This window comes from Capricornis sumatraensis, chromosome 14 (assembly GCF_032405125.1).
Source record: "Capricornis sumatraensis isolate serow.1 chromosome 14, serow.2, whole genome shotgun sequence".
NCBI classification, from domain to species: Eukaryota; Metazoa; Chordata; class Mammalia; order Artiodactyla; family Bovidae; genus Capricornis; species Capricornis sumatraensis.
In genome coordinates, this window is record NC_091082.1 from 42,583,529 (window position 1) to 42,727,707 (window position 144,179).

The 144,179-nt window shown below is 39.2% G+C and overlaps 3 protein-coding genes and 1 non-coding gene across 6 annotated transcripts; 3 read left to right on the top strand and 1 right to left on the bottom strand.

The window, feature by feature from the left end:
• Positions 1-7,729: 7,729 nt before the first annotated feature.
• Positions 7,730-13,563, top strand: OPN3 (opsin 3). Its single transcript, XM_068985729.1, is given in 2 exon segments — positions 7,730-8,118; positions 13,248-13,563. Coding segments are annotated over 2 exon segments (705 nt in total).
• Positions 13,564-14,200: 637 nt separating this feature from the next.
• On the bottom strand, positions 14,201-80,972 carry KMO (kynurenine 3-monooxygenase). 3 transcript variants are annotated; one of them, XM_068985921.1, is made up of 15 exons: positions 80,845-80,972; positions 55,116-55,185; positions 54,492-54,589; positions 53,209-53,298; positions 47,436-47,484; positions 43,495-43,582; positions 41,744-41,909; positions 40,586-40,657; positions 38,840-38,961; positions 36,737-36,884; positions 30,975-31,032; positions 19,971-20,053; positions 18,690-18,791; positions 18,542-18,601; positions 14,201-16,570 (listed from the first exon to the last, which is right to left on the bottom strand). In XM_068985921.1, the coding sequence occupies exons 1-15, from the start codon at positions 80,896-80,898 to the stop codon at positions 16,415-16,417; spliced, it is 1,416 nt and encodes a 471-aa protein (XP_068842022.1). In that variant the 5' UTR covers positions 80,899-80,972; the 3' UTR covers positions 14,201-16,414. The 3 variants fall into 3 exon arrangements, with proteins under 3 accessions (XP_068842022.1, XP_068842023.1, XP_068842024.1); XM_068985922.1 differs by lacking the exon at positions 18,690-18,791; XM_068985923.1 differs by lacking the exon at positions 55,116-55,185 and having other exon boundaries at positions 80,845-80,940.
• On the top strand, positions 48,282-48,353 carry TRNAC-GCA (transfer RNA cysteine (anticodon GCA)). Its single transcript has one exon. It is a non-coding gene; the product is annotated as a tRNA-Cys (tRNA).
• Positions 80,973-96,783: 15,811 nt separating the features above from the next.
• Positions 96,784-121,422, top strand: FH (fumarate hydratase). The gene is made up of 10 exons (XM_068986076.1): positions 96,784-96,922; positions 103,279-103,413; positions 106,565-106,675; positions 108,367-108,543; positions 110,672-110,854; positions 113,775-113,940; positions 115,469-115,672; positions 116,436-116,563; positions 118,452-118,605; positions 121,092-121,422. Exons 1-10 carry the CDS (start codon positions 96,791-96,793, stop codon positions 121,232-121,234), a joined length of 1,533 nt encoding a protein of 510 aa, XP_068842177.1. The 5' UTR covers positions 96,784-96,790; the 3' UTR covers positions 121,235-121,422.
• Positions 121,423-144,179: the final 22,757 nt, after the last annotated feature.

Below are 144,179 nucleotides of genomic sequence, written 5' to 3' on the forward strand. Positions count from 1 at the left end.
ATTACTCAGCTCTTTAAACGTGGCAAAAAAATTTAAATATATATCTTTTAAAATATGGGAGTATATATAGTTTTTCAAAATTCTATTAGGAAAAATACTAGAAAAAAATTGAAGATCCCTACTGTAGACCACAGACAGCCATAAAAGACATGGTCAGACTTGTGCCAGCCTGGTAATGACTATCATTTCTACCTCTCCACGTATCTGGGGTCTAAGAGGGTCTTAAAAGAACTCAAAGAGGATCGCTTTACCTTCATAGAAGTTCTCCTTTCAGTCAGAAATGCACACCCTGATACCTTGTTAACACTGAGCTCATCTTTTAAGATCCAGCTTATCTTTCATTGCTTCATGAAGCCATTGGGATTTAATTTTTCTGGTTCCCGATCCAATTCCAATGTTCACTCAGTCGTGTCCAACTCTTTGCGACCCCATGGACTTTAGCCTACAAGGCTCCTCTATCCGTGGAATTTTCTAAGCATGAGTACTGGACTGGGTTGCCATTTCCTTCTCCAGGGGATCTTCCCGAGCCAGGGATCGAACCCAGATTGCCCACATTGCAGGCAGACACTTTACTGTCTTGGCCACCAGGGAAGCCCACTGGTTTATTGTTGCACAGTAAACTTATGATTACATATCATCTTACATTGCCCACCTTACACTTATGAGTTGGTCTTGGCTTTATAAGAGTATTGTAATCTCCTTGAGGGACCACGTGTCTCTGGTTTCTCCTACAAGACGTACTCAGCAGACTGTTGTTGTTCAGTTGCTAAGTCATTTCTGACTCGTTGTGACCCCATTGACTGTAGCCCACCAGGCTCCTCTGTCCCTGAGATTTCCCAGGCAAGAATACTGGAGTGGTTTGCCGGCTCCTTCTCCAGGGGATCTTCCCCACCCAGGGATTAAACTGCATCTCCTGCATTGGCCTGGGGATTCTTTACCACTGAGCCCACTCAGCAGACTAACAGGCACTTAATCTGTACGTGATCAATTCACATCTTTACAGGGTAAGCAGGGTCATCACACTTCCCGTATGGATGTTGTGGGGTAATAGAAGTTGCCCCACAGTACAATAGGTTGTGTAACAACAAAATCACGAGTTTTGAAGTCAGCCAGTCCAGTCCTGAGTTGTCAAAACTATCTTCACCATCTCTTACCCATTTTGAGCCACAGACTGTTTTTCTCAACAACAACAACAAAAAAGGGTAGGGGACATCTTCCATAGAATGATTGCCTTGGGGCTTGTTTCATAATAGATGCCCAGTTTGCAATAGTCACCTTCCCCTTTCCTGTCCATAGTCAAAGGAAATAGGGGTTTAGGCTTAACATCAGTTAAGTTTTAATACAGTCCATGCATTTTCATCCTCCCAGGATGTGTTCTGGGAATCAACTAGAGTTGATTCAACAAGCAATTAGGACTCAGGATTGAAATCCATTAGTAAATAAAGTATTAAGGTGGGGGAAAGGCTGATATATGTATTTTGAAAGAAAGGGATGTAGTTTAGTTCTGTGTAAATGAGCCAGACTGAAAGACTAAATCTGTGTGACTAGGCCTGCTGCTTATATACACCAGTTCTATTGGGAGGACCTAAGCAATGTAAGGTTTGCTGTCTCTAGATCTCTACTAACTAGTCATGGAACAGAATAATAGTAATTTAATTCAGGACGCAAAGCCCAGTGCGCTTTCTAAGACACAGGTACAGTCAAATTTTATTATATAAAGTTTATGTAATATTTAAAAAATCTTGGGACTTCCCTTGTGGATGCAGGGGATGTAGGCTCGATCCCTGGTTGGGGAATTGGGATTCCCACATGCTGTGGGGCAACTAAACCTGTGCACTCTGGAGCCTGAACGTCTCACCTAGAAAGAAGCCTGGCACTGCAAGGACGAGCCCTCTGGCTGCAACTATGACCCAGTGCAGACAAATAATACATAAAGAAAAAATTTTTCATCGACCGAAATAATAAGAAGGGAAAATGTAAATTCCTGCATTCTGACATCACAAAGCTGGACTCCCTGTTTCAGTCTGAGCACAACGAGGCTTTCAGTGACACCTTGTGCGCCTTTCCCTATATGACTTCTCTCATCTCACCTCACCTTATCCTCTGTCTCTGAGTTATCTCGTCTTTTCATAGCGCTTCACTAGTTTACCTGTTTTACTTTCTGGGTTGTTTTTATCTCTTCTCTTTTACCCTCCAGACTGTGATGAGTTCCACAAAATGCTTGCTTCACTCACCACTTTATGCTGAGTTTCTAGCACAATGATTGACACGTGTACTTAAGGAATAAAGGAGTGAATATATGAAAGTTAAAATTATACTAATTTATTGTTTTAACCATAAGAGCACATTTATTGGTCTGTAAAGTGCACTGAGATTTGTTAACCTACAACATAATTATTTGCACTAAACTTCTTTGCCAGTAAAGGATTAAATCATGCTGAAATTGAAGGTCAAGCTATGCTTTAACATCAAGTATTAATACATAATTAAACGCCGTTATACTTAATAAGAAAGTTTGTAAATTAAATAAAAACAACAGTATTTTATTAGAGTCAATTTATTGTGTCACTATTTTTAGATTTTCTTCTATGAATATACTCAGTTAAAGAAGATAATATCAGTCTTTCAGAAATAAATGTAAAAGGTGAAAATAGATGACTAGCTCTGAAGATAGCATATCTAATTGGACGTTATTTGGCCTCCAGAATTTCCTATTATATTTAAATTTAAATCCATCCTTTACTATTATTATCACTATTTTCTGAATTATTTCCTTCTACCATATTCCAAAACTTGATCTTTCAGTTACTTATGTATTTACTAAATACTCACTCATTTATTCAGTGAGCGTTTATTGACTAGCACAGTTATCAGACCCTGGGAGTTATACTGTCCTTGCAACAAAATATTTATCATGGTATAACCTAGTCTCCACGCTCCTACCGGCTATCATGACACCAGTTTTATTTTCATTCCCCATCAGAATCACTTTTCCTAGAACCACTCTTTTTTTTTTTTTTTTTTTTTTGACTTTAAATGATTTAAAGCACTTAATTTTTTTTAAGATTATTTATTTTTGGCTGTGCTGGGTCTTCATTACTGCATGGCACTTCTCTAGTTGGGGCAAGTGGGGGCTACTTTCTAGCTGCCATGAACAGGCTTCTTATTGTGATGGCTTCTCTGTTGCAGAGCCCTGGCTTTAGAGTGCTTGGGCTTCAGTAGTTGTCTCCTGTGCTCTAGAGCACGGATTCAATAATTGTGGTGCATGGGCTTAGTTGTTTTTCAGCATATGGGATCATCACAGATCAGAGATCGAACCTGTGTCTCCTTCATTGGCAGGCGGATTCTTTACCACTGAGTCCCCAGGGAAACCCTCCTAGAACCACTCTTGATCCATTCATTCAACAACCGTTTATGCTGCTGTGTCCTAGGGATCTCACAATTTAATTTTCTCCCTCATACTGAAAGGGTTAGCAGTCAGGTAGGAAGGTCCCCAAGTGGCAGGAGGAAACAAATGACAAGCCAAGCAGCTGACTACCCTACTCCACCTCACCCCACCCCACTCCATTCCTTTAGCCACAGGAGGCTCCTTTTGATCCAATGTTGTTGTGCTAAGATGATAATCTCCTTAAAGTAACTTTTTTCCCAAACCTTGAGCTGCTCACTTCAGTTCAGTTCAGTTCAATTGCTCAGTTGTATCTGACTCTTTGTGACCACATGAATCACAGCACGCCGGGCCTCCCTGTCCATCACCAACTCCCGGAGTTTACCCAAATTCATGTGCATCGCGTCGGTGATGCCATCCAGCCATCTCATCCTCTGTCGTCCCCTTCTCCTCCTGCCCCCAATCCCTCCCAGCATCAGGGTCTTTTCCAATGAGTCAACTCTTCGCATGAGGTGGCCAAAGTATTGGAGTTTCAGCCTCAGCACCAGTCCTTCCAATGATCACCCAGGACTGGTCTCCTTTAGGATGGACTGGTTGGATCTCCTTGCAAGGGACTCTCAAGAGTCTTCTCCAACACCACAGTTCAAAAGCATCAACTCTTCAGCTCTCAGCTTTCTTCACAGACCAACATGACTACTGGAAAAACCATAGCCTTGACCAGACGGAGCTTTGTGGGCAAAGTAATATCTCTGCTTTTTAATGTGCTCTCTAGGTTGGTCATAATTTTCCTTCCAAGGAGGAAGCGTCTTTTAATTTTATGGCTGCAATCACCATCTGCAGTGATTTTGGAGCCCCAAAAATAAAGTCTGACACTGTTTCCACTGTTTCCCCATCTATTTCCCATGAAGTGATGGGACAGGATGCTATGATCTTAGTTTTCTGAATGTTGAGCTTTAAGCCAACTTTTTCACTCTCTACTTTCACTTTCATCAAGAAGCTTTTTAGCTCCTCTTCACTTCCTTCCATAAGGGTGGTGTCATCTGCATATCTGAGGTTATTGATATTTCTCCCGGTGATCTTGATTCCAGCTTGTGCTTCTTCCAGCCCAGCATTTCTCATAATGTACTCTGCATATAAGTTAAATAAGCACAGTGACAATATACAGCCTTGATGTACTCCTTTTCTATTTGGAACTAGTCTGTTGTTCCATGTCCAGCTCTAACTGTTGCTTCCTGACCTGCATACAGGTTTCTCAGGAGGCAGGTCAGGTGGTCTGGTATTCCCATCTCTTTCAGAATTTTCCACAGTTTATTGTGATCCACACAGTCAAAGGCTTTGGCATAGTCAATAATGCAGAAATAGATGTTTTTCTGGAACTCTCTTGCTTTTTCCATGATCCAGCGGATGTTGGCGATTTGATCTCTGGTTCCTCTGCCTTTTCTAAAACCAGCTTGAACACCTGGAAGTTCACGGTTCACGTACTGCTGAGGCCTGGCTTGGAGAATTTTGAGCATTACTTTACTAGCATGTGAGACGAGTGCAATGGTGCGGTAGTTTGAGCATTCTTTGGCATTGCCTTTCTTTGGGATTGGAATGAAAACTGACCTTTTGCAGTCCTGTGGCCACTGCCGAGTTTTCCAAATGTGCTGGCATATTGAGTACAGCACTTTCACAGCATCATTTTTGAGGTTTTGAAACAGCTCAACTGGAATTCCATCACCTCCACTAGCTTTGTTCATAGTTATGCTTTGTAAGGCCCACTTGACTTCACATTCCAGTATGCCTGGCTCCATTATGATTATCTTGGTCGTGAAGATCTTTTTTGTACAACTCTTCTGTGTATTCTTGCCACCTCTTCTTAATATCTTCTGCTTCTGTTAGGTCCATAACGTTCCTGTCCTTTATTGAGTCCATCTTTGCATGAAATGTTCCCTTGGTATCTCTAATTTTCTTGAAGAGATCTCTAGTCTTTCCCATTCTGTTGTTTTCCTCTATTTCTTTGCATTGATTGCTGAGGAAGGCTTTCTTATCTCTCCTTGCTATTCTTTGGAACTCTGCATTCAAATGGGAATATCTTTCCTTTTCTCTTTGCCTTTCGCTTCTCTTCTTTTCACAGCTATTTGTAAGGCCTCCTCAGACAGTCATTTTGCTTTTTTTGCATTTCTTTTCCATGGGAATGGTCTTGATCCCTGTCTCCTCTACAATGTCACAAACCTCCGGTAATTGCCAAAAAAATACATTTCACTCAAGAAAATGTTTTTCTTAAACTATGTTAATGAAACTATGTATCTTGCTTGGAGATCTGTTTTCCTTCAAGGCATGACAATTGTTTTATGGATACAATATATCTTGCCCAGAGACAACTCTTCCCCAGTCATTGCCCCTTGTGCAGATATGTATGTTGGGGGAGAGAAACCCAGGCGCAACTCTCTCAGCCTTGAGGTGTTTCTTTTATCTGTGATCAACAGCTTGCTTAAGTATAAGATGCCTTGCTAAAAACTGGCAAGGGAGTGTCTTTTCTCTCCCCTTCTGATGTCTATGTCAGAAGCTTTTTTTCTCTTTTATACTTTAATAAAACTTTGCTACATAAAATCTCCATGTAACCAAGCTTCCTATCTGGCTCCAGATGGAAGTCCTCTTCTCTGGAGGCCAAGAATCCCAGTGTCATCCACGGGTCATAGCGGCAACGTCTCACTATCTACCATACATTTTGTAGTAGATTTTTGTCTTCATTAACCACTCTCTTTACTCATCAGGCAGGTCAGAAACCTCCAAGTAATTCTGACTCCACTCTCCTCTCTCTTCACATTCAAGAAGGTGGAGGATTCTGATGATATTAATTGCTAAATGTCTCTGGGATACAGACTTCACTGTTCATGCCTATAAAAATATCCTAATTCAGGCTCCATCATATCTTGCCTGGACTATTGCGAAAACCTGCTAGATGGTTTCCATTCATTGAACTGTGTTTCTGATTCTACACAGCTGCTTCAATGACTGTTTTTTTTCAGAGGAAAAAGACAGAGGAAGAAAAGGAGAACCTAACTATTGTCACTTCTATGCTTAAAAGGCATGACGATGTAATGGATTTATAATTTACTATTTTAAGCAGGAAAAGGTCAAAAAGGGAAAAAAAAAAAAAAAGGAACAAACAACCAAATGAAAACTTCAGCAAGAAATTAACAGCCTTTCTTAGTAAGACCCTATCTGCTCCTTGTGAGGTTATCTTTCTTTTCTAGTTATTCTCTGAGCCCCAGTATCTTGGAATCCTCTCCTCATTGTTAGACCATTTTCTGTCGTTTATTGCCTCCATGTTCCAGGACATAATTCTTCATTCTTCCTGGAATGCACTTCTCTTGCCTTATTCACAAGTGCCTTTTTCTGTGATTCCTACAGTATATTGTATCAAAATTGTAACCTTTACTTTCTGTATGGTTTTTACAACTGCTTAACTCATCTGCCTCCCCTCTAAAATTCTAGATTTCTGAGTTTCCATCATCGTTGAGTTGCCAGTGTTGGCCCAGTGCCCAGCACACAGTAGGTACTCAAAAGGATCTTAATGCATGAATAAATCACTCTCTCAGGAGGTGAAGAGAAATAAAAGAATAATATTGTTAAAGCCTAATTGTTGCAAAATAGAGGCATAGATGAAGACACAGTCTCGCAGACTTCCATCCCTTGTCAGAAGTCATGCACGTGAAAGCTCATAGGCTGTCAGTGCTAGTAGGTAGGTTGACACAGCTCCTGCACAATTTTACCATCACTTTGGGCAGTTCACACCTGTGGAACCTACTTTGACATCATATCTGTAGTTGAGTCAGACAGTTGAGAGAAGTCAAAACCAAGAGATGACTGTTTCAGTGACTCTTCCTGAACCACTCCAGAGTTTCTCTTTGGAGTTTTTCTCTTTCAGAAAATTTAACACAACAGCTGCACCATTAGGCCAGAGCTGATTTTAGAGCTTTTATTTTTGTCCTGCTGTAATTCACATGGGCTTCCCTGGCAGCTCAGCGGTAAAGAATCTGCCTACCAATGCAGGAGACTCGAGTTCAATCCCTGGGATGGGATGTCTATCCTGGAGAAGGAAATGGCAACCCACTCCAGTAGTCTTGCCTGGGAAGTCCCATAGACAGAGGAGGCTGTTGGGCTACAGTTCATAGGGTTTCAAAAGAGTCAGATATGACTTGGTGACCAAAGAATGCATGCCATTTTCCACTCCACGCTTTCTGAGTAAATGTGTCTCCAGTTGAATTTCCTGAGGACTGTGAGGCATAATTTCTCTTAGGATATTTTGGGTTTTGGAGCACTTTGTTGGTTCCCGATGCTCAGTCAGGTACTGCGGTGATGAATGTATCGCTCCTGGTCAGTCCTCCCCCACTCCCCTGCACCCCACCATGCCCTGCTATGCTGTCCCACCTTCTCTCTTGCAGGGGTTGTTTCCATCATCACCCTAACCAGGTGGCATATGAGTGTTATATTTGCATGATCCATGCCAGAGTGATCAATTTTCCCCAGGCCTGGAGGACCATTCCTTGCATCTGACTGTCCTCAATAGTGCGGTCAGGAGCATCTCTCCTGGGCTGGAACAACCACATCCTGGACATGCATGGACCAGGCTGCATTGGGGACTGGCCATCCAAGGACACCCGCCACTCCTCCTTTGTGTTTGTTTCTTGGCGCCTGAGGGTGTCATTGCTCACTGTTACGGCCATATTCTGTTTTCCATTCAAAATGTGAGCCGAAGACTATGAACACCCCTCCCTCAAACTGTCGTCAGTAGAAATTTTCCTCAGAAGAGAACCTCTCTTCCCCCACAGCTGGTGCGGCTCTCGGGGACTTCCTGTTTGATAAATTTTGCACAATGAGTTACTGTCTTAAAAAAAATCAGTGAGGAATTTACTCTCTCTACGTCACTCTCTAAACCAGAAAAAAGGAAGGAAAAGTGTTCTGGATGGGCAAAATCAACAACCCCCAAAACCTTACATTCTCAAGCATTCTGAGAGTTGAAAAACTCTCATAAAGGGAATTTCGCACTTCCCATAAGTTTATTCACCGAATCTAAACCAGAAAAAGGGAGGAAAAGTGTTCTGGATGGGCACAATCAACAACCCCCAAAACCCTACCTTCTCAAGCATTCTGAGAGTTGAAAAACTCTCATAAAAGGGATTTCGCACTTCCCATAAGTTTATTCACCGAATCTGCACTAGAGAATGTTACAGATATTTTGCCTGGAAATCACTTTTTGAGTCATAAAAGACAAGAACTGACAATGGCAGTTTCTTGTTAAGTGCTAACAAGAAGGAAGTCTAAAGTAACAGACCAGGGCCTCCTTCATATTCCAGTTTCTAACTTCAGTCATGTATGTTTTCCTTACTCATTGCCTTTTCCTACTCTTTTCTCTTCTCTCATCAAAATTCTCTAGTCTCTCGCTCAATCTGCCAAACCCCTCTAGCTTTCACCTCTTTAAAATCACTAGTCACTTATATTATTTTAAATCATGACCCATTATTCTCAACTTTCATGTTCCAACATTTTTCATGCACATTCATTCTGAAAACAAAATCAAATCCCTTGTTCAATCCAACTATGTGTTTTCTCCATGACTGTAGTCAATAAGATAAGCTGGAGAAAAACCACATTGGATTCCCAGCATCTGTACTCAGTGAGCAGTGAGACTTTCTGTTACTGTCTAGTAATCTTTGGATCTCTGGATGATCCAGTCTGTGTGTTTTGTGTGTGTGTGTGTGTGTGTGTGTGTGTGTGTGTGTATGTTAAGTCACTTCAGTGGTGTCTAACTCTTGGTGACCCCATGAACTGTAGCCCCCCTGGCTCTTCTGTCTGAGGGATTTCCCAGGCAAGAATACTGGAGTGGATTGCCATACCCTCCTCCAGGAGATCTTCCTGACCCAGGGATTGAACCCAAACCTCTATGTCTCCTGCCTTAGCTGGCAAATTCTTTACCACTAGCACAACCTGGAAAGCCCAATCTACTCTCTACTTAGTTGCTATTGCTATCACAAATCATCATTTCTCAACTTACTCTCTTGTCCTACTATGCCCCACCTCATTTTTATGAAACAATCATGCTTCTTATTTGTTGGGCAAAATAAAGTAATTATCAAGAAATTCCTCAACTCCTTGACTCCATGTTCAAACTCATTCTTAGACCTCACTCTTTAGTTGCAAGGTAATGGGAGAGATCTCTCAGGACCAATCTGATTCTATATTCTTGTTTCTTCCCCACCCCCATTCTCTGCCTCAGGGACCTCTCTCAAGTAATAATTTTCTCTTTTACTTAGATCCTCAATTTCTCCCTTACTATGGGCTCAGTATCTTTAGCATGGTGGTGGTGGTTTAGTCACTAAGTTGTGTCTGACTCTTGTGACCCCATGCCAGGCTCCTCTGTCCATGGGATTCTCCAGGCAAGAATACTGGAGTGGGTTGCCATTTCCTTCTCCAAACTCTAGCATATAAGCGTGCAAATTTAATTCAAAATATATTCTCAACTCCCTCTAGCTTATCACTTTATTTTTCTCCTCATCACTGTTAACTAAAAGAATATTGATGCCACATCATCACTCGATAAGCATTTATTTGACCAATATTTATCAAACATCTAAAATGTACCAATTGCTTGCTGTTATGGGCTGAATATTTGTGCCCCTCATGTATTCAATGTGATGGTGTAGGAGATGGGGCCTTTGGTAGGTAAATAGGGACATACGAGAATGGGGTCATGAGGGTGGGGTCCTCGTGATGGTTCAGTGCCCTTATAAGAAGACAAAGAGAAACCACTCTCATTCTCTCTCTCAACTGACAGGAGAATATAGAGAGAATGTGCTATCTACAAGCCAAAAAAAGAGGCCTCAGAATGAAAATCTTACTGGCAACTTGATCTTAGACTTCCCAGTCTCCAAGTCTGTGAGAAATGAGTTTCTATTGTTTAAGCCACTCAGTAGTAATGTGTTATGGAAGCCCAAGCAAAGACAATTACTAATCACTGAGGATACATAGTGAATGAGGTTGAACCACAGCCTCAGGAAGTCTGCCATTTAGTAAATTCACATATTTTTTCCTCAACCCATTGCCAATTGGCGATTCCTTCTTCTACCACACTCTCACAGAAACAGCACTCATTAAGGTCATTGATGGTCTCCCACATGTTAGAGCCAGTGGACAATTTTCAGGTTTTTTTTTCCTGGCATCTGTGGCATTGAGACTTGTGACATTGTTGACAACTCCCACTTAATTGTGAGTTTCTGCTCTCGGTGTTTCTAGGACGCCTTTCTATGTTGTTTTTGTTACTGACTCTCTGGCCCCATCTTCTTGTCTCATTCAAGGGCTTCTTTTCCTTGAGCCTCTTTATTCTTGCTTTCTTTTAAATCCATTCACTTTATACTGCTACCAGATTAATTGTTCTCAAGTGCAAATTTTCTTGTATCACTACCCAGAATAAGTCCTTTAAGGGTTCCATTGCCTTCACAATTAAAAATAAGGCCCCTGAGCTGACTCTCAGGCCCTGCATAGCCGTCTCATTTTTCACACACCAGTCTCATCCAGTCTCATTTTTTCCACACACCGTCCCTTTAGCCACCTCAGGCTCCAGGCAACTGTAGTATTTCTTGTCCCCAGAAATTGACATGTTATTTTACTTCTTTGTCTTAGCCCATTTCCTTTCCTTGGAACATTTTGTCTATCCTGCTTTTCTAAACTCCTCCTCACCTCAGAAGGCCTGAGATCAGGATCTACTTGCTATTACCTACCTCTGAATTGGTTCTCTCTTGTATATTCCCATAGCCCTCACCAGTCACCTCCCTCGTGGCATGTATCCCCTTTGGCAGCAGCATATTTATGTACTTGTCACCCTCGCCGAATAGTGAACTTCTCAAGAGAGACTCAGTCTTATTTCATTTCTACATACGTGCAATAGGGACAAGCAACTATTTTTGGAAAGAGTTACAGAGGGCATAGGAAGAAGTGGTGAAAGTACAAAGAGGTATGACTGGGCCTCTGCTGCCATATCAGTAAACAAGCGTTAGGGGAAACACACACTGAAAGTGCCCACTTTGACCAAGCACCAAAGTAATCATTTCCATGAGTTATTTTATGACAGGAGGTCCTAATAAGGAACATGGAACTAACAAGCCACTACCAACTGGAAGAATTTGGGAAAGGTCAAAAGGAGATGCCACGTGTCCTACCACCTTCCAGAATCCTCCTCACTGAAATGCATCTTGGCTGAGCAGTATGTGCACCCCTACGAATGACCCCGTGTCAGAGTGATTAGCCAGAGTCCACCCGGAAACTAATCCTGTCGCCGAAACTGCAAGGCATGTGACAGAGCAGTTCTCCTGGGTTCTTTTACCTTGCTGCTCTCTGCCTGGGCTTCCCTTCCCAATAAGATCTCTTGCTTTGTCAGCCCATGTCTCTGTGGACAATTCATTTCTGAATGTTAAACAAGAGCCCACTCTCAGGCCCTGGAAGGGGTCCCCCTTCCTGAAACACAAGGATGTCAGAGTCACCAGCAACTGCAGCCACCACACATTTATAATACTAATAGGAGGAACTTCTGTTACTGAGTCCAAGATTGTTCCGCAAGCCACATGACATGTAAATAAATTGGGAGACAAGGTTTTGGGATGAGGAATTAATGACTTTATTTTTAAAGCCAGGAGTCCCAGAAGATGGCATACTAATGTCCTAGAGAACCATCTTGCTGGGGTCGGGATGGTAGCTTCTTTTATAGAACAAAGAGTGGGGAGATGAGGAGGTAAAGTAAAAAGGGCATATGTGTGTGTGTGTGTGTGTGTGTTTGTGTGAAGTTGCTTCAGTCGTGTGTTCAATTCTTTGCAATGCTATGGACTCTAGACCACCAGGCTCCTCGGTCCCTGGAATTCTCCAAACAAGAATAACTGGAGTGTGTTGCCATCCCTCCTCCAAGGGATCTTCCCAGCCCAGGGATTGAAACCATGTCTCTTATGTCTCCTGCATTGGCAGGCGAGTTCTTTACCACTAGTACCACCTGGGAAGCCCCAAAAGGCCATAAGTTGCAAATATTTCCTGGTTTTAGCCAGACCCTTGGATGGGATGTGTAGGATATTTCCACTGACTATAATAACAATTCTAAGACCTACCAATAGAGGCTTGCGCTTGTTAGGTACAATTTTATTAAAATCAGAATTTAATACATCAGAAAACATTTTATGTTTAGTAATGATAACAAATACAAAGTTAATAATTTATTTACAATTCTTACTGCACTCTGCAGATTACATCCATTATCTTTGCAAAACTCCATGAAATAGATACTAATATTATTTTATTTATGGATTTATGAGCTAGGTTCAAAGGAGTTAAAATTTACTTGCTTCAGGACTCTTTGGTGCCTGGATTTGAACCTGGTTTGCTGTTGTATATTTTTACCAACTGATATGTAATCTTGATACAAGGAAAAAAACTCTTAACCTAATTAAAGGGACATTAGTAAGTACATCAAGCTGAAACTCTGCTAGGAAGGGCCTTGTCTGTCTCTGCTTCCCACAATATCCCCAGATTGTAGCATGAGTTGCCTCACCTCATAAGGGCTTATTGAATATTTGTGAAATGAATTAACATTCAAAATGCCTTAAAGAAACACATCTAGCTGCCTTCATGGAAGGTTCATGCAATTTGAATCTATGAATATTATACGGCATTGAAAGAGACATGTAGTAAAGTTAATAAGAATTATAATAAATAAAAGACATTAAATTCCAGGGTTAATTAAGTAGACTGAGCATTACCACCTAACTCCACATCAGCTAATAAGTAAAAAATAACAACCCAAATTAAATTAATCCAATTTTCCTAAATGTCAATCCAGAGTAAGGGCCAAACTTTTACTTAATATTCAACTTTATTTCCTCCCTGCCCAGTTTTAAAGAGCCCTCTTGCAGCTCTTATGTTTCTAACTGATGAGATGCCAGACACCGGCTTAAGACCTATCTGCAGTTGGGAGAGAAATGCATTTAAGATCCATCGTGATGTTACAGAAAGACAGAGACAAGCCAAACAAAAAAGTGACTTTTAACTCTTCTTCCATCATTTTTATCATCACTAATGATGAATCATTATCAGTGGGTGACAGTGACAGAACCAATGGGTCAAAGTTTGATGTAATCCAAGTTCATCCTTTATAGGATTGAATAACAATAATGAAAGATGGGACTAAAATCAGATGCTACTTAGACTATCACTAAAAGGACCATTTTGAAATTCCCCATTCTATGTAATATTAACAGAACTTTTGTGATTCATAAGGAAATATGAATTGCTCTTGGACTCTTTGACCTCAGGGAGTAATTGAGCAAGACAGATTCTTTTAATTCAGTGGTTGCTTTATACAATGGAAAATCACTTGTGGCACAAAGTGTGTATCAGGCACCATCAACTTCTAACATGTCAGAAATTTTCACTTTAATGCATATTTTTCAATGACTGAATTTTCCAAAGGACATAATGTATTTCTCAAAAAAAAAAAAAAAGAAAGAAAGAAAGAAAGAAAGAAATCCTTGGCAGTTAAAATGACTTTGTTTCATACACATGTGTGAAATTGCTAGAAAATCTCGGATTTTCTGTAGTGTTGGGTCCTATTTAGTGTCATGTCAAATGTTTGCTCAATCAAATTTATCAAAGAGGCAATTCTAGGATGAAAAAGAAAATAAATTCCTTAATTTTATGTGAAACCAAAGACTGTTGCTCTATGTGTAAGTGTTGCTGAGCAACTTCTAGAAGATACCATTGCAAAGCAACACACAAGGGTTTCGCTGGTGGCTCAAATGGTTTAAAGAAACACACACACACACAAATGATGAATTTCAAGGTGATCAAGATTTATAGGTAATCATACATTAGCAGTGGATGTACATGGTAAAGCTGGTGTTGATGGAAGATAGATGTCTCCATCTATTTCATTTCAAACATGAACATAGTAGGATTAGCCTCTCCTCCTAGTGATTTCTCATAATTTTCCAAGAATTCTAGATTTAGAGAAAAGGTTCCAGCAGAAACCAAACAAAGCTACATTTGAAGAAGAATGAAGTAACTGTAGGGCTGTATTCATGTAGTGTGTTATTTAATCTTCATTGCTTTTCAATAAATCCACTGCATAAAGAGTGGTCAGAGCTACTGAAGAGGCCATTTTTTCATAGTCATTATTTAGACTAAACATGGATTGTGAGGACTCAAGGATTTCTTTGACAATGTAGGAAAGTAAGTGAATCATTTCATTTCCTAATTTTTATTTCTTACATGACTATTCTAGTGGTGTTGCATCTTCATAATTAATCACACCTGAAAGAAAGTGAAGTCGTTCAGTCATGCCTGACTCTGCTACCCCATGGATAGTAGCCTGCACCAAGCTCCTCCGTCCGTGGAATTTTCAAGGCAAGAGTACTGGAGTGGGTTGCCATTTCCTTCTCCAGGGAATTGTCCCAACCCAGGGATCGAACCCAGGTCTCTCACGTTGTAGACAGACGCTTTACCGTCTGAGCCACCACTTGAAAGACTGCTAAATGATCCAGTTGGCCTACTGAAGAAGGAAGAACCAAAAAAAGAATTCACTAAATGAACTTTCTTGCTTTGTTTTTGAAGAAACAGATTTATTTTTTGTTTTCTCTGAATTGTTCTTTATTCTTGTATTTCTAAATCATATTTAAGTTAATACTCTAAGTTATAACCAACCTAAGATCATGTATAACAACAAAAACAAATTCCAACTGTCAGTGCAAATGAGAATGTCTATATAATTTAGAAAAGACAAAAGTTCTCCACATAAAAATTTAAGTTGTCTAATTGCATACATTTCTTTAAAATTGAGTAATTTTAGGAGGAAGAAAAAAAAGCTTTTCCAGGCCTTGTTTTAACTGTCAATGATTCTGAAACTTTAGTATTTCTGTGAAAATTACTGACATTCTCAAAAGAAATGTAAAATTTCATGATTTGGAAGAATAATGATTTCCTGTAAGATAATTAATGCATTTAACAAAGTATATCCAATGATTTAGAAATAATACAGAGGCCCAGAGATGTTAAAAACATGTCCAATGTCACACATTTAGTTTCTATTGAATCTTGGACCAGAGGTTTGCTTTTCTGATTCACAATCTAGTGTTCTAATTGAACTTTTAAACATCAAGTTTATCCCTGGTTTTGCAGTATATAGTTTAAGAATGTTATTAAGTTACTTCTGAAATGGAATAAACATGGCTTCATCTTTCTATGAAACTGTTTCCGCCTTTATGTATATAGATATTTAATTTATAAGACTCTTCCTATCCTTTACTTAGTATGGCTTTAATAGCCTTAAATATGGTTAAAATAGTATGTTTTATATTATGACTTTTACCACAAAATTTTTTTAATTAAAAAATAAATTTTAAAAATCCTCAGAAGGTAATACTGGCATTTGAAGACTGGGAAATAAAACTGATTCATTTTAAACTCTTGAGAAAGCCCCCTTTGTTTATTTATACTTCTAGTTTTAGCAAGAAAATCTGAGCCCTGTGTTTGAGTAAGTTTCATCCAAGTGATGAAAAGTACAATTACTACTAATCCATTAGGCAAATTGTGACTTTTAGTCCCAAGTGTTAAGGCAATCCTATCATGATTTCTATTAAGTCCTTTAAAGAAAAGTATGATCGTGACTTCTTGAGGTCTCTAGGGCCTTACTTTTTGAGAAGTGAAAGAGACCTTAGTCATCGTGCTTTTATATTTAGAATGATCTGACCTAACAATAGTGCTGTGGGAAAACTGCATTTTACAACTGAAAGTGATGGGTTATTTTTTCAATAATTACAATAAACTTGCAGAGAAATTCTACATTGAATTTGATTATAAGCTGATAAATATCTTCCATTAGTGAATTAAATGATAATGGAAACATGATTTTGTTCCTGTTTTGGTTACAGAGAAATCAAATATTTGCTACTTCAGGATCTTTTTATCACTTGCTAATGACATAGGGAATTTGTTCTAGTGACTCCAAGGAATTTACAGGGAAACATGTCCTGTATTCTGGAAGTAAGTGACCCACTCTGATGGTCTTCTCAAGTAGTCCAGGGGTCTCGGTGATTTGTAGCGCATAAGTAGGTAAGTACCACTGACAGCTATCAGTGTTCCAAAGAGAAAAAGTCCTCTATTTATCACCTGTAAAAAGAGTAAGAACTTTCCTTTTATTTGTTCAAGAGGTTAAAATCTTGAAAATAGACTTCATTCTTAAACAGCATTGTTTCCTTTCCTATTTGTTCTTCAATGTGAAACAGATTTCATTGCATGACCACTAGGTGAAGTCCTGCAATGGCTGGTAATTTGAAGCTTCCTACCTTCCTCTCTTTCTCCTCTCTCTCCCCAGAAATTCCCGATTCCACATGTTCTGTATAAAGAATTCTTAGCATTCAGTCTTTGTCCAGCCACAAAGAAATCCACAATTGAAAAAAAAAAAAAAAGAACTTTGAACTCTGTCTTGGAAGAAGCCACAAGTGATTCAGTCACTGTTCAGACCCTGCACGAAGTGTCCCTAAGAAGAGTGATGGGTCCAATGAACCTCTGTGACTTGGAAGATGCACATTCAAAGACTTAGACACCTTCACCGTCTACAGTCTATCAACCATACAAGCCGAGGAGTCCAGCCTGGGTTGTGTGCATTCCCGTATCATCCTGGCCTCTAACATTACACCAATGGTCCTACATTTAACTGCTTATTGCTATCTCTTTCCCTTTGGACTTTTAGCTTTTTGAGGGCAGGGACCTTATTTTATTCATCTATGTATGAATAAATCTCGATTCATTCCAATCTAGTCTCTATAAGCAAAGTAATCTTTCTAAAATCCACACCTGAGAATGCAAGTCTCCTTTGTCTTCCGATTTTCCTTAAAATAATATTCATGATGTTTCGAGTCCTACTTGCTATTCCAGCTCCTTCTCCTGTCATTCTCACACATATGAGCTTCTTCCAGCTCCACCGAATATTTGCCACTCTGAATGTCTGAGAGGTTTTCTCAACCTCCACCCTCCTTCCCCAAGTCTACGACCATTCCCCTCCAGGGCAGTGCCTCTCCACTGCAAGTGGCCATTTCCTGTACTAGTCTCTGGCTATACAATGGGTAAGGGCTGCCTCATGTTCATCACCATGCCTAGCTCAGTGTCTGCGTACTAAATAGAACTATTTATTTAGTGAATGAAGTTGTAATATTTCCACAGTGGAAGATCAGGAATCTGAATCTCCATATATGGCATCTGTGAGTGGACTGCCCAAAATTAATGAGGATTAGATTGTGTTTTATAAGTGATTTGACTTTGTCCAATTTTTTATGTTAAAATCATAGGAATCTCAGCATTGGAGGGAATCTCATTGCATTCCCATCTTAAGTCATTGTCAATCACTACAATACTTAGATGTTTTTCTCAAAGAACAAATATAATTTTGTATTACCTGTTTTGTTTTTTTCAGAAATAGAATCATTTGTACTTGTTGTTCAGTTGCTAAGTTGTGCCTGACTCTTTGCAACCCCATGGACTGCAGCACGCCAGGCTTCCCTGTCCTTCACTATCTCCAAGAGTTTGCTCAAACTGAAGTCCATTGAGTCAGTGATGCCATCCAACCTTCTCACCCTCTGTCACCCTCTTCTCCTCCTACCCTCAATCTTTTCCAGCACCAGGGTCTTTCCTAATGAGTCAGCTTTTCACATCAGGTGGCCAAAGTATTGGAGCTTCAGCTTCAGCAAAAGGCCTTCCAAAGAATATTCAAACCAGTCAATCCTAAAGGATTTTGCCCAATTTTATAAATTAAACCCATAGGAGTATTGCATGAAGAAAGTCAACTGCTAAATAAAAGTAAAAGGTCATGCTGCTAAAATAAAATAAAAAGTTTAGAAATATCAACATCAGTTTCTTTTTGGAATTTCTTCTCTTCAAGAATTGCCTCTTAAGAGGCAATGGGAGTTGCCTCTTCTTCGTAATTTTGTTCATTAGGCATTCTGTCACCTGTGTAGCCAGGACATTTTTTATTGGAAGGCAAATACTTGGTGTCTGTTTCATCATTTCCATATTTGTCTGAGGTAAACATAACACTGTAAACTTCAACATATCAAATTACAAGTAAGTGTAACTTGTTCCCACCTTTTTCTGCCAGTACCAGTGCTGCACTGCTTCATGGTATCTTATTCTGGAAAAGGTGACCTGTAAAAGTTTAAAAAGTATTCTTCAGTATTCTATAATGACTAAACAGAAGATTAAAATGAGGAAAAGTCTTAAATCCAGACCTTACCATGGTATAAAGAGGAATAAAGGTAGATGGCATAATAGCATGAAGAAGTCTTTCTATGTTCTTTTGGAAGATGAACCACCCTGAGTTGACATGTGCTCGCATCTGTAATAATGTAAGGAGTCTCAAAGCATATCTTTTCAAATGTACATTTAATTGTTTACTACAACTTATTATCACTCTTCATTCCCATTCACCACAAAGGAAGACTCAAAGTAGTCAAATAAATTCTTGCTTCCTATCCATTTCAGTCATTTTCTTTTCAGCCAGTGTCACAGGACAGTAACTTGAAAAGGTACAGCAATTATGCAAAACCTGTTAGAACTCTATTTTGCTCGCGGGTCAATTCTATTTCAGCAAGTGTTTGCATGAATCTGTGAGTTGTCTGTGAGCCCAAGATTTGATTACTTTCTGTTATTTTCTGATCAGTTTGCAACATTATTTTGGCAAGAAGAGATCTGTTTAAAGCTATGCCTCTAGGTTTAGTTCATATTCAAGATAAATCTTATGTTATAATTGTCTTGTTTTAAAGACAAGACAAGATATCTCAATGAGAATTCCAGAAGCTTACAGAAGCTTACCTTCACCACATATGAAAAATTCTGCTTAAGTTGAAGTCTACTTTATTTATTTCTGTCTTCAGGAGATAGAAAATAGCTACACTCTTTCTAAAAATTTATCTTGTAAATTTCTTCATTTGATTGAAAAACTATAACCATAATCATTTACTGTGAGTTTTCATGTGACTGGCTCAAAATGGAATTGTGGTTTTCTTCTGAGTATTAATCTATTGACTGTGAATTTCTTTGGTGTTACATATTTCTTTCAGTACAAAAAACCCCAAAGATTATTTAATGCTACTGTAAGTTCACAGCTTATAATGTTAAGAATGGAAAGGTTATTCAATGTCTCTTAAATTTTCCAAATATATTAACTCATATCAAAAATATTTTTTAATTAAAACAGTGTATTACTAACTCTACTAAATGTCTAAGGCTTGAGCTTATGAATGATAAGATACTGAAACCAGACACTTTTTCATTTTTGTTACCTTCTAAATGTCCCTGAAATACAGATGAAGATGGTGTGTGGGTTCATTATCACTGTCTCTGCCTTCATATCTCAACCATGTAAAAAGGAATGCTCTGTGTGTGTGTGTTTTCTTTTTGTACCTGTTCTTACACAGCATGCATGAGATGGGGCTGGAACAAAGAAAAATTAAAGAATGTTTATTAGAATATCAGTGCATGATCTTATTGAAAAGAACAAAACCTTCTCACTTACCTCTATGTAATTGTACATGGATAGGTCTGAAATTGCATGGTCATCTGGAACTCTAAATCTTGAGAATTCTGGAAGACACATACCTAGAATCCAAGTTAAATAAGATATCTTTCACAAAACTGTCTGTTAAAAAAATGGGCTGAACTCTATACAGTTCAAATTAAATGGTGTATTCTCTACCAGTGTTCTCTCTAACCTTATAAAGCTATGGACAACAAAGCTGTATGACCAACAATCTATGAATACTGAGCAATAACACATGGACATTTCCCATCACCTATAGTTTAATAAAATTATGATAAAGACTATGAAATATACTAGATTAGTAAATCATTATTTTTTACTTCACAAATGGAAAGCAGTACATATAAATGACTTTAAAGTGATTCCAAATCCTTAGATGTTGCTACTCTCTGTTTTGTTCTTCCTTGCTACCCTATGTAAATTTGTTTCATTTGAACCTAAGTCACCTGGCTTCCTTGGTGGCTCAGATGGTAAAGCGTCTGCCTGCAGTGTGGGAGACTGGGGTTCGATTCTTGGGTCGGGAAGATCCCCTGGAGAAGGAAATGGCAATCCACTCCAGCACTCTTGCCTGGAAAATCCCATGGACGGAGGAGCCTGATAGGCTACAGTCCATGGGATCGCAAAGATTTGGACACAACTGAGCGACTTCACTCCACTTCACTTCACCTGTTTCTGTAGTATAGTGGTTATCACATTCGTCTCACATGTGAAATGTCCCTGATTCTATACCACGCAGAAGCGGTCTTCTCTTTGGGCTTCCCTGGTGGCTCAGACAGTAAAGAGTCTGCCTGCAGTGTAGGAGACCTGGGATTGATCCCTGAGTCGGGAAGGTCCCCTGGAGAAGGGAATGGCTATCTGCTTCAGTATTCTTACCTGGGAAATCCCATGGACAGAGGAGCCTGGAGGGCTACAGTTATGGGGTCACAAAAAGTCAGACATGACTGAGCAACTAACACTCACCTCAGCTCACCCTGTTAGCTTAAACATCAGCTCCTCCATTATTCTCTTATCTCTCAGAGGAAGGCCCCATGTTTTACTCATGTTTGAAAACTTAAACTGGTATATGGTAAATACTGAATAAATATTTCATAAAGTAATGATTGATATAACTTCACAGGGCCAAACAACTCCCATTTTTGGGAAGCCATTTCTAAAGTCTGAGAGTGCACATGAGTACAAGTCCCAGCTTCATCACTTTCTAGCTACTTGGCGTTACTTAAGCTTAAATTTCCTACGTTGTAAACTCTAAGCTTAAATTTCCTCAGCTGTAAACCAGGCACAAGAATAGTACCTATGCCCCTTGTTTTTCATGAGATAATACATTAAAAAAACATTGCAAGATCCCCAACACATATTACATGTTCAGTGATGTTAGTTATTATTGTGATAATTAGTTTTATCTATGTCTTATAACTAAAACCAATATTGACAGTATGTTCTGCTATATAAGCTCTCAATCTATCTCCACCATTGTCATCACATGCTAACCAATCACACAAGGGCTAAGAAGCGAGGAAACAAAATACCTCTGGATCCTGAGCATCTCAGATAACTGGGAAAGAAAGTAAGAAATCCAGAAGAAATTTACCTAGAATCCATAATCTTCTCAGATTCAGACACCATAGTGTCCACTGACACCCTATGACACTTAAAATTTTTTTTACTCTGAGCTTACTTTATTCCAGCCTTTTTTTAAAACTTTTTTTTTTCCCTTGAGGGAGAATATCTCAGAAGGTGCAATGGTAAAGAATCCACCTGCCAATGCTGGAGACCCTTGAGATTGGGGTTCAATCCCTGGGTTGCGAAGAGCCCGGGAGTAGGAAGTGGTGACCAACTTTGAAAGTCCATGGAGCCTGGCAGGCTACAGTCCTTGGGGTTGCAAAAGAGTTGAACACCACTGAGCCCACACAAACAGTCACAGTCACATTACATGAGTTACAGGGGTATAACAGTGATTCACAATTTTTAAAGGTTATACTCCATTTATAGTTATCATAAAATATTGGTTATATTCCCTGTGTTGTACAGTATATCCTTATAGCTTATTTATTTTATACCTCATAGTTTGCCCCTCACCTTACCCTTTTACCCACTAGTAACCACTAGCTTGTATCTGTGAATCAGGCTTTAAAAAAAAAATGCTTTACACAAGTCATTTGATTTAACCCTCACAGCTTTCTGAAGTTGGTATTATCCCCACTTTATTGATGGAAAAAAAAAATGAGACTTTAAAAAAATAAAGTGACTTGTTCAAGGTCAGAGGGCTAATAAGTTGGCAAGTCAAGACTGGAATCTGGAGAAAACAGAAGGCAGAGGAGTAGGTGGACATGGAGTACAACTCTCTCCACAGACACATCAGGAATGCACCTTCAGACACAGAAGTGCATGCAGAACACTAGCTGAGTGTGTACAGGAGTACCTGACCAGAGGGAAAGAATATATAGAATCACGCAAGACTTGGTAGGATGAAGGAACTAGGGGAAAAAACAGGAGTGTTAGAAGGACTGGACCTGCCCTCAGTGGGTGGGGGCACTGAAGCAGGGGTCTGATCCCCACATCGGGCAATTGTCTGAGTCAAAGGAGAAACATTTTAGGCTGAGAGTGAAACAGCTGATCTGTGGCAGCCTAAATGGACTGAGAATCAGACAGTCCTTGTTGCAGCCGTACATACCTCAGAGAGGGACACAGGTCTCCTGGAAGGCGCAGTGGCTGGGAGCTGAAGTTTAGGGATTGTGGAGCAATCCCAGGGTGAGGGCTGCTGTTGACTGTGGAAAGACAGATCAAGGGGATATGAGGGAAGAGACTGGTGGGAAATGCCTGTGGAGGAAAGCCAGGCAGCCATGGAAGAAAGGCAATACTGCTGAGTCACACGTAGGGTGTGGAGCCATCACCATAGCCTCTCTCTCTCCACACACCAGCATCAGCAGCTGAACAATAGAGAGGCTGGCTCATCAAGCACCTGACACAATTAACTACAGAGCAGGACCCCATCCAAGGTGCTCCTTCAAGTGACTGATGTGCCGCTGATCTACAGAGTAGGATCCCAGCCACGGGGGCCCCTCTATGTTCCTGAGGCATGGAACAACAGAGAAGGACCCCAGGCAAGGGAGCCCTCTAAGTACAGAGAAAGACTGGCCAAAGAGGCCTACTGATCGTCAGCTACTAGAGGCTCGAAACAAGACTGTTAGGGCCATGACTCCTATGGTGGAGGAAGTCCATGTTCCCGCACACTTGGTGCTGCCAGGGTCCCCACAAGCCAAGCAGCTGCACCACCTTCACAGTCAACTCTCACTGGGGCAGAGCTGCCACAGGCAAAAAAGTCTTAAGTCTATGGGCACAGGGTTGCTTCGGTTGTGTCTGAGTCTTTGTGAGCCTGTAGACTGTGGCCTGCTGGGCTTCTCTGTCAGGGAGCAGGGTTCTTCAGGCAATATTGGAGCATATTGGCCAATACTGGTTGCCATACCCTTCTAGAGCACTATATTTCTTGCTGTCCTAGCTGCCAACTCCCCTGAGTACCTGGTGCTGCCAGAACCCCTGCAACCCAAGCAGCTGCACCACCTCCACTCCTGGCCCTCACAGGGGCAAAACCAAGTCCTCCAGGGCAGACTCATGAGCAAACCCCAGTGGATGACCCACATGCAGAGGTGGAAATAAAACCACAATTAAAACCCAGGGGCAAGGTGGCTAAGGAAGAAGACCCAAAACCTTCCCACCAGCTGTACAAGTTGCAGATTAAATCCACACAATCCACTAGACAGAATCTGTGTCTACGGAATATACAAAAGATCATTGAGAGTACCCACAAAAGAAAATGCACTAGTTCTGATAGCTGTGGACATTGGAGGCAAGAACACATAGGAGCAGGACCAGATTAGAATCTGAGCTGCCCCCACAGCAGGTCCAGAGATGAGCACAGTGTTGGAGGACATCCTAGGCAGGTGAGGTGCACTGTGACTCCCATTGAGGGAAAGGACTCTGACAGCAGTAACTCAAGAAAAACATTTATTATTCTTATGTTTTGACTTGTTGTGTAAATTCTTTTGGATCTTTTTTCTTTGTTTTTCCTCCACCACCACCGCCCCCCACCTTTCTGTTGTAGTTGTAAATTTAATTGGCACTGTGAAATCTAATTAAGCTTTTGAGATTTTTTTTCTTTTTCTATGTCACATTTTTTATTGTTGTTATAAACCTCTGCCTCTACACTGGGCTTTTGCAGTTCTTTGGAGTTTCCCCCCACCCCCACTTTTTTTCTTCTTTTCTCTTCTTTTCAATTTTAATTTTTTAAACCTATTATTATTATTATTTTCTATATTTATTCCTTTCTTTGCTTTTCCTACTATTCTTTTCTCCTTGCAGTTAATCTTGAAAGTATATAAATCTTCTTCATATACCTCTATTTAACTTTGCATATCTATTTTTTCTTTCTTTTCTTTCTTTCCTTTTCTCTCAACATATTTGTTAGTTTTATTTTTATTGCTTTATTCCCCAATTGGCACCTTGCCTTAGTTTTGTTTTCCAGTTTGTGCTTTAGTTAGTTTTGTTCTCATAGATAATAATTTTTTATTTCCTTTGTTCACAGGGTCAGTCTACTCTATTTTTGTTGGACTGATTTGACTTTGCTTATGGGTATATATGTATATGTGTATATTCTATTATTTTAATTATTACTTGCCTGATTTTGTAACTGCCATTTGTCTGAGGTTCATCTATGGTTTCTCGTTTTCAGATATTTGCTTTAATCTCACTTAATGCCATAACAAACCACTTATGGAAACTTTATTCCTGACCAGAGATCAAGCGTTGAGCCTTTGGAGTGGGAGCACTGACTACAAGACCCTAGACTACCAGAGAACTAACCATAGGAAGTACCAAATAGTGAGAACTCACACAAAGGAAACCACTTGAATACACTACCCAGCATCACCCAACCACTAGGGAGCACCCTGTGCAGGATGCCTCATCTAAACAGCAAACAAAACAAAAGTACACACCCAATTATCAGCAGACAGGATTGACAGGATTACCACCTCTCAGCCTTGCCCATCAGAGGAAAAACAAACAAACAAGAAAAACTCAGCACAAATGTCACCCTATACAAAGCTTACACAAACTACTGGACCAACATTAGGAGGGCAGAAACCAAAAGGAAGAAAGAATTAAACCTTGAAACCTGGGAAAAGGAGACCTCAAACACAATACAATAATGAAAAGGCGGAGAAATACTATACAAATGAAGGAACAAACTAGAAACACAGAAGTCCAAATAAATGAAGAGGAAATAGGCAAACTATCTGGGAAAGAATTCAGAACAATGATAGTAAAGATGATCAAAAACCTTGAAAACAAAATGGAGAAAATGCAAGAATCAATTAACAAAGACCTAGAAGAATTAAAGAATAAACATACAGAGACAAGCAACACAATTACATAAATTAAAAATACTCTAGAAGGAATCAATAGCAGATTATCTGAAGCAGAAGAATGAATCAATGAATTAGAAGATAAAATGGTGGAAATAACTTCTGAAGAGAAGAATAAAGTAAAAAGAATGAAAAGAACTGAGGATAGTCTCAGAGACCTCTGGGACAATATCAAATGCACCAACATTTGAATTATAGAGGGCCCAGAAGAAGAAGAGGAAAAGAAAGAGTATGAGAAAATTTTTTTAAGAGATTATAGTTGAAAATTTCCCCAACATGGCAAGGGAAATAGTCAATCAAGTCCAAGAGGCACAAAGAGTCCCATATAAATAAACCTGAGGAGAAACACCCCAGACACATACTAACCAAACTAACAAGACTAAACACAAAGAAAGTATATTAAAAGCAACATAGGAGAAGCAACAAGTAACGAACAAGGGACACCCCATACACTTAACAGCTGATCTTTCAGCAGAAACTCTGCAGGCCAGAAGGGAATGGCAGAATATATTTAAGTATTGAAAGGGAAAAATCTACAACCAAGATTACGGTACCCAGCAAGGATCTTATTCAGAATTGATGGAGAAATAAAAAGGTTTTCAGACAAGCAAAAGTTGAGAGAATTCAGTACCACCAAACCAGATTTACAACAATATTAAAGGGACTTATATAGTCAAGAAATACAAGAGAATAAAAAAGATCTACAAAATAAACCCAAAACAATTAAGAAAATGGCAATGGGAACATATATATCAATAATTACTTTAAATGTAAATGGAGTAAATGCTTCAACCAAAAGACACAGATTGGCTGAATGGATACAAAAACAAGACCCATATATATGCTGTCTACAAGAAACTCACTTCAGACCTAAAAACATATAGACTGAAAGTGAAAGGATGGGAAATTATATTCCATACAAAAGGGAAGCAAAAGAAACCTGTAGTAGCAGTCCTCATATCAGACAAAATAGACCTTAAAATAAGGAAGATTACAAGAGATAAGGAAGGACACTACATAACGATCAGGGGATCAATCCAAGAGAAAAATGTAATGATTGTAAATATCTATGCACACAACATAGGAGCACCTCAATACATAAGACAAACACTAATAGACATAAAAGGAGAAAATGATAGTAACACAATACTAGCAGGAGACTTTAACACCCCCTCACACCAATGGACAAACCAAAAAAACAGAAAATTTTTAAGGAAACACAAGTTTTAAATGATACATTAGATGAGATATATTTCATTGATATCTTTAGGACTTTCCATCCAAATGCAGAAGGCTAGAGCAGCAGCAGCAGCATACCTTCTTCTTAAGTGCACATGGAACATTCTCCAGGATAGACCACATCTTGGGTCATAAGTCAAACCTCAGTAAATCTAAGAAAATTGAAGTTATATCAAGCATCTTCTCTGAATAGAATGCTATGAGACAAGATATCAATTACAAGAAAAAAAATTGTAAGAAACACAAACACATAGAGATTAAACAACATGTTTCTAAATAACCAATAGGTTACTGAAGAAATCAAAAGGGAAATAAAAAAATTTCTAGAAACAAACGACAATGAAAACATGACAACTCAAAACCTATGGGAAGCAGCAAAAGCAGTTCTAAGAGAGAAGTTTATAGCAATACAATACTACCACAAGAAAGAAGAAAAACATTGAGTAGACAACCTAACTTTACACCTAGAACAACTGGAAAAAGAAGAATTAAGCCCCCAAATTAGTAGAAGAAATCATAAAGATCCAAGCAGAAATAAATGAAAAAGAAATGAAAGAAACAACAGTAAAAATTAATAAAACTGAAAGCTGGTTCTTTGAGAAGATAAACAAAATTGACAAACCTTTAGCCAGACTCATCAAGAAAAAAAAGAGAAAAGAATCATATCAACAAAATTGGAAATGAAAAAGGAGAGGTTACGACAGACAAAGCAGAAATACAAAGGATTTTTAAGAGATTATAGTTGGAAATTTCCCCAACATGGCAAAAGAAATAGTCAATCAAGTCCAAGAGGCACAAAGAGTCCCATACAGGATAAACCTGAGGAGAAACACCCCAGACACATAATAATCAAGCTAGCAAGACTAAACACAAAGAAAGTATATTAAAGCAAAAACAGATACAAATAGATACAAAAATCCTCAACAAAATTTTAGCAAACAGAATTTAGCAACCTCAGAAAGCTCATACACCATGATCAAGTTGGGTTTATTCTAGGGATGCAAGGATTCTTCAATATATGAAAATCAATCAATGTGGTACATCATGTTAACAAATTGAAAGATAAAAACTATATGATAATCTCAACAGATGCAGAAAAAAGACTTTGACAAAATTCAGCACCCATTTCTGATTAAAACTCCTCAAAAAAATGGGCAGAGAAGGAATCTACCTCAACACAGTAAAGGCCATATATATCAATCTACAGCAAAAATTATTCTCAATGGTGAAAAACTGAAAGCATTCCCCCTAAGATCAGGAACAAGACAAGGGTGTTCACTTTCACTGCTATTATTCAACATAGTTCTGGAAGTCCTAGCTACAGCCATCAGAGAAGAAAAACAAATAAAAAGAATTCAGATTGGAAAAGAAGAATTAAAGTTCTCACTGTTTGCAGATGACATGATGCTGTACATAGAAAACCCTAAAGATAGTATCAGAAAATTACTAGAGCTAATCAGTGAATTTAGCAAAGTTGCAGGATACAAAATCAATACGCAGAAATCATTTGAATTTCTGTATACTAACAACAAAAAATCAGAAAGAGAAATTAAGGAATCAACCCCATTCACCACTGCAACTTAAATAATTAAATATCTAGGAATAAACATACCTAAAGAGACAAAAGAACTGTACACAGAAAATTATAAGACACTAATGAAAGAAATCAAAGACAAAATAAACAGATGGACAGATATTCTGTGTTCCTTGGTAGGAAGAATCAATATTGTAAAAATGACTGTATTACCAAATGCAATCTACATGTTCAATGTGATCCCTATGAAATACCAAAGGCATTTTTCACAGAACTAGAACAAAAAATTTCACAATTCATATGGAAACACAAAAGACCCCAAGTAGTCAAAGCAATCTTGAGAAAGAAGAATGGACCTGGGAATCAACCTTCCTGACTTCAGATTATATTGCAAAGATACCATCATCAAAACAGTATGGTATTGGCACAAAAACAGAAATATAGACCAATGGAATAAGATAGAAAGGCAAGAAATAAACCCATGCACATATGGGTACCTCATTTTTGACAAAGGAGGCAAGAATATACAATGGGACAAAGACAGCCTCTTCAATAAACAGTTCAGGGAAAACTGGACAGCTACATGTGAAAGAATGAAATTAGGAAACTTCTTAATACCAAACACAAAGGTAAACTCAAAATGGATTAAAAACCTAAATGTAAGAACAGAAACTATAAAACTCTTTGTGGAAAACATAGGCAGAACACTTGATGACATAAATCAAAGCAAGATCTTCTATGACTCACTTCCTACAGTAACAGAAATAAAAACAAAAGTATACAAGTGGGTTCTGATTAAACTTAAAAGCTTTTGCACAGCAAAGGAAACTACAAGCAAGGTGAAAAGACAGTCCTCAGAGTGGGAGAAAATAATAAACAGCAAATTAAACAACTGACAAAGGATTAATTCCCAAAATATACAAGCAGCTCATACAACTCAATGCCAGAAAAACAAACAAACCCAATCAAAAAGTGGGAGAAAGACCTAAACAGACATTTTTCCAAAGAAGACATCTAGATGGCTAACAAACACATGAAAAGATGCTCAACATCGCTTACTATTAGAGAAATGCAAATCAAAACTATAATGAGATATCACCTCACTCCAGTCAGAATGGCCATCATCAAAAAGTCTACAAACAATAAATGCTGGAGAGGGTGTGGAGAAAAGGGAATGTTTTTGCACTGTTGGTAGGAATGTAAATTGATACAGCCACTATGGAAGACAGTATGGAGATTCCTTAAAAAACTAGGATAAAACCACCATATGATCCAGCAATCCCAGTCCTAGGCATATATCCTGAGGAAACCAAAATTGGAAAAGACACATGTGTCCCACTGTTCATTATAGCACTATTTACAATAGCCAGAACATGGAAGCAACCTAGATGTCCATCGACAGATGAATGGATTAAGAAGTTGTTGTACATATACACAATGGAATATTACTCAACCATAAAAGGAACACATTTGAGTCAGTTCTGATGAGGTGGATGAACGTGGAACCTATTATACAGAGTGAAGTGAGTCAGAAATAGAAATATATATCATATTCTAACATATATACAGAATCTAGAAAAATGGTACTGAAGAATTTATTAACAGGACAGCAGTGGAGAAACAGACATAGAGAATAGACTTATGGACATGGGGAGAGGGGAGGAGAGGGTGAGATGTATGCAGAGTAACATTTGGAAACTTACACTACCATATGTAAAATAGATAGCCAATGGGAATTTGCTGTATGGCTCAGGAAACTCAAACAGGGGCTCTGTATCAATCTAGAGGAGTGGGATCGGGTGGGAGATGGGAGGGAGGTTCAAAAGGGAGGGGATATATGTATACCTATGGCTGATTCACATTGAGGTTTGACAGAAAACAACAGATTTCTGTAAAGCAATGATCCTTTAATAAAAAAAGAAATTGAAAAAGGCTGGAATCTGGGTGTAGATTCAAAACTGGTTCTTTAAGTAGTCCCTTATCTGCCACAGGTTTAATTTCAGAGGTGACCTTTGAGAGCATGTGGAGCCGAGAAGCAGTTTAAATTATCCAGTTCTATTGTTTTCAATTTCTTTTACAGATGAAAATTATGTACATTTAATTATTTTGAGTTATATATAAAAATTTAAAACTTCAATACTTGTAAAATTATTTGTGGAATTCATTTTAATCAAAATGTAAATGGAAGTATTATATGCAAACTATGACAAAGCAAAAAACAAGAAAATGCTGGAGCTTCCAAAGGTGTTCTGAGGGCAAGCTGTAGGGAATATAGGCATGGGTGTTAACTAGACTGAGAGGGAGATAAAGGGGTATGTGTGCATGCTAAGTAGTTTCAGTTATCTCTAACCTCATAGACTATAGCCTCACCAGGCTCCTCTGTCCATGGAGTTCTCCAGGCAAGAATACTGGAGTGGGTAGCCATTCCCTTCTCCAGGATCTTCCTGACCCAGGGATCAAACCAGGGCCTCCTGCATTGCAGGTGGATTTTTTGCCATCCAAGCCATCAGGGAAGCCCAGAAAGGAGTATATCTTCACCAAACTTTGGTACTCAGAACTTTTTTTCTTGGTATAGACCTCCATGTAAAAACTTAAAAGAAACTGTCTTTTCCTTTCTGGGTGTTTCTTGTCTGCAATGAGCAACAACAGTGGCATAGAGTGTTAAAAGAAAAAATTATAATTCTGATTAGGAAATCTAATTCAGGATTTGAACGCTTCCAGGATCAGAAACAGGTGTACAATTAATCAGCAAGACTAATCCATGTCCCACTGAGAAATTTTACTTACTAAAGTCATTATTGAATTTATCCATTAATTCATCAAATACCAAGCAGTCTTCAAAGCCCTAAAACAAGAAAAAATGGGAAAAAATGAACTGGAAATAATAAATACTTCATTTAGCAATTTTGAATAGACTTTTCATTGGAGGTATAATTCACAGGATATTTGTACCCTAAACTAGTATGTAACAGCTGAATAGTCACACGTGGTATTAAATTCTGATTAAAAATGCCATTAACAGCATGTTTGATGGTTTTGTCTTTGCCCAGTTTATTCATTTACATATATATCAGTTCAATTCAATTCAGTTCATTTTAGTCTCTCAGTCGTGTCCGACTCTTTGTGACCCCATGGACTGCAGCATGCCAGGCCTCCTTGTCCATCACCAACACTCAGAGTTTACTCAAACTCACATCCATTGACCCGATGCCATCCAGCCAACTCATCCTCTGTCGTTCCCTTCTCCTTCTCCTTCTGCCTTCAATCTTTCTCAGCATCAGGATCTTTTCCAATGAGTCAGTTCTTCACATCAGGTGGCCAAAGTATTGGAGTTTCAGCTTCAGCATCAGTCCTTCCAATGATTATTCAGGACTGATTTCCTTTAGGATGGACTGGTTGGATCTCCTTGCTGTCCAAGGGACTCTCAAGAGTCTTCTCCAACACAGCAGTTCAAAAGCATCAATTCTTTGGTGCTCAGCTTTCTTTATAGTCCTACTCTCACATCCATACATGACTACTGGAAAAACCATAGATTTGACTAGACAGACCTTTGTTGGTAAAGTAATGTCTGTTTTTTAAAAAGCTGTCTAGGTTGGTCATAGCTTTTCTTCCAAGAAGCAAGTGTCTTTTAAAATCATGGCTGCAGTCACTATCTGCAGTGATTTTGGAGTCCCACTATTTCCCCATCTATTTCCTATGAAGTGATGGGACTGGATGCCATGATCTTAGTTTTCTGAATGTTGAGTTTTAAGCCAACTTTTTCACTCTCCTCTTTCACTTTCATCAAGAGGCTCTTAACTTCTTCGCTTTCTGCCGTAAGTGTGGTGTCATCTGCATATATGAGGTTATTGATATTTCTCCCGGCAATCTTGATTCCAGCTTGTGCTTCATTCAGTCCAGCATTTCTCATGATGTACTCTGCATATAAGTTAAATAAGCACGATGACAATATACAGCCTTGATGTACTCCTTTCCAGATTTGGAAACATGTTGTTCCATGTCCAGTTCTAACTCTTGCTTCTTGACCTGCATACTGATTTCTCAAGAGGCAGGTCAGGTGGTCTGGTATTCCCATCTCTTTCAGAATTTTCCACAGTTTATTGTGATCCACACAGTCAAAGGCTTTGGCATAGTCGATAAAGCAGAAATAGATGTTTTTCTGGAACTCTCTTGCTTTTTCCATGATCCAGCGGATGTTGGCAATTTGATCTCTGGTTTCTCTGCCTTTTCTAAATCCAGCTGGAAATTCATGTTTCACGTACGGTTGAAGCCTGGCTTGGAGGATTTTGAGCATTACTTTGCTAGCATGTGAGATGAATCCAAGTGTGTGGTAGTATATGCAGATATAGATATAAATTTAGAATATCAAAATTTTAGATTAAGTTGTAATTTTGACAATTCTGTTGCCTCTTAAAGATGCAAAAATAATTATATTGTTCTACCATGAGCATTAGAATAATATTTAAACTATTTAGGGATTTAAGATTCACATTTAGAGCAATTTAATGACAGTATAGAACTCTCATATGAATTCATTTCCCATAAGTCAAAATTAAAGCAAATTTCTAATCAACAAATCCACAAAATTAGTAAGGTACTCTGCTAAGTGCAGTAGGGAGAAGAAAATAGAAAGCTATGTTTCCTGTATTCTAGGAAATCAAACTATGGTTTTAAGATCATATATAAATATCTAAAGGTTAAGAAATAAAATATTTCTGTATCAATTACACATATCAATATTATACTAGAGGCAAATAAATTTATCAATTATATAGGCTGTTAATGCTATAGGAATATAGAGATAAGAGATATCATATAGTGATGAGACAATACTCTTAAATTCTTTAATTAATTCATTTATTCCTGGAGAATTCCTACGAGATAGGTCTTATTAAAATCTGAATTTTGAGGGGGGGAGGCTCAAGAAGAAAGGGATGTATATGTAAATATGGCTGATTTGTGTTGACCACCACAACATTGTACAGCAATTATTGCCCCCCCCAAAAAAGCTTGTTAAAAAAAAAACAAGAAATAATAAAGCAAAAAGTATTAAAAATAAAAATCTAAATTTTACAGATAAGGAGTAAAATTAGTTGCGTGAGAACATATTCTAATAAATCATGAAGCCAGGCTTTGAACAAAGGAGTTCTAATGCCAGAGTCCACACATGCATCCACTGCTAAAATTGATGTGTTTTTTAGTTTTAAAAAAAATTGGAGTATAGCTGACTTACAATATTTTACTTGTTTCAGATATACAACTTAGTGATTTCATATTTTTATAGATTATACTCCATACAAAGTTATAAAATATAGGCTATATACTGTGTACCGTGTATTACAGTTTGTACCTCATAATCCCCTTTTTCTTTCTTGCCTCTCCCCCTCCCCTTCTACCCACTGGTAACCACTAGTTTGTTTTCTGTATTTGTGAGTCTGTTTCTGTTTTGTTATATTCATTTACTTGCTTTATATTTTAGATTCCACATATAAATGAAAGCAAACAGAATTTGTCTTTCTTTGTCTGACTTATTTCACTAACCATAATACTATACAGGTTCATCCATGTTGCTGCAAATTGCAAAATTTCGTTCTTTCTTATGGTTGAATCATATATACATACCACTACTTTTTTATCCATTCATTTGTTGATGGACACTTGGGTTGTTTCCACATCTTGGCTACTGTAAACAATGGGGTGCATATATCTTTTTGAAGTAGCATTTTCATTTTCTTTGGATATATACCATGAGTGGAATTACTGGATCATGTGGTAGTTCAGGTTTTAATTTTTTGAGGAACCTCCATACGATTTGCCATAGTAGTTGCACTAATTTACATTCCCACAAACAGGGTACTAGAATTCTTGTTCTCTAGATCCTTGACACACATGTTTGTTGTTGTCTTCTTAATGATAGCCACTGTAGCAAATATGAGGTGATATCTCATGGTGGTTTTGATTTGCATTTCCCTAATGAACAGTGAATGGCAACCCACTCCAGTACTTTTACCTGGAAAATTCCATGGATGGAGGAGCCTGTAGGCTGCAGTCCATGGGATCGTGAAGAGTCGGACACGACTGGGCAACTTCACTTTCATTTTTAACTTTCATGCATTGGAGAAGGAAATGGCAACCCACTCCAGTGTCCTTGCCTGGAGAATCCCAGGGACGGGGGAGCCTGGTAGGTTGCCGTCTATGGGGTCGCACAGAGTCGGACACGACTGAAGGGACTTAGCAGCAGCAGCAGCAGCAGCAATGAACAGTGATATTGAACATTTTTTCATATGCCTGTTGGCTATCTGTATGTCGTCTCTGGAAAAATTCCTATTCAGTTCTTCTGCCCATTTTTGAGATCTGGTTGTTTGTTTCTTTGACATTGAGTTATATAAGTTTAATATATTTTTGGATATCAACCCCTTATCAGACATTACATTTGCAAAGACCAAATTATTCAAATGCAGCTAATTTTGTTCTTTTTGGATTTGATTAAGGTCTCCCATCCAGTAGGTTGCATTTTCCATTTGTTGATGGTTTCTACAATTTTGTTTAACTTTCTCTTGTTCAGTCATGTATCACTCTTTGTGACACCATGGACTGTAGCACACCAGGCTTCCCTGTCCTTCACTATCTCCCACAGTTTGCTCAGACTCATGTCCATTGAGTTGATGATGCCATCCACCCATCTCATCCTCTGTTGTCCCCTTCTTCTCCTGCCCTCAATCTGTCCCAGAATCAGAGTCTTTTCCAAAGAGTCAGTTCTTCACATCAGGTAGCCAAAGTATTGGAACTTCAACTTCATCATCAGTCCTTCCAATGAATATTCAGGGTTGATTTTCTTTAGAATTGACTGGTTGGATCTCCTTGATGTCCCAGGGACTCTCAAAAGAGTCTTATCCAGCTTTCACCATCTCTATGAAATTATGTGAAAGTTACCTATCCTGGTCTTGAAGGTATGTTCTGTGATGTCTTATTCAGTCTGCATGCACCTAGTGGCTTTGGTGGGAGAGCATATATGAAGTGAGCATGGGCCACACTTTCCCTTAGGGTGCGCTGGCAACCACCTCCTTGGTGAGAGACAGGACTGGTTTCAGAGGGACTAAAGCCAGATCCAGGTGCAGCCAGGACTTCTCCATGGGAGAAGGGAGGAAGGGAGGAAGAAAGCTCAGGGTCCTCCTACTCTGCTAACTTGATCCCACCTCCCGTTATGTTTTGTAAAACAAATATTTACCACTAATTAGATGAAAACATAATTGATTATACTCAACTCACAAGTTATTTGTTCTTGGAATACATTCTATAAACCAAAACAATATAAGACTATGGTTATAAAACTATAATGCTAAGTCTGCTAAGTAACTTCAGTCCTGTCCGACTCTGTGCGACCCCATAGACGGCAGCCCACCAGGCTCCCCCATCCCTGGGATTCTCCAGGCAAGAACACTGGAGTGGGTTGACATTTCCTTCTCCAATGCACGAAAGTGAAAAGTCAAAGTGAAGTCACTCAGTCGTGTCTGACACTCAGTGACCCCATGGACTGCAGCCTACCAGGCTTCTCCATCCATGGGATTTTCCAGGCAAGAGTACTAGAGTGGGGTGCCATTGCCTTCTCCGATAAAACTATAATATTAGTAAACAAACACAATGCACATAAAATAATTGTTTGTCTAGACAATTATTTTAGAATTCCTTAAATTAACATTCAATATTTGAACAGTATTCCTTTCCTGATATATTGTTCTAGCCAGAATGGTAAAATTTCCATAGAAGCAGTAGTGTTCAATGTCTACTCTGTTTTATCATTCTATTTAACTCTATTAATTGTGTTTTCCTTTCCTGTGGAATGAAAAAGCAGAGGGGGAAAGAAAAGATAATTGGGGATATTTTTCTTTCTTCTTTTCTAATTTTTGGTTGCACCCCATAGCTTGTGGGACCTTAGTTCTTGAACCAGGGGTCAAGCCCACCTCCCCTGCACTGGAAGGCAGAGTCTTAACCACTGGACCATCAGTGATGTCCCTGGGATATTTTTCTTTTTTGATACTAACATTATAATCTCAAGAAAAAATATACTTTAAAAATGAAGTGTTGGAGACTTCCCTGATGGTCCAGTGGCTAATATTCCATGCTCCCAACGTAGGGGGCTTGCATTCGATCCCTGGTCAGGGAACTAGATCTCACATGCCGTGACTAAGAATTTGCATTTCACAACTAAGACCTGGCACAGCCAAAGAAACATATACTTTTAAAAATTAAGCCTTGAATTTCTGACAGTCAAGTTCCTAAATTTCAAGTTATCAATACATTTTCTAACTGAACAGAAAACTATCTTATGCTTTATGCTTTTTTATACATTAAATGTCTGGATCAAGTAATCCAAGAATTGATTATACATAGAGATCAATCTAGTTAAATAGCTGGTGGGGTTGTTGAATTGATTATTTTCTCAGAGATTACGTAGGGATAGTTTTAACCTTTTCTTTTTTCTTTAAGCTTTTTTAGTTGAGATGGGCCCAGAAAAGTTTGAGGGACTTACCTACTGAAAAAGAACTTACCGCATTCATTCCTTGCCCGAAAAAGGGCACTATGGCATGGGCAGCATCTCCCATCAACAAGCAATGTGATTTAAAGTGAAAAGAAGAGCACTTAATGGATATCATAGACTGGGCAGGCAACAGAAAGAAATCTTGTACGAGGGCTTGCCTTCAGAAGAAAACAATCAAAATGTAAAAATGTTAAGCTGGGTATTAAATATTGCATAATTCTTTCAGATTTGCTGGCTTTGTCAACATAATATTTCATTGAAAAATATATGAGAATGCCAGGAAGAAAACAGGAGAGGGAGAGGTGAAGTTTCTCCTAGTTCCCAAATTCCATTGTTCTGATTGCATTCTTAATTTGAAACAATGTTAATCACATCCAAAAAGAACAAGAGTAGCTGAATTTGAATAATTTGAAATGTGCCTGTGTTATATGTCAGGAAAACTTTGTTATCTAGCACATAAATCACACAATGTTCAGCTATGTTGGTATGTTTCAGGTTTCCTTGGAAAAAATTGAGATGCAGTTGTGTATTTTACTAACACCCAACAAACCAAAATTAAGTTAAGTGAGTCCATGTGTATCTGGAAATGAACAACTGAACTCAAGCTAGTATTGCTCAAGCATCTACAGAGGTTTTGTGGGCGCTATAGGTGGAGAAGTACTATGTACATTTATCATGTGTACTCGCTCAGTCATGTCTGACTCTTCGTGACTCTATGGACTGTAGCCTGTCAGACTCTTCTGTCTGTGGAATTTTCCAGGCAAGAATACTGGAGCAGGTTGCCATTTTCTCCTCTAGGGGATCTTCCCGACCTGGTGACTGAACTCATGTTTCCGACATCTCCTGCACTGGTAAGTGGATTCTTTACCACTGAGCCATCTGGCAATCCTGTGTACATACACTAGATGATCTTACATCTAGTGAGAGAGGCAAGAAATAGCCACAGAACAAGTTCCAAAAGTATCTAAGGACTAAATTTTGGCATGCAGAGATTTCCCTTCAACGCCAGAGAAGGAGAAACCAACATAGCAATTGAATTGATATGCAGGAAAGGACGAGAACTGACAATTTTTAAAAAGATCTGCTATGACTTGGCAGTGGGCTATCCCTTTTACATAATTAACTCATTTAATTTTCAAAATTGCCCTAAAAGTAAGGCATCCTGATGTCTATTTCAGTGATGAAAAATCTGAGACCCAAGGAAGTCAGGGACAAGAGTAGTGTTAAAACCTTGCTCTTTCTGCAGCATTGTGCTGCCTTCATGATGATGTCACTGGAGGTGGAATGTGAGTTAGGTTCTAGGACAGAGGGACAGGGGAGAGAGGCACTGAGTGAGACCAAATGACAAGGTCCATGTGGTGGTGTTGAAATGGCCCAGAGGAGCTAAGACTCATAAACCAGACGGCTGGTACAATTAGCTACCAGTTTGGAAAAACTTTATACATGCCTGGCCCTGTGCTGAATGGTTTATAGGCATTATTCTCTTTACTCTGCACAACAACCCTTTGGGGCAGGCACAACTATCATCAGCATTTTACTGTGAAGGGTATGAGACATAGAAAAGCTTATATAGCTAGCAACTGGTGGACTTGAGGGTGTCATCATATAGATTTGTGTTCCCACCAGCAGGAGGAAGCACAGCCAAGCTCTGTGGCACACCGAGACCTATGGGGCCTGGGCACCTGCACAGGGAACATAAAAGGCCCAGGGACAATGGTGGCTTGTCTTTCCCAGAGAAACTGGCCCGGCCTGGGTTTTTTTCAGAATTCCTGTTTGCAGCACAAGATCCTCTTGGGCTTTTGCTGTAACCTAGGTTTCCCATCCAGGTCACTGCATGATCAGGAGATCCCCTGGAGGAGGGCATGGCAACTCACTCCAGTATTCTTGCCTGGAAAAACCCTGTGGACAGAGGAGCCTGGCAGGATACGGTCTATGGGGTCACAGAGTTGGACATGATGGAAGTGACTTAGCACACAGGCAGGTTTCCCGTCCAGGTCACTGCATTACAGGTCATTTTTAACAAAAGCTGAAATAAGGTGCATTAGCCTTTATCTGAATTTTGAATACCTCAAACAAGGGGGCAAAAGGCACAATTGGACATCTTGAAACTTACTTTCCAATTAGAGGGATGGAATCCGGAAAGTATTTCTGGAAGAAGTCCAGCACATCACGACTAGTTAGCAGTTTTTCAAACTCTTCAAAAGGCATGAACAAAGTACACGTGAAAGATTTGTTCTGTGGTGAGAAGAGGAATAGTGTGTGAGAGATTGGGGGTCAGGCAATGCTGGCCCTAAGACAGATCCCTCAATCTCTGAGTGCTTGCTGTGGCTCAGGGGGCTCTGGGAGGAGTGTCCAAGCAGACAGGAAAGGCACCCTCACTTTCTTCCCTCACCTCCCAGGAAAAGCTCAGTCAGGGGTCCCCAGGTACACCCCTGCTTCTTGGTTATTAGGAAACTTTCTATACTGTAAACTCCAGATATTTTCAGCAAGCAAACACTGCACTCCTTATACTATTAATAGGTGCGTTGGATTTGAATTCTCTTTTTTTCTTTACTGTTATTCCATTTAAGACACTATGACATTAGGGCCTTGGACCCCAGGATTCTTGACAAGAGAAAGAAAAAAAAAAGGTAAATAAAAGACCAACCAGAGAAATATAAATAGACATATGTGTCTATATTATATATAGAGATTGTTGTTGTTTAGTCACTAAGTCATGTCCAACTCTTTAGTGACCCCATGGACTATAGCCCACCAGGTTCCTCTGTCCATGAGATTTCCCAGGCAACAATACTGAAGAGGATTGCCATTTCCTTCCCCAGGGGATCTTCTGGACTCAGGGATTGAGTTCACGTCTCTTGCACTGCAGTTGGATTCTTCACCACTGAGCCACATGGGAATCTCCATCTAGAGATAATAATAACTATATATATATTCTGTTCAGTTCAGTTCAGTTCAGTCACTCAGTTCTGTCTGACTCTTTGCGACCCCATGAACTGCAGCACATCAGGCCTCCTTGTCCATCACAAACTCCTGGAGTCCAACCAAACCCATGTCCATTGAGTTGGTGATGCAATCCATCCATCTCATCCTCTGTCATCCCCTTTTCCTCCTGCCCTCAATCCTTCCTAGCATCAGGGTCTTTTCCAATGAGTCAGCTCTTCACATCAGGTGGCCAAAGTATTGGAGTTTCAGCTTCAACATCAGTCCTTCCAATGGACACCCAGGACTGATAGCAAAAATGTCTCTAAGGTCTAATGAAAGAACAGCCATGCTCCTTTTTGATAATGAATATTCAAATGTCCTACAGACCTTAAAGGATGAAAAATACTTCCTAATATATAACCTAAATATCTTTGGCTTTATTTGGGGGCAGTTTCTTCCTGCACTGTCTTGGGGAAGGTGGCAGTCAGGTACCACCACACACAAACCCCCATTAGTCATTTGTATATGTTAAATATCCTTTCCAAAGTAAATAATTATATTTCTTCAGGTTTTTCTTCAATATCCCCAAGTTTCAGATATAATCATTAAACAGACTAGACAATGATGAAGTTGACTACCTACATGTATATAGTATATAAAAGTAAGTAATGCCCTGTAGCTCAGTGGTTAAAGCGTCTGCCTGCAATGCGGGAGACCCGGGTTTGATCCCTGGGTTCGGAAGATCCCCTGGAGAAGGAAATGGCAACCCACTCCAGTATTCTTGCCTGGAGAATCCCATGGATGGAGGAGCCTGGTGGGCTACAGTCCATGGGGTCACAAAGAGTAGGACACAACTGAGTGACTTCACTTTCACTTTAATGAAAAACATTAATCATATAGGCAAAATGACAGTTAATAAAAAAATTTACACTACCGTGTTAGGAAGTGCAATCATCATAAAGGTATCTCGAGGCCAAATATGTAGATAATTAGGTTCCATGGCATACTGCAGGGGAAAAAAATATATATATATAATTAGTGTATTAATGCAGCTGATCTGCATTAACAAATGAGGCACACCGACTGTTAATGTTGTACTTGCACACACAGCAATTTAGATCACTGCCATGTCCCTCCAAACATAAAGTCTAAGCAAAGACAGTTTGCCTGCTGTGAAAAAATAGCTGTAAGATGAACTCCCACTTAATTCCCCAGGTGTTAGAAGTGTTAGTCATTCAGTCATGTCAGACTCTTTGCGACCTCATAGACTATAGCCCACCAGGATCCTCTGTCCATAGAATTGTCTTGGCAAGGATACTGGAGTGGGGTGTCATTTCCTCCTCGAGAGGATCTTCCCCACCCAGGGATCAAACCCGTATCTCCTGCATTGGCATATTCTTTACCTCTGAGTCACCTGGGAAGCCCACAAAAGTGGCATGTAATATTGCTATCCCAAACAGACTAGATGTTTGAATTTCAAATAGGATGGGTAAAATCAGTACCTTAAAATGTATATTTGCATGGAAATCAAGTATTTACAGCTGTGTACCTTTTATTACTTATAAGCCAAGATCCTCATTGCTTCTGTTGGTATTTTAATTTTCCTCAACATACGATACACACACTACATATTTGCCTCTGGCCACATATGGTTTAACATGGACTCCAGGAAATAAAAAACATGCAATGCAAGTCTCTCTGCAGCAACTCCCTTTTCACTTTATTTAATAACTTTTTAAATTTAATCATGAGTATAAGGACTCTGGACTGTCAGTACACAAAGTTGATTCCCAACCTGTTTTTTTTTTAATTTTTTCCCCAAGATATAATAGAAAAAAGTAGTTGTAATTCCTTTCCTTTCTTCCCTATTCAAGAAAACATATCAAAAGGTAAGGGAGTGAGTGATATTATTAAAAGGATACCTGTACATCCAATTTATTATGCGTTATTGAATACATAGTACTTTGGCAAACCTTAGAATGGATCAAGACATGCTGCTGAGAACAACTGCACTAGAATACACTTCTATACTAATATGGGGCAGGGGAGGGGGAGAGTTGTAGGAAGGAGGAAAGAAAGGGAAAGGACTTACATCCCCATTCTTAGGTGGAATACTCAGCTCCATGTACCCATGAGGAATGTATTGTTGACTGTAATCAAAGCGGGGTTTCTTCATGAGGTGAGTTCTAACAGTGGAAAAGGCTCCATCACATCCTACAATGAGGTCACAGGTGACATCTTTGGGAACTTTGTCCTGTCTGAAAAATAAAATAAACCATCAAAAGAAAAAAAGTCTAGTGGTGAAAATGATGAAGTACCTCTATTGGGTAGAAAAAGTAGTGACTTAATAGTGGAGCCACTGCTCACTTTTACATATCTGATTTAGAGCTTTGAGTCAATAGCTATAAAATGAAGATAACACTTGTCCCCAGTCATGGGTTTGCTATGAGAATGAGGGTAACACACAATCATACTGATTCCTAAAGACATGCTAAGCCACAGAAGCCTAAGAGCTGAGTTGCCTGCATGAAGGAAGAGAACCTTGAAAAGAAGGAAAAGTCTTTCAAATGGAGAAAGTATATGTACAACCACAGGGACGTGACCAAGGTCTTCTAGGAGCAGCATGTTTGTCTTAGAGGAGATCAGAAGAGGAGTTTAAGAAAAGAATACAACTGGAGAGGGAGGAGAAGAGAGTTTTGAATGTTAAGATGCAAGGTTCAAATACATTATTCTGGCAGCTGGGAGAAAACAATATATTTCCATTGGGCAGGTGGTGTATGAAGAGTAGTAATTTAAGACAACTTACTCAGGAGTAAGTTACATTGCAGCAGAGCCACAGCGCAGAAGGAAGAGGAAATGGAGACAAAGTGATCATAGTAGCCTACATGCGTGGGGGTGAGAGCCCAAAGGTTGTGGTGCTCAGGAAGAAGGTCGACATAGGCTCTGAGGCCGACAAGAAGTACGAGACACTGGGAAATGTTTTCAGGTCAAATGGGAGAAAATAAGGAAAGGGGTACATCAAAAATGATTTTAATTATTTGGTTAAAAGTACTAGGTAAGTCAGCTTCCCAGGTGACTCAGTGGTAAAGAATCTGCCTGCCAATGCAGGAGACACAGGTTTGATCCCTGGGTAGGGAAGAGCCCCTAGAGAAGGAAATGGCAGCCCACTCCAGTATTCTTGCCTAGAGAATCCCATGGATGGAGGAGCCTCTGGTCTGTGGTTCACAGGGTCACAAAGAGTTGAACATAACTGGGCCTCTAGACAGCAACACAACAAACTAGGAAAATTAGGAGTAGGACGAACAGATGTTCGAAATTTTAGATACATTTGAGATTATGGCAAGAAGTACTTGCGAAGGTGTTTAAAGGAAAATTAATATAAGATTGAAATAAGGGTTATTATTATTATTATTACAAATAGAAATGCGGATTTACAAGTAGTTATTGAACAAACTGTGAATCCAAGAAATTTCCCCCAAGTGGGATATGAGGCTTGGAACTTTAGAGGAAATGGACTCGGCCAAGGGGAGACAGACAAATATTATTCAGAAAGAGGAGAGGAGAAGCAGAGCAGTGCAGAGTTACCTGTTTCAAGTTAGGAGAGGGTTAGAAGCAGAGTATGGTTACCAGTCTAGAATACCGTTAAAAAGATGAGTGAGCAGGAGAATCAGGAAGAATACTGGTGCTAGTGATCAACATAAAATTACTTGATTGTAGAAACTACTTGAATTACCCTGTTAGTAATCATTTAACTCTTTCAAAACAGTCAAGAGCAAAGTTTACAGGCACAATTCTCCACTTCAACCCTTCACCTCTGAAGTCAAAGGGCTGACCGGTTCTTACCCAAGAACTGTGATTACTCCTTTCTCAGGATTACATTTCACCAGCTTGTGGCCAAAGTGCACTTTTGCATTGGAGTATTTCTCAACAGCTGAAGAAACAAAGAAAGAAAACTAATGGAAATGAAATTCCAATTCTCATTTCACTTAAATTGAATTCATTATTTTCTGAGAATGGTGTGATAGAGATACTTAACAATGTAAACACGAATTAGTTAAAATGTGATTTGGCAACTGTTGTGCAAATGTTCTAGGATAATCTGGTAGTAAAAGAGATAAATAAAAATCAACTGTCTCCATCTCAAAAAAAAAAATCTAACTATGTATATTCTTGCATCACTGTAATTGTTGGCACCCTAGGAAAGAAGCAATCATTACATATTTTAAAGCTGCCCCCAAATTAAGGCTTAATTTGTAATTGGAAATATTCAGTCAAATTTCTTTTTACATACTATGCCTGACTCTGTATCTCTTTTTAGCAAGTCCTCTAGACTTCTGAGTCAGTTTGTTATAAATATAGATCATTGATATATAAATACAGATCTTTTCGTAATCAAACACTGAAATAGTTAGGGGAAAGTGAATAAGAAGATTGGAAACTTCTTAATAAATAGAATCAAATTATTTTAGTGCTTTTTTGGCCTGCTAAAAATCTATAGTGAATTTCATTTTCTGAACTATTAATTATGTTCTTATCACTGTAGTAAAACATTATTTTTGTTCCTAGTTTTTTTCATGAGCAGGAGATCTATAATTAGGGGCTATTTATTGTTCTTAAAGCCACAAATCAGAATGTAGATGTTAGAGCTGCTGTAGACCTCAAGATAGTTTATTTCAAAACTCTTCATTTCATGAATGAAGTAACTGAGCTTCTGGAGGGAAAGTTAGATGACTAAGATCACACAAAGTAAAGGATTTAGGAAAAATAAGCCAGAAGTCTGACTTCCAATTCAATATCTCTATCTGTGCCCATCTCTCCTTTTCATCTCAGGTTTTGTATTTTTGTTGTTGTTGTTGTTGCCGTTGTTCTGCTTTGCTTGAGTTTGATTTGGGGTTTGCAGACTTTAAGATTCTTGAACACAGGATTGGAAGCTTCAGAATATTGAAATTGGAGATATGCCAAAGACTTATCTATGTTTAAGAAATCTTTTGACAAATAACTTGGAGAAATCAGCGTTTACTCGAACCACTATGGGTATCTTTGACAAATACAATATGTGTTTATGGAATCAACCTTTTTGTAAATTTTTTTTTTCAAATTAAATGTAGAGAAATGCAGCTCAAAGAATTTTCCATGGAACACTAGTCCTGTGATAACTGAAATAACTGTTCCGTGGTCATAGTCATTACAGAAATGCTCACACTCTGACCCTCTGACTGTGCTGTCTTGGTCCCCAGATACATGTGGCTCTTGAGTGCTTAAAATGCGGCTGTTCTGAATGGAGATGGGATGCAACCACTGGGTTTTGACAACTTAGTAAAAAAAAAAAAAGAATAAAATGTCTCATGAGTAGCATTCTTACATAGATTATACATTGAAATAATATTTTGGATACATTAGGTTAAATACACTATTAAAATTAAGTTCACTGATTTCTTTGTAGGTTTTTCTATTGTGATTAATGTAAGGTATTAAATTATGCATATGGCTGGCATTTGTGGTCACATCTTAGACAGCATTGCCCTGGAAAATCCACACTGCAGACTAGAATAAAGGCCCTGAAAGTACTGTAAGAAAAGACTTTTAATAGTTACTTATGTGTTTATCTGGCGGCACCGGGTCTTCAATGCAGCATGTGGGATCTCTTAGTTGTGGCAGGTGGGGTCTAGTTTCCTGACAAGGGATTTTACCTGGGCCTCCTGCATTGGGAGCACGGAATCTTAGCCACTGGGTCAAGGAAAGTCCTAGAACTTTTAAAACGAATTTGATGCAGGGTTTGCCTGTGTGTGTGTTAAGTCACTGCAGTTGTGTTCAACTTGTTGGGCCCCAAGGACTGTAGCCCACGAGGCTCCTCTGTCCATGGGATTCTCCAGGCAAGAATACTGTAGTGGGTTGCCATGCCCTCCTCCAGGGGATCCTCCCGACCCAAGGATTGAACCCACATTTCTTATGTCTCCTGCATTGACAGATGAGTTCTTTACCTCTAGGGCTGCCTGGAAAGTCCAATGCAGGTTTTAAGTTTATCAAATTTGCCTGACCACATATCCTTTCTATGTTTGTTTTACTTAACAGTTATTAACATCTCACAGGACAGTAAACCATGAAACAACCCTACATGAAAAGCTGATGCAGGAAAATGATTTAGTTACAGCACTTTCAGAGGAGAACTGTTCTATCAGAAGGAATGAGTATTTATTTATCTGTGGAATAGGTGGCTCACAATCTGATGCCATGTAAAGAAATAAGAGCTGTGTAAAAGAACTTTATATGCCAAACAGTTTAGAAGTCAAGAGGTTCAGCATTCTTTTTATTAACATATTTATGCCATTTATGAAATTGTATGCTGTGCAGTGTGTACCTAATGAAAAACAGGGGAGCATGCAAGATGGGTCTTCCCCATGTTTTACCTCCTTGTTATCAGTGTTTCATTTATATTACTGGAGGCAGTGACTGTAATAGTTAAAAGCATGGACTTTGGAATAGACAGACTCAAGTTCAATCCAGATTCTGCTACTTATTAACAGTGTAACCTGCTGCACTGTGGCCGTCTCTAAGCTTCCTTTATCATGTACAAAACTGAGGTAAACATAATTCTTACGTCACAGAGTTGTTTGGAGGCTTATACAAATTGATGCAATATAAAGCAGTTATTAACACAGTGCTTAACACATAAAAGATATTTTCTATTATTTTTAAAAGCTGTCTTGTAGTTTCTTTTCTTAAGATCAGCTTGAATATATAAAGCAACCTAGCCATGTATCTATTTATCCAAAAGTCAGCCTTACAAGTAAAGAAATGGAATTAAGATGAATACCAAACCCTATTTCTGAGCCCTCATGAATCAACTAGAGTGACCTCCTTCACTCCCCCTCCCAGTTCAGTTCAGTTCAGTTCAATTCAACAGATATGTTACAAACTCACCCTGGGTAGGGGATTGTGGAGAAACACAGATAAATAACTGGAACCTCTGGTCTCCAAAAGTCAGAGGTTGCTGGAATGCATTGAGAGGGATTGATTGATTTAAAAGATAGAACTACTAATGGCATGCTTTGCATGGAATGAATTTGTTTAGTACAAATGCTAAAGAAGAAAAAAATATGATCAAGGGTTACATGAAATGTGATTGGATTGATTATCCAGGATACAAATTTAATTTGCAGTCCAGGGGCTTTTCAATTAATGGACAGGTCTAGGTCTTTTTGGTTACACACATGAGAATCTTCAGGCTTATGCACACCTTCCTCTTTATCAGCTTCCTATACCCTGCATCTAACTTTGTCTCCTACAGGTATCTTGAATCTATACCTCCTCCCAACTGGAGGGCTCTAGCTTTAGTCCAGACTCTTGTTTTTGCACACAGCAATTTTCATAATACTTAAAAAAACTTCAGCCCTCTATCAGCCTTCACACTATTGCTTTTCATATTTCTGATTAAAAAAATACCTGCTTGTGTCTCTTTGAAAATTGTTATATATGTATATCTGTTTTTCCACTAGATTGTGAGTTCTTCACTGAGGCACTCATTCAACCCAGTGCCTAGAAGACAATAGGAATTCAATACATGCTGAACAAACAATTTTTATTTAGACCACTGATAAGATGAAAAAGAGATGCTGGAAGATGTACTGCCAGTATTTTTAAAGAAACACTTTGCATTGTACATAGTCTTGCTCTTAATAACTCCCAAGAAGGAATGGTAAACAAGTTTCAGTTAATCATATGACGAGATCAGACTCATGCGCTTTGCTGAAAATGAGGGCTGGTGAATAAAGCATTGGACTTACCCGTCAGGAGATCCTTGTTTAGATTTTCTCTGCTTATAGAAAGAATATACTGCAAGAAAAATATAGTAGATGCTATTTGTTTCTGGAGAATGGGCAAATATGCTTCTATGTTATTCACTTAGCAATAGAAAATACTAATTATTTATCAGAAGGTTGCAAGCTCAGCTTTACAACCATTTAACTAAGTAGCCTTTTTTTCTATAAACACTTTAATCAAATATATGCAATACAATGTTCAGGTTTAAACCTAGGCTTTTTCAAAGTTTGATACTATATAAAAACAAATCTTTTTTTGGTACCAAAAATATTATTTTCATTAAGATAGTTTTGTTTTAACTATCAAACATTAATCTCAAATATTCATCTTAGGTCTCCAAATCACGGTGTGTAAAAAAACTTCAGAAATGACAACATTCCTAGAATAAATGTACCATTTCCCAAAGAAACTACTTTGAAATTTTCATTTCAATTTGAAAGGCTGTGTGAGTGTGTGGTGTGGTTGTGGCAGGGTGAGGGTTTTTAGGAATAGGTAGATCCCATACATGGTACATGTACTGGCTGTTTCTGACTTCACAGCACCGATTGTTCCATGGGACCCAGTCAAACAGTGCATAGGACCTATGATACTTTTAGGGGTTCATGAAAATAATTTTAGTTTATTTCAAAATCATAAGAAAAAATAAATATAAGAATATGAATATATATTAATTCTTTAAAAGATAAGAATAAATCCAGTCTGGATTATATTAAAGCTTAATGTAATCTTTATATCAATGTGCTCATATAGTCAAATTTTTAATATTTATTGATTTGTAGGGTCCCACAAAGCAAAAGTGTCTATCCGTTTCCCTGGTGGCTCAGAGGTTAAAGCATCTGCTTGCAATGCAGGAGACCCAGGTTCAAACCCTGGGTTGGGAAGATCCCCTGGAGAAGGAAACAGCAACTCACTCCAGTATTCTTGCCTGGAAAATCCCATGGACAGAGAGACCTGGTAGGCTACGGTCCATAGGGTCGCAAAGAGTTGGACATGATTGAGTGACTTCACTTACTCTTACTCACTTAGGGCTCATGAAAGCCATAATGCAGTCATGCAATTCAGGAGAAGTCTATTGCTTTAAAAATTTAAAGCACATAAATTTCAAAATTATGAGACATTACAACATTTAACACAAATATGGTCTTTTATTCATCTCGATCCCATTCAAATATAGGCATATAAAATTAACAGCTAAATCTATACTTGGTATAAAAATAACTTGGTCATGCTAAAGAGGCAATAGTAGACTGAGGAGGAGCTTCCTGTGTCTTTGTCATAAATTAAAATTAACAGGAACTTCGTAATTCTCTGCCTTATGGTTCTGTTTTCCAGTCTTCTACATTATTAATGTTTGCATTTCAACAGAAACCACACTTGTTATACTTCTAAGTATACTAGGAAACATTCAAATTATGAAGTCTTATTAACAGAAGGAAAATATTCTTTCCTTGCCAGTTGATCCTTATCAGGCTTAGTTGAGATAAACTGGGGACTGATCATCAGGGAACCAACAGACATGTTGGTCCTGCAGAAGACCAGGGAGAGTCCTGGTCTAATCTCCTCCATATCTTTGGGCAGTTTCCTATTATAACCATAACTTAGAGTCACTGACATCAAGCTTCACTTCTCCAACACATATTTTAAAAGGCTTACCTTGTGAAGAATAAGTAAGAACAAGAACAAACAAATGAAGAGCTGTAAAGTGAGTCTTGTAACCGAAAAACCCACTAAGAAAACCTAAAGGGCATCGGACAATCTTTGGAGATTTGTAAGACAAAAGTTGCAGTGCTGACTTTTTCAAATATGCTAGGAAAAAGTGTTTACATTGTTGTCCTGATAGCCTTCAAATGAGAATGTTTTTTAGTAAGGGGGTGTCATTTCTTTATTTGGGGCACAGGAGTTTAAGAATCGCAATTGGGGGAACTCTGGCCTGCTCTGTATATTAGAGAATATTTTGATATTTGGCAATTGGGGAAGGAAATGAGAAGAATCTGCAAGACGGTCATAGCAAAGGAGAAAGGGCAGAAAAAATAACAGCTAGGGGAGGAAGGCTCAGAGAAAGGGGTATAGAAAAGATTTCAGAAGTCAAATCATATACAGTAGGAACTTATGAATCGTTTGCTATGCACTGCACAATGTGGGCCTTCCATGACCCTCCAGGTCTTAAGTATATTCATGTATGTTTTTTTCCTCAAATATAATTTACTTAGCCCTGTGCAAATTACCCTGAGCTTTATATACTGTAATGAGTCATGGATTATTTTTAGCTGTTTGCGCAGAGACCTGACCACAGCTGCTTATATAAACTACACTTTTTTTTTTTCCTGCTTAATAAAAAGTCTAGAGGTATCTCAGGGACATCCACAAATTCATCAGCGTCCTCCTCCTTTCTACTCCATCATCTTTGGCATGTAAGCTTCCTTCTGTAAAGTTCCTTCCTCATGGTCCAATATGGCTGCTTATGCCCTGGCAATCTTGTTTGTGTTCCAGGAGGAAGGCTATTAATATGTATTTTGCAAGTGGAAATGGGTAAAAATCTTGAGTTTCATGTATGGTCATCATGGTACATAACCAAAACTAGAGGAGAAGGAGTGGACACCAAGAGGCAGCAGAGGCCAATACGTACACTCCCTGGATACTGGAAGAAATCTTGGGGTGATGGGGATGACTTTACACTTCCACAGGTTATGGAACTGACCAATTCAAAGCAAATTCATACAGTTCTTAAAAGATAAGGAGGGCCCATTTTCAACTCTAGTATAAAAATAATGATGCAAACCTATAAATTTAGCATTAACTCAGTTCTTAAGAATTGAGGAATGGCAGGATTGATGTAGAAGGATCATTCCCTTCTTCTGTATTAAAGGCCTTGAAATGAGAACTTGCACCAACACTTTCACCTTCCTGGGGAGTCACTGGTGATGAAACTGTTTCTCCCTCACCCCTCTCTCATTCTCACTTGGCGAAGGTAAGGAAGTTAGTAGTTTTAGTCTCAGGTCCAAGTCACTCTTCTCATCCGCTTTCCCTGCTATTTTGAACCATATTTTCCCCCTGGATCTATTCATACTCTATTGGGCCAATCTCCAGGGAAGAGATGAATACAATGAAATGAATTTCCTCAGCACAATCCGTATTAATCCAAAAGAAAGGTGGAATGACTATTATGCCTATTATGGGAAGAATATCACTCTAATTTTAGAAAAAAGAAATAGTGTAACTAAGCAGCACTTCCAGCACTCCTGTGAGGGCTTCCTACACCACGCTCACTGGTTGCTGTCTGTAAGGAAACTTGTCCAGTTTCTCCCTTAATATTGACCTCCTGTAGTCATGCAGCCTGTTTCTTTATCTGTAAAGCAAGGTGGTTGGAGACCATGCATCTAAAGCTGCTGACCATTGTGAGATTCTGTTATCTGAAAGTGCATTTGCAAGCTATCTCATCCAATACACACCTGACACTTAAAAATTTATGTTTTTTAGAAATTTGGTCTCACCCAATTCTCCCCATAGGAAAACTGTCATTTGATTGGAATGATGCTATTTTGTTGCCAACTGAAGATTTAAACAACTATCTCTTTCAAGCCTTACTTTCGCTTCTCTGAAAGTGAAAGATTTCCTCCCTCTCTGAAAGTAAGAGCTGAGTGCTCCTACCATCCCTTGGCTGAGTTCTTTTCATAGTGAACATAGAGAACTTTCAAAGAACAGGTTGCAAGCTCTTCAGCAACTCACCCACAGGAAGACAATTATTGTTTATAGAAAAGGTACATTTAGTTAGTGTAGTCTGTTCTTGACTTGCATGTGTAAATCATGTCATGTCCAACTCTTTGAGACACCAATGACTGTAGCCCACCAGGCTCCTCTGCTCATGGAATTTTCTTGGCAAGAATACTGGAGTGGGTTGAGATGCCCTCCTCTAGGGGATCTTCCTTTCCCAAAGAAAGTGAAAGTGAAAGTGAAGTCGCTGAGTCGTGTCCGATTCTTTGCGACCCCATGGACTGTAGCCTATCAGGCTCTTCCATCCACGGGATTTTCCAGGCAAGAGTGCTGGAGTGGATTGCCATTTCCTTCTCCAGGGGATCTTCCCAACCCAGGAATCTAATCTGGGTTTCCCACATTGCAGGCAGACGCTTTACCGTCTGAGTCACCAGGGAAGCCCCTCCTAGAGAAAGGCAATGCCAAAGAATGCTCAAACTACCGCACAATTGCACTCATTTCACACGCTAGTAAAGTAATGCTCAAAATTCTCCAAGCCAGGCTTTAGCATTACGTGAACCGTGAACTTCCGGATTTTCAAGCTGGTTTTAGAAAAGACAGAGGAACCAGAGATCAAATTGCCAACATCTGCTGGATCATCGAAAAAGCAAGAGAGTTCCAGAAAAACATCTATTTCTGCTTTATTGACTATGCCAAAGCCTTTGACTGTGTGGAACATAATAAACTGTGGAAAATTCTGAAAGAGATGGGAATACCAGACCACCTGACCTGCCCCTTGAGAAACCGATATGCAGGTCAGGAAGCAACAGTTAGAACTGGGCATGGAACAACAGACTGGAAATAGGAAAAGGAGTATGTCAAGGCTGCTTATTTATAACTTATACACAGAGTACATCGTGAGAAACGCTGGGCTGGAAGAAGCAAAAGAATCAAGATTGCAGGGAGAAATATCAATAACCTGAGAAATGCAGATGACACCATTCTTATGGCAGAAAGCAAAGAGCTAAAGAGCCTCTTGAGGACGTGAAAGAGGAGAGTGGAAAAGTGTGCTTAAAGCTCAACATTCAGAAAACTAAGTTCATGGCACCCAGTCCCATTACTTCATGGCAAATAGATGGGGAAACAGTGGAAACAGTGGATGACTTTATTTTTCGGGGCTCCAAAATCACTGCAGATGGTGACTGCAGCCATGAAATTAAAAGATGCTTACTCCTTAGAAGGAAAGTTATGACCAACCTAGACAGCATATTCAAAAGCAGAGACATTACTTTGCCAACAAAGGTCCATCTAGTCAAGGCTATTGTTTTTCCTGTAGTCATGTATGGATGTGAGAGTTGGACTGTGAAGAAAGCTGAGTGCCAAAGAATTGATGCTTTTGAACTGTGGTGTTGGAGAAGACTCTTGAGAGTCCCTTGGACTGCAAGGAGATCCAACCAGTGCATTCTAAAAGAGATCAGTCCTGGGTGTTCTCGGGAAGGGCTGATGTTGAAGGTGAAACTCCAATACTTTGGCCACCTGATGCAAAGAGCTGACTTATTTGAAAAGACCCTGATGCTGGGAAGGATTGAGGGCAGGAGGAGAAGGGGACAACAGAGGATGAAATGTTTGGATGGTATCACTGACTCAATGGACATGAGTTTGGGTAAGCTCTGGGAGTTGGTGATGGATAGGGAGACCTGGAATGCTGCGGTACACTGGGTCACAGAGTCAGACATTACTGCTGAACTAAACTGAGGGGATCTTCCTGATTTAAGAATTGAACCTGCGTCCCCTGAGGCTCCTACATTGCAGGTGGATTCTTTACTGCTGAACCATGGGGGAAGTCCACTGAATGCTTATTAGGGACTGGGCCGTTTCTAAGCATCTCCTATGAATTAACTAGTATATATATTTGAATTCTAAGCAAGCAAACAATGTCAAAACAGGGCTAGAGAAGAAAGGCAGGGTCAGCAAGCAAGTAGCTGGTTCAAGATATTAGACTCAGCTATTAACATTTTACAAAAAAGTATCTCCAGGTAAACCTACCTGTGACTTTGTCCCATAGGGGATAGCAGACTTTTTTCCTGAAAGAGAATGTATCATTCTTGCTCTCATGGGGATACCATAGGCTACAACCTGAAATAAAATCAGAGATGTCTATTTCAATTTCCATAATGTGGCATCATGTCAATAAAATAGATATTGACTTTACAGTGTGATTATTCAAACATTTTCCAAAAATCAAAAAATAATGTAAAAGACCATGGGAACACAGTATGGTAGAAATTTAATAAAAACTATGCTCCTACAAATTTTAGTTTTTAGGGTTTTTTTAACTTTAGGTTTTAGATAGACTTTAAAGTTAATCTAGACCTAAGTCAAATATTACAAGTGAGGAAACGGTTCACTGTCAGAGATTAAGTTCTTTTTTATGATTACAAAAGAATAAAGCACGAGGAGTAAGTCACAGGATCCCTGAAATGCAGTGCAAAGTATTTTCCTACACATGCCTAAGAAAAATGTGGAAATGCAAATAGCACTTATGTGAACTTATCATTTCAAGGACACACTGTCACAAAAATACTGTCAATAAAAATATACTATTTCTCTTTACATTTCAAAGATACACAATAGTGAGAAATTTGACAATCTTGAGTCTATATGAGGAAAATCTGTAACAGGCCCACAGTCTTTATCCAAACACTGAAAGCTCATTGGTTTCAGAATTCAGAACTTTTCAAAGTTTAGATAGGTAATGTGTGCATATGTGGGTAGTTTATGACACATAGACTAGTCTAGGGCACCACCCCATAACACAATATTTCTTTAGTAAAACATTCACAGTAAATGAGATTTCTTTTAGAGGCTATAAAAAGTCTGCAACAGGTCAAGTTTGCTGCTGAATGGGTGATGGAAAAGCTTTCTAGTCCCAGAGTTTTTTGGAGTACAGAATTGTGATAAGAGATTATGGACCTAAGTAGTCAAAAGAATGGGTGTCGCCTGCCTCCTCTCACCCCAGAGGCCATCCCAGGTCAGACACAAATAAAAGGCAAAGATTAACCATCTTGTTGATGGCCCAGTGTCAGAAGTGATAATCAGGTTTCCACCTGATACAACTTCCACCTGCCCTACAATGTACTCTGCCCCCTCTGCAGTCATGTGCCTCAAGTGTGGGAATTTAGAAGTTTGAAAACCTTTGTAAAACAAATTCTCATGCAGCAATTTTTGTGGCATTGAGTGCTGCTTCGAACTAAGAGAAATCAAGACCATGCAATTGTTGAAAAACAACAGGTGTTATCTTCTGCAAGGAAAATGCATTCACAAGGTACCTGATCTTCCAGGCCAACGGCTTTCAAGGCTTGTCGTCCTCTATAAGAAAGGGCCAAATTAATGCTTCTTCCACGTGCAGATTTAGTCACTCGGATGTCTAAGACATTGGAAGTAGACCTCATGTTACACGCAATTCTTATATCCTAAGACAGGGTGAGCATATACACCTCAAAAATGGGTGCCATCTGGACCAAATTAAAAGACTTTGTTAACTCTTTTAAAGAAAACACAGATAGTAATGAATTTGAATTAAATTAAAATTAGATAGTTGAGGGTTTTAATGAAGTCTAACAGTTTACCTTGGGCTTCCCTGGTGGCTTAGAGGGTAAAGAGTCTGCCTGTAATGCAGAAGACCTGGGTTCGATCCCTGGGTCAGGAAGATCCCCTGGGAGAATGCAATGGCAACTCACTCCAGTACTCTTGCCTGGAAAATCCCATGGACAGAGGAGCCTGGTAGGCTATAGTCCATGGGGTCGCAAAGAGTCGGACACGACTGAGTGACTTCATTTTTTTCTTTCACTTTCAACAGTTTACCTTAAAAATTTTTTTTTCTTTTTAAAATCTAAAGGAGTAAGACGTCAAGGAATCAGAACCACATCTCACATTGTTCAGTATTGTCTCACCTTCTCTAGCTTCATATATATCAACTTGGAAATTCCTCTTGGCAAGGAAGCATGCATTTAATGATCCAACCTAGGAAATCAAAGCAATTTTTTTCATATTTTTATCTGATTTCACAAATATAGGGAATTTTTGCTGGCTAAGTGTTGAAGCTGAAACTCCAGTACTTTGGCCACCTGATGAGAAGAGCTGCCTCATTTGAAAAGACCCTGATGCTGGGAAAGATTGAAGGCAGGAGGAGAAGGGGATGACAGAGGATGAGATGGTTGGATGGCATCACTGACTCAATGGACATAAGTTTGGGTAAACTCCAGGAGTTGGTGATGGACAGGGAGGCCTGGTGTGCTGTGGTTCACGGGGTCGCAAAGAGTCAGACACGACTGAGAGACTGAACTGAACTGAAGTGCAACATCATGTGTGGCCATAGCCTTAGTCATCATATTGATTAACCCAGTCACTAGTGGAAAATGCCATTTGCAAGAATAATAGCATTAACTGAAGATTAAACTATATAGTTTTCAAGGAAGATTTAGGTTTTTTTTTCTTTTTTAACTTTCATATCATGAGATATAACTTTCATACAGAATGACCACAAACCATGAGTACGGTTTACAGAATAATTAGAAAAAAAAAAAAACCAAACACCCATTTACTGACTCTGATCAAAAAAAGTAGAACATTTCCAATCTCCTATAGCTCCCCCAGCTTCCCCATAATTACAATCCTCAAACTTTCTCCTAGAGGTAAATATTCTGACTTCTGTGATAACCAAACTTGGCTTCTTTATAGTTTTTCCACTTAGGTGTACATCCCTAGGCAACATAATTTAATTTACATGCTTTTGATACTTGTGTATTTTTTTGCATCTGCTTCTTTAACTCACTTGGAGAAGGAAATGGAAACCCACTCCAGTATTCTTGCCTAGAGAATCCTGTGGGCTGAGGAGCCTGGTGGGATGCTGTCTATGGGGTCGCACAGAATCGGACACAACTGAAGTGATTTAGCACCAACAGCAGCTTTAACTGACTAGTATGCTGGTGAGATCATCCGTATGATCCCACATAAACTCCAGGCCATCCTTTCATTACTGGTTGATTCTTTTTTTTTTTTTTTCCTGTTTGATTCTTCATTGTATGAAATCTCACAGACTACTGCAGATAGTGACCGCAGCCATTAAATTACAAGATGCTTGTTCCTTGGGAGAAAAGCTATGACCAACTAGACAGCAGAGACATTACTTTGCCAACAAAGGTCTGTTTAGTCAAAGCTATGGTTTTTCCAGTAGTCATGTATGGATGTGAGAGTTGGACCATAAAGAAAGCTGAGCACCAAAGAATTGATGCTTTTTAACTGTGGTGTTGGAGAAGACTCTTGAGAGTCCCTTGGACTGCAAGGAGATCCAACCAGTCCATCCTAAAGGAAATCAGTCCTGAATATTCATTGGAAGAACTGATGCTGAAGCTGAAACTCCAATACTTTGGCCACTTGATGCAAAGAACTGACTCATTGGGAAAGACCCTCATGCTGGGAAAAATTGAAGGCAGAAGAAGGGGACGACAGAGGATGAGATGGTTGGATGGCATCACCGACTTGATGGACATGAGTTTGAGCAAGCTCCAGAGTTGGTGATGGACAGGGAGGTCTGGAGTGCTACAGTCCATGGGATCAAGAAGAGTTGGACATGACTGAACTCAACTGAGCTGATTTAGCCATTTTACTGTTGAAGGACATTTGAGTTGTTTCTGGCCTGACAATATTATTTTTCCAGTTTTATTGAGATATAATTGATACATTGATTTTACAAGTTTAGAGATATACAGAATAAGGGCTTGATGTATGTGAATATTGTGAAAAGATGGCCTGAGAATATTAAGAAGCTGCAAAGAACATTTCCATACATGTATCCTGGTGCACGTGTGCATGATATTTCTTTAGCGTTTTATTCACAGAAGTGGAATCTCTGGTCAAAGGTTTATGTATCTTCACCTTTATTATGCCAAACTGTTTTCCAAAATTTTGTACTAATATGTTTTCCCACCAGCAGCCTCTGAGAGCTTATATTTGCCTGATGTTCAGGCTGGGTTTAGAAAAGGCAGAGGAACCATAGATCAAATTGCCAACATTCACTGGATCATAGAGAAAGCAAGGGAATTTCAGAAAAACATCTACCTCTGTTTCACTGGCTACACTAAAGCCTTTTGACTGTGTGGATAATAAAAAACTGTGGAAAAATCTTAAAGCAATGGAACTACCCTACCTATCTTACCTGTCTCCTGAGAAACCTGGATGAGGGTCAAGAAGCAACAGTTAGAATCCTGTATGGAACAACTAACTGACTGACTCAAGATTGAAAAAGGAGTATGGCAAGGCTATGTATTGTCACCCTGCTTATTTCACTTATATGCAGAGCACATCAAGCAAAATGCCAGGTTGGATGAGTTACAAGCTGGACTCAAGATTGCCAGGAGAAATATCAATAACATCAGATGTGCAAATGATACCACTCTAATGCCAGAAAGTAAAGAGGAACTAAAGAGCCTGGTGATGTGTGTGGATCATAATAAACTGTGGAAAATTCTGAAAGAGATGGGAATACCAGACCACCTGACCTGCCTCTTGAGAAATCTGTATGCAGGTGAGGAAGCAACAGTTAGAACTGGACATGGAACAACAGACTGGTTCCAAATAGGAAAAGGAGTATGTCAAGGCTGTATATTGTCACCCTGCTTATTTAACCTATATGCAGAGTACATCATGAGAAATGCTGGACTGGAAGAAACACAAGCTGGAATCAAGATTGCAGGGAGAAATATCAATAACCTCAGATATGCAGATGACACCACCCTTATGGCAGAAAGTGAAGAAGAACTAAAAAGCCTCTTGAGGAAAGTGAAAGTGGAGAGTGGAAAAGTTGGCTTAAAGTGCAACATTCAGAAAATGAAGATCATGGCATCCGGTCCCATCACTTCATGGGAAATAGATGGGGAAACAGTGGAAACAGTGGATGAATTTATTTTTGGGGGCTCCAGAATCACTGCAGATGGTGATTGCAGCCATGAAATTAAAAGATGTTTACTCCTTGGAAGAAAAGTTATGACCAACCTAGATAGCATATTCAAAAGCAGAGACATTACTTTGCCGACTAAGGTCCGTCTAGTCAAGGCTATGGTTTTTCCAGTGGTCATGTATGGATGTGAGAGTTGGACTGTGAAGAAAGCTGAGTGCCGAAGAATTGATGGTTTTGAATTGTGGTGTTGGAGAAGACTCTTGAGAGTCCCTTGGACTGCAAGGAGATCCAACCAGTCCATTCTGAAGGAGATCAACCCTGGGATTTCTTTGGAAGGAATGATGCTAAAGCTGAAACTCCAGTACTTTGGCCACCTCATGCCAAGAGTTGACTCATTGGAAAAGACTCTGATGCTGGGAGGGATTGGGGGCAGGAGGAGAAGGCGACGACAGAGGATGAGATGGCTGGGTGGCATCACTGACTCGATGGATGTGAGTCTGAGTGAACTCCGGGAGTTGGTGATGGACAGCGAGGCCTGCCGTACTGCGATTCATGGGGTTGCAAAGAGTTGGACATGAGTGAGCAACTGAACTGAACTGATAGCATCTTCAATGATGAGAATCTCTTTATTTTCGTGTAGTAACATTTATCAGAGAAGGCAATGACAATGCACTCCTGTACTCTTGCCTGGAAAATCCCATGGACAGAGGAGCCTGGTAGGCTACAGTCCATGGAGTCTCTAAGAGTCGGACACGACTGAGCAACTTCACTTTCACTTTTCACTTTCATCATTGGAGAAGGAAATGGCAACCCACTCCATTGTTCTTGTCTGGAGAATCCCAGGGATGGGGGAGCCTGGTGGGCTGTGGTCCATGGGGTCACACAGAGTCAGACACCACTGAAGTGACTTAGCAGCAGAAGCAGCAGCAGTAGCAGTAACATTTATCAATCTTTTATACTATTGCTAATGCATTTGGTATACTGCTTAAGAAAACTTTCCCTACTTTGAGATTATGAAGACTTTTTGTTTACTGTCTTCTTGGAGCTTTAGTGTGTTGCTCTCCTAAATAGCTTTATACAGATTGCAGTGATTTGTTTATCACTACTGAGCAACTTGAATTTGATAACATCATCTACATATAATTATCACAAATTTTCAGCAGCATTCAATACTGCTAACTAAACTTTCTTCTTGAAACACTAAACTTCCTTCATTTTCTTTTTTTTTATGCATCTCTAGCCATTTCCTCTTTTTGTCTTTCACCCATGCAAAGAAGGACGATCAAATGTTGGGGCTTCTATTTTTTTTTAGTTGGTGGAAAATTATTTTACAATTTTGTGTTGTTTTCTGCTGTACAACAACTCAAATCAGTCAAATATTATATATATATATATACATACACATATACATATATAAATATATGTATGTATGTGTGTATGTATATATATACCTTCCCTCCCCTCCCACCATCCCACCTCTCCATGTCATCACAAAGCACCAGGCTGGGCTTCCTGTGCAATTTAGCAATTCCCCATTACCTATTTTGTATATGATAGTGTTTATACGTCAATGCTATTTTCTCAACTCATCCCACACTCACCCTCCTCTGCTGTGTCCACGGGTCCATTCTCTGCTAGGTTCATCAGTACCATTTTTCTAGATTCCATATATATCTGTAAATATACAGTACTTGTTTTTCTCTTCCTGACGTTTCTCTCTGTATAAGAGACTCTAGTTTCATCCACCTCACTACAACTGACTCAAATTCATTTCTTTTTCTGGCTGAGTAATATTCCACTGTATATATGTACCACATCTGTCAATGGACATCTAGGTTGCTTCCATGTCCTAGCTATTGTAAATATTGCTGGATTGAACATTGGGGTACATATGTCTTTTAGAATTGTGGTTTTCTCAGGGTTTGTGCCCAACAGTGGCATTGCTAGGTCATATGGTAGATTTATTCCTAGTTTTTTAAGGAACCTGGATACTTTTTTCCATAATGGCTGTATCAGTTTTCATGTCCACCAAAGTGCTGGGATTTCTTAAGCATCCATCGTGGTCCATCTTCTATATCCATGGTGATGCAGAAACTTACATCTCCCACTCAGATCTCCTTTTTTGAGCTCATGCATATAGATGTTTAAGGGCTTCCCAGGTGGTTCATTGGTAAAGACTCTGCCTGCTAACAGGGAGATGTGGGTTCAGTCCTTGGGTCAGGAAGATCCCCTGGAGAAGGAGATGGCAAACCACTCCAGTATTCTTGTCTGGGAAATCCCATGGTCAGAGGAGCTTGGCAGGCTATAGTCCATGGAGTCACAAAGAGTCAGACACAACTTAGTGACTGAATACCAACACAACCACACATATTTAATTGATGTAGCTTAAAAAATGTCTCAAAACACCTCTGAATCAACAGATACAAATTGAAACTTATGATCCTTGCCCCAAATCATGTCAGTTCTCTTCACATGGAATGGATGGGATATCTCAGAGAATGGCATCTCATCCATCCTGTTGCTCAAGCTAGAAATCTAAGAGTCATCTGTGGCACTTCTTCATTCTCCACATCCAATCCATTCTAAGTTCTGCCAATTCTACCCTGTAATTTTTCTCCATCTATCCATCTCTTCTCATTTTCACCATTCTGCTGCTAGTTATCATAATCATTCTGCTTGATTAATGTCAAGTTTGTTTCTATTCTATTAACATTCATCTGACTTCTTGACCATTGATTCTCTACAAGCAGTCATTTAAAGACCATTTAATTCTCTACAAGCAGTGTAATGGTAAAATAGGCCATTTGAATGAACTCTTCTGATAAGAGAAAAAGAAAGCCCAGACAAGTGAACTTGGCATTTGGAGCCACACCTAGGGTTATCTACTGATTGCAGAGGAGGCAAAACATTTCAACAGAATTTTGGATAGACCCATGATGCTACAAGGACAAAATCTGGAGTTTAGGACACATACCCTGACATCACGCTCAGGAGGGTTTAATAAATGCCCAGGCTTTGGGTTAGGACTCTCAATAAGTATCTAAGAAATAGGGTCAACTGGAAATAAATCAATGATCAAAGGGACCAAAGTAGGTCTAAGAATCTTCTCTAGCACTGATTGGATTGTGTCCATCCAGGATTGCTGGTAACCACAAATATAATCCTCCCAGCAAATATGATATAATCCTCCCAGAGAAACATGACATCACTGTAGGTCAAAGATTTTCTCCATAATATTTTTAAATTATGGAGATCATATCACTTTCCCACCTCAGCTTTGCTAGCCTTCTTTCAGCTGCTTGTTCTCACCATGCTCTCCTTCACCAAAAGATTTCAGTGGTGAACCATCTTCTCCTCTTTTCTCTTTCTAGTAAATGCCTATTCATCCTCAAGTTTCCACTCAGCTTTACTTCCTTAAGAAAGCCTCCTTTAGCTGTTGTAATGATCTCAAACTCCCTACTTATGAGTTCTCATAGCACTACAGACTTCTCCTTTGAGAAGCATTAAGCGTTGAACTGTGGTTCCCCAAATTCATATCGGGCTTCCCTGGTGGCTCAGTGGTAAAGAACCTGCAATGCAGGAGACTGAGGAGATGTGAGTTCTATCCCTGGGTTGGGAAGATTCCCTAGGAGGAGGAATGGCAATCCACGCCAGTATTCTTGCCCTGGAAACCCCATGGACAGAGGAGCTTGGAGGGGAGGGCTACCATCCATAGCACTGCAAAGCATCAGATATGACTGAGCAACTGAGCGCAAGACTGAACATGAAATTCATATGCTGAAGCCCTAACCCCAGTACCTCAGAGATGACCTTTACAGAATTAATTAAGTTAAAATTAGGTCACTAAAGTACCCCTAAACCCAATATAATGGGCATATATATAAAAAAGGGGAAAACTGAGACACTCTCAGAGGGAAGATGATATAATGAGACGCAGGGAGAAGACAGCCATCTACAAGGCAAGGAGAAAGACCTGGACAGATCTTTCTCTCATAGCCCTGAGAAGGAGCCAACCCTTTTGACACCCTGATTCTAGACCTCTAGCTTCCAGAACTGTGAAATGATAAATATCTTTTGTTAAATCACCTGCTTGTGGTACCTGGTTATGGCAGCCCTAAGAAACTAATAGAAAGTGCTTATCACAACTGAAAGCTTACATCCTTAGGATATTCCTATAATCAATATCTATTTACCCCACTGAGCTGCAAACTGTTTTTGCTCATCTTTTTATCCCTGGCCAAAAGCATTGTGTTTGAAACATAATAAATACTGGATTGATATTTGTTGAATTTATAAATGAATTACATTTTTAAGTAAAATTTGTAACCAAATCAAGCCACCTATGTATATCTATGGAAAGGAAGAAAACCACTGGAATCAAGCAGAGTGGGATTCAGCCATGTGGTTGGAATAGAAAGCAAGGAGTTGAAGTACTAGTTGGATTGAAGGACAATAGCAATTAAGCTAGATGGGAAGGAAGGAAAACAGAAAAGGCTAATGAATGAGGGGGGTAGGAGGTCCCTGTGAAGAACAGATGTAGCAGAAGCAACTGAATGAGAGAGTTAGGAAGTCAGGAGGTTTTGAACAAAGAACCCTATATCCAATATTATTATTGTAGATGAGGCAGTTCTGTGGAATGACAGTGTCAAGGTCCAGGGTGTCATCATGGGACTTGGAGGCTGAAGTACAGTGGAGGTGGAAGGGGTTGAAACCAAGGAACTGAGAGGCTAGGGGATTGGCTAAGACAACAATGCAAACTTTGATAGTCACTCAAGGCAATGGCAGGGCTGGGATATAGAAAAAAGATTAGGTGTGAAGTCTTCAATATTGGGTGGAAATGGCCTAGAGGTTGATTGATGACAAAAGTGAGGAGACAGAGGTGATAAAAAAGTGCAGGTAGCCTCAAAGGATTTACAGATAAAAATGGAGACAGAAGCTGCAGGCTGGAAGTTGCAGTGTAGAGTAAGGATACCATGGCAACTTCCAATCATGAGATGCTTGTGCTGTGGGAGAGGGCTGTAAGACTGTTGCTGTCCTCAGGTTTAAGCTAAGGTCAGGAGTCTCAGGGGCAATGCAGTAAGTAAAGAGAAAACACTGGAAATTTTGCATACCAAAAAACAGATCCAGTGGACTCTGTGCAAGATTTTAGAAGGAACAATAGCCAAGAAGTCAGCAGGGAGACAGGATTCACAGTGCTGGATGCGGGTAAATACTAAACTAGAGAAGCTCTGAGATGTGAGGCTGGGGGGTTCACAGCAGCCCCCAGTGGATGTGGGAATAAGTAGAGGGCGCTGCACCTGGGCAGTGTGTAGGGGACCTATTAGTACAGTTGTGGAGTCACAAGAGCTTCCCAGGTGGTACAGTGGTAAAGAACCCACCCGCCAATGCAGGAGATGCAGGTTTAATCCCTGGGTTGGGACGATCCCCTGGAGTAGGAAATGGCAACCCACTCCAGTATTCTTGCCTGGGAAATCCCACGAACCAAGGAGCCTGGTGGATTACAGCCCATGGGGGTTACAAAAGAATTGGACACAACTTAGTGATTAAACAATAACAACAACATATCACTCTGGTAGGGGAGGTTGATAATGAGGCCAAAGGTATATGAGGTGGGGGATAGGAGGGAGGTCCAAGCAGTGGAGAGGGGGCACAGAATATGTGTATACATGTGGCTGATACACTTCATTGTACAGCAGAAACTAACACAACATTGTCAAGCAATTATATTCTAATAAAAAAATAATATCTAGTAAAGGCAATAGTAATAAGTTGTATCAAGGAAAGAAAAACTGTAAGCTAACAGTAAAGTTCATACAATAAAATAAATTTCTTCAAATGGCTAAATTGCTCTGTTGCATTAGAAAAAAAAAATAGAAGGGATTAAAAGCTAGATTGAGTAAGTCTCACTGAAGAAAAAAAAGGTTTGTGAATCTCCTCTTTCTTTCACAGTGTTATGATCACTGGAGAAGGGAATGGCAATCCACTCCAGTGTTCTTGCCTGGAGAATTCCATGGACAGAGAAGCCTGTCAGGCTACAGTCTGTGGGGTCGCAAAGAGTTGGACACAACTGCGCAACTAATACACGCACACACAGTCCATGATCATAACTGCTTTTATGCTTATGGAAAACAGGAGAGGAGAAGGATATTGATCAGGAGACCAAGAGGGTCAGGAAAGCTGGAATGAGGGTAGAGGAAGTAATTTAGAAATTAGTTTTTTCTTTTATTTCCTTATTTACTGGGGTATAGTTACTTCACAATGTTGTGTTAGTTTATGCTGCACAATGGAGTGGACCAGCCACATGTATACATATATCCCCTCCCTCTTAAACCTTCCTCCTAACCCACATCCCATCCACTAGGTCACCAGAGGGCACTGAGCTGAGCTCCCTGGGCTGTACGGCAGGTTCCCATTAGCTATCTCTTTAACACATGACAGTGTATATATGTCAGTCTCAATCTCCCTATTCATCCCATCCCCCACCCCGCTCCCTGTCTCCACACACCCATTCTCTATGTCTGCGTCTCTATTCCTGCCCTGTGAATAGGTTCATCTGTACCATTTTTATAGGTTCCACATACATGTGTTATTATACGATGTTTGTTTTTCTCTGCCTGACTTACTTCACTGTGTATGACAGGCTCTAGTTCCATCTACATCTCTGCAAATGGCCCAACTTCATTCCTTTTTATGGTTGAGTAATATTCTATTGTATATACTGGGAAAATAGTCCAGGGAGAAAGACAACAGGACACACAAACCACAATCTAAACAGCAGAAGATCAGTGAACTTAATATAGGGAAATGATATAACTGAGAAGGACCATATGGGGCCTTTCCGGGGAAGTCCATTCCCCCATAACTTCTGCTTTAGCTCCTCTCTGAAGTACCTAGATAACAGTACCTGATGCACATTTCCTGAGTCACTTTTTAACAGATGTGAAAACTCCACACCAAATGGAAGATGTTAGCTACTCGATGATTATGAGTACACAGCCCCAGACCTCCTTGAGCCTAAGGACTGAATGTTAACCCCTGCAACACCACCCTTTCCTTCACTATCAACCAATCAGAGAATTGTGCATGAGCTGATCATATACCCTGTGACCATCACCCACCCTCTCCACCTCACCTGGCCTTTTAAAATGCTTTGGTGAAACTCTTCAGGGAGTTCATGGTTTTTTGGACATGAGCCACCAGTCTCCTTGCATGGCCCTACAATAAACATTCCTCTGCTCTAAACTGACATTTTGGTTCGTTTAGCCTCACTGTATGTCAGGCACACCAACTTTCCTTTAGTGACAATAATAGAAAAGTAGAGAAACGGAGATTCAGATGCAAGAAGAACATTCATTTGTTTCCAGGGAATTCAACTTGAATTATGGAATAAATGAGTTATAACAAATGATGTACAAATATTAATAAGAGTCATTGATTGGGCTCAGAAAGGGCTCATTTCCAAGCCAATGACCTACTCCCATGGGTTTGTTATGTTACTTTTCTTTGACCAAAATTTGATTCCAGGATCTAGGGAGACAAAGCTGACTCAGGTGAAGATATGTTTCAAATTTTTCTAAAGTTGCTAAGTGTTGATCCCTACCTCGCCAACACTTCCTGTATGGTTGCCAATCAAGCCTGCATAAATAGTTCCTTATGAGCCAGAAGGAAAAGAAGGAATATCACATGATATGGAAATAATAGGATTAAGTATAATCTTGTTTCATGAAAATTTTAAGCGCTAGAGAGGGTGAGGGTTAGTAGGATCTCTTATGCATTGCTTGCAGTGATTTCAAGTTTGAGTTTTCACATCTCTGACAAATCAGCAATTCCTCTTCAAGGCATATACCCAAGAGAAATTCCCAGAGACATATGCCAGAATATCCAGAGCCACAGTTTTCATAACTGAAAATAAATAAAATTCTGGAAACAGTTTAAATAGCCATAACAGAGGTAAGGACAAATAAATTATGGTATGCTGCTGCTGCTAAATTGCTTCAGTTGTGTCCGATTCTGAAATTATGGTATAATTACATGATAAAATAGTATAATATGAATATATGAGTAACACTATGAGTAAAAAAAGTCCCAGATGACTTCAAACTGCCTGATACTCACATAATAAAGACAACTACAACTAAATCACATGTATGTGTATATACACAAGTTTTAGAAGTATATTTGTTATTTATGTGTGTGTGTGTATATATATATATATGACCAGCGTATATCATGTATACATCATAAAACTTTTACATATATTTATGTAAGCAAGAGAAGCAAGATTTAGAGCAATGTAATGGGTTTTTCCAGTGGTCATGTATGGATGTGAGAGTTGGACTGTGAAGAAAGCTGAGTGCCGAAGAATTGATGCTTTTGAACCGTGGTGTTGGAGAAGACTCTTGAGAGTCCCTTGGACTGCAAGGAGATCCAACCAGTCCATTCTGAAGGAGATCAGCCCTGGGATTTCTTTGGAAGGAATGATGGGAAAGCTGAAACTCCAGTACTTTGGCCACCTCATGCGAAGGGTTGACTCATTGGAAAAGACTCTGATGCTGGGAGGGATTGGGGGCAGAAGAAGGCGACGACCGAGGATGAGATGGCTGGATGGCATCACCGACTCAATGAACAGGAGTTTGGGTGAATTCTGGGAGTTGATGATGGACAGGGAGGCCTGGCGTCCTGCAATTCATGGGGTCGCAAAGAGTCGGACACGACTGAGTGACTGAACTGACTGAATGGGTGGAAGAGAAGCACAGAGGTTATTATAAGTCATTGCATGCTCAGTCACTTCAGTTATGTCTGACTCTTTGCAACCCTATGGACTGTAGCTCACCAGCCTCCTCTGTCAGTAGGACTCTCCAGGCAAGAATACTGGAGTGGGCTGCCATGGCTTCCTCCAGGGGATCTTCCCAACCCAGGGATCAAACCCTCATCTCCTTTGGCTTCTGCATTGGCAGGTGGGTCTTTACCACTAAGCCACCTGGGAAGCCCCGTTATAAGTCACTGTACTGTATCAGTTCCAGTTGAGTGGTGAGTTCAAACGTACTGCTGCTGTTTCTTATTATTAATAAGCACAAAAGAATAAACAACAATGCTTTCTCCAAGGCCAGTCATAATAAGATGTCCAATTCTGTATTACTAAGGTTTGAATCCATCCTAAAGGAGATCAATCTGGGTATTCATTGCAAGGACTGATGCTAAAGCTGAAACTCCGATACTTTGGCCACCTCACGCGAAGAGTAGGAAAAGACCCTGATGCTGGGAGGGATTGGGGGCAGGAGGAGAAGGGGACGACAGAGGATTAGATGGCTGGATGGCATCACTGACTCGATGGACGTGAGTCTGAGTGAACTCCAGGAGTTGGTGATGGACAGGGAGGCCTGGTGTGCCGCCATTCACGGGGTCACAAAGAGTCGGACACGACTGAGCAACTGAACTGAATTGAACTGAAGGTTTGAATAAAACTAAAAGGAAAAGTTATTTGTAGATATTATATAAATTCAGCTAGAAAGATTAGTAACATGGCTTATAAAGTACTTTTTACACTCACTCTAACTTTATTTCTCCTTCTCACTTCTATGTAAAATGCTCTTGATCAGGAATTGGACAGTAGCCCACCATGCTCCTCTGCCATGGGACTCTCCAGGCAAACATACTGGAGTGGGTTGCCATGACCTCCTCCAGGGGATCTTCCTGCCCCAGGGATTGAATCTGAGTCTCCTGTATTATGGGGAGATGCTTTACCATCTGAGCCACCAGGGACTCTTTAGTTGTTACACAGGCAAAAATGCTAGGAAGACTCAAAGATATAAATAGAAAGGAAAATATGTGTATATCATGCTAAACCCAAAACATACTATTGGGTAAGGCCCAGCTGCTTCCTGTGCATCAGTAAGGAGGGAGGCTGGTGAGAGGAGCGAAGAAACTATATGTGGTTAGACTCCTAGGAGCTATTAGCAGTTTTCATGCCAGTTCTTAGAGTAAAGCCTGAAAGTGAAAAGTCACTCAGTCTTGTGCAACTCTTTGCAATCCCATGGACTATACAGTCCATGGAATTTTCCAGGCCAGAATACTGGAGTGGGTAGCCTTTCCCTTCTCCAGGAGATCTTTCCAACACAAGGATCAAACCCAGATCTCCCTCATTTGCGCGGATTCTTTACCAGTTGAGCCACAAGGAGAGCCCAAGAATACTGGAGAGGGTAGTCTATCCTTTCTCCAGCAAATCTTCCCAATCCAGGAATCAAACCAGGGTCTCTTGCATTGCAGGCAGATTCTTTACCAACTGAGCTATGAGGGAAACCCAGACAGAGGTAAGCCTGGACATAGACTATTATGAAAAATCTCCATATTTGTTTTGCAGCATCAACAGTTCGCAGTAGTAAACAGTTTTGATTAAAAAAAAATAATGTGAAAAGTAAATGTTTTATTACAACTGGCTTAGCTTGTTTGTGCTTCAGCAGACTCTGAGGCGATTCCTTGGTTACGTAATCATGGATTTACCCAACTTACTGCTCTTCCATTTCTCCATTTTCTCTCTTCTAACTTCCTACTTTAAGGGTCATGTGCCTGGACCCCACTGTGGACCATTATAGTGATACCTAACTTACTAATTTAAAAGATAATTTGAAAATTTCTTTTATATAAATGTGGAGTTACGCTTCTCAGGCATTCAGCCAGTGTATATCATGTGAATATCATGCTGAGCATTAGGATCTACTACCTCTCCGCTGATTCCCATGTGACCTTGGCAGCAAGGATTGTTCAAGTATCCACTGATCATGAGAAAACTAAGTTTATTGGATTGGCCCAAAATTCATTCAGGTTTTCTATAACATCAGGAAAACCCAAACAAACTTTTGGGCCAATCCAATATAAATGCAGACCTTAATAGGAAGAGACATCATGATTTTTAAAATGTCATACTTTCTATGCCTTTTAATATAGTATGTTTGAAATTGATCTGATAATGTATTGTTAAACATCAGTCAACTAATTTTGACCTCATGGAGCATATAAAACTCTCCCTAGTCACATAGATTGCTTGTTTCTGAGTCTGTCACCAAACAAGCTTTAGCAAAGCCTATTAATAATCTCCTACTCATGGAACTGATGCCCCATCACTTCAGTCCTGTCCAACTCTTTGTGACCCCATGGACTGTAGCCTGCCAGGCTCCTCTGTCCATGGGTTTCTCCAGGCAAGAATACTGGAGTGGGTTGTCATTTCCTACTCCAACTCATGAAATTAATGTAATGTTAAACATGTGTCAACTATTTTTGACCTACTGAAGCACTTAAAACTTTCCCTAAGAGTCATAAAGATTGTTTGTTTCTGAGTCTATCACCAAACAGGCTTTAGTAAACCTGTTAATAACCTCCTACTCATGGAACTATAGCTTGGTCTTTGAAGAATTTGATCTTTGACCATAGCAATGTAACGAGAAGAACCAGATTGTTAATTGCACTTACTCTGAAATAAGCAAATAAGAATGTCTTCATACTTTGTAACTATTACATCTGCTAGAATTGAGAAAGTTAAAGTATTAGTCTTTCAGTCATGCCCGGCTCTTTGCAACTCATGGACAGTAGCCTACCAGGCTCCTCTGTTCACAGGACTCTCCAGGCAAGAATACTGGAGTGGGTTGCCATTCCCTTCTCCAGGGGATCTTCCCAGCCCAGGGATCAAACCTGGGTCTCCTGCACTACAGGCAGGTTCTTACCATTTGAGCCATCCGAGGGCTCTAGAATTGTGAATGTTGCGTCAAATGTTTTATTATTTAGATCTTACTCTGAACTCTCTTACCTGTATCATCTGTATTTGGTCTCTAAGGTCAAGCAACAGTCATGATTTTCCTTCCTTTGTTGATGATAAGATGAATGTCCCACACATTTTCAAGTTGGGGCTCTTAAGAAAGTTTGTTCGTGACTTTTTCTCTAGCCTAGATACTCCTCCAGAACACCATCTCTGACTACTGAACCTCTCTTCCTGGGTGTCTTCGTAGGAGGATTCCTAGGAATCTTCATTTCGGCATACCTCACATTCAACTTATTCCCCTCCTCAATCTTCAGACCCTTCTCCTCCTCTGCATTCGTTCTCTTAGTGAATGACGACTCTACCTGCTATTTCACCCAACCAGGGTAACTCAAAGAATAGTTAATGCCCTCTCTACCTACAAATATATATTTAACGAGGTAACAAGTCCTATTTATTGCACCTTTCAGATCTCTCTGAAAATAGATCTCCTTCCCATACCTTCTGCTGTTCATATATGGGGCTCCCCTTGCCTATCACCTGAACTACTAGAAGTTTTCTAGTAATTCTTCCTCCCCATCAGTTCAGTTCAGTTCTGTCACTCAGTCATGTCCGACTCTTTGCGACCCCATGAATCGCAGCACGCCAGGCCTCCCTGTCCATCAGCAACTCCCGGAGTTCACTCAGACTCACATCCATCGAGTCCGTGATGCCATCCAGCCATCTCATCCTCAGTCATCCCTTTCTCCTCCTGCCCCCAATCCCTCCCAGCATCAGAGTCTTTTCCAATGAGTCAACTCTTGGCATAAGGTGGCCAAAGTACTGGAGTTTCAGCTTTAGCATTATTCTTTCCAAAGAAATCCCAGGGCTGATCTCCTTCAGAATGGACTGGTTGGATCTCCTTGCAGTCCAAGGGACTCTCAAGAGTCTTCTCCAACACCACAGTTCAAAAGCATCAGTTCTTCAGCACTCAGCTTTCTTCACAGTCCAACTCTCACATCCATACATGACCACTGGAAAAACCATAGCCTTGACTAGACAGACCTTTACTAGCAAAGTAATGTCTCTGCTTTTCAATATGCTATCTAGGTTGGTCGTAACTTTTCTTCCAAGGACCTATTTAAGTCATATTTCCAGAAGAGCTGGCTATTGTCTAAAACAGAAATTGAATGATGCAGTTCCTTTCTTAAAATCCTTCATAGGCTCCTCATAAGTCTTTAAGAAAAAGTCCCAAGTTTTCAACATGGCATAAAAGATTCTTACATTTGATCCCAGCCTCTCAAGCTCATTTTTTTTTCTTATTCTCATGTACTATCTGTAAGAGGTAGACCAAAGTCACTGTATATTTCCCGAATATGCCTTGTACTTTTATACTTATGTGCATTTGAATCTAATGTTCCCTTTGCCTGTGCTGTTTTCTCCTCCTTAACCTTCATTCAAGAATCATATCCTCTGTACAATTTCTCTCAGTGTCTCTCCAACTCCAAAAGACGTGTTTTTTCTTCTTTAATTCCATGGATGTGTATATATGTTTTAATATCTTTCCTAATTAGCTGAATTATTTATTTACATTCCTGACTGACTTTCCCACTAAGCTGTGAATGCCCAGGGATTCATGATATGTGTATGGCTTATATTTTGTCCATCTTTCTATTTCCAGTACAGACCTGATACTTAGTAAAAGACTCAACAGTTTGTAATGAAAATTTAGAAAGTATTTGAAAGAAAATGTAATCTTCCACAACCTTACCACCAGGGAGAACCAGTATTAACATTGCCTATGTATATAAAGCAAATGATATTTCTTCTTAAAATGGTAGTAGGATATATATTTTATTATATAATTATCTTTTTAAAAGGAATAGTATACTGTGAATGTATTTCCAAGTCATAAGATATTTTAAATCATAATACTTATGAATTGCCTTAATTTTGTTGTATGCAATGCCCTTATATTTGTACATTGGAGTTACTTTAAATTTTTAGGGTTACAAACAATTGCATGGTACCCACTGAGTTCTTTGGGTAAAATCACAATAATGAAATGGTCCATCAAAGCACAGGTTTTAGTGACAGGGACCAAACTCCCAGAAACTTCTGAGATCCATACTCTCTTTCTGTCTGCCCCATTGGTTCTTGGGCCTTAGTATCAGGAGGAACGGAGGAACTTATATTGTTTAGTATCAGGAGGAATTTATATTGCTTAATTATAAACAGGTAATGAGAAAGGAGTAGAAGAGAGTCTGAGATAAGTTGAGGAGAGGGTTTTGATGGCTTGGAGTGTGGCAGGAGTTAGTTGTATCTTCTTTGGTTTTGCTTTTGGAATAACTGCAAATTACGTGGAAGAGGTTGAGAGTGAACGAGATTTTTAGAAGGTTTTGTTACAGGTTTTGTACATACTCCAGATCTGGTGTATTTGAGAGTCTATATTAGATTCTAATGCTTTTAACTCCCCTCAGATTAAAGGACAATCTTCCCTCTAAAGGCAAGGCATTGCTGAAGCTGACTTTCAGAGAGAGAGGGAGCACGTTGCTTTCTTCATTTCCTCCATATTTTTAAGACTATCAGCATATATTTTTTTCAAATTGTCTTCAAGAAAAAAGTACCAACTAAGATTATCATCACCAGTGGAGGAGTGTTTTTTTCTCTTTGAGTTGACAGATAGATGAATAGCTGAATGAAGAGATGTGTATGGACAGATGGACAAACAGAGTATTTTGGAACCAATAAAAAGGAACGTGAACGTGAACGTGAACGTAAAGTCGCTCAGTCGTGTCCGACTCTTTGCGACCCCATGGACTGTAGTCTACCGGGCTCCTCTGTCCATGGGATTTTCCAGGCAATAGTACTGGAGTGGATTGCCATTTCCTTCTCCAAGGAATCTTCCCAACCCAGGGATCGAACCCGAGTCTCCCACATCATTAACAGACACTTTACTGTCTGCCATCTCAGCCAAAAGGCCGAGAAGCAGAACACTTTCTTGGTAGGCAGTTAACAAAACTGATCTGTCTAAAGTTATTGATTTCATTTCAGATACTGTTCATTAGGCAGCAAATGAACTAAACTCTGAACAAGGACTTTTGTTTTATGTAGGTGAGAACAGGGTTTATGAGGTACTTTATCTAACAGTGTAGCAAAAAATACTCAAAATGTTAGTCAGAGATACGTGAGTGAGATAGCTGAAAGAAAACTTATTTGGTGAGAGGAATTGGAACATAAGCAAAACTACAAGAGAAATTGATGAAAGCTAGTAGAGTGAGATGAAAACTTGTCTCTTACTTATTGAGCAAATTCAAGATGACATCTGTGGTCACAAAGAAACTGACTTCACTTCTGTTTTTACAAGGTGCTAGAAATCAGGGCAGTAATACAGGTTTATCATACATAGGTTTTTGTGCCTGAGGAGTGGAAAACAAGAGTGAAGTGAATAGATATTTTAATATTAATGAAACAAAATAATAATAGTTATTAAGCTATTTGCATGGTTTGGCTCATCAATATTTGCATAAAGTAAAAAGTATACACTTGAACCAACTATTAGTTCAGTTCAGTTCAGTTCAGTTCATTTCAGTCGCTCAGTTGTGTCTGACTCTTTTCAACCCCACGGATTGCATCATGCCAGGCCTCCCTGTCCATCACCAACTCCCGGAGTTGACTCAAACTCATGTCCATTGAGTCGGTGATACCATCCAACCATCTCATCTCCAACCATCATCCCCTTCTCTGGCCTTCAATCTTTCTCAGCATCAACTATATAGAGAATTATCAGTTCAGTTCAGTTCAGTCGCTCATTAGTGTCCGACTCTTTGTGACCCCAGGAATCACAGCACGCCAGGCCTCCCTGTCCATCAGCAACTCCTGGAGTTCACTCAGACTCACGTCCATCGAGTCAGTGATGCTATCCAGCCATCTCATCCTCTGTCGTCCCTTTCTCCTCCTGCCCCCAATCCCTCCCAGCATCAGAGTCTTTTCCAATGAGTCAACTCTTCTCATCAGGTGGCCAAAGTATTGAGAGTTTCAGCCTCAGCATCAGCCCTTCCAATGAACACCCAGGACTGATCTCCTTTCGGATGGACTGGTTGGATCTTCTTGCAGTCCAAGGGACTTGCAAGAGTCTTCTCCAGCACCACAGTTCAAAAGCACCACAGTTCAAAACCAAAAATTATGAAACATTTGATGGTTTATACATGTCTAGAATATTTATTTTGGAGAAAGTGAAAAATCTAGGTGACATTTGATTTCTATGTTTATAAAGACTAGATTGAGAACAAAGCTAGTGACCTGTGAAGAAGGCAGTATGAAAAGGAAGCAGCAAAACTGTAGAGTTAAAAAACTTAGGGACCTAGACTTAGCCCATGATGAAGAATCCAAGACCTGGAGAGGGTAAGAGTTCCTGCACTTCCAGCAGATTGCAGCCTTTCCTGTGCATTCTCCTCACTGTCTTTTGCTGCTTCTATCCAACTGAACTGAGTGAAGAGTGAGCTGTGAGGTGGAAAGACCCTAGGGAGACAGGGCAGAAAACACTGTCTCGGGCCAATTTGACATAAGGTCCATTTTGAGCCTAAAAATTTGTGACAGAATTTAACATCTCTAGACGTGAGATATGGCAATGGCACCCCACTCCAGTACTCTTGCCTGGAAAGTCCCATGGATAGAGGAGCCTGGTAGGCTGCAGTCCATGGGGTCGCTAGGAGTCGGACATGACTGAGCGACTTCACGTTTACTTTTCACTTTCATGCACTGGAGAAGGAAATGGCAACCCACTCCAGTGTTCCTGCCTGGAGAATCCCAGGGACGGGGGAGCCTGGTGGGCTGCCGTCTCTGGGGTCGCACAGAGTCGGACACGACTGAAGCGACTTAGCAACAGCAGCAGCAGCAGCAGACGTGAGATATAACCTCTCATAGCATCACGGTCAAGCAGTTTCAAAGGAAGTTTCATCAGTTGTTGTTCAGTCCCTAAGTCATGTCCAACTCTTTTGCAACCCCATGGACTATAGCTCACCAGGCTCTTCTGTCCATGGAATTTTCCTAGCAAGAATACTGGAGTGAGTTGCCATTCCCTTCTCCGGGGGAATCTTCCCAACCAAGGGATTGAACCTGCATCTTCTGTGTTTCCTGCAGATTCTTTACCACTGAGCCACCTGGGAAGCCCCAATTTCACCAGTAGAGGCCACTAACAACTTGACTACTAGGGGACAGTGCCCCAATTAACAATAATAAGTCATGGAAAACATGTCTCCTTGACCTGATGTTTTGAACAACTTTACCCTCTAAATAAGCTCTTAATGAAGAATTTTGCTGGGTCAAACAAAGGGGAAAAGGAGTTGCTTGTCAGCTAGGGAGACAGAAGAAATGCTTCAATATTGCCCTAAAATACATCTTCAAAGTGTGTGCTAGAACAATGGACACACACTACAACAGCAGGCAACAACTAAGGCTGCTATTCTCAATAATCCTTACAGCTGAAACTCTAAATTTCAGCCAAAAAATGAGAGATCAGTAGCTGTAACTGTCACTGAAAACTCTGATCATTTCCATCATACTTGTAAACATTGAAAACAGTCACCTCAGCAGCAGCATTTCCAGATACCAAGAACCTGAACACCTACACATCTTCAGGACACATGTGCAATGGCCTTTCTTTTGACTTCTCTGTATTGTCATTTGGTGAAGAAAACAAGTCTCACTCTAACGTAAACTCATGTGGCAGTTTTTTACCCCTGGGTTGCCTTAGGTTAGAATTAGAAGACTGTAAAACTCCTTCCAAATGGCAACCCACTCCAGTATTTCTGCCTGGAGAATCTGAAGGATAGAGGAGCCTAGTGGGCTACATAGTCCTTGGGGTTGCAAAGAGTAAGACACAACTTAGTGACTAAACAACAACAACAAAACTCTTTTCGGCCTGAAAAGTAGAGATTGTTTTTTAAATCTTCTTCTTTTTTTAAATGTTAGTCCTTCAAAGTATTGCATTCATTATGACTCCATTCTGAAAAATAGTGTCTTTGTTTTACTTGCCCATAACATCTAAGAGCATGATCCTCCACTTTGTTCTGAAAGCAAACTCACGCACACAAGATATTTTAGTGTGTTTGACAGTACAAGACACTGGGATACCGTTATAAAAGAAAAGCGGGCAGGACCCAAAGATAAGAAAATATTTAGACTCGAAGTTACAGAAGCTTCTATGGGGAATAAACTATGCATATCTACAAATGTGGGTGGCTCAGTGGTAAAGAATCCACGTGCTGGTGTAGGAGATACAAGAGACACGGGTTTGATCCCAGGTTGGGAAGATCCCCTGTAGAAGAAAATGGCACCCCACTCCAGTATTCTTCCCTGGGAAATCCCATGGATGGAGGAGCCTGGCCGGCTGCAGTCCGCTGGGTCACAAAACAGTCAGACATGACTCAGCAAGTAAACAATTATCTCTTTACAATTATTATGTCTATAACTTTAACAGAATGCAGTCTGTGATAAAGGCAAGCACAGTCCTGTGTACATTCGCAGGAGATACACCCCCAGCTTCCGGGAGGTAATCCCTATTGCACGGGAAGGGATTGGGAGCAGTGTTTCACACAAGAAGGAAAATAACTAAGTGAGTATAGTGATTTTTGTAAATACTCAGATTAACATTCTTGCAAAACTGTTTTAATGTCTTTTCCCAGTCTTCAATAGATAAACTTTAACCAATTTATGATCATGGTTTACAATTTCTTTCACCTTTAGTTTCTCAAAGACTCCTTCATTGATCTATTGGTTACTATCTGACCTCTTTGACTTAACATATCTTCAAAGAACAGAAATCAATTGGTTAATCACAGAATCAGATGATCACTACATTAGAGCAAAGACAAATTCTTGAGTAATCTTTCACTAGGCAAGGTATCATTGGGGAAAAAAATCAGTTTGTTATATTATTTGGACTTCTGAGTAAAGGTTCTCGGCTCTTGCAGTTTTTCCCTTGGGGTCCAGAAAGAGCCTTTAGTGTATCAGCCTTTAATAATCAGAGATCCTATTCTAAAGGACTAGGATCAGTCCATGGGGAGGAAGATAAGGGGAAGGGTGAAACACACACACACACACACACACACACACACAAGAAAGTAGATGGGAAAGAAAATAATTTTGTCCTTTATGTATTGAATTTAACCTTCTTGAATCACTATGTAATCAGAATTCTTTTTTAATTTTTTAAATTTCCTCAATATTAAGTCTTTCATCCACTATGAAATTTCCTTTACCTTCATATCTTTAAGAAGAGTTTTTCATTCCTTTCATTAATTTATCTGTCAAATACTAAATAATGACATTAAGTAATATTAGGTGTGGTTCCAGCCACGAGAGGCTATATCCTTGTAGGAATAGATGCTTAATAAATAGCTTACCTACTTACCCCAAACAAATAAAGTATATGATTTCAGGTGCTGATAGGTAATATAAAAAACAAAAACATGGAAAGGATGAGGCCAGGCAGGTAGACAGACTCAGTTCCTGTAGGGCTTTTGGTAAGGAGTTTAGATTTTACTTTATTTGTAATGGAAGGTTTTAAGCAATGAATGGTAATTATCACACTAATGATTTGAAAGGTTGATTCTGGCTGCTGTGTGACTGCCTATGTATAAGAGTAGAAGCTGGGAGATCATTTAGGAGGAGGCTGCAGGAGTATGGATAAAGAATGATGCTGGCCCTAACTGATGGTAGCAATGACCAGAATTGAAATATATTTTCGTTATAGAGGCACCAAGGCTTATTGGTAAAACGAAAGAGGAACGGGGGTTTTCATAAAATGAAAAAAAAGAATCAGACATGATTCCTAAGTATGGACCTGAGCAATAAGGTGAAAAGAAGTCCTTTACAGAGGAATTTTAGTTGCTTTTTAAATATGTATATTAGTTCATGTCTTCCGTTTTCTATCACATGTATGTGTGCCCAGATAATGAAGTGGTTCAATGATGAAGAGTTCAAGTGTTATTCAGGGAGAAACCTGTGGATGATACTCACAATGACACTCACTTCCAAAATCATATCCAATCACATATTTGTTATCTCCCGTAGCTCAGTTGACAAAGAATCTGCCCGCAATACAGGAGACCCCGGTTTGATTCCTGGGTCAGGAAGATCTCCTGGAGAAGGAACAGGCTACCCACTCCAGTGTTCTTGGGCTTCTCTTACGGCTCAGCTGGTAAACAATCTGCCTGCAATGCAGGTAATCTGGTTTCAATCCCTGGATTGGGAAGATCTTCTGGAGAAGGGAAAGGCTACCCACTTCAGTATTCTGGCCTGGAGAATTCCATGGACTGTATAGTCCATGGGGTCACAAAGAGTTGGACATGACTGAGTGACTTTCACTGTCACTTGGATATCTAAGAGCCATTGTAAGAGATATCACTGCTGCCACCCTAATCCAAGCCTTGGACAAACACAACAGCCTCTTAACTGGTCTACCTGGTCTTAAAAATTTCCCAGTTCTTCTCTATATAACAGCCTAAGGAATCTTAAAATCACAGCTTGCTTTCATACTTAAAATCTTCCAACAGCTTTCCATTGCATCTAGGATAAAATCTGTCTGCCTTGCACTCTAAGATCCTAGGCTCTCTGGGTATATCATTCTCTGCAGCTTCAGTGGCTACTCCTTTCCAATCTCATTCTCTGTGCCTGTCTGTCTGCTCCAAGAAAAGTGCTCAGCTCTTTATCTCATTGTTTCTCTCCAGTCCTTCATCTACCCCAAAAGCTCTTTCTGTAGCCCTTCACATGATGGCTTCCTTCTCATTTTTCAGGTCATATGTCTCCTCAGAAAAGCTGTCCCTGACCACACTCTATAAATGGATACCTCAAGACCCTACAGCATTACCCTGCTTGAATTTTTTTGTAGTGCTTAGGCCTCACTGAACTTACTTTTCTTCTGCATTGTCTTTCTCCTCCCTGAATGCTCATCACTATATTTCTGGTACCTAAAACAATGTTGGCACATAGCTGGCACCCAGTAGGATTTGTTGATTCCATAAATTCACATTTTATGCAAAATTTTGATAGGAACGATTGGATTGAAGCCAGGTATAAAGTATGAAGAAATGAGGATGTGTGCCACATGCATCGGCCAACACAGCATGTGATAGTGAAGGAGGAATCAGAACAGGCCCTATCTTGAAAGCAGGACTCCATCTTGGGCTAGACTGTGGACTCTGAGCTATACGGCCAGTTTCCATGCCCAGTATCTATGGAAACGACAAACCAACTGGAAAACCAGGCACCAGGAAGGAGGAGCCCTGGGGCTCTTCCTTTGCTAAAAGAGTACCCTAATTATCTGTGTAACCAAATAGAATCATACATTCTGTTATACTTATTGAGGTATGACCACAGGCCTATTGATAATTGTCCACTGTTAACTACCTAGGCTTAAGGCAAATGAATCACAGGTTAACTTTGATTGTCAGGGAATATGGGGAGGTGAGTTTGTGCATGTAGGATATATAAGGTTTTCATAAAAACTGTTTGGGGGGTCCTTGGCTAAGAGAAGACTCTGCCTTGGGCCCGCTGGTGTAATAAACTGCACTTCACTATCTGCATTGTCCTTCTGAGTGAGTTTGTTTCCCAGAACATGTGGCTACAACAATAGTAAACCAGAAATGTTAGAACTGTCATCATACTTTAGGGAAAACACAAAAAGGAAGGCAACACCCAAGTCAGAATTAGCACAAACTGTATAACTCTATATGTGGTACAAAATGTACTCATTTACATACAACCTAGAACAGTGTCTGGGCACATTATTAGGCCCTCAGCAAATTTTCGCGGAGTAAATGAAATAAATAAATACCTATGATCTAAAAGTGTGCACATGATTAAACCAAAGGCAAAGCCAAAATGATTAAACTTTAACTAATGGGGATATTTTGATTCCAAAATAGCTGTTCTGCTAAGGGAGGGGAAAATACAGTTTCACTGAGGTAGCCCCACGTTAAGCAGAACTAGCTTTCCTATAATAACAGTGGAAGCAGAGAAGAGACACCCCTTCCCTCATCTTGCTAGATGTGGGACCATCTCAGCCCATTCATCTCACCTGCTCTGTGCCTCACTCCACCAACTTGGGACCAGCCAGATAAGATGACTGAATAAGTATTACTCCCACTTACTGAGATAACTAGTGAACATTCAATGTGATAATTCTGCCTTAACTTCATGTTTCTTGATACTTTTATTCTTACTAGACAGTATAAACTGTTATTAACCAAAGCAGGGCAAATGTTTTGATTAAAATAACTATTTACATTAATATTTGTTTTAAAACATAGTCTATTCAGGGATTAATCAAATTCAATTTGCTTTATTTTCTATTTTGAAAAATGCTATACAGAAAAAACAAGGGAAAACGGACACCTTTGTATTTAATGGAAATAAGATAGCTCTTTTAGGAAAGAGCAAACTAAACTAATACCACATTTTAAAAAGGTGAATTTAAATATCAGAAAAGTTTCAAAAGAAAGTGAACAATCCTTACAAGTGATTAATAATATTAAAATAAGTGAAATAGGTGAGGAAGATTAAAGGTATAATATCTTTATACAACAACAAAGGTGGTCAAAAAATACAAACTAACAGTTATAATATAAATAAGCACCACAGATGTAACATGTAATTAACGCCACTGTATGCTGCATATGGAAGTTGTTAAGAGAGTAAACCCTTAGAGTTCCCATTACAAAGAAAAAATATGTTTTCTTTTTCTGTTATTTTATATCTCTCTGAAATGAGAAATACTCACTAAACTTCTTGTGGGAATCATCTTATAATGTATGTAAGTGAAATCATTATGCTGTACATTTGAAACTTACAGAGTGCTCTATGTCAATAATACTGCGGTAAAACTGATAGAAAAAATATTAATAAAAGCAATTAATCTCTGATAAAAAAGCAAAAAAGAGTAATGATACTATAATACCACTACCAGGAATAATATATCCAAATAGATTCTTACCAAGCCACCACCAATGATAGCTATATTTTTCCTTTGAATATCAGAAGAATCCATCACTGCTGAAGTGTTTTTCACAGCTGTTACAGCTCTCGTCACAGAGAAAACTGACTCCTAGACACTGACTTCCCTTGTCTTTGCCTTAAGCCCCGCATTGGTGAGCCAGCAGCAGCATTTGAATAGGGCTGTTTTTCCTTGAACTTAGAACTTAGAAGGTAGCATTTAACCCATTATTTGCCTGAAGGACAGTCAGCTCAACTTTACTGGAAAGGGAATTTGTTGCAATAACTAAATTTTGAAAAATCCAGCCAAGTGAAGGCTGAACACTCTCCTATGTGTAAGACAGAATTTTTAAAGCACAAGTTTTGTGGCTTTTCTTCTTCCTTTTCTATACCATGTATTCTTAGTTTCATTTTCAACCATGACTAACCCATGAATGAAACTTCCCTGATCTGGTGTCCCAGAGCATCTTACACTTCTCTCAATAAGATGGCGTGGTTTTCCAATTGTTCTGTGGATTATTCTTGTTATTAAGACTGGTCAGGAATTTCACCTAAACAGTCCTTATGGATTGTCTTTAACAGACTATACCAGGGAAAACATTTTTCATACTCTGAATAGTCTCCTGAGCAAAATTTTGAATTATAAAACTGACAATACTTCCTTTTTTGTATCAAATGCTAGAAACGTTAGAATCTAATTTGTGCATTAATCCTAGGGGAAATGGATAATATTATGCTTTTTGTGAATTCATTCATAGCTTCATACTGTCTCTTCAATTCTTTGTCTTCTTTTGCTCCATTTTAAATGTATCTTTTAAATTTCTGTGCGTATTTTTGAATTGGAGCTTTTTTTATAAAACAGAACATGACAGGTAAAATAAACTAAGAATGTAAATGAAGATGCTTCTTCACTTCCTGGTGAGAGCAGGAAGACTTCAGACTGGTTTTCCTCTGATGAGGAACTAGAGTTCAACATCATTCGATAGTGACCTCTTGTGGATAAGTATAATCAGCATTGATGTTAGGAATTTTTTTCCTTTTTTTTTTTTTTTTTAGGAGTGTTTACTTATTTATTTAGAATAGTTAATGAGCTCCCCATGTGGCAGTGGTAAAGAATCCGCGTGCAATACAGGAGACATAGCAGACAGGGGTTTGATCCCTAGCTTGGGAAGATCCCCTAGAGTAGGAAATGGCAACCCGCTCCAGTATTCTTGCCTGGAAAATTCCATGAACAGAGGACCCAGGCAGGATACAGTCCATGGGGTTGCAAAGAGGGGCAGGATATAGTCCATGGGGTCGCAAAGAGTGAGACATGACTGAGTATACACGCACACACACAGAATAGCTGATACATTTACATAGTATGAAATACAAAAAGGTATACAATGAATAGTCATTTTTCTTCTAATCTTGTCCCTTGGCCACCTATTTCTCCTAAGATAACCACTGTTTTTTATTCCCTCTTTTATGAACCCCTCTCTCCTGCTTTCTCTCTCTGTCTCTCTCTCCCTCCCTCATACCTCCTTCCTTTTTTTTTTCATAAATAGTAGCCAATTTTATGCACTTTTCCACACTCCAGGTTTTCATTTACAACATAAACTCAAGAATTATTTAATGTCAGTATACAGAGAGCTGTTTCATTTGTTTTTTAACATTGTGGAGTATAACACCAAAAACTAAAGCACGTAAAACCCAAGTATACAGTCCAATAACTTATTGTAAAGCAAGTACTCATGTATTTACCACTCAGACTATGAAAAAAAAATTGCCAAGGCCCCAAAAGTCTACATGTGTCCATTGCCAAAAGTCTCTTCACAGAGGTAATCGCCATTCATACAAGCAACCTTATAATCCTTTAGTTTTGGACTTCTCTGGTGGTTCAGAGGTTAAGAATCTCCCTGCCATGCAGGGGACATGGGGTTCAGTCCCCAGTCGGGGAAGATTCCACATGCCTCAGGGCAACTAAGCCTTTGTACCACAACTACCGAGTCTACACTCAAGAGCCCACTAGCCATAACTACTGGGGCCACACAGTGAAACTGCTGAAGCCTGCATGTTCTAGGGCCTGTGTCTACAGCAGGAGAAGCCACCGCAATGAGAAGCATGTACACTGCAACTAGAGAGTAGCCCCTGCTCACTGCAGCTAGAGAAAAGTCCGTGCACAGCAACGAAGACTCAGTGCAGCCAAAAATAAATAAATAAGTAAACTTTAGTTTTGCCTCTTTGCTTCAAGTTTTACTGTAATGAATTTTTCTGTTTTTTTTCTTTGAAATTTGCTTCTTTTCCTCAGTATTTTATTAATCTCTATTATTCCATGGTGTACTAATTCCCTTGTTTTCATTTATCCATTCTACTGCTGATGAACATTTGGGTGTTACCAGTTTGTCAATACCGGGTGGCCAGAAAGCTTGTTAGGGCTTTTCCATAAGATGTTACAGAAAAACCCAAATGAACTTTATGGCCAATCCAATATTTAGAATAATGCTGCTATGATCAACCTTGGATATATTAGTACAATGTAGTACATATACAAATGAGCATGTATATTAGCACAGTGTGGTGCACATACATATGAGCATGCACATTAGTACATTGTAGTGCACATACTTATGAGCGTGTATATTAGTACAGTTTAGTGCACACACATATGAGCGTGTATATTAGTACAGTTTAGTGCACATACATATGAGCGTGTATATTAGTACAATGTAGTGCACACACATATGGGCGTGTATATTAGTATAGTGTAGTGCACATACATATGAGCATGGATATTAGTACAATTTAGTGCACATACATATGAGCGTGTATATTAGTACAATTTAGTGCACATACATGTGAGCATGTATATCAGTACAATGCAGCACACATACATATGAGCATGTATAGGAATTATATACTGGTTATGCTTATTTTTAACTTTCTGAAAGAAAGTTATGTTCCAAAGCTTTTTACTTTTACTTGACACAGTGTATAGAAATTTCTCTTCTGCTACATCCTCATCAACATGTATATTGTTGGTATCTCCAGCACTTGCTGGTGGATGTGTACTCTATCTCACTATCATTTTAATTTGCATTCTTTGATTATAAATAAAGGTGGGCACCTCGTTCACATTTGCTTTTCTTCCTCTGTATGCTGCTCAATTTTCATTTGGGTTGTCTTTTTTAACTGACATTGGATATGAGTTTTATTCTTTATGTATATTGAAAATAACTTCTTCCACTGTCTGGCTTGCCTTTTTGCTTTCTTAGTGATGTCTTTTGATGAAAAGATATTCTGAATTTTAGCATATCAAATGTACCAAACTTTTCCTTTATAGGTGTGTTTTGATAGTTATTTATTTGGGTTCAGGAACTCATGTTACTTAATTTAATTATGATTATTTTAAACTGAGTGCTCAAAGCTGTATTAAAAAAATCAAGGGAAATCAAGAAGGCAGAACAGAAGGATGTGGATCTTACCACCTCCCACAAAAGCATCAAAAATACATCTACATGTGGAACAATTCTCACAGAACACCTACTGAATGCTGGCAGAAGAGCTCATACAACCAAAGTTACAAGACAAGTTACAACGTAAGCAGGTAGGATGAAAGAAAAAAGCAAAGGATTTGTAGGGGACAGGGTCGCAAAGAGTCGGACATGACTGAGCAACTGAACTGAACTGAACTGAAGCATCCTAGAGCTGTGAAAAAGGAAAGTTTCCCTTACCCAGGAACACCTTTCAGAGCCTGAGATGACAGACAGGATAGATTGGGAGCTTCAGAGGCTCAGAGGAGAGTGTAGCAGCCAGATTGTCGGGGCAGAAAGGAGAAAGACAAGCACAGACAGTCCTGGTTACCTTCCTGTGCTCCCTAGTCCGAGGTACAAGTCTGCTGGTGTGGAGAAATCTGAGCTTCAGCAGACAGACCAGGGGAGAGGACTGGGGATGGCTCCATGGAAACAGCCTGAAGGGGCTGGAGTATGGTCCAAACAGCAGCCAAGGGTGTAGACAGGAGGAGCCCTGGTCCATTAGAGAAGCCCTATCATTAACATAAGCATAAAAGGAGGGACATGGCCCCACCATAACAGTCTCATTTTCAGCATGATCACTGCAGGCAAGGCTGCAGTGTGCAAGCAATGGTGGGTTGTGCACAAGCAGAGGCGGTGTGAAATCTGAACCTATGCCCAAGGGCTGCATAATTTAGGAAGAAGGGCTGAAATCTGAGCCATGGCCCAGAAGCTGTGATACAGATTTACACCATAAGTGGCCAGTTTGTGAGCTCAGGTCCTGATGAACTTCAGAGTGGGTTATTAGCACTCCCACATCTGGAGTGGGTCCCATGGTAGCAGCTGCAGTCTTTGTGGGTGGGCACATGCAGAGGCAGGGCTGGGACTGAAATGATTCCATAGTCCCCATAGCAGACGTAAATGTATGACTATAGTGGTCTCAACGCCTGACTACAGAGAATCTGTACTGATGAATCTGCACTGGCGACTTTGTGAGCACACTGCCTAAGGACACCCAGGCCAATCACCTGCATTTCCCTGGTAGAGATAGGTCTGAGGGCAATGTCAAAATCGAACCGTGTACTTTGTGAGCCCGCACAATGGGTGACAGATGACACCACAGTGTACACTTCATGGGGGACAGCTCCTGTGAAGGGATACCCTTCGACTGGAAGAGAAGGTCAGTTTCCCAGGACAATAGAAATAAAACACAAAAATAAAGGAAAGTGATCAAACCAAACGTTAGAGCTTTTGCACAGCAAAGGAAATGAAGCGATATGGAATGTGAGAAAGTATTTGCAAACAATGTGACCAACAAGGGCTTAATTTCCGAAACATTCAAACAGCTCATAATATGTTGGCCAAATAGTTGGCAAATACAAACTACTACATACAAAACAGATAAACAGTAAGGTCCTACTGTGGAGCACAGGGTGCTATCTGCAATATCCTATAAAAACCAGTAATGGAAAATAGTACCAAGAGTAATATACATATGTATAACTGAATCACTTCGCTATACACTAGAAGGAGATCACACCTGGGTGTTCACTGGAAGGACTGATGATGAAGCTGAAACTCCAATACTTTGGCCACCTGATATAGAGTTGACTTATTGGAAAAGACCCTAATGCTGGGAAGGATTGGGGGCAGGAGGAGAAGGGGAGGAGAGAGAATGAGATGGCTAGATGGCATCACTGACTCGATGGACATGGATTTGGGTAGACTCCGGAAGTTGGTGATGGACTGGAAGGCCTGGTATGCAGTGATTCATGAGGTCGCAAAGAATTGGACGCGACTGAGCAACTGAACTGAACAGAACTGAAGAAACTAACATTACATTGTAAATGATTATACTTCAAAAAGAAAAAGAAAAAAGACTGCAGTAGTCTGAAGCTTAAGCTAGCAGTACACTCACTTAGAGAGGATTTATTTTTGCCTCTGCCTTGTGCCTATAGGTGATTTCACACTCACTCGGTGTATAGAATTAGCAAGGTCTGTCTGTTTCTGAAATTGTTGTTCCGTTGGTGTCTGCATGTCCCATATGACACTAAACAAGTGATCTTTATCTTTTTGCTCTCTTTCAACCTCGGAATTGAATAACTTTTTTCCATAACATGTCATGTGCTTATTTTGAATGCTATTTATCTGAAAGACAAATCTTTTGGAAGTATTCATTGTCAGTTTAGTCACAGATAAAATAGCCTGAAATTTCCGTATAATTGTCTGCTTGATAACTGCAAACTTTTTCTCTTCTGCTCAAAAAGTACATCTGATAAGATATTATTACCCGAGTAACAGTCTGTCTGTTTCAATTATTTTTAAAAAATCTTAAAAAAAATTTCAAACCCTAACTCTATATATGACATTGTTGATCCACTTCACAAATGACCTAGTTAAAACAATGTATTAGTACATTAAGAGTGACTATGAGGATGCTGATAACTGTTATCTTAAGATGTTTCAAGAACATTAATGGAGTGGATCAAACTTACCATGTTTGAGCCAAAGAAACATACATCAAGCAAGTAGATTATGTAAGAGTTAATGATGAATCATGTGGTTCTATGCAGTCTACAACAACATGCTAGTGGACTGATAGGTGATGATCATCATCACTTTAATTACTTTACTGGCAAGACTCTGGTCTTATCTCAGTTCACTCTCAGTAGAATAGGTAAAACTATTTTGCACTATTGCCTCCCAGGAATTTCCCCAGTCCCCATATCAGGGAGAATCAGTATTACTGTTTCTCCAATTAGGTGACAATTTTCAAGACTCATTTGCCTTTCCTTTTCTTTTTTTGACAACACAAATCTAAATGAAATTTGAATTATAAAGTAGCTACATTTTGTAAGACCTGAATAATGTGGATTTGATGTTCTTTGGGTTGGAGGAGAATGAAAGAGAAAATTAACTTTTTGTATGAGGTTTGACAGGAGAAAACAGATCTGAGTAGATTAATAGAGTCAATAACTTTATAAATTGAAGGATAGCATGAGGTCCCTGGGCATCTGTGAGAGAAAGGGCACCAAAAGCTTGTAAAAAGTTTAACTATTACAAAGCTACAATTTTGGCCATGGCTACTTGTCTTTCTAGCCTTCCTAAAAATCTAGTAGAAAGAGTTGCTTCAGAGGGGCTTCAGCAAAGTTAAAGATGACAATATTCCTTTTCTCTGGAAGATTTTCTTAAGAAAAAAAGAAATTAATAAATTTGTTTTCCTCCTCCTCTGAGCCTGAAGAATGTGAGGCTGTGGGACAAGGAATTTATGGGGTAACTATTGTGTCAGGAGCAGCTGCATTTCACCCTCCTTGGGATTTGATTACTTGTTAATCCTTTAATCAGGTCCTTTTCCAACAGAATGACTCCAAGAGGGCCATACTTTACAGTATGTTTACTTTACAGGAGACACTGAATATTTCCATGTTTCTCTACATTTAAGTTTTTAAAAATCTGCATTATTGGGAGTAATAAAGTTTATAAAAATTAAAATTTAGTAGAGATTAATTAGTACAATATTCACTCTGTTGTTTTCATCATTGCTAAACCATTGACGTTGAAAGAATATGGTCTCACTTTGTTTGATGAACTCTGCTTGCTCAATAATTGTTTATTCATTTCACCAGGTCTTTGGCACTTGCAGCTCTATGTTTTCTTCTATCTTTGCAGGGCTGGCTCTGAGTGCTTAGGTCCAAAAAGAAAAAAGGTGTAGGGAACGAATGTGCTTAGTCACTACAGTCGTGTCTGACTCTTTGTGACCCAGCAGACGGTAGTTGCCAGGCTCCTCTCTCCATGGAATTCTTTAGGCAAGATTACTGGAGTGGATAGCCACTCCAGGGGATCTTCCTGACACAGGGATCAAACCCGTGTCTCCAGCATTGCAAGCAGATTCTTTACCACTGAGCCACTGGGGAAGCCCAGGGGATGAATAGAAACGAAAAAAAATATTAAAATAAATTAAGAATGGATCTAATACTCTATAATGTGCCATAAATTTAGGTGTGTGGTTAACTCAACCCTTTCTACTTGAGGTCACTAAAAAGATTTTTTTTTTTTAAACCAGGGAGAAAAAGGAAAGATCCTCTAAGACGGACTCTGAGTCACTTCTTCATCTTCCAGTGAAGTGCTAACAAAGAAGAGTAATGAAGGAATAACGATAGGGAGATTCAATATTGCAAGATCAAGAAAGAGATTTCCAAAGGGAAGGAGAGTCAATGGCATCAGTGCTACGGAAAATATAGGACATTGCCTACAGGATTTGTGTTGCAGCAAAAAAGAAATGAAGTTTCTCCTCTTCTGAGAACAAGTAAAGAGAACAGAGAACAGGAAAAATGAGCCTGAAAGAGTTGATCAATCTTAGTTTTTTAACTTACTAATCTGCAGTGTCACTAACTAGATTTTTCCTTCACAAAGTTAACCTATCAGTGCCCCCTCCCCCAACCAACCTCCTCCGCCACACTGTGTAAATTATATCCTGCACCTGGTGTTTATTCTCCCTGAACTCTCTTGCAGCAAAAAACCAACCAAACAAACAACAACAAAAAAACAACCCTTATAGCTGTTTGTATTTCAGAAAGAGGGGTACAGGTCAGTAACCCAGAGACAAACAAACACAGCTGACGCCAGCTGAGACTGTTTTGAAATAATGCAGGAAGAAGGATGCAAGACCTTCATTCAGTTCAGTTCAGTCGCTCAGTCGTGTCTGACTCTTTGTGACCCCATGAATCGCAGCACGCCAGGCCTCCCTGTCCATCACCAACTCCTGGAGTTTATCCAAACTCATGTCCATCGAGTCAGTGATGTCATCCAGCCATCTCATCCTCTGTCATCCCCTTCTCCTCCTCCCCCAATCTATCCCAGCATCAGGGTCTTTTCCAATGTCTTTGCTTTTCAATATGCTGTCTAGGTTGGTCATAACTTTTCTTCCAAGGAGTAAGCGTCTTTTAATTTCATGGCTGCAGTCACCACCTGCAGTGATTTTGGAGCCCCCCAAAATAAAGTCTGACACTGTTTCCACTGTTTCCCCACCTATTTCCCATGAAGTGATGGGACCAGATGCCATGATCTTCGTTTTCTGAATGTTGAGCTTTAAGCCAACTTTTTCACTCTCCTCTTTCACTTTCATCAAGAGGCTTTCTAGTTCCTCTTCACTTTTTGCCATAAGGGTTATGGTATCAAACCTCTTGGTAACACTGTTTATGTTATTTTGTTGCTTATGAACTTGATTGGTACATATTTAAAATTTGAAAATTTAAATGAGAGAGGATAATAGTTGAAATACCATCTAAACATTGAAACATTGTAGAAACCCACCACCACCAACTTTTTGTGTTTCAGTATCTTCTCCTTCCTTTAAATAGATGAGGATTTTTTTTAGAAGTTAGAAGGTCAGAATAAAAGATAGTGGAATGGTTTTAGAAAACAATGAACCATCCATCCCATATGTTTATGCTTTCCACCATACTAAACAAAAAGACAACACACCAAAGTTTAGTATGAGGATTCTACTGTTAGTGTTGTCATCCATTTGACAGAAAACTACAGAAATAAGCACTTAAAATTACTATCATTTCCTAGGAAATGCTAACATTTTAATGTACTTAATTTATACTTTGTAAAATAAAATAAATTACAAATAGTGGAGTGGCATTGTCTTCCACATCTCCCTAGAAACTATTCTTATTTTGATATAATACTCATCAGTGTATTTTTTTGGTTTCCATATTGGTATGTAAACAAAGTTTTTAAAAATTTATGGTTTTATACTTGAATATACCTGTTCTATACCTGAATTCTGTTTTTACTATCTAGCCATTATCTTTTTACTTGATAGTATTCCATGACTTATATTTAGCACATATTATCACATCTTCTTAATCTTTTTAACAGTATTTCATTGAATGAATATAAAGCTTTTTATGCAGTTTCTTAATGAACAGTAATTTTTTTGCTATTATATATATAATGCTTCAAAGATTTCTTTATAGGTTGTCTTTCTTCATTGGGTAACATCATTATTTCTGTTACTTGTTATTTAAAATTTTTTAAAATATTGATTTCTGTGACAGTTTTATATTAATTATTATTTGCCTGATATATGTTTCTCATTTTATTTTAGATAATTCTTTTTTATTTTGAGGATATTGTCTGTTTCCATGATACAGTTTGTCTTAATGTTAACTGACAGATGTTTTATAAATGAGCTGTTTTAATCCCTTTTTGCAATCACCTACTGATACATGTTATGATTTAGAAAATTTTCTACATGTTATAAGTTATAAATTCTTTTAACACTCAGAACAACCTTATGAGGTAGGTCCTATTATTATTCATACTTATAGAAAAGAAAATTGTTGCCTAAGATCATCCAACTAGCCCACAATCTTTATTATTTTGCAGACACATTGTGGGGTTTGTTTTTTGTATCATTATTAATATTTCTCAGGAAATGGAACATGGCACTGAAGAATGATTAAAAATAATTTTTAAAATGTGTATGGCAAAATTTATTTTCCAACAACAATATCTGCCATCCCATTTGCTTTTCTCAGTGTGACTTTTTCACAGGGGAGTCTAAATGGTATCTTCTCCTTTAATAGGCAGGCAGGTCTTATGACTTACTGATAGCCAATAGAATCTGAGAAAAGTGACTGCTCAAAGTAGGTCAGAAAAGGCTGTGCTACTTCCCTGTGATTCTCTTGCGACAACCGCTGCTGCTAAGTCGCTTCAATCATGTCCGACTCTGTGCGACCCCGTAGATGGCAAACCACCGGGTTCCCCCATCCCTGGGATTCTCCAGGCAAGAACACTGGAGTGGGTTGCCATTTCCTTCTCCAATGCAAGAAAGTGAAAAGTGAAAGTGAAGTCGCTCAGGTTCAGGTTCAGCTTCAGTCGCTCAGTCGTGTCCGACTCTTTGCGACCGCATGAATCGCAGCACGCCAGGCCTCCCTGTCCATCACCAACTCCTGGAGTTCACTCAGACTCAAGTCCATCGAGTCAGTGATGCCATCCAGCCATCTCATCTTCTGTCGTCCCCTTCTCCTCCTGCCCCCAATCCCTCCCAGCATCAGGGTCTTTTCCAATGAGTCAACTCTTCGCATGAGGTGGCCAAAGTACTGGAGTTTCAGCTTCAGCATCAGTTCTTCCAATGAACACCCAGGACTGATCTCCTTTAGAATGCACTGGTTGGATCTCCTTGCAGTCCAAGGGACTCTGAAGAGTCTTCTCCAACACCACAGTTCCAGAGCATCAATTCTTCGGCACTCAGCCTTCTTCACAGTCCAACTCTCACATCCATACATGATCACTGGAAAAACCATAGCCTTGACTAGATGGACCTTAGTCAGCAAAGTAATGTCTCTGCTTTTCAATATGCTATCTAGGTTGGTCATAACTTTTCTTCCAAGGAGTAAGCGTCTTTTAATTCCGTGGCTGCAGTCCTCATCTGCAGTGATTTTGGAGCCCCCCCAAAAATAAAGTCTGACACTGTTGCCACTGTTTCCCCATCTATTTCCCATGAAGTGATGGGGCCGGATGCCATGATCTTCGTTTTCTGAATGTTGAGCTTTAAGCCAACTTTTTCACTCTCCTCTTTCACTTTCATCAAGAGGCTTTTTAGTTCCTCTTCACTTTCTGCCATAAGGGTGGTATCATCTGCATATCTGAGGTTATTGATATTTCTCCCAGCAATCTTGATTCCAGCTTGTGTTTCTTCCAGTCCAGCGTTTCTCATGATGTACTCTGCATAGAAGTTAAATAAGCAGGGTGACAATATACAGCCTTGACATACTCCTTTTCCTATTTGCAACCAGTCTGTTCCATGTCCAGTTCTAACTGTTGCTTCCTGACCTGCATACAGATTTCTCAAGAGGCAGGTCAGGTGGTCTGGTATTCCCATCTCTCTCAGAATTTTCCACAGTTTATTGTGATCCACACAGTCAAAGGCTTTGGCATAGTCAATAAAGCAGAAATAGATGTTTTTCTGGAATTCTCTTGCTTTTTCCATGATCCAGAGGATGTTGGCAATTTGATCTCTGGTTCCTCTGCCTTTTCTAAAACCAGCTTGAACATCAGGAAGTTCACGGTTCACATAATGCTGAAGCCTCACTTGGAGAATTTTGAGCATTACTTTACTAGCATGTGAGATGAGTGCAATGGTGCAGTAGTTTGAGCGTTCTTTGGCATTGTCTTTCTTTGGGATTGGAATGAAAACTGACCTTTTCCATTCCTGTGGCCACTGTTAAGTTTTCCACATTTGCTGGCGTATTGAGTGCAGCACTTTCACAGCATCATCCTTCAGGATTTGAAATAGCTCAATAGGAATTCCATCACCTCCACTAGCTTTGTTCACAGTTATGCTTTCTAAGGCCCACTTGACTTCACATTCCAGGATATCTGGCTCTAGATAAGTGATCACACCATTGTGATTATCTGTGTCGTGAAGATCTTTTGTTACAGTTCTTCTGTGTATTCTTGCTATGTCTTAATATCTTCTGCTTCTGTTCAGTTCAGTTCAGTTCAATCGCTCAGTCGCGTCTGACTCTTTGCGACCCCATGAATTGCAGCACGGCAAGCCTCCCTGTCCATCGTAGGTCCACACAATTTCTGTCCTTTATCGAGCCCATCTTTGCATGAAATGTTCCCTTGGTATCTCTGATTTTCTTAAAGAGATCTCTAGTCTTTTCCATTCTGTTGTTTTCCTCTGTTTCTTTGCATCAATCACTGAAGAAGGCTTTCTTATCTCTTCTTGCTATTCTTTGGAACTCGGCATTCAGATGCTTATATCTTTCCTTTTCTCCTTTGCTTTTTGCTTCTCTTCTTTTCACAGCTATTTGTAAGGCCTCCCCAGACAGCCATTTTGCTTTTTTGCATTTCTTTTCCATGGGGATGGTCTTATTCCATGTCTCCCGTACAATGTCACGAACCTCATTCCATAGTTCATCAGGCACTCTATCTATCAGATCTAGGCCCTTAAATCTATTTCTCACTTCCAGTGTATAATCATAAAGGATTTGATTTAGGTAATCTAGCAGTTTTCCCTACTTTTTTAAATTTAAGTCTGAATTTGTCAATAGGGAGTTCATGATCTAAGCCACTGTCAGCTCCTGGTCTTGTTTTTGTTGACTGTATAGAGCTTCTCCATCTTTGGCTGCAAAGAATATAATCAATCTGATTTCGGTGTTGACCATCTGGTGATGTCCATGTGTAGAGTCTTCTCTTGTGTTGTGAATCTGCTCCATCATGTTCAACTCTTAGCGACCCCATGGACTGCAGCTTACCAGTCTCCTCCATCCATGGGATTTTCCAGGCAAGAGTACTGGAGTGGGGTGCCATTGCCTTCTCCGCTTGAGACAGCTACTGTGTGCTAAGTCATTCACCAGTAAAAAGTGTGACTGCCTTGAAACAGTTGTGCTATACAAGCAGGCATTCTAGTCAACAGCTTAGCAGAGCTCCCAGCTGACACTTACCATCAATTCTCACTCTCACTGTGAGTGAGCAGTCTTGGATATCCACCCCAGATGAACTCACATAACTAAAACTCTACCAAAGCAAACTTGGGTCTGCTTGCCTGTGCACAGTAAAGCCAACCTACTGACACTCTTCTTCCTACATTATCAGTTTTGTTACGGGGAAGAACTGACTTCATTTCAGATCTGTTACTTTTACAGATCTTTTACCTTGTTTCCCATTGCTTTTGATCTCTAAAAAGACACTCTTCATACCTAATGGATGGCCTTGGGGAACCCTGCTCCTCTGCCTGAATGTTTAACCAAAATGCCTTTGTTCAGGATCCTGTCCACCCATTGCTGTCTACAGGAAGGAAGAAATTAACTCATCTCCTCCCTGAGGCTTGCCATTCCAGGAAATATTTGTAAGATTAATGGCCTTTTATACTTTACCTCCTCACCTCACCTCCTTCCTCACCCCCATCTTTGATCTATAAAAGAACCTGGCATCCATACCCCAATAAGATGGTTATTTTGAGACATTAGTCTGCAATTTTCTTGGTCAGCTGGCTTTCTGAATAAAGTCCTATTTCTTGCCTGAACACTTGGTCTCTCAGATTTATTGGCCTGTAGTGTAGCGCAGAGGGGACTGGGATTTGGTAACAGTTTATTTCTCTTTCTTGAACTATTGCCGTAAACAAATACTGTGAATTTTCTGTATTATCTCCTATGTTTAAAAACAAAGCAAAATGAGAAAACTGCCTCAACTTTGCGTTCTGCTTCAACTACCTCTCCATTCCTAGGGCATATTTGCTCACCACCTTCATTCTTCACCTCTCATTTTCTCTTCAGTTTACTACAGTCTACCTTCAGTTCACATTACTCCACTGATACTGCTCTTGTTAGGTTCACCAATGATCACCAAGTTATAAATATTGCCAAGATCCTGACTCCTTGTCCATTGATGCTGAATAGAAATAAGCAGACAGAGTTTGAAAGAAACAGAAAGTGTGGCTTTATTCCTTTTGCCAGGTAAGAGGGAGAACACAGGAGACTAACAGCACAAGAACTCTGCCCCACTCACCTAGAGGGATTAAAAGAGGTTATATAGACTGGGACTCATTGTCTGGGGTATAAAAATGATAAGCCTCAAACTAATGAAGGTCGTATATGCAGAGCGCATCATGAGAAATGCTGGGCTGGAAGAAGCACAAGCTGGAATCAAGATTGGCAGGAGAAGTATCAATAACCTCAGATATGCAGATTACACCACCCTTATGGCAGAAAGTGAAGAGGAACTAAAAAGCCTCTTGATGAAAGTGAAAGAGGAGAGTGAAAAAGTTGGCTTAAAGTTCAATATTCAGAAAACTAAGATCATGACATCTGGTCTCATCACTTCATGGGAAATTGATGGGGAAACAGGGAAACAGTGTCAAACTTTATTTTGGGGGCTCCAAAATCACTGCAGATGGTGATTGCAGCCATGAAATTAAGATGCTTACTCCTTGGAAGAAAAGTTATGACCAACCTAGATAGCATATTGAAAAGCAGAGACATTACTTTGCTGACTAAGGTCCGCAATCCTATGGTTTTTCCAGTGGTCATGTATGAATGTGAGAGTCGGACTGTGAAGAAAGCTGAGTGCCAAAGAATTGATGCTTTTGAACTGTGGTGTTGGAGTTGGAGAAGACTCTTGAGAGTCCCTTGGAGTGCAAGGAGATCCAACCAGCCCATTCTAAAGGGGATCAGTCCTGGGTGTTCACTGGAAGGACTGATGCTGAAGCTGAAACTCCAGTACTTTGGCCACTTCATGCGACGAGTTGACTCATTGGAAAAGACCCTGATGTTGGGAGGGATTGAGGGCAGGAGGAGAAGGGGATGACAGAGGATGAGATGGCTGGATGGCATCACCAACTCGATGGACATGAGTTTGGGTAAACTCCAGGAGTTGGTGATGGACAGGGAGGCCTGGCGTGCTGCGATTCATGGGGTCGCAAAGAGCTGGACACGACTGAGTGACTGAACTGAACTGAACTGAACTCTAGAAAGCTTGGCTTTGCAGGTCCTGAACCTTTGACTCCTGGACATCATCCAAGGGTTCTTTTTCTTGATTAACTCTCACCTGGTTTCAAGCAATTCAAAGAGACGAAAAAAGAAAAAATTGTGGTTTCAATGCAATTTTATATCTGTTCCTACTCTTCTATCATGATCTATAACAATGATACACCTTTAATTTGAAAACATATGTTATCAATGCAAAAGACTAGAAGAGCCTGAATGTAAACAATAAAAATTCGGAAATCACCTATGACTATGGACATCTTCAACACTATATTTAAAAACAAGAGTTCTTAGTGTACCTACCTACTCAGAAGAGAAAGGAAACTGTACAGACCGCAAGACAAGTTAGACGAACTGAGTAATTATCAGGGTTGGTTTTTTTATACATAATTATTATTTCATTCTTTGTTCTCTAAAATTTCTGTACGGAAGATGTAACCTGGAACAGATGAAAATAGAGCAAACAGAACATGTATTATGTGATTACACGGTAGATAAATGACCCAGGGATCGAACTCAGGTCTACCACATTGCAGGCAGATTCTTTCCTATCTGAGCCACCAGGGATGTTCCACATAAATGAATAAGTAAATTCTTCTCTCTACTCTACGCCACCAACCAAATACAGACTCACTAGATATTAGCCCTGTGTTAGCCACAGTAATTCAGGAAAACTACTCCTGTCTTCTTAGAACAACGAAACTACTGGTTCAAGAAGCCACGAACTCTCTTTCCCATCATTCCTTTCCCTTAAGCTTCCCAGGAATCCTAGGGCTCAAGAGGAGGCAGTTAAGCCCGCCCCCTCACGCTTCCCTGGTCATTGGCCATTGGTCCCGCCAGCTCGGTTTTGAGGCTGTTGATTGGATACGAGTGGGGACCGTGGGCGTTCTGACAGCCTGTGTGGAGGCGTGGCCATAACGCCCGGAAGCTCTACCAAGGCCGCCGCGCTATGGATCGCGCGCTCCGGCTCCTCGCGCGTTCGCGTTTACTCTCGCGGAATCCAGGTTCCGCCCCCAGCCCTGGCCTTGGCCCGGGTGGCCCAGCAGTGCTCCTGCTCCGGCCTCCGAACGCCGCTCGAATGGTGAGCTCGTACTGCCCGACCGCCCTGGCCGCTCCGCGGTGACCTTCAGGCCTCCCGCCCGCCGGCCTTAGGGTCTCGATACTGGCCCATGTGTTGGAACTTCGCTGCGGGCCCGGGGCGCTTCCTCAGTTGGAGGAGCGCTCGGGAGGGGCGGCAGCTGTGGGCGAGAGTCACGCCGGGCCTCCTGGACCGTGCCCGTGCCGCGCTCACTTCTGCAGCGACCGCCCTTGCGAGGATGCTGAGGTGGACGGTGTGAGGAGGGGGCGGCCACGAGGTGGGACAGTGTCGGGAAGGGGCAGCTCCGCCCCTGCTCTTGGTGGGCCCGGCTGAATCCAGCCCCTCGGAGCTAGCTTCTGGGGTCACAGCTGAGCAGTCGGTCTCCAGGCGGGATTGGAAGGGTCTTGTGAACCTAAGAGATTTTACTTGTCATGAAATTGGCCATTTAGTTTGTGAGATTGTTTTTCCCCACGTAACTTTTGTAAAACCTGGAAATATGAAACTGGCAGAGTGTCCTGAAGTACGTTGGAGGAGATTGCATGGGACCTAACTATTGCTGAATCAGCACTTTTAATTGAGGCACGCCCTCCAAGGAACTAAACGTCTAATTTCGGGTTGGATATCCTAACTTAGGAGAAGGCAATGGCACCCCACTCAGTACTCTTGCGTGGAAAATCCCATTGATGAAGGATCCTGGAAGGCTGCAGTCCTGGGGTCGCTGAGAGTCGGACACGACTGAGCGACTTCACTTTCATTTTCATGCATTGGAGAAGAAAATGGCAACCCACTCCAGTGTTCTTGCTTGGAGAATCCCAGGGACGGGGGAGCCTGATGGGCTGCCGTCTATGGGGTCGCACAGAGTCGGACATGAGCGACTTAGCAGCAGCACCCTAACTTACACGAGCTCTTTTTCAATTTAGAAAGTAACCTCCGGAAATTTGGGCTTTAGTAAATAAACATTGAATAGGTATGCTCACATGTGTGTTATCAGGAAAAGTTTGAGAAATAAATGCTGGTTTAGGAAGGCTTACTGTTTTGCCCTATTCACTCTGATTTGTGATTTGAGCTTTTATTCAGAGAGATGTGACCTCAGACTCTATTCTCTTACTCAGAGTTGGGATTTTGGTCAGGTAATACTGTAATACATACAGTATTATGTAATACATAATACATGAAAATAATTACAGATACTCAGCAATGTTGTCCCTGTGGAAATTCTTTGAATTTGGGACATGGTGAGTGCTTTATTAAATGAATGCTTGCATCTAGGGGATTTCAAAGGCCCAAGACATTTTTTGGACTATACACTTTAAGATAATTTGATGACGTCATTATATCTGAAACTAGAAATCAAGGATGCTTTATATTTCTGCAACTCCCTGATCGAATAATTTTAGTGCACTTTAAAGCCTTTTAAAAAGTTATTTTTCACTTATTTAGTGTTTTGTAAAAAAGGAATAAAAGACTGAAGAACTGAATCTATCCTGCTGTTAATGTAAAAAAAAAAAAAAGGCACTATCTCGCTTTTAGTGTTGTAGTGTTAGCTAACATCAGGTGAGGATAGATTTTTTTTCTCCATAATTCTAAATACATCTGTTGCCCTCTAATCTTCTCAGCTCCAAAAGCTCCGAGTTGATCTAAGTTTTTCTTGTTCCTAGTGTTAAGAAATAAACTATATTCAATACCCAGTGACAAACCATAATGTAAAAGAATATGAAAAAATATATACGTCTAACTGAGTCACTTTGCTGTACAGAAGAAATTAACACAATACTATAAATCAGTTATACTTAAATAAACTTTTTACAAAAAGAACTTCAAATAACCCTAAATGCCCTAAATTACCTTTTGTCTCAGTTAAGAATACAAGTTCATCAGATAGGAAGATTATGTTGAATGCCTCCTGTGTGTGAAGCAGTCACTGTGGGCACAGAGTTTCAACTGCTTGTGTGCCTGCATCCCTGCTCAGTCGTGTCCAACTCTTTGCAACCCCATGGACTGCAGTCTGCAAGGCTCCTGTGTCTATGGGGGTTGCCATCCCCTTTTCCGGGGATCTTCCCAACCCAGGAATCAAACTCATTTCTCCTGCATTGGCAGGCAGATTCTTTACCACTGTGCCACCTGGGAAGACGTTAGAGACTACTGCGGCATGTTAAGTAAATAAAGCAGTTATTAGTAAATAAGCAAAGATGTCATGCACAGTTAATTAAAATGTGATACTGAGGAGAAAAATAGAGAATATACAGTGGAGAGCTGCTACATGATACTGCCTTGGTAGCATGGTGGACAAAGAAGTTCTACATTTTTTAAAGTTACTTCATCTTCAAGATGGCCATCAAGTCTGAAAACATGGATAATACCTTACTCTATATTGCAGTACAGTATCAATAAATCACTTATTACATATTTGTCAGTATTTTCAGACTTGGTAGTCACCCTGTACTTTAAGAACTGAAAGACTTTAAAATGTTTGTTTAGAGAAACTGGAAACCAAACACAATGAAGTCACATTTGGGATTTTTAACCTCTTGAGATAGTCTTTCTGCCTAAGAAATGGTTTGGGTGTTCTTGAATTCTGAAATATTCTTTGAAACCACCTAAGGCTGAGAATGTGAAAGGCATTTTACCTTTTATGTAAGAGATATCATGGTTTAGTTAATGGTTATCTTACACATGCGTGGGGATATATTATAGGCCTAAGGCCTGTACCTTTTTACTAACCTTTAGACGCTTTAGACTCTGATAATTCTCCAACCCAGTCTTCAACAGTATGTGAACTGAGAACTTCCAGATGTTCAAGCTGGATTTAGAAAAGGCAGAGGAACCAGAGATCAAACTGCCAACATCTGTTGGATCACAGAAAAAGCAAGAGAGTTCCAGAAAAACATCTTATTTCTGCTTTATTGACTATGCCAAAGCCTTTGACTGTGTGGATCACAACAAACTGTGGAAAATTCTTCAAGAGATGGGAATACCAGACCACCTTACCTGCTTCCTAAGAAACCTGTATGCAGGTCAAGAAGCAACAGTTAGAACCAGATGTGGAAAAATGGACTGGTTCCAAATTGGGAAAGGAGTACATCAGGGCTGTTTATTGTCACCCTGCTTATTTAACTTATATGCAGAATACATCATGAAAAATGGTTGGCTGGATGAAGCACAAGCTGGAATCAAGGTTGCAGGGAGAAATATCAATAACTTCAGATATGCAGAAGACACCACCCTTATGCCAGAAAGCAAAGAAGAACTAAAGAGTCTCTTGATGAAGGTGGAAAAGCTGGCTTAAAACTCAACATTCAAAAACAAAGATCATGGCATCTGGTCCCATCACATCATGGGAAATAGAGGAAACAATGGAAACTGTGACAGTCTTTATATTTTTGGGCTCCGAAATCACTGCAGGTTATGACTGCAGCCATGAAATTAAAAGATGCTTGCTCATTGGAAGAAAAGCTATGACAAACCTAGACAGCATATTAAGAAACAGAGACATTACTTTCCTGACAAAGGCCTGTCTAGTCAAAGCTATGGTATTTCCAGTAGTCATGTATGGATGTGAGAGTTGGACCATAAAGAAAGCTGAGTGCCAAAGAATTGATGCTTTCGATCTGTGGTGTTGGAGAAAACTCTTGAGAGTCCCTTGGACTGCAAGGAGATCCAACCAGTCAATCCTAAAGGCAATCAGTCCTGAATATTCATTGGAAGGACCAATGCTGAAGCTGAAACTCCACTACTTTGGCTACCTGACTCATTGGCTGGGAAAGATTGAAGGTGGGAGAAGGGGACGACAGAGGATGAGATTGTTGGATGGCATCACTGACTGAATGGACATGAGTTTGAGCAAGCTACGGGAGCTGGTGATAGACAGGGAGGCCTGGCATGCTGCAGTCCACGGGGTCACAAAGAGTCAGAAACAACTGAGCAACTGAACTGAACTGACTCTGACTGATAGCATGTGAACTTGGAGACCACCTCATCAATTTCAGGTTACTGGGGTTAGTGGATGGTAATTGTACTTGAGATTTCTAGGACCAAATAGCCATCACACTGCAATGCACACTGGCCATATTATCCTTTCATGCTTCTCTTGGAGGGGAAGCAATTGTGAATAAAGAAGCATCTCCCAGGACATTGGGAAATTGCAGTTTGTGCCTGCCCTATGCCTAGCTGGTTAGACTCTTTAAACGTATCCCAGAAATTCTGTTCTCTGAATTATGGGATATAAAGACATGATTTAAAAAAAACAATTTTTTAAATAATAATGGATTATAATAATTAAAAACTTATTTATATTTAATAGATTCCATCATAACCTCACTTTTTCATCAAAAGCACTGATAATTTTTTTCATTAATTTAGTTGAGCAGTCTTCTTGCCTAAGCCACTGGGAAGAGATAATGTAAGAAGGTTTTGAAAATCATACACGTGTTTTTCAAACTTCAGGTGGACTCATTAGTGGATGGAGAAGTCAATGTAGTGGACAGTTAACAGCATTGGGGTTTTGACTGAATAACATAGAAAATATGAGGGCAGGACAGATTGTTTCACAGAACGTTTGTTCCTGGCTGTGTGTATATACACGTGTGTTTATGTATAATATAAAGGTTTTTTCTTCTGTAGGTCATTGTAGAGAGCCAGGCTCTTTTCAAATTACTGCTTCTGCCCTGGGTGCCAGAGTGAAATTTTGTCTGCACTCTTTGAGAGGGGAGTTTCTATTTCCCACAGACCTCTGGCCAAAAGTGAGGCCTGTGGCCTCCAAAGCCAAGGAACTCTACTCAGTGCAAGACCCCCAGGCTAGGGACCCTGACACTGGACCTGGACCTCTTTCCCCTGGGGGAGAATCTCTGCAATTGTAATTATCCTCCAGTTTGTGGGTCACCTCCCCCTAGGGGAGTATAGGTATTGACTTTACTATGTCTTCACCCCTCCTACCTATTTTGCCATGGTACCTGTATATCTTCAGTTGTAGAAGCCATTTTCTGCTAATTTTTCAGCTTTACTCATCAATCATTGCTCTGTAAATAACCATAATTTTGGTGTGCCCATGAGAGGAAATGAGCTGCGTCTTCCTTCTCTGCCATCTTAGCCACTCCTCTCTTCTGCAGACTTTTAGGCAGAAGGAAAAAATGTACCTCATTGATTATACTCCTGTATTTCTCACTAGATACAAGGATATTTTTCTTTTCATACAATTTAAAAAGTTTTATATAAAGTTTTTTTGTTGTTGTTGTTCCGTCTTTCTAGTCCCAAGGGATAACTACAAAATTATTTTTTTCCTATTCAGAGGACTATTTACTAAAATAAGATTACTTTGCTAGGTGTTTTTAACTCTTTTGAATCATCTGATCATCTTTATTTTATAATTAATGCAAGGTGAACATTAATTAAAATTCTGAGTATCTCTTTGAACTCTCTTTAAAATAAATATATGTAGATTCCAAATGTCTGTTTTTTTTTAATTAGTATAAGTTGATGTACTTGGTAGAATCTTATGTTCTCCATAGAAGGGATTTGGGGTCATGGGTTCTTATCCTGGGGAATGAGTTGACTTCAAGGTATAAACCCCTTAAAATCATATATAAGATTTTACATATATTTATGTTAATTTTTCTAGAGAGATGATCCATAGCTTTCCTCGTATTCTCAAAAGGTTCCAATACCCTGAAAAAGGTTAGGAACTGATCTGGCCCATGTCTCTGTAATTACACCGTTTACTGTAATTATAGATTAGAAAAGCTGACTTGCTGAAGATGACACAGCTATCAGGTGGTGGGCCATCTCACTGCAAAGCCTGGAATATTTTGTGTTGCACTAAGCGCTCTCTCATGCATAATATTTGTAGACAATGGTTGAGCTTTGGTTAAATATATAATATTTTCAAACTCTAAAAGTATTATTCTTAGGTTATTTTCCAAATTTCTTAGTAAAATCATAGATCAAAGATTGACCAATAATAGGCATATTCCTGAATTGGAAAAGATTACTCTTTTGACTTCAAAGGCTTTCTTTGTATTTATCATGTGCATAGTGTATAAATCCTAGAGTACATAATTAGCATCTGTATTAATTTGTGTGACTAAAATTTTCAAGAAAAAAACTGGAAGTGGGGGAGAACAATGAGAATCAAAGTGGAATTTTTTTGTCTTTGTGGTACTTAAGGATTTCTCTTCCCAGATATCATGTTTCCTGTATATTGGAAACATATTTCCAATTATTTTAGAATTATAAATTTATATTTCCAATATTAAAAATTTCCAATTATTTCCAATAATTTCCTGTGTGTTTCCTGTATATGATGTTATTTCTCCTGATACTTGTTTTGTTTTCAGGCTGTAACAGTGTCTTGTCTTTATTTTTAGGCAAGCCAGAATTCTTTTCGGATAGAATATGATACCTTTGGTGAACTCAAGGTCCCAAATGATAAGTATTATGGCGCCCAGACTGTGAGATCTACAATGAACTTTAAGATTGGAGGCATGACAGAACGCATGCCAGTAAGTGGCTTTTGTGGAAATGTTGGCTTATTTTAGATGAACTAGACGTTATTCAATATTATGAGTTATAAATTACCTTATAAATATTTTACAGAATTAAAATGTAAAGTCATTTTGAGAACTAGCTACAAAGCTAGTAATAAAGTGTTTCTCTCTCGTTAAACTTTTTCAAGTTTAGTATGCTAGTGCTTTAACCTATGACTTTGAGTCTTTTGGATTTTTATTTGATAGAACTAAGTGATTTGTCTTCATTCTTGCTTGGATTTTTCATATTTTTACTAGAATGTTGCAGTTTGTAAACATTTTTAATTTTGATTCTTCTTTATTGATGTAAAGCTTTTAAGAAACTGATTTAAAAGAAAACTTTTTTTTAAACATTTTATTTTGTATTGTGGTATAGCTGCAATATATTTATATGATTAATCCAAGATTAATAAATATTAATATATTAATATGATTAATAAAGAATGCTGTGATAGTTTCAGGTGAAGAGCAAAGGATCTTAGCCATACACATACGTGTATCCATTCTCCCCCAAACTCCCCTCCCATCCAATTTTTCTTTAATATTATACTTTCTATCTTGGGTTCAGTTTGTAGAAAAGTGTACACTAATTCATAAAAGTACTATTTGTCATGATGTCTGGCATATAGCATAATATATAAGTATTTGTTCAGTGCTACATATTGATTTAATGATGAGAAAACTTTTTTATATATATGAAAACAAATATTTCATACAAATATATATGAAAACCATATTTCATTAAACCCTTACCTTAGAACTAATCTTCAGTTAGACCTGATATGTACTGCTAAGAAAGAAAAAGTCTGCCAGTTAAAATTGTGTCATGTCATTGATTGGAAGATACATCTTGATTTCAGAGATGTTAAAGTGTGTAAAGAATTGACGAAATATATTGGATTGGCTCCATATCCTACTGGAGCCCAACTAGAGTATGAAAAATAGCACAAGAATGCAGGATAGGCTAGTAAGCCTAGAAGTCCCCAGGCCTCACCTGGTGAGATACTGCTACCTTTATCTTTTAAATATACTTTTTATCTAAACAATTTTAACTTCCATATTTTAGCTCATTACTAGGATTTCAAGACTGAATCTTGACAGGTTCATACACCTTTCCAAAGTGCAGTGGATCTCCTTAGAAAAATATCTCTAACATTGTTAACCCACAGCCAATCTAATGGTGAGGGCCAGACTACATGGTTGGGAGAGAGAGGGTAGCAGCTGATCCTGAATATTCTCATATAGTTCAACTCCTGGGGTTAAAAAGATCAGTCTTAAGCAATATTAATTGGAGTAAGCATGGCTCATGTTTTGACTTTCCTGCTTCACCCAGCAAGGTGTGTGGTTCTGGGGTGGCGTCATTGCTGCTGCTGTACCAGAGACAGAGCAGTTGTTTGGATCTGGACAGGTGTCTGTAAAAGATGGATACAAGGGCTATCAATTTTTACATATTTGGCTTCATCTGGATTAATTTTCTGAACTACATAAGATATAAAGCAGACTCTGTACCTGAGGTCCTTAGGAAAACAAAACCAAAAAAAAATTATGGACTGCTAATCTGAGTAAAGAATAATGAGACCCTTTCATCTTCAATGATATATTTACCATTTTGTTTTAGTAGTGCCCAGTGAAACTCTGTACTGTGACCTTTTTTTATCTTTATGCATCCACAAACACCGTGGGGTCAGTCACTCCATTTTGGTAGCCAGAGTTGATTGGCATTTGGTTGTGACTTCAGCATTGGTTTGACCCACTGCAGTGTTCCTGTAGAAAATGAAACTCTGATTTGTTTCATTCATGTGTACTCCTATGTGTCATATATCTCCATTTCACTTGTGTAAAACACTTGTAATGTTTTAATTTCCTGGATTTAGCAGGAAATACTCTGAAACAGATTAGTGCTACTAACCATGGGGGAAGAGGGGGGTGGTGCACCGTGGCATACTGGTTCCTGGTCCCTCACCAACCTCCAGGTCCTACATGTGGCCCCCCACCCCTCACACCCTCCAGCCACCGCATTTTCATTCTCTTGATGGTTTACCGTGAAGAGGCTTTTTAGTTTGACGTAGTCCAATTTGTTTATTTTTGCTTTTGTTGCTTTTTCTTTTGGACTCCTCCAGAAAATCATTGCTGAGACTGATATCAAGAAGCTTACTGCCTATGTCTTCAAGAGTTTTATGATTTCATGTCTTATATTCAAGTCTTTAATCCTTTTTGAGTTCATTTTTGTGTATGGTATAAGATAGTGGTCCATTCTCATTCTTTTGCATGTGGCTATCCAGTTTTCATAGCACCATTTTGCTACCTTTATTTTGCTTGTTATTTTATTCTTTTCTAAAGAGAAGGAAAAATTATTACGTAGTGTGGAATGCAGTGAGGGGAAATAATGTTGTTGTTCAGTGGCTAAGTGGTGTCCAGCTCTTTTGAGACCCCATGGATTGTAGCCCACCAGGCTCCTCTGTCCATGGGATTTTTCAGGTAAAAATACTGGAGTGGGCACCCATTTCCTTCTCCAGGGGATCTTCCCAAAACAAGGATAGAAGCCCCTGTATTGGCAGGTGGGTTCTTTACTACTGAGCCACCAGGGAAGCCCAAATAATGGTATGAGTGAAAGTTACTCAGTTGTGTCTGACTCTTTGTGACCCTATGGACTGTAGCCAACCAGGCTCCTCTGTCTGTGGAATTCTCCAAGCAAGAATACTGGAATGGGTTGCCATTCCTTTCTCCAGGAAATAATGGTGTAGGCTGTTGAAATGGTTGAGTATCATTTGTTTTTAAATATGTGATGTAAAATCATGTGTGTTGTAATATCTTTTAAAAAAATAGGACAAATGGTATATTGTACATCTGTGTGAATATGTGTGTATGTGTGTGTAAGGCATACATACGTGTCTATGAAAAGTCATTGTATTTGCTTTTGTTTGGTTGCCTATACAAATAGATAAATGATGGTTCTTGGTTTTTATATGCCTATCTTTAATCTTTCTCTATATCCTAAACATTTTAATATCATAATATTATTTAAGTTATTGTTTTCTGTACAATGTTTGTACCTGCATAAGATAGTAATTTTAAATTTTCCTGCTTAAATTGCAAATTGAGATATTTTTCTGATTAAAAATTTTAGATCCCAGTTATTAAAGCATTTGGCATCTTGAAGCGAGCAGCTGCTGAAGTAAACCAGGATTATGGTCTTGATCCAAAGATCGCTAATGCAATAATGAAGGCAGCAGATGAGGTAAGAGGTGATAAGAGTGTTTACTTGTTGGCATTAGATCCCTATTATCTTCCGGATAATGATAAGCTCTGGCCTGAGGAAGGTGAATTCGCCCAGTTGTATCCGACTCTTTGCGACCCCATGGACTGTAGCCTACCAGGCTCCTCTGTCCATGGGATTTTCCAGGCAGTAGTACTGGAGTAGATTGCCATTTCCTTCTCCAGGGGATCTTCCCTACCCAGGGATCGAACCCGGGTCTCCCACATTGTAGACAAGCATTTTACCGTCTGAGCCACCAAAGACACTGAGGAAAGGGGCACTGAATTCTTGAGTTAATGTGTTTTAGCATAGGATGACAATGTTATTATTTGGTGAGGATATTAATATGATGCTTCAAATATATACTGTGGCAAATTTTCTGGATGATTTTATACCTTTCATTTCTGATTCTCTTTACTTTTCCTTGTAATTTATATAGTTTAAAGATAAGTTTTTAAAGAGGCACTCTGAACTTATATATTTGATTTCTTATTTTATGTATAAATGATTCCCTTTAAAACTAGTTGGTTGTTTGATAATATGTGTGCAGAGTGTAATTTCACTCTTCCACCAATAACATGATTGTTGTGCAAAGATAAGCAGAGATAACAGTTTAAAAGCTCTAGATATAATGTTCATTGCAGTACTGTTTTTTATAGCAGCTGTTTAAACAAGTTAGATTGTGAAGCCATAGAAATTTAGTTTTTTAAAGAATGTCATAGAACAAAGCCTACCATATAGGAAGTGGGGAGGAAAGATTGCAAAATGCATGTATTTTATGATCCCAATTTTGTTTAGAAAAAGTGAATAGACAACATGTTTGTCTGCTTGTATACTCCCATCACTTGAAGTAGAGACTAGAAGGAGGTGCCAAAGTTCTAATCATCTTTATTTCTGAGGGTAGAACTATGATGACTGTTATACTTTTCTTAGTTCTCAGAATTTTTTACACTAATCACCTATTATTTTTATTCAGTTAGGAAAAAAGTTTTAGTTTTAAATGAACCAGTTTTTTTAAGGTAATTGATTTCTAACATGCACGCTGATTTTCTTAGCTTAAAACTAAAATCATTCCAGAAGATAAAGTTAAGCACTCACTTTCCCAGAGAACTTAAAATTAAAAAACTAACTCAGAATACAAAAATATGACAAAAATAGACATAAATCTAGACATGTTTATGTCTGAGCTTGGAGGTTGCTACTCATGGGACATTTGTGGGATGCAGTAGCTACTAGTGAACTCACACTGATAAGTCGCTTGTTGGTTATAATGCTGACTCTGGCTGTAACATCTGTTGGGTATTCCTGCTGAGTACCAACAGTGAATTTATCTAGAGACTTAACACATTTGCCAGCATTAACAAGTGGCCCTGTCTGGATATTACAGAGGGCAATTGGAGAAATAGAAGAAAGATATCTTTGATTCAGTTTTCATTTGGAATCTGAAATTTTTATGCCATTCACAATAGATTATCTTTCACCTTTTAAAGTAGCAGTGGTTACACTGCAGAAGCTTCAATTTGCTCAACAACCAGGAACTATAGTAGCACATGAAAAATATGCTTTAAAATGGTACTATAAATGATGCCGGCAATCATTTGATTCAAACAGCTTAATGAATATAGAATTTTTCTTATTTTTTAAAATACATTTTTTAACATTTTGTTCTGCAGGTAGCTGAAGGTAAATTAAATGATCATTTTCCACTCGTGGTATGGCAGACTGGATCAGGAACCCAGACAAATATGAATGTAAATGAAGTCATTAGCAATCGAGCAATTGAAATTCTGGGAGGTGAACTTGGCAGCAAGAAACCTGTACATCCCAACGATCATGTTAATAAAAGCCAGGTCAGTATATGACTTCTTTTCCTTGTATAAACTGAAAAGAATCCTGAGATTTTCCTTGTAAAACAGGCATTAACTTTTGACAGGGAGGGTTAATTCTGCTTATATTCTTTAATGGAAAGGACTTCTTTTATGTTCTTCTTATTTATTTTAGGAATCTTGAGTCTATGTCTTAAATTTCATGAAAAGCACCTTTAGGGGGTAAAAATCACTTTTAGGATACTTGAATTTAGTATATGTGTATATTTTCATTGATTTATATTTTTAAAACTCTTTCTTTTGAAAAGTAAAATTATTTATAAGAATTGCAAAGATATTTCAGAGTGTCTATGTACCCTTTACCCAGCTAACCTTAATGTTAAATATTTTACATAACCCTAGTACATTTGTCACATGAAGAAATTGAGATTGGTACAATACTCCTAAGCAGGCTTCATTAGTTTTCTATTGATGTCCTTCTTCTTTTAACCAGGATCCAGTCCATGCTCCACATTGTATTGTCATCACATCTCCTTAGTCTCCTCTAATCTGAGAGTATGCCTTTTGTCTTAGTGACTTTTGAAAGCAGTGGTCAGATATTTCATAAAATGTCCCTCAATTTAGGTTTGTCTGTTGTTTTCTCATGATTAGACTGAGACTGAATTTTGGGGAAGATTGTTAAGAAATGAAGGGCTCTTCTTGCATCATATCAGGGGTACATGATAATAGCACAAGTTGGTACTGGTGATGTTAACTCGAATCACTTGGTTAAGATGGTGTCTTCATTTTCCAATAGCCTATATTCCAGCTACTGCACTTAAGCTCTATTTCCTACAGGGAGGAATATCAAGAAATTTTTGTACATGTGTTAAAATAACCGTGAAATTAATAGAGAACTTTGAGGCTATGAAAACAGCCTCTTTTTCCCTAAACTTTTGCCTATTAATTTTTAACATTCATCAGAGGATCTTGCCAATAGCAGTTACTGCTGTGATGTTTTAATAGTAATTTTCTTTTCCCCCCTTTCTTTTTGCATTTATTAATTAAAATTTTTCTGTAAGGAATATTTGTCTTCTCTCTCCCCTCAGATTTATTTCTTTATTTAATCATTTATGTATGTAAGCATGAATTCATTAATATTTTTTAAGGTTATAATCCAGTATTTTTGTTCTTTATGTTGCTACTCATATCGTTCCATAAAGCCACAGCATGTTGGCTCCTGTGTCCTTTGAACATGCCACCATCCCTTTTTTATTTTTAAGGCACTTATTTTTTCCACTACAAGATGCTCCAGGCTTATCATCTTGTATTTTTCCTGTGCTAACCCCCCTAAGCAATCATTTTTCCAAAGACCTTTTGGAGGATCTTATTGGGAAGTGATATTTAAAAATCAGGATGTGGGTACCTAGCATAATTTAAAATATAGGGAAGTTTATTTATTTATTTTTTCCCATAAATGCATGGTGTGAAGGATTTTGCAAACCTAGGACTTGCATTTCAGTATGAGTTTATCTTTTATGTACTGAAGTCTGAAATCTACTTCAGAATAACCTAGTGTGTATGGTCAGGTAGAGGAATGAGGTGGAGTTAAAGATAACATCGTAATTTAAAAGTACAGGTTTACATTTGACAAAAGAGCATGGTGTTTAGACTACCTGGTCAGGTTCCAGTTCTGCCAACCCTAAATACTTCGGCATGGCACATAATTTCTTTGACAGATTCTGTTCTATTTTTAAAGTGGTGACCTATCTCACAGAATTTTCCTCAAGTTTAGTGAAGGAAGGAATGTTTGTGAAAGACTGTATGTGTTATTTAACTGTAAGATGTTTTATTACTGCTATCCTTACATCTGCTAGGTGTATTTCTTTGTGTCTTGCTGTTATTTATTAGCAGGTAGATATAGTAATATGTAATACATTCATTGTAGGTAGTCTGTGTAATACAAACCTAAATACCTTCTGCAAAGGAAATCAGGTTGCTTCTTTTGCTTCTTATTTGATCCTAAGTGACTTGGCACACATAAATATAATTGAGTACTAAATATGCTACGTTTTGAGTAGTCACTTAGTGAGATTTTTAACTGAGACATTCAAGTTTGTATTTTTTGCCTATGATTTAACATTTTATGTTTCTTTTGAAAACTTTCCGACAGAGCTCAAATGATACTTTTCCCACAGCAATGCACATTGCTGCTGCAATAGAAGTTCATGAAGTGCTGCTCCCAGGACTACAGAAGCTGCATGATGCTCTCGAAGCAAAATCCAAAGAGTTTGACCAGATCATCAAAATTGGGCGTACTCATACACAGGACGCTGTTCCGCTTACTCTTGGGCAGGTATATTGAGTGTGATTAGATTTGGTTCCATTGTGAGCTTGGTACAAATGGCCAATATATTACCCTCTAAATCACACTGGTTTAAATGGACAAGCTTATAACAGTTCAGTTCAGCAACAGAGATGATTCCGCATTAACCTGTCAGTGATTTTTATTGGCATCCACTTAGGAGAAGAGCAGGGCATACTGGTTATGAGCCAGATTCCACATCAGTCCTCTTGAGTTTAAATCTTAGCTTTGCTATATGCAAACTATTGGACCTTAGGAAACTTAGCTTTTCTTTGTGTCAGTTTTTCTAGCTGTAAAACCAAGAAAATAATATCTCTTTCATAGAATAGTTATGAGGTTCAAATAAGCTAATTCATGTAGAATGCTTAGAACTATTTCTGACACATTGTAAGCACATATTGGTGTTAGCTATCATCATATTCATCAGTATCATTATCATAATTTCTTCCTTTGTCTCTCTTATTTCTAAATTAGTAAGTTCTTTAAAAATTAATTTTAAAGTGGTTCAATGTTTTGGCCACATGTAAAAGAGGTATTACTCTTTTCCAAAATACAGAAAGCATTTTTATGTTTCTTTATGATGGCTCAGAGGGTAAAGCGTCTGCCTGCAATCCGGGAGACCCAGGTTTGATCCCTGGGTCAGAAGGATCCCTTGGAGAAGGAAATGGCAACCCACTTTGGTACTCTTGCCTGGAAAATCCCATGGATGAAGAAGCCTGGTAGGCTGCAGTCCATGGAATCACAGAGTTGGAGACTACTGAGCGACTTCACTTTCACTTTCAGTGATACTTTAAAGAATGTCTAATAGTACACATTGCAGAGGAAATACAAGGAACAGATTTTGTCTCAGTAAGCTCACCACTTTGAGGTAGGACATACACAAATTCTATATCAAGTATCAGTAACAGTATTTTTGTAGAAATTCAAGTTAGTGTGAGAGTTTGGCTACTGGTTATTTGGAAAGATTTCATTTGTAGTTTTGTTCATCTGATAGCAAACAATGGAAAAAAACATAATCGTTTACCTTAAGTTTATGACAGCAGGAATAAGGAAAACTGGAAATGATTAATTGAAGTACACATGATGTGACTAAATTAAGGTTACTAAATTAAGTTGCTGCTTAAGCTGTATTTTATTTCTCTTTACATCGTTGGCTCTTCAGTTCAGTTCTGTCACTCAGTCCTGTCCGACTCTGCGACTGCGTGAATCTCAGCACGCCAGGCCTCCCTGTCCATCACCAACTCCCGGAGTTCACTCAGACTCATGTCCATTGAGTCGGTGATGCTATCCAGCCATCTCATCCTCTGTCGTCCCCTTCTCCTCCTGCCCCCAATCCCTCCCAGCATCAGAGTCTTTTCCAGTGAGTCAACTCTTCTCATGAGGTGGCCAAAGTATTAGAGTTTCAGCTTTAGCATCAGTCCTTCCAGTGAACACCCAGAACTGATTTCCTTTAGAATGGACAGGTTGGATCTCCTTACAGTCCAAGGGACTCTCAAGAGTCTTCTCCAACACCACAGTTCAAAAGCATCAATTCTTTGGCGCTCAGCTTTCTTCACAGTCCAGCTCTCACATCCATACATGACCACTGGAAAAACCATAGTCTTGACTAGATGGACCTTTGTTGGCAAAGTAATGTCTCTGCTTTTGAATATGCTATCTAGGTTGGTTATAACTTTCCTTCCAAGGAGTAAGCGTTTTTTAATTTCATGGCTGCAATCACCATCTGCAGTGATTTTGGCTCTACCACACATAAGTTCTAAGGAGATACAGTATCTGTTTTTGAAACTTTTGAGTATCCCTCTGGTTTCTAGTTTTTTTCCTATTTTGTGTGTGTGTTACATGTAGGAAAACCATTATATGCTAAAGTCCATTTGGGCTATGACTCAGCTTCCTATGTAAAATCATTCTCTGTGACAGAAAGTTACATTTTTCTGTTTATCTTACCAGAGGCATTTATACTTGCTTTTATTGAAATAGTCTTTTGAGTTTCTTGAGTGTAATTTTTTCTCTAATGTATTCCTTAAGTGAATTAACCTGGTATATATGTAAGTGATATTAGATCAGATGGAAAGAAGTTGTATCTTCCAAAAAATGTTTTCTTTAGAGCAGTGTGAAATCCTAGTACTAATCAAAAGTATTCATGGTTTTTCAGTGTTGTCAGACAGGGGGAAGAAAAGATAGATTGAGTGTAACCATATATCCTGGCTTGCTCAGTTGAGTTCTAGTTTATGCCCTCTGTCCTTGCATAGTTCTTAATAGGGCCCTTGCTGTCTTCCAAACATGATGATTTCTGTGGTTACTTTACTTAAAGTATGTTGTACTTTGGGAACCAGTGTGGCATTCATACCAGAATTAAAATGCATCATGAAGCTACCGAGGGTCTTATTCTACCCTGTTACCTTCTTAGGCTGTTCAGTAGGTCACTTAGCTTCTTGAGACCCTTTAAAACACCCTCAAATTCCATGTCAGGTTTTTTAACTGAAATTGGATGGAGGCTATTTCTATATTTGCATTTTTCTTGAGGAGATTCAGTTTTTTTCTTTCTTCAAGTTATTTGAAATACACCAACAAAATAAATCATTTGCATATAAACCAATAATTTAATCTAGTAAAGTTTTTTTTTTTTTATGTTTATTTCCTGTGTTGGTTTTCTTTGTTTTCTATTAAAAGAGTAGTTTGTAAGTAGCTTGCATGTTGTTATCAGTGGCATTGGCTACCTGATAGGTTTATAAATGCCCTTTCACCCTTGTACATTGTTTATCATATAAATTAATATAATTGCCGCTTGAGTAGCTTCTAATTTTGTACCTGAGATGTGTTTTCTAAAAACTTATATTTAATGCAGTTAGAGTGACTTACATGCCATTAGGAAATTGTATACTCTCTCATCTTAATTCCTTTATTTTTTCAGGAATTTAGCGGTTATGTTCAACAAGTGAAATATGCAACAACAAGAATAAAAGCTGCCATGCCAAGAATTTATGAGCTCGCTGCTGGGGGCACTGCTGTTGGCACTGGTTTAAATACTAGAATTGGCTTTGCAGAAAAGGTTGCTGCAAAAGTGGCTGCGCTCACAGGTAGGTGATAATATGGCTTACTACTCATTACCATTAGACTAGTCTGTGTTTTTCTCAGTGTTTCTGCTTTGAATTCTTACAGATTAAAGTTAGAAATAATACTTCCCCATCAGTCATCTACTTTGTGTCTGTTTTAGAAGTTGTGATATTAATCCTGGTATTTTTAAAAAGTTTTCCCTCTGTAAGTTCATACAGCATGTAATTATTAAAATCTACTAGTGCTAATTTCATTTACTATCTGGTAGTATTCAATTATTTTCCATTTAAAGCTGTTTTAGGCTTCCCTGGTGGCTCAGTTGGTAAAGAACCTGACTGTGATGTAGGAAACCTGGGTTGGGAAGATCCCCTACAGAAGGAAATGGCAACCCACTCCAGTAACCTTGCCTGGGAAATCCCATGGACAGAGGATCCTGGTGGGCTACAGTCTATAGGGTCACAAGAGTCACATGACTTAGCAACTAAATCACCACCAAAGCTGTTTTGAATACTCTTTTTCAAAGCAGGAAGAATCAAATGATTGGTGAGAAATTGATTTGAATGACAAATATGTTAGAGATTGGCTGGCTTAATTTCTTTTTTCCCTATGGTATACTGTGACATTTCTTTGAATTAATGACCTTTTTGAAGGTCTCAATAATGGTAACTGTTAATAGAGCTGTTGTCTCCAGAAAACTCTTATTAACATGCAAATCTTAACAGAGAGCACAGATAATTCTACATTTCTTATTATTGCTTACTAGCAGAGATTTGACTTTTAATTAAACTTTAATCAGAATTTTAATATGGGGTCTAGAATATGTAGATCTTTAAAAATTTGAACATGGGAGCGACTGAGAATGTCTAGTTCATTTTGACTTCCTAATCTCTCAGAGGAGCTTGTAGGTCCTGGCTAGAGAAGAGAATGCATGTGTGCTCAGCCGCTTCAGTCGTGTCTTTTGCGAGTCCATGGACTCTAGCCCACCAGGCTTCTCTGTCCATGAGATTTCCTAGGCAAGAATACTGGAGAGGTTTGCCATGCCTTCCTCCAGAGGCTCTTCTCAACCCAGGGATCAAACTTGCAGTTCTTACATCTTCTGCATTGGCAGGCGTGTTTTTACCACTAACGCCACCTGAGAAGCCCAGAGACGAGAATAGGATGCCTAAAATGGGGGGGAAATTGTACTAGAAAAGGAGTTTGGAATCGAGTGGAGTGAATTTTACCTACTTTTCATCTTTACTCACGGCATCATACACATGTGTTTGCAATATCAGAATGCTTTTTCGTTTAGTATTTTATATTTCTTTCAACATTTATTGTACTTGTTTTATCTTTTAAATGTGCTACTATCATTTGATTCCTTCTGCTCCTCAAGACATCTTGATGAAATGTGGAGAAAGCTTGAGTCTTAAGCATTTCTTTCTGAAGTTGAATTTTTATTCTGTTTTTGCTTATGTTCATATACTGACAGTTTCTGTTTAACTTGCTGATATTAGAAAAATGTTTAATTTTACCTGTTAACTCATACAGGTTATTGATTTTTTTCTTCAGGCTTACCTTTTGTCACAGCTCCAAATAAGTTTGAAGCTCTGGCTGCTCATGATGCTTTGGTTGAACTCAGTGGAGCCATGAATACTACTGCTTGCAGTCTGATGAAGATCGCAAATGATATTCGTTTTCTGGGTTCTGGTCCTCGCTCGGGACTGGGAGAACTAATTTTGCCTGAAAATGAACCAGGAAGCAGTATCATGCCAGGTAATCATGTAGCTGGCTCCCAGGTGGCTCAGTGGTAAAGAATCCACCTGCCAAGCAGGAGATGCAAGTTCGATCCCTGGGTCAGGAAGATCCCCTGGAGAAGAAAATGGAAACCCACTTCAGTATTCTTGCCTGGAAAATTCCATGGATAGATGAGCCTAGTGGACTCTAGTCTGTGGGGTCGCAACTAGTTTGACATGACTTAGTAACTAAACAACGACAATCATCACATAGCTGGTAAATGTTAGAACTGAAACTTGATTAGAACCCAGGCATTCTCATCTACAAAGCACGTCTTTTTTAGTTTAACATGATCTGTAAGTAGATGGGGACATGTGTGGCACACTTGTTTCAGAATGTGTTTAGAGCTACCTTTGATCAGAACTTCTGGGAGCATCACCAACAATATAGGAGAAAACAATTTTAGTAAGTATCATGTATTCTGATTTCCGCATTAGAAAATGTGTAAATAGTTCTGTCTTTCACAATCCAAAGCAAATAGAATTCTAGAACAGGCTATTAAAGTGATCTTAATGGGTTGAGTAAAAAGAATTACATCACATGTCTCTTATTTCATTTTTTGCTCTGGGCTTTGGCCAGTGAGGTATGGGAGGCTACACCCATATGGCTGGGGCCTTGCTTTATTATATGTCTTGCTTTGTCTTTCCTTCTTTTCTTGTTTATTGGATATAAAACCTAATTTTAACTCATACTTGAAGCCATCGGTGTGTTTGATGTGGTATCTTTGGTGGTTTTCTTGAAGGAAAGGTGAACCCCACCCAGTGTGAAGCAATGACCATGGTTGCAGCCCAAGTCATGGGGAATCATGTTGCTGTGACCGTTGGAGGCAGCAATGGACATTTTGAGTTGAATGTTTTCAAGCCAATGATGGTAAGTTTTTTATTTTTATTGTCTTTGACCCAAAGCTAGTTATCTTGGTTTTTGTCTTTCATAAAGATTTCTTAAAGTTTGTTAGGTACTAAGATAATATGAGTAGCAATTGGAAGTCAAGCATATATTAATGTTAGAGGATTAATCCTGGGTATTTAATTAGGTGACTTTTAGCTTAAGTAATCAATGGTTTGCTTTTTATAACAGGAAGAAAAATTCTGGAAGTGGGTTATAGGTTTCTTTCTTGTCCCTAGCCACTGGGGACACCAACTGCTAGAATTACATTCTAGTTCCTCAGTTAATAAACAGAGGGAAGAAACTCTCCCTCCATTCTGTCTCCTTTTCATACTGCTGCTTTCTTCCTCTCCAAATTCAGACATTTTAAAGGAATGCCCGCTCTCACTTGCATATGCACTGCAGTTGGGCTTCCACCCTTGCACTTGTATTTGAATTGTTCTTTTAGCACTGTTGAGTCCAGCAGACATGCCATGGCTCTTAACTGCCATCTGACCTAGACTTGTCCCTTGAAACACTTTTGTCCTTGGTTTATTCACTAATTTCTACCTAGTTCTCTTCCCTTTCTCTCTCAAGGCTTTCATTGGTTTTGCTCTTCCACATACCTTGAAAACATTGTGTCCACTCAGTGTTCAAGTCTGTTCTTTTTCCTTCATCTTCGTGAAGATGGAACAAATGGCATCATCTTTTATCCAGTTTACCCAACTTCAGATAATGGAACTGTTATCATTTAGAGTCCTTTATTTGTGTGAAGTGTTATATCTAAATATATATTAAAGTCTTATTTCCAGTTTGTATCTGGTGTAAAGTCTTATTTTAATTTGATAAGAACGTGCAAATGACAAATATTATGTTTATTCATTCACTGTATTCATTAAATATTGATTGAGTACTAGTCTGTGTCAGGCACTGTCCTGGTTGCTAGTGATAGAGCAGTGAACAAAACAGATTTTTTTGCCCTTATGTAATGTGCATGTTAGTGGAAAATAGAAGACAGACCAGAGCACATCTCATATCAAAAAGCTTTTCCTTTCAGGTCAGATTCCAAATAGTTAACACCAGCTGCCTGGCAGATACATGTGCGTAACATTAAATGTCTTGCAGTTTTTTTTTAAAAGATCTGTTTTGTTTTTAATAGAGTAAGTCGAGATAATCAACATTTGCCATATAATAAAGTCATTAGTATTAAATTAAACCTTGGAAGTTCTGTGTGAGTCCGCTGTTGGAAGTACTGTTTTCAGACCCTGGGATTTTAGACCAGAGAGATGAGGATGTGGATATATATATATTTATTTTAATATATGTTGGAAATGTCACAAAAAATGCTAAAACTAATTGATGTAATACTGTTTTAAAATGTGGCAAGGTTATTTTCAGGTGACCATGGAATATTTGTTTTGTGAAGCGTAAAAAACATGCTGATCATTAAGAACTGAGAAGCCCTGGCTTCACTGATTGCCTCACACACATGCTGAACTTTCCAACCTCTGCATCTTTTTTTCTCTTTCTTTGCTTGGAAGATTCTTTTTCCATCTCTGGCTATTTCAGTTCTCTTCATCAGTAGAACTTCATCAGCTCCTACAACTGGAATTTATTTTTCTTTCTCTGCATTCTTTAACATTTCATACCTGTATTTTATAATACCACAGATTATCTTGTGCTTTAGTTATTTGTGTTTATGCCTTTTTACCTCTTAAAAGAGCACTTCTCCATCCTCAAATGTTTATAGTTTCTTTCATATTTTTGGGAGGTATGATTCCTTACAGGTTGTAAGAGTGCTATATGTTAATTGAATTATATTCATTTATGAACCAGCAAATGTGTTATTGAACAAAGAAAAAAGCTAGGCCTAATAAATCCGTATCTCTCTCAGATTAAAAATGTGTTACACTCAGCTCGACTGCTGGGGGATGCATCAGTTTCCTTCACAGAAAACTGCGTGGTGGGAATCCAGGCCAACACAGAAAGGATTAGCAAGCTGATGAATGAGTCCCTAATGTTGGTGACAGCTCTTAATCCTCACATAGGTATGCGTTTAAAGAATAATAATGCCATTTTGAATGTACAGTTTAAAAGCTGAGAAAGTTTTAAGAGACTAAGACTACTGGATCAATGTTAGTGAACAACAGATTTCTTTTGAACATTGTCTTAAGACATTTGGAATTGTTTTGAAAGATGCTATATATATATTATTTATAACCCTTATGGTATAATATTTCTTTCAAAAACTTGATTGATTATACTTCATTTATTTGAAATGTGGCAAGTTCAGAAGTAGAACTTAAAGCTCATAGAATTTAGATACTTTGGGACATTAAATTCAGATACTGAATATCCTCTCAGTTTGTATTGTTGGGACTTGCTTACTAACAACACTGAATGAACTCATTTTTCTACCTTCTCTAGATGTTACTATACTATTTTTGTTGTTTCATTAACTCAGAAATGGATTAAATTTTTTTAAAAAAGGGTTATGTTTGCATTTCTTATAGGGAAAGGGGGGAAATATTTTGTCTAAAACTGTGGCTTTTGTGTTGCAAGCCTTTTCCAGATTTATAAATATTTCATTATATAGATTCAAACTTGTTAACTTGGATTATAGATCGACCATAATGATCCCTATTAAATACACTCTTTTAACTCATAGGTTTTGAGGCACTCATTTCTTTATGTTATAATGTATTAAAAACCTTTCCCCACCATTTCCTTACTGCTGAGCTGAAGTTATTAATGTACTCTTTGGTTTTGTACATTAGAACAAGTTATGATGCAGTCTTTTGGTGTGATATGAGTACTGTTTTAAAATAGTCTTCAATAATCCTATACTTTCAAGGCTGATTTTATATTCTTGGCTTCATGTCAAGCTATAATTTCAGCCTTATAAAGTTAGAGCTTATAACTGCTTCAGGTAGCTATGAGCCCAATATGCTGTCTGTTTTTGGAATAGTATGAAAAATGGCAATAATACTGGATTCTTTTGAAATTATTGTACCTTAGCATTCAGCTGGAGAGATATACAGAGGAACCCAAAGGTTCATGGGAGAAATGTTTCACCATGTTTATATTCCAGAATTTGTTACTAAAATGTTTAAATTAGAGATACTCCTAAAGCAGAATGATTGGTATCTTTCTTAGAGTCAGTTTAAGGTGAGGTAAAGGCCGTTCAAGGATAAGTGGGCAAAAGCACACCTGACTGGTGACAAAGCATGAGCCTTACAGCTCTACATCATGGGTTCTGATTGTGCTCGTTATGTGTAACAGGTAGTCATGTTTTTGGGACTTGAATGAAAACTGAAAGGGTTAGCATAATGCATAGACTTTAATGTCATTATTAACTTTAAAGTATGGAATATCTAATATTAATCCCAAAGGTTTAACATGAGAATTCTTTCAAAGTTGGTTTGATCAGTAAATGCCCATTTCAACATGTTGTAGCATTCAGTGTTAATTTTATATTAACTATGTCCATAATGTTTTATAGGTAGATTAATTGAAACTATGCGTAACATCTTATATGTGGTTGATAGTCAACATGATACATAACATTTTGTAGGTGGTTAATAATTGCACATGACACATAACATTTTTTTAAAATAATTTATTTGGCTGCACATCTTGCTTAGTGGATAATCATTGCAGACTTTGCTTTGTTCATACCCCTCTAATCTTGTTTTTTTTCCTCCTTCATTGATTTCATTTTTGTTAATTTCTCTCCTTTTTGGTTTTTGCCATTTTTAAAAAATTACATTAAATCAAGATAACCAGAATTTCCCTGCCTCTATTAATTTTAAAAGCAAATAACACTGATGTAAACAGTAGACCTGTGACCTCTTGTGCAAGTATATGTTTGTACTGAAACTTCCCTACTTGTACTGTGTAATGTCTGAAAAGAGTGCAGAACAGAAAAAGATGCTGGAAGCTCTGAAGGTGTGTGTCTCCTCAGAGCCCTGCCTGCCCCTCCCTCATTGTGAGAGGACTCTCCTCTCTTTTCCCTCTTAGAGCCTTTACCTTTACCACAGTTCCTGGGCATGCAGTCCTATATTTTTTGTACTCCTGCAGCATTGAGCTTATTAATGCTTTGTTAGATAATTATTTTTGGTTAAACATACTATTGAAACAGCACATTTATACTACCCAGATGTATATTTCTACGTCTTGGTGCCACATGTGTATGTGTGTGTTTGTGTGTGTAGAGAGAGATGTCTATGTGTATATATTTTTCCCCTTATGAAAATATCTGGATTAGTGAACATTTCTGTTTAGGGACACATCTTATAGAATGTGAGATACTTGTTATTTAGGAAAAGTAAAGACGGGTTTTATTCTGTATAAGAAATGACAGCTATCAAGATAACCCACTGCTAAATATTTTTAAGATTAAAAAGTGTTTACCTAAGAGGTTGGTTCAGTTCAGTTCAGTTGGTAGCATCAAATAAATAATAATGATTACTCTTGCTTTAGAAAACCAAGTTTCACTACTAACTCCTATGTTACCTTTTAATGTTTTCTTCAGGGTATGACAAAGCCGCCAAGATTGCTAAGACTGCACACAAAAATGGATCAACCTTAAAGGCAACTGCCATTGAACTTGGCTATCTCACTGCAGAGCAGTTTGATGAGTGGGTAAAACCAAAAGACATGCTTGGTCCAAAGTGATTTAAATAAATTTATAATAAAAATGATTATGTCATATAAAATAAAAAGTGATACAGACTCCTTATATTTCTTAAACAAAAATGGATAAATGTGAAGGAAAATTGCTATTGAACTTGACTGTCTAGCAGAGCAGTTTGGTCAGTGTATAAAACCCCAGGACATGCTAGATCTAAAATGAATTTTAAAAGTGTCAAATAAAATCACTAAATTGTATAAAATCAAAAGGAAAACAGACTTATTTTTCTTTTATCTTAGTTGACATAGTTGAATCTGTGCTTTTTGTGTATGGGTGTTCACCATTTCAGATGTTTCGTAAGAGGCACATGAATTTTTAGAGTTTTCATTTTTTCAGTTGGTGGTGTTTTAAACAAATTTTCCTGTAGTAAAAAAAAGTACCTGTGAGCTCATTCCCAAGGTATGTCTTCAGACATCTTTTATTTTCCTGTAATTCGGGAGCATAAGCTGACCGAGCTTTTGCCCTCGTAAGTGAGAATGTGAGTCTGTGTGTGTGTATGTGCATGCACATATATAGAATATTTACATACATACATATATATAAGGTAACAGGCTGGATTAACAAAATTAAGAAATACACCTATGTGCTAATTGCACAGATACACACACACCTCCTGTTCTTATTTGAATTATCATAGAAAGACTGAAAAGACTATGAGTCAAAAACTATAGGACATGATTAGATTAGAAAGGATAAGGGGTGCAAGCAGGAAGCTTGGAAATAAAGGGAGGCTGTCATGAAACAGAGTCTTGCCCATCATCTCTCTGCAAGAGTGCAAGGATTTTTCCACAGGTAGCTTCAACCTCAGGGAATTTTGAATTAGCAATTCTAGGGAGATCCAGGTTAAGTTGATTTAAGCTTGAAACTGAAGGCTTCATTTAAAATAGACCCAACCTCAATTATGTAGGGAGTTGGAGCAATTTGGTTTGTTTTTTTTTCCCCTTCAGCATGTATAGAGTCCTGAGTTCTATCCCTGGGTTGGGAAGATTCCGTGGAGGAGGGCATAGCAGCCCACTTGAGTATTCTTGCCTGTAGAATTCCATGGACAGAGGAGCCTGGTGGGCTACAGTCCGTGGGGTCAGAAAGAGTCAGACACGACTGAGCAACTAAGTACACACACACGTATACAGAATTACGAAGACCCACTACTTAAAGCATCTTGTCTGTAAGTAGTATTATATCAAGTATCTTTAAAAAAACAATGGATACTTAACCTTGATATGTATTTCTTAGGAAAACAATCTTATTAATACCAACTCCCCAGTGGTATTTAGAGGATAGCATAGATGGCATTTAAAAGCATAATTAAAATTCTAATGTTAATATGCCAATTGTTTCTCAATTTTTAAAAGTTGTAGAAGCATTGTGATGAAAAAATGAAATTACATTCTTATAACTAATTTCTTAGGCCTGAGTGGGTATTCTTTTCATTACTGTGAAAGGGATTTCAAACCGTTTAATGGAAGTGTTGAGCCCATAGATTGTTTTAGCCCATGCTGCAATGTTCTCAGCAGTGTTTTTCACATGGTGATGATGATGTGATGCTTGTACAGTTTGATTTCCTACAGCCTATATTGTTTAAAATGAAAGATTTTTATTGGAAAAAAAATCTAACAAAATCAGATTGTACCCGTAACTCAATAACCAGACTGGCAACTGAATGCTATTTTGCCTTAGCAGACATCCTCAATCTAAACAGGCTGGTATTTGAGGGCTCAACAAGAAACATAACCACTTATGTAATAAAGATAACAGCAGATCAAGTTTGTAGCCTCCAACAGTCTCTGTATGGCTGTCTACTATATGCTAGCATATTATGAGCCATCATTGAAACCTTGGAGCTGAAACCTTTGCGTGATGTTAGTGAAGTTTAAAACACTAGACTTTCTGATGAAATCCTAAATAAGGGTCTTAGAATTCTCTGTGAGAGGGTTGTGCTGAGAATCAACTTCAGGATTTGTACACTTAGGACAGTGTTGTCTCACAAGACATTTGGCAGTGTCCAGAGAAATTTTTGGTTACAACTGAGAAAGGTGCTACTGGTATCTAGTAGGTGAAAGTCAGAGATACTGCTGAACATCCTGTAATACACAGGACAAACCCCAAAATCCCCAAGGGACTTTCCACTCCCCAGATGTCAGTAGTGGTGAAACTGAGAAACTTAAACCCCAGAGCTATTATTTCTAGAGATGCTCATCATTCATTTAGGCTTCACTGCTTGTGTATGTGTATATGTTGGCATTGCAGAGACTTTATTAAACCATGAGGTATCTCAGATGTGAGCATGAACAGAAAAGTGTTAATGAACCACTAACTGATCACAGTGCTCACTTCTTGGAATGACCTACTCCCAGCAGGGTGTCCAAGAGTTTGTGCTGGATAACCATGATGATGGAGGAGTGGTAGTCAAGAATTTACAAAAATGCCAAATAAATATGTCTTAAGGTGGAGACAAAATCAATCCATTGATCCTGGTTAGCAGGTATATAGAATGACAGGCAAACAAATTTCAAAGGAAAAAAGTCATGGGACTTAACTGATTAGACTGAAACGACACCAAACTTGCCATGCAGACACAAAAGGGAAGTTCATAGAAAGCCACGGGCCAGAAAAAAATATGCTTTCACAAGAACTTATGAGGATATTTCATACCCAAGTATATTTTAAAGATCATGCTTCAGTATGGCTATGTTATTTGGTTTGCACTGTTCTTTTGCCTTGCACCAGCAAGAAGTATTTGAGAGACAAGTTTAATGATTTTTTAAAAGATATTTAAAAGATTAAAACTTCTTGATAAGGTAAAATGAATTGTTTTGTTTTGTTTTTTTAAAGCAAATTCATTAAATTGGCCATTTAGCAACTGTCTTTCAGCAACTAACCTAGAGCTGCTTCCATCTGGAATCTGAGTGAGATAAAAGAAGCTGCTGATCACTGTCTGCCATTTGTGATGCCAAGAAGCAAAGAGTCAAGACCACAATACAACTGTGTGAAGCCAGGCAGTTGAGGACATTGTCTTGGTATCTTCTGATTAACCTGAGATATTGGCTGACACTTGACGCTGTTCTTCAGAGCTTCCACAAAAGACAATTATGGCTGTCCAGCCACAGGGCAGGGTGCTGAGTACCAAAAGAGCTCATTAAGATCTATTTGCTGTATTAGCATCAAACGTGTTGTTAAGTCGATAAGTTGTGTCTGACTTTTGCGACCCCATGGACTGTAGACCACCGAGCACCTCTGTCCATGGGATTTCCCAGGCAAGAATACTGGAATGTGTTGCCATTTCGTCCTCCAGGGGATCTTCCCGACCCAGGGATCAAACCAGTGTCTGCTGCATTGGCAGGCAGATTCTTTACCACTGAACTACCTGGGAAGCCCCAGCATCAGACATCCTCATTGATAAACCTATGGGATCTAGGATTGAGAAGACCTCTGTCTCTAGTATTAAGGGGTAGAAGATAATGAAATATGTTTCCTGTATAAAGCACTACTCTAATAGGTGAGCCTTCTCTTTAAGAATTTATGAGCAAGTGTGCTTATTTTTTGCCTCAGATGAGAAAGGGATTTAGAATGAAGAATTTTCAATGGAAACTACTCGTTTTCATCAATAATTTGGGGCTATTCATATCAAGACATTTAAGCAAAGGAAATCTGAAGCTGTAAAAGAGAATGGCCAAGCAAGAGGCAGAAGGAAAATGAGAAGTAACCACTGAAGTAGATAGATGTGGTCATGGAGGTTAAATTGGAGTGGCTCCTAGATACTAAGGCAGGAGAAGGGGGAAGCTGGTAAATCCAGTGCAGTTCAGCTTCACCTCTGCTGCCCACTAGTCATGTTCCCGGCCACCACTTTATGTCTATAAACCCATTTCCTTATCCTTAAAATGGAGTTACTGATAACATTGCATACTTGTAAAGTACCAAGTGCAATCCCTGCCTCAATTATCTTTTTCAGTCCGCCCCCCGCCCCCCGCTCCCTGAAGAGAATGGACAAAAATTACTAAATACCTAACAGATTTTAGAGGTAAAATTGGATTAGCCATTTTTTCCTTCAGGAAGACTGCTCAACCGCATAAGTTATAATATCCAAGCTGGAGAATTCTGTGTTCCAGTACAAAAGAAGGTGCTAAAATAATTAAAATTGTATAATTAAAACTTTCATTGACTGCAATTTTTTTTATCATATTGATGGATCTATTAATCAGCCTACTCAAACTTTAAATTTGAAGATTTTCCCCCAAAATACCCAAAACACAGGTGTATATGTGTACATTAAAAGGCAAAAAATTTTAAACTATTACCTGAACATTAAAAGTGAGAGAAGCAAAAAAAAAGTGAGAGAAGCAAAGTTAACATCAGCATCATGACTGGGTGAGACACTCATCTCTCCCCTTCAATCTACAACCAGCAAAACACTGACAATGAAGGTTCCTCTGCTCAACGCATGGGACCCTGGAGAATTCCGCATACCTGTACATCTGAAACTGGGTAAACTGGAACTCATAGAGGAGAGGGAACCTGGAGACAGCAGAGGCAGTGCCTGCAATCATGGCCCTCTGATTGCAGCAGCTCGGCCTGCCATCCCAGAGAACCCGGGAGCAGCAAGGGAAACCACACACCACTCTGGCCTCTCAGCTACAGTAGCGCCCACAGTCAGATAGATAGCGGGGCAGCAGTGGAAGTGAAACGTGCCTCCAAGAATCTGGTCCCCTGCTGCTTTCCCACACCAGTGCAGCCCATGAACCTGACATGGCAGAAGGGGCCACAACCGAGGCACCCCCAACCCTCCACTCCCTGTGGTGGCTGAGCCTGTGGCTCAATAAATGGCTAATGTGACTTTAGTGCCCAATGTCCTGGTACCCCTGGCAGTGTTGACAGAGAAAACAGCAGCAGCAGGGCACAAGTGACCCTGGAGCAGAAGCAGTGACCATGGGGATACTGTGCATCAACTCTAAGCAGAGACAGTGGGTGGAAAAATGCTGCTTTTCAAATACAAGTAGCACAGGCAAAAGAAACCGAACACTTGTGCTATAGCACCACCTTCTGGAAAACTCAAGAAAGGCCTCTAATTTTTAACCTGTTGAATCCTTGAGTGTGTGTGTGCTCAGTCGCTCAGTTGTGTCCTATTCTTTGCAACCCCATGGGCTGTAGGCCACCAGGCTCCTCTGTCCATGGGATTTCCCAGGCAAGAATACTAGAGAGGGTAGCCATTCCCTTCTCCAGGGAATCTTCCTGACCCAGGGATTGAACTCAGGTCTCCTGCATTGCAGGCAGATTCTCTACCCTCTGAGCCACCTGGGGTGCCCAATAGGAACATACATATCGGTAATTACCTTAAATATAAATGGATTAAACACTCCAATCAAAAGGATAAACTGGTTGAATGGATACCAAAACAAGACCAATATATATGCTGTCTACAAGAGATCCCCTTCAGACCTAGGGACACATCCAGACTGAAAGTGAGGGGATAGAAAAAGATATTCCATGCAAATAGAAATAAAAGATGGCTGGAGTACCAATACTCATATCAGACAAAATAAGACTTTAAAATAAAGACTGTGACAAGAGATAAGGCAGAACACTATATGATGATCAAGGGATCAATCCAAGAAGATATAACAATTGTAAATATACAGGCACCCGTCTTCCCTGGTGGCTCAGAGGTTAAAGTGTCTGCCTCCAATGCGGGAGACCTGGGTTCGATCCCTGAGTCGGGAAGATCCCCTGGAGAACGAAATGGTAACCCACTCCAGTATTCTTGCCTGGAGAATTCCATGGACAGAGAAACCTGGTAGGCTATAGTCCATGGGGTCGCAAAGAGTCGGACTTCACTCACTACTTTCACTCACTCAACATACGGTACTCCAATTTATAAGGCAAATGCTAACATTGATGAAAGGGGAAATCGACAGTTACACAATAATAGTGGGGGACTTTAGCACATCTTTTGAGGACTTCCCTGGTGGGTCAGATGGTAAAAGCATCTGCCTACAATACGGGAGACCTGGGTTCGATCCCTGGGTCAGGAAGATCCGCTGGAGAAGGAAATGGCAACCCATTCCAGTATTCTTGCCTGGGAAATCCCATGGATGGAGGAGCCTGGCAGGCTACAGTCCATGGGGTCGCAAAGAGTCGGACACAACTGAGCGACTTCACTTCATTTCACTTCACTTCACTTAGCACATCATTTACACCAAGGTACAGATTTCACGACAGGATATTTTTGTTGCAATTTTATCTTAATAATAAAATATTTTTCGAAAGCAGTTTTTCTGTATTACTAACAGCCTTTTGGTGAGAATAGTAAAATCACAGTTTCTTGGAATGTTGTGACACTTTCCCAAAATAAAAATTTCCCCCACTCCCACATGCATGCGTAGCACATATCATCTACTGCTATTCTGATTTTAACATAATATGTAACTTTATACTTTCATAATTGTTAGATGTCATTTTATTGAGATTCCTCACTATCGCTTTCAATACTCCCCAATCATAAATGAACATGCATTCTAAAAAATCATCCTAAATTTATGAAGAAAATAAATATCAAATAATATTTTTCATTCTATATAACTCTCCTTGTCATAGAATCATAATAGTCAAACCGAGCTGAAGACAAAGGTATTTGCATATAGTTTACTGTGGTTAAATCAAAGAACTTCTCTATCTCTCAATCATTTTAACTGAAAAATAGGATAAAAATCTTCCCATCATCTAAGTTTTCTAGATATTTGACCAGCATCCTAGTGTTTGCCTCACTGACTACCCACTATTCTTATTTTACCTTATTTCATTGAAATATTATTTTGAACTATTATAGACTTATAGACTTACAGAATGGAGAAGGCGATGGCACCCCACTCCAGTACTCTTGCCTGGAAAATCCCATGGATGGAGGAGCCTGGTAGGCTGCAGTCCATGGGGTCGTGAAGAGTTGGACGCGACTGAGCGACTTCACTTCACTTTTCACTTTCATGCATTGGAGAAAGAAATGGCACCCCACTCCAGTGTTCTTGCCTGGAGAATCCCAGGGATGGGGGAGCCTGGTGGGCCGCCGTCTATGGGGTCACACAGAGTCAGACATGACTGAAGTGACTTAGCAGCAGACTTACAGAAAAGTTGAAAAAATAATATGAGTAAATGTTCCTTTACATCTCCCTGCTTCCCCTAATGTTATCATCTTACATAACCATGATACAACGATCAAGAACAGGAAATTGCCCTTGATACAGTATTATCAACTAAACTATAACCCTTTTTCTCAAATTTCAGCAATTTTCCCACTATTATCCATTCTCTGTTCAAGAGGCTCTTGATGAGGGTGAACGAGGAGAGTGAAAAAGCTGGCTTAAAACTCAGCATTCAAAATGCTAAGATCATGGCATCTGGTCCCATCACTTTGTGACAAATAGGGAAAAAAGTGGAAGTAGTGACACGTTTTCTTTTCTTGGGCTCCAAAATCATTGTGGAGGGTGACTGCAGCCATGGAATTAAGAGACACTTGTTCCTTGGAAAGAAATGTCTGACAAACCTATACAGCATATTAAAAAGCACAGACATTACTTTGCCAACAAAGGTTCATATAGTCAAAGCTATGGTTTTGCCAGTAGTCATGTACAGATGTGCGAGTTGGACCCTAAAGAAGGCTGAACGCTGAAGAACTGATGCTTTTGAATTGTGATGCCAGAAAAGACTCGAGAATCCTTTGAACTGCCAGGAGAGCAAACTAATCAATCCCAAAGGAAATCAAGCCTGAATATTTATTGAAAAGACTAAGGCTGAAGCTAAAGCTCTAATACTTTGGCCAACTGATGAGAAGAGGCAACTCATTGAAAAAGACCCTGATGCTGTGAAACATTGACGGCAACAGAAGGGGGAGGCAGAAGATGAGATTGTTAAATAGCATCACCAACTCAATGGACATGAATCTGAGCAAATTCTAGGAGATCGTGAAGGACAGGGGAGCCTGGCGTGCTGCAGTCCACAGAGTCACATAGAGTAGTACATGACTTAGCAACTGAACCACAACAATAAAATCTTAAATGTTTTTAATAATAATAAAATTTTTAACTTTTAATGAGTTTGAATATCTTACTGGTGGTAAGATATTAGGAAATTAATCGTATCTTGAGTTTAGTTAGTATTTCCTAGAAGCAACCACAAAGGGATAGGTATCCATTTTTGCAGGTCTCACAGCTCAGTTTTCTCTGAAGTATAGATCTCAGAAGGCCAATATGTACAGAGAGAACCACAGGAAAAGAAGAGTGGAGGAGAGGGAGTAGGGGAAGAGAAGTAACAGGAGCATGGGTTGAGTAAAGGAACGAAGACCAGGGATAAATAGGGCTAGAAAGGAAAAAAATGAGATGCCAACAATCTGAGAGCTGCCTGCCATTTAGTTACCTGAGCTGTGTTTCAAACCTCCTGCTCTATTCAATTATTTCTTGGCATAGGCCAGAGTCCTCAGATAACTTTTTTTCATTTTTCCTATCATTCTCATCCACAATCTCAACTACAATTGCCTTTGAAAGGTACTCATCTGCTTCTCAAATGTTGTTCCTACGGAAAGAAGTCTTTAGAATCTGAATACTATTGTGTGTCCCAGCTATTAAAAAGAGCATTTATGAAGAGAAATTGGACAAATTGAGGTTATTAACCCCAGAAGAAACAATGTATTTTGACAAGAAAAATTGGTTGGCAAATGTTGAGATTTTTATGAGTAACCATGATGATTTTTTTAAGTAGTTTATAATTTGTTCTGTGCTTTGTCACTGTTGTTTTGACTTGTGGCTTTTATCAGTGCATAAAGTTATTTTGTTGTCCTTATTTTTAGGAAGAGATTCACAGTACTGAAATATTTCAAATGCCAGTGATGTTAAATTTCTTGAATATTTTCCCTTTCTAGTGCCTGATGAGTCACTGGACTATCATTCTGTCCCAAGAACATTATGGTGACACCAGTCTTAGTCACAAATCCATTACCATTGTGGAGGCGGGGTGGCAGGATATGGGAAGAAATCTACACAATGAGAAGAATCTGTTTTAGCTTTAAAGTTGGAATTATTACCCACATATTAAAAGCAAATGTATTTTAAAGTAGACTTCCTAGCCTATAATTGCTCATTTACCCTATATCAAGTCTTCCCTGGTGGCTCAGATAGTAAAGAATCCACCTGCAATGCAGGAGACCTGGTTTCAATCCCTGGGTTGGGAAGATCCCCTGGAGAAGGGGACGGCAACCCACTCAAGTATTCTGGCCTGGAGAATTCCATGCAGTCCATGGGGTCGCAAAGAGTCAGACACAACTTTCACTTTCACTCTCACTTTCACCCTCAGTTCAGTTCAGTTGCTCAGTAACGTCGACACTTTGTGACCCCATGGACTACAGCACACCAGGCCTCCATTTCCAGCACCAGCTCCCAGAGTTTACTCAAACTCATGTCTTGAGTTGCTGATGCCATCCAGCCATCTCATCCTCTGTCGTCCCCTTCTGTCCCTGCCTTCAATCTTTCCCAGCATCAGGGTCTTTTCAAATGAGTCAGTTCTTCCGATCAGGTGGCCAAAGTATTGGAGTTTCAGCTTCAACATCAGTTCTTCCAATGAGTATTCAGGACCGACTTCCTTAGGATGGACGGGCTGGATCTCCTTGCTGTCCAAAGGACTCTCAAGAGTGTTCTCCAACACCACAGTTCAAAAGCAACTGTTCTTCGGTGCTCAGCTTTCTTAATAGTCCAACTCTCACATCCATACATGACTACAGGAAAACCATAGCCTTGACTAGACAGACCTTTGTTGACAAAGTAATGTCTCTGCTTTTTAATATGCTGTCTAGGTTGGTCATAACTTCTCTTCCAAGGAGTAAGTGTCTTTTAATTTCATGGCTGCAGTCACCATCTGCAGTGATTTTGGAGCCTCCCAAAATAAAGTCTGTCACTATTTCCACTGTTTTTCCATCTATTTGCCATGAAATGATGGGACCAGATGCCATGACCTTAGTTTTCTGAATGTTGAGCTTTAAGCCAACCTTTTCACTCTCCTCTTTCACTTTCATCAAGAGGCTCTTTAGCTCTTTGCTTTCTGCCATAAGGATGGTGCCATCTGCATATCTGAGGTTATTGATATTTCTCCTGGCAATCTCAATTCCATCTTGTGCTTCATCCAGCCCAGTGTTTCTCATGATGTACTCTGCATATAAGTTTAATAAGCATGGTGACAATATACAGCCTTGATGTACTCCTTTCCCTATTTGGAACCAGTCTTTTGTTCCATGTCCAGTTCTAACTGTTGCTTCCTGACCTGCATACAGATTTCTCAAGAGGCAGGTCAGGTGGTCTGGTATTCCCATCTCTTTAAGAATTTTCAACAGTTTTTAAAGATTTACTGAGAATGACCCCACCCACCAGAACAAGACCCATTTTCCCCCTCAGTCTCTCCCATTAAGAAGCTTCCATAAGCCTCTTATCCTTCTCCATCAGAGGGCAGACAGACTGAAAACCACAATCACAGAAAACTAACCAATCTGATCACATGGACCATAGCCTGGCCTAACTCAATGAAACATGAGCCATGCCATGTAGGGCCACTCAAGACAGGCAAGTCATTGTGGACAGTTCTAACAAAATGTGGTCCACTGGAGAAGGGAATGGCAAACCACTTCAGTATTCTTGCCTTGAGAACCCCATGAACAGTGTGAAAAGGCTGAACATTAGGACACTGAAAGATGAACTCCCCAGTTGACAGGTGCCCAACATGCTACTGGAGATCAGTGGAGAAATAACTCCAGAAAGAGTGAAGGGATGGAGCCAAAGCAAAAACAATACCCAGTTGTGGGTGTGACTGGTGATAGAAGCAAGTTTCGATGCTATAAAGAGCAATATTGCATAGGAACCTGGAATGTTAGGTCCATGAATCAAGGCAAATTGGAAGTGGTCAAACAGGAGATGGCAAGAGTGAACGTCAACATTCTAGGAATCAGCGAACTAAAATGGACTGGAATGGGTGAATTTAACTCAGATGACCATTATATCTACTACTGTGGGCAGGAATCCCTAGAAGAAATGGATTAGCCTTTATAGTCAACAAAAGAGTCCGAAATGCAGTACTTGGATGCAATCTCAAAAACAGACAGAATGATCTCTGTTTCTTTCCAAGGCAAACCATTCAATATCACAGTAATCCAAGTCTATGCCCTGACCAATAATGCTGAAGAAGCTGAAGTTGAACGATTCTATGAAGATCTACAAGACCCTCTAGAACTAACACCCAAAAAAGATATCCTTTCAAATATAGGGGACTGAAATGCAAAAGTAGGAAGTCAATAAACATCTGGAGTAATAGGCAAATTTGGCCTTGGAGTATGGAATGAAGCAGGGCAAACGTTAATAGAGTTCTGCCAAGAGAATGCACTGGTCACAGCAAACATCCTCTTCCAACAACACAAGAGAAGACTCTACACATGCTCAATACTGAAATCAGATTGATTATATTCTTTGCAGCTAAAGATGGAGAAGCTCTATACAGTCGGCAAAAACAAAACCAGGAGCTGACTGTGGCTTAGATCATGAACTTCTTATTGCCAAATTCAGACTGAAATTGAAGAAAGTAGGGAAAACCACTAGACCATTCAGGTATGACCTAAATCAAATCCCTTACAATTATACAGTGGAAGTGAGAAATGGATTCAAGGGATTAGATCTGATACAGTGCTTGATGAACTGTGGATGGAGGTTCTTGACATTGTACAAGCGAAAGGGATCAAGATCATCCCCAAGAAAAAGAAATATAAAAAAGCGAAATGGCTGTCTGAGGAAGCATTACAAATAGCTGTGAAAAGAAGAGAAATGAAAGCGAAGGAGAAAAGGAAAGATATACCCATTTAAATGCAGAGTTCCAAAGAATAGCAAGGAGAGATTAGAAAGCCTTCCTCCATGTTCAGTGCAAAGAAATTGAGGGAAACAATAGAATGGGAAAGACTAGAGAGCTCTTCAAGAAAATTAGAGATACCAAAGGAACATTTCATGCAAAGATGGGCTCAATAAAGGACAGAAATGGTAGGGATCTAACAGAAGCAGAAGATATTAAGAAGAGGTTGCAAGAATACACAGAAGAACTGTACAAAAAAGATCTTCACGACCCGGATAATTATGATCACTTGTATGATCACGTATGATCACTCACCAAGAGCCAGACATCCTGGAGTGTGAAGTCAAGTGGGCCTAAGAAGCATCACGGTAAACAAAGCTAGTGGAGGTGATGGAATTCCAGTTGAGCTATTTCAAATCCTGAAAGATGATGCTGTGAAAGTGCTGCACTCAATATGCCAGCACATTGGGAAAACTCAGCAGTGGCCACAGGACTGGAAAAGGTCAGTTTTCATTCCAATTGCAAAGAAAGGCAATGCCAAAGAATACTCAAACTACTGCACAATTGTACTCATCTCACATGCTAGTAAAGTAATGCTCAAAATTCTCCAAGCCAGGCTTCAGCAATAAGCGAACGATGAACTTCTATATGTTCAGGCTGGTTTCAGAAAAGACAGAGAAACCAGAGTTCAAATTGCCAACATCCATTGGAATATAAAAAAAGGAAGAGAGAGTTCCAGAAAAACATCTATTTTTGCTTTATTGAAGGAGGACATCAAGGCTGTATATTGTCACCATGCTTATTTAACTTATATGCAGAGTACATCATGAGAAACGCTGGGCTGGATGAAGCACAAGCTGGAATCAAGATTGCTGGGAGAAATATCAATAACCTCAGATATGCAGATGACACCACCCTTATGGGTAGAAAGTGAAGAACAACTAAAGAGCCTCTTGATGAAAGTGAAAGAGGTGAGTGAAAAAGTTGGCTTAAAGCTCAACATTCAGAAAACAGACATCATGGCATCCAGTCCCATCACTTCATGGGAAATAGATGGGGAAACGGTGGAAACTGGCAGACTATTTTTTTGGACTCCAAAATCACTGTAGATAGTGATTGCAGCCATGAAATTAAGATGCCTACTCTTTGGGAGAAAAGTTATGACCAACCTAGACAGCATGTTAAAAAGCAGAGACATTACTTTGCTAACAAGGTCCGTCTAGTCAAGGCTATGGTTTTTCCTGTAGTCATGTATGGATGTGACAGTTAGACTATAAAGAAAGCTTAGTGCCAAAGAATTGATGCTTTTTAACAGTGGTGTTGGAGAAGACTCTTGAGAGACCCTTGGACTGTAAGGAGATCCAACCAGTCCATCCTAAAGGAAATCACTCTTGAATGTTCATTGGAAGGACTGATGTTGAAGCTGAAACTCCAATAGTTTGGCCACCTGATGAGAAGAGCTGACTCATTTGAAAAGACCCTGATGCTGGGAAAGATTGAAGGCAGGAGGTGAAGGGGATGACAGAGGATGAGATGGTTGGATGGCATCACTGACTCAATGGACATGAGTTTGAGTAAACTCAGGATTGGTACTGGACAGGGAGGCCTGGCATGCTGCAGTCCATGGGGTCACAAAGAGTCAAACATGACTGAGCGACTGAATTAAACTGAAAGCCTTTGACTGTGTGATCAGCACAAACTGCGTTTCAGCATCTCCTGTGGAGGTACGGGTCAGCAGTGGACTGCCGCAGGGACAGGGGCTCTGGGTGCAACAGAGTTGGGTATGGCATAAGCCCCCTTGGAGGAGGTCATCATTAACCCCACCATAGAGCTGCCAGAACTTACAAAGGACTGGGAAATAGACTCTTGGAGGGCACAAACAGAGCCTTGTGTTCACCCAGACCCTGGAGAAAGGAGCAGTGATCCCGCAAAAGACTGACCCAGACTTGCCCCGGAGAGTCTTGAGTCTCCAGTGGAGGTGTGGATCGGTGGTGGCCCGCTGCAGGATTGGGAGCAGTGAGTGTAGCAGTACACACATGGGATCTTTTGAAAGAGGTTGTCATCATCTTCATTATCTCCACCATAGTTTTGCCCCAGGTAAATGGCAGGGAGGGAACACATTTCTACTCCCCAGCTTTCACCCTATTATCATGCTATCTCCATGTCCATGAAGTCCTGGGTTTCAGGGATATGCAGTTTGGATGCTATAGCTCATAATTCAATTTTCTTTTCATCAGCATGATAATGAGGTTTGGGTAGATTATCCTACAGAAAGACTGCATTCAATTACTAGATAGAATGAATGTAAGTCTTGATGTGTCCTCTTATGCCCTGTTATACCCCACTAAGAACAAAGCTGGAACACACCTACAGACTATCTGCTTTGTTTCCTTATTAAGCATGAAACTCATAAAAACAAGGCTCTGATAAACTTTCATATAGAGGAGATGAATACCAAATGTTGGCAAATTAGCAAAACATTGCATATTGTTGAAAAATCTAAACAGAAGAGCTTTTTTTCAAACATGATAAATAGATCAAATAGTTCTGTAAGAATTAAAACAGGTTGTTTTCCTAGTTATAAATATAACACAATATTAAGCCTTTCAGGTTTTCAGGGAAAATGAATTACAAGTGGAACATCAAGTAGTATTGACTTTGTTTTTCAATGCTCCTCCAAGCTGGATGTTCAGGGATATGATGATAGCCAAGGTCTGAATGGTAAACGCTGCAACTTGTCTCCTTTTTAAAAAAAACAAATTCAAACTCAAAGGAACTGGCATGGATATTCCATGCCATTTAATATTTTTCAACAGTTGGTGTTTAACATTGACTACATCTTTGGTTTAATTGGATCTAAGTTTTGAAAGATAAATAAGGTAGTCTTGACCTTAAAGACCATTCAAGTATGACCTAAATCAAATCCCTTATGATTATATAGTGGAAGTGAGATATAGATTTAAGGGATTAGATCTGATAGACAGAGTGCCTGATGAGCTATGGACAGGGGTTCCTAACATTGTACAGGAGACAGGGATCAAGACCATCCCCATGGAAAAGAAATGCAAACAAGCAAAATGCTGTCTGGGGAGGCCTTACAAATAGCTGTGAAAAGAAGAGAAGTGAAAAGCAAAGGAGAAAAAAAGATATAAGCATCTGAATGCAGTGTTCCAAAGAAATAGCAAGGAGAGATAAGAAAGCCTTCCTCAACGATCAGTTCAAAGAAATTGTCGAAAACAAAAAAAGACTAGAGATCTCTTCAAGAAAATTAGAGATACCAAGGGAACATTTCATGCAAAGATGGGCTCAATAAAGGACAGAAATGGTATGGACCTAACAGAAGCAGAAGATATTAAGAAGAGGTGGCAAAAATACACAGAAGAACTGTAAAAAAAGATCTTCACGACCAAGATAATCATGATGGAGTGATCACTCACCTAGAGCAGACACCCTGGAATGTGAAGTCAAGTGGGCCTTAGAAAGCATCACTACGAACAAAGCTAGTGGAGATGATGGAATTCCTGTTGAGCTATTTCAAATCCTGGAAGATGATGGTGTGAAAGTGCTGCACTCAATATGCCAGCACATTGGGAAAACTCAGCAGTGGCCACAGGACTGGAAAAGGTCAGTTTTCATTCCAATCCCAAAGAAAGGCAATGCCAAAGAATGCTCAAACTACTGCACCATTGCACTCATCTCACATGCTACTAAAGTAATGCTCAAAATTCTCCAAGCCAGGCATCAGCAATATGTGAACCGTGAACTTCCAGATGTTCAAGCTGGTTTTAGAAAGAGCAGGGAACCAGAGGTCAAATTGCCAACATCCGCTGGATCATGGAAAAAGCAAGAGAGTTCCAGAAAAACATCTATTTCTGCTTTATTGACTAAGCCAAAGCCTTTGACTGTGTGGATCACAGTAAACTGTGGAAGATTCTGAAAGAGATAGGAATACCAGACCACCTGACCTGCCTCTTGAGAAACCTATATGCAGATCAGGAAGCAACAGTTAGAACTGGACATGGAACAACAGACTGGTTGCAAATAGGAAAAGGAGTACGTCAAGGCTGTATATTGTCACCCTGCTTATGTAACTTCTATGCAGAGTACATCATGAGAAACACTGGGCTGGAAGAAACACAAGCTGGAATCAAGATTGCCAAAAGAAATATCAATAATCTCAGATATGCAGATGACACCACCCTTATGGCAGAAAGTGAAAGGAACTCAAAAGCCTCTTAATGAAAGTGAAAGAGGAGAGTAAAAAAGTTGGCTTAAAGCTCAACATTCAGAAAACGAAGATCATGGCGTCTGGTCCCAGCACTTCATGGGAAATAGATGGGAAAGAGTGGAAACAGTGGAAACAGTGGCAGACTATTTTTTGAGGCTCCAAATTCACTGCAGATGGTGATTACAGCCATGAAATTAAAAGACGCTTACTCCTTGGAAGGAAAGTTATGACCAACCTAGATAGTATATTCAAAAGCAGAGACATTACTTTGCCAACAAAGGTCCATCTAGTCAAGGCTATGGTTTTTCCAGTGGTCATGTATGGATGTGAGAGTTGGACTGTGAAGAAACCTGAGGACTGAAGAATTGATACTTTTGAACTGCGGTGTTGGAGAAGACTCTTGAAAGTCCCTTAGACTGCAAGGAGATCCAGCCAGTCCATTCTAAAGGAGATCAGTCCTGGGTGTTCTTTGGAAAGAATGATGCTAAAGCTGAACTCCAGTACTTTGGCCACCTCATGAGAAGAGTTGACTCATTGGAAGAGACTCTGATGCTGGCAGGGATTGGGGGCAGGAGGAGAAGGGGACAACAGAGGATGATATGGCTGGATGGCATCACCGAGTCGATAGAAGTGAGTCTGAGTGAAGTCCGGAAGTTGGTGATGGACAGGGAGGCCTGGCATGCTGCAATTCATGGGTCGCAAAGAGTCAGACACGACTGAGCGACTGAACTGACCTGAACTGAACTGATCTGATCTGAAAGACAGAGGACTGCTCAGGGCATCATGGCAGACAGTGATGGGAAATTATCTCTAGCAGATAGCTTGGCACATGTGGGCAGAGGGGAGCCAGCAAGGCAGTTGTCATAGACTGAGGGCCAGGGCCTGCCATCATTTATTTGAATTTCATTTTTAAAAAAAGATTGGTAAACTTTAACTACAGGCTTTAGGTGACAGTGATACATCAATGCAGATTCAGTAATTATAATAATAAATGTACCACTCGGTGGGGGAGTTGATAATGGGGGAGGCTATGCATATGTGGAAAAAATTGCATATGGAGAATCTCAGTGTTTTTCTCTCAGTTATGCTGTGAAGTTAAAACTGCTCTACAAAAGACTATTAAAAAATCATTAAATAATAAAATATGATAATTTCTATTCTTTTACTTCCCCTCATAGGCCTTACTTACTTTTAAGTAGTTTAAAATTACTATTATTTTCTCAAACAGCACTGCTAATTTATACATATATTTGATACACAGTATTTTGATTCAACACTTGAAGCATCCTAGTAAAGAAATCATTTGCCTTTAGTTTCATTTTATAACCTAGAAATACGTGTAACACTAACCCTTACCTCATTGCTGATCTCCATTCACATCTACAGGTATGACAGTGCGAAGGAGGAGGTGTATGTACCTTATGGCCTCAGTTTTTCTCCATAAAAGAGAAAGTTGACCTTCCTAACAGACCTTCTACAGATTAGTTAGGTTGGATGACTGCATGAACATTGCCTTTGAAATGCTTATTTTGGGTACTATTTTGTTGTACCATTTTAGTAAGTGGATTAAGAGATATGGTTTCTGTGTTCTTCAGGCATTGATTTACTTTGGTTTTTCTATTTCATCATAATTAACACTTGAAATAACTAAAGAGTTTTAGAAACAAAACAAGTTCTCATGGAAGTGTTATTAAAAATACTGTTAATCCTGTTTTGCATAAATTTTATACATGTTAATTGTTAGTCACTCAGTTGTGTCCAACTCTTTGTGACCCCATGGACTGTAGCCCACCAGGCCCCTCTGTCCATTGAATTCTCCAGGCAAGAATACTGGAGTTGGTTGCCGTGCCCTTCCTTCTTCAAGGGATCTTCCTGATCCAGGGATCCAACACGAGTCTCCTGCATTGCAGACAGATTCTTTACCATCTGAGTCACCAGGAAAACCCAAATTGTATAGAAAGAGATTGAAAAAGATCCCCTAACACAGGATATCTAGAGAGAACTGACCATTTGATCCAGTTCTGGTGATCAGAACTAATGTTTAATTGGTTTTCCAGAAATTGACCAAGCCTGCAAATTGTTTTTGCCATTTGTAAATACAATGATGATATATAAGCTGAGACTTTCTGTCTGCTTCAGTTCAGTTCAGTTCAGTCCAGTCGCTCAGTCGTGTCCGACTCTTTGCAACCCCATGAATCGCAGCACGCCAGGCCTCCCTGTCTATCACCAACTCCCGGACTTCACTCAGACTCGCATCCATCGAGTCAGTGATGCCATCCAGCCATCTCATCCTCTGTCGTCCCCTTCTTCTCCTGCCCCCAATCCCTCCCAGCATCAGAGTCTTTTCCAATGAGTCAACTCTTCGCATGATGTATTTCTCCAAATTCCTTTCTTTCCTGTCTGTAAGTGGATTGTTGAATGAGGAAAAATTACTTTACTTGGTTCTGACTATTAGGCAATTAATAGTCAATCTTTCATTATTCATCAGGGTTGGAAGGAGGAAAACTATCTGATGTTAGCAATTTAACATTATAAGAATTTTTTTTTGGTGCTTAAAAAAAATCTTCTCAAAAACATATTTTAAACAGTGCATAGACCTAAAAATATTATTTTATTTAGAGGTTACTTTTATTTTTATTGCTAATGAAAATTTCTGATGAAAACTACTCATGCTTTTTTAATTTTTTAATTATTTAAATAATTTTACTTGTGAATTATGTAAAATGTTTTATTTTGGAAAATTAAAGAAGCAAAATATGCAAAGAACTTTAAAATTTTAACAATAAACAACCCAATTAAAAAGCGGGCTAAGAATTTGAGCAGAAAATCCTAAACAAAGAAGATATACAAATGGAAAATGAGTGTATGAAAAGATGCCCAGCATCATACATCATTGTCACTGTGCTATGCTTAGTCACTCAGTCGTGTCTTACTCTTTGCGACCCCATGGAATGTAGCCCACCAGCCTTCTCTGTTCACAGGATTCTCCAGGCAAGAATACTGGAGTGGGTTGCCTTGCCCTCCTCCAGGGGATCTTCCCAACCCAGGTCTCCCCATTGCAGGCAGATTCTTTACTGTCTGAGCCACCAGGAAAGCCCAAGAATACTGAGGTGGGTAACCTATCCCTTCTCCAGGGGATCTTCCCAACTTAGGAATTGAACTGGGGTCTCCTGCATTGCAGGCAGATTCTTTACCAGCAGAGCTACCAGGGAAGCCCATCATTGTCAGTAGGGAATTGCAATCATAATGATGAGATACCATTATCACCTATTCGAATGGTGAAAATATCAAACACTGATAACACCAAATACCAGGGAGAATGTGGAACACCAGGAGTTCACACTCATTGCTGGTGAGAATGCAAAATGGTACAGCCATTTTGGAGGATACTTTGACACGTTCTTACAAAGCTACACTTACCATAAAACTAGCAATTGCTCTGTATATTTTGCTCTGTTTGTTGTTTATACAAATGAGTTGAAACCTCATGTCCACACAAAAACATGCACCGCTTTACTCATAGATTCCAAAAATTAGTCTGGTATATCCATACAGTGGAGTAGTATTCAGTGATAAAAAGAAATGAGCTATCAAGCTATGAGACATGGAAGAAACTTAAATGCACATTTAGTGAAAGGTGCTAAATGAAAGTAAGAAAAACCAGTCTAAAAAGGCTGGATACCATATGACATTCTGGAAAACAAAACTATGGAGACAGCAAAAAATGAGCTGTTACCAGAGGTAACATGAACAATTTTAGAGCAGTGAAACTATTCTGTACAAAGCTATAATGATACATACATGACACTATGCATTTGTCAAAGCCTGCAGAATGATATAACACAAATAATAAACTCTAATGCAAAATATGAACTTCAGTTAATAATAATGTATCAATATATTGTTTATCAATCAGAGCAAATGTACTTTATGCTAAGTTAATTAAAAATATGCAAAAGTGTACAGAATATAAATGGATTTTTACAAAACAAATACTATAGAGTCAAATACATATACTATAGAATGCTTGATATAGAATAAGCTTACTAGAGAAGACTTACTATGGAGAAAGCAACAAACAAAACTAATCAAAGCTGTTGAATGTGGTGCTATGCTTTGTTTTCACCTGAGAAGTAAGAATAGCATAGACTACCTGGATGAGTTTCTAATTTGGAGGGAATGCCAATATGTTACCATATTTTAACAATTCTAAGATGGTTTAAAAAAGCTTTTAGAGCTACATCTCTAAAATTGAATGTTCCTTACAATTGATGGCATTTTATAATTGGTTAATTGTCTTTTTCTCAGTGATACATAAAATTTTTGAGATTTTGGAATTCAGTAAAATGTGATAGCTGTTACTTTGTAGCCTCTCAGATTTTCTTTCTAAACTTAAAGAGAGCTGATTCAAAGATCTAGGAGACCAGATTCTGACGTTGGCACTGTCATGAATTATGTATTGACTGTGGCCACATCCATTATTTTTTCTGATCCCTGGTTTCATCATCTATAAAACGGAAGAAGTTGAAAGATCCTTAACGTTCTTGCTTACTCAACATTTGAATCTAGGCCACCTGGTAGTGAGATAGGCTAGACATTTACAGCTAGCTTCATGTTTACACTTCCAGGTAGAAATGACACCAGGAGCAGGATAAATAGCTGGCCTTTGTCTGTGGTGGACACTCTGAGATAGCAGTAATGGTAGGGGCAGAAAGAGGCTAAATACTGCTTGGTTAAAAGATCAAGAGACATATTTCTCATCCTTGGGGCCAGTGAGAACTTAACTACGCGTATGGTAGAAAGGCTCCTCCCGGTCAAAAAGGGAGGGCCCTGAGTCAAAGAAAAAAGTAAGACTGGTCAGAGGAAAGCAAATACCCAGAAGATCACCCCCTTATAAATGACTCATGCTTCCCAAAGGCACGACTTTTATCTGAGCTTGCCCATGCATTTACTCTGCTTTTGTAATAAACGCCTTACTTTCCTCTCTACCTTCTGTCTCCTTGACAAAAAACATTTTTTTTTTCCCCAAGGCAGGAAAGAACTGGGACCCAAACTTAAGTCGCTGGCCCTCGTGGTCTCTTGGCTAGGATTTGGCATTCTTACTGTCGTGGTCAGTGTCTGATCTTGCTTCCAGCTGCTGCCCATTGCTATCTCTCTGAAATCAGCAGAACAAGACAGTCAAAGTGCCAGAGTGATACAAATGAAATTGAGTTATTCTTCTCTCCCTGTGAAGCACCTGGGTTGTTTCCAAATAGAAAATGCACTTACTAATAGTTGTGAGCAAGAAGTAGCCAAGCTTAGTGAGGAAATAGCAGCAGAATCACAGGACTTGGAGTATGCGATCACACATTTTATATATTTGGCACTACCTTGGGCTTTCATATGAATAAAAATGAAGAAGTTTTTAGTTTTTGAAAATAAAAATGTTTCAGATTTGATCTGCCTCTGATTTATACTTAGAAGTAAAGGGAAATTAAATAAATCTCCAAGACACCCTCCAACTCTCCATCTGTCTGCTCACCCCATGCATTCCCAATATCCTTCTGCCTACCCCACCACCAGTGCCACTGAGTATTGTTCCCAAGCCACTTCTCCAGGCATCTTCCACGGCTCAAGTTTCTGCATATAAACCTATACTCTGCAAATTACCTTCACTTCCTAAGGCTACTCTAGAGTACAGACTCTATCCTTCCAAACACTCCCTGCAAGTCTGCGAACAACATCCCAAATGTCATAGCTAATATCAAAAGCTAGAGAGCCTCTTTTAGGGTTGACTATGAAACTGTGGATTTTATATTTCTTATAGTTGTGATTTGTGAGCAAATTAACAAATTCAGAAAGGGTGCTAATCTTTGCTATTTGCTTACATTAACATTGGAAAAGACTCTGATGCTGGGAGGGATTGCAGGCAGGAGGAGAAGGGGATGACAGAGGATGAAATGGCTGGATGGCATCACTGACTTGATGGACGTGAGTCTGAGTGAACTCCAGGAGTTGGTGATGGACAGGGAGGCCTGGCGTGCTGCAGTTCATGGGGTCACAAAGAGTCAGACATGACTGAATAACTAAACTGAACTGAAATGAACATGGTTTTAATAATATAAATACATTATTTGTTAATGATAGTGATGTTTTATTATAGTAATGAACTATTGTTCTTTCAAATTAATGCCACAAGGGCATTACATTAGTTATAGCCTTGAGTCTTGCTTAAATCTATTAATTAAGTGGCCAGAGGTATCTATGTAAATCAACCGCATCTCCCCTGTAACCCAAGAGCCATCTACGTGACAGAAAACTGCTGATCGTTTCCTTGAGAATCTGTCTCCTGACAGTTCTGGTCAGAAAGAAAGATGAGTAATGTAATGAATAAGCATCAGAAGGGAAGGTTTAGGACAATTAAAATTAAATTATTTGTTTTTCTGAATTCCCCACATAAAATGTGATAAGGAAATTAATTCATGATTTTAAATACTGGAGTCATGAAAGCTAACAGTATTTTAATTAGAACTTGAGAACAGATATACAGATTTGTCTTCTTCTTCAGCTTATTGATAGTTATTATTTTCATACTGTTGTAAACACATGTTCTGGCAAACAAACTCACTCAGAACGACAATGCAGATAGTGGAATGTAGTTTATTACACTGAGGGGCCCAAGGCAGAGTCTCCTCTTAGCCAAGGACCCCAATCAGTTTTTGTGAAAACCTTATATACCGTAAGTGCACATGCTCAAACCTGCCTCCCCAAATTCTTTGAAACTAGTCAGAACAAAGGAAAAAAAAGATACAAAGTTAACCCATGATTCTTATGCCTTAAGCCTAGGTAGTTAACAGTGGACA

Coding starts and splice junctions, on each gene's coding strand:
- FH (XM_068986076.1), top strand. CDS start 96,791: ATGGATCGCGCGCTCCGGCTCCTCGCGCGTTCGCGTTTACTCTCGCGG. Junction 108,544..110,671: donor ATCATGTTAATAAAAGCCAG/GTCAGTATATGA, acceptor ACTTTCCGACAG/AGCTCAAATGATACTTTTCC. Junction 110,855..113,774: donor TTCCGCTTACTCTTGGGCAG/GTATATTGAGTG, acceptor TTATTTTTTCAG/GAATTTAGCGGTTATGTTCA.
- KMO (XM_068985921.1), bottom strand. CDS start 80,898: ATGGATTCTTCTGATATTCAAAGGAAAAATATAGCTATCATTGGTGGT. Junction 54,590..55,115: donor TATATATGAAGCTAGAGAAG/GTGAGACAATAC, acceptor CCAATGTCTTAG/ACATCCGAGTGACTAAATCT. Junction 53,299..54,491: donor CCGTTGGCCTGGAAGATCAG/GTACCTTGTGAA, acceptor ATTTTATTTCAG/GTTGTAGCCTATGGTATCCC.